We start from the raw sequence: 115,716 nt of genomic DNA, 5'->3' as shown, positions 1-115,716 counted from the left end.
TGCTGGTGGTGAGAAGGTAGATTCCCTGGGGAAGGTGGCCTATTGAAGGCGTCTTGTCCAAGGGCCCTCCAAAATCTAGAGCCAACACTGTGTAGCGCTACGCAGCACACAAGGCCAGGAGAGTAGACGCAGAGCAATGCCCTCAAAGCAAGGCTGCACTGTGCTAATTTTAGTGGATCTTTGGGTTCTAGGCCCCCCCTCAGCCATGGAAGCTCACTGGGTGACTTTGGGCCAGTCACGGACTCTCAGCCCAGCCTACCTCACAGGGTTGTTGTGAGGATGAAATGGAGAGGAGGAGGATTATGTATGCTGCCCAATGCAATAAATAAATAGAATCTCATTCTGTCAATTGTGGCACTGCCCCTTCCCTCCCCCCAAAAGGTAAAGCCCTGCTTTGGGCTGCCCCGCTCATTCCCTCTGCTGAGAGGGTACCTGGACCTCTGCCCCCAAGTCCCACCCTGACGGCACCCAAGACCGGGCCGAACCAATTTGCCTTCAGACAGAGGCCCCGTCTAACTGACGGCACCCCAGAGAAGCCGCCCTGAGCCCAGCAAAGCTTCACCCAGTCTTGCAAAACCACCGAGTCTCCCAAGGCCTCATGAGAATTGGCTGGGGAAGGACTATTACAAGGCATTTCCCCGCTGGGCCGGGCCTCGGAGTGTGGATGGCAGCTGCTTAGTTTGGAATTCCAGCTGCTGACAAATCTGGTCAGATGCCCGCGGCCTGCCAGCAAGGTGCCAGCCTGGCCGAGGAACGCCTGTTCATTTATGTTTACATTTAGATCCCACCTGCTCCTCCAAGGAGCCCAAGGCGGCGTACGTGCCCCCCCTCCTCTCCATTTGATCCTCACAACAGCCCTGTGAGGTAAGCGAGGCTGCCAAGCAGGGACTCGAACCTGGGTCTGCACGCTAACCACTGCACTGCACTGCACTTGGGTCAGCAACTGCAGATGGATGCAGCGCAGTGGCGGGGACTTGATCAGGCGGGAGGGGGCGGCATGTATTTTGCCGCCCCGCCCAATCTGCTGTCCGAGACAAGCGGTTCATCGTGACTCGTGGGAGGGCCGCTCCAAACACGGCTAATGGGAGATACGTGTGAGTGTGGAAAAGTGCTTTGTTGTGTCACCGGAAAAATGCATAGTTTCATGTTGACATCTCCAAGGGAATGCACTGATGTGTGGAAATATTTCCAAATCGAGACGGTGGGTTTAAAAAAAGAAAAACGTGCTTGACATCATGAAGCGCTCATGGGCCGGACGTAACACGAACCTTTCCCACCCACGAGTCCCCATTTGCTGAAAAGGCAGAGAGAACAGTAACCCCCGCCCCACCAGTGGGCTTTCCCAAATTTGAGCGTCTTTCGAAACAGCCCATCCAGGGTTAAAAGGGAGGTGATGACCCTGTATGGGGGTGGGGGGACTGAGCAGAGCTTCCTCTTTCCCCAAATTTGGCCTTTCTCTAGCAAGTCACATGGTCCCAAGGGGCTGAAGGCCGGAAAAGGCGCCTGCTGGATCAGTTCGAGGGAAGGGCAGGAACAATGCAAACAGGAAGGAACGGGGAGAAAATCTGCTTGTTGAAGGGGATAAATGGCTCTGGATAAATTGCCCCTTAACGCAACCTTAACCAAAGAATCCAGTGAGGTCTTCACTGATTACTCCAGCTCTCCGTAATCTAGTGCCCTCCAGATGTCTTGGACTACAACTCCCAGCATCCACAGCCAAGTAGTAGTTGTCCTAGATGTCTGGCAGGCACCAGGCTGGGAAAGGCTGGGTTAATTAGTTGATTAGATCTGCATTTGTTAGCATGTGAAGGAATCCAAGGATAATTCTGGGAGGTGGAAAGGGTCCTTTTCCAGCAGATCCACAGAGATGCAGCGGCAAGCACCGTCATAGGGCCAAACTGGATGGAGTTTGGGGCGGAGGGGAGTGTCTGAGTAGGATCTCTTGTGTGACTAGTGAACACAGGGGGGGCGATCGGGATCGGGACTGCAGCACCGCAGGAGAGGGGTTGATCTGCATGCACACACTGCACCAGATGGAATCACAACAGAAGAACCTTGCCGGTACAGGCCAAGGCCTATCAAATCTGTTCCCACAGTGGCCAACCAGATGCCCCAATGGGAAACCCCCAAGCAAGACACGAACACAAGAGCCCTTTTGTCTCCAGAAACTGCTATTTTGACATACATGTCCCCGTAGGACTACTAACAACTTTGGTCAGGGGAGACAGCTCCCGGATAGATTGCTGCAAATCTTTTCCCCGCCCTGGCTAGTCATGGATTATTAAAACCAGAGGAGGTTCTCTTCACAGATCACCCATGTTATGTCTACATTGGGTCTTACAAGAACTGTATTCCCCGCCACTCCAACCCCCATGTATGAGAGGAAGGGGGAGGCATGCCTTTTTTTAAAGGTGGTACTACAAAAGGGATTTCCTCCAGCGTGCAACAGAAGGAAAGGCACCTCTCAAAACGACGCCGTCTGCGTTGCACGCTTTGTTTTGCCAGTACTTGCGTTTCAAAAATAATTCCATTTTTGCCAATGAAACAAGAACTGGCCCAGTCCTCCAGAGGGGGGATATGATGCTCGAGGCAACTCAGGCCAGCTTTAGCCCTCCCAAACGGGTAGATGTTGATGTGCAGGTGCTCACTGTGACAGCCCCAAAGCCATGCCTCCAAGGAGAGTCCCAAAATGCAAGCAGCTATGTGGATCCATATTGACAACCCAGTTCTAATGTTTTACTCTCCACCAGGAGCAGGTCTTTGATAAAGCGAATGGGTCTTAATTGCCCATTCAAGACCAAGGCACTCCGAAATTCTTCACACTACAACAAGGGACAATAGATGGTGGCTCAGAAAATTCATTCCCCCCCACCCCAGCTACTTTGAGGATTGCAGCTAAGCTCAGAGGGAACAGGAAAGTCTGGGGGTGGCAGATGGCATCAGCGTCGATGATGATGATAAAAAGTCCAAGTGCAGCATCCCTGTGAGCCCTGCTTCCAGTACATCACTACTCCCGAATGATTTCAATCAAGGCACGGTCAAAACTTTGCTCATGCTGTCACTCATAAGACGGTGGGGGGTTCAGATTGCAAGGTAGGGGGCGGAAAGAGATTATCTCAACCCTTGGGATTTTGGACTTGGCCTGCCCGAGAGCTAGCAGACAAATCAGGGCGTCCTCAGTTCACATCTTCGCTCTGCCACAGACTCACTGGAAGGCCACGGGCAAGTCACTTTCTCCTCACGGTGCAGCTAGGCCCAGACCCCTGGGCAGAAGTCCAGCCCTAGCACAGGAGGGCCCCAAATGACCATCCAGAGTCCAGCAGAGTCCAGCAGGTGATGGGGCAGGGGGAAACAGTGTGTCAGCACTCGGACCACATGGGTACACCAGGGCTGATGTTGCTCAGTACAGCTTGCCTTTCTTATATTTAAACATGTTCGAGTTAGGGAGCAGCATGCATACATGGTTACAGATGCTCATTTTATTATCTTTACTTGAAATATATATATTTATATATATAAGTCCTACAAGTCGCAGCATTCCCCAGCCAGCTCGGAGTCATAGGACTTTTTTTCTGCCTACACATGCACAGGATTGCGCCATAAATGTACTTCGGTTCAGGGCAGCAGAAGCAACCCCCATTTTATTCCTGTAATCCTGATCGTGCGATGATTGAAGTGCATTTAAAATGCGCAACTGCACATGCTCAAGAGTATTTCTTCTTCTCCTTTCAAAATCAGGGTTGGCAAACAGGTTTTCATTTTGCTTTGCCCTAACTTATCAGGAATGCAGAACCAGTTGTGAAGCACAGAATGGCTGGGAGAGGAGAGAAATGTCAGCGGTGTGTTTCACAACTGAAAGACTGCACATGGCCAAAATTACCTTAGGAGAGCCTTGCTGGATCAGACCAAGTGTCCATCTAGTCCAGCATCCTGTTCACACAGTGGCCAGCCAGCTGCCCCAATGGGAAATCCACAAGCAGGACAGGAGAGCAACAGCACCCTCCCGCCCATGTTCCCCAGCAACTGGTTTACATAGGCAGACTGCTTCTGAAACTGGAGGTAGCATATAGCCATGAGGACTAGTAACCATCTAGTGGAGGGGGGGGGGATAAAAACATTTAGTCCAGGGTCTAAAATCGCCTAGCTGCACCACTGCTCTCAGCTTCTTATCTCCATCTGCAACCTGGGTAAGTGAGGATTGTGAATTTCATTAACAGCCTCCCTCTCCTCTCCTGGACACCACACTTTAAAGATCCATATACACTGACACAAGTTCAGAGAAGAGCAAGAAAGATGATCAGGGGACTAGAAACGAAGTCCTACGAGGAAATATTGAAGGAACTAGGTATGCGTAGCTTTGAGAAGGCCGAGGGAGATATGATAACACTTTTCAAGCCCCGAAAGGGTTGTTGTACAGAAGAGGGCCGCAACCTGTTCTCCATCCGTCAAGACTGTAGGATGTGAAATACTGGGCTAAAGTTTCAGAAAGGCAGATTTGGGTTGAACATCAGGGAAAACGTCCTAATGGACAGAGCAGTCAGACAAGGGAACCAACCTCCGCAGACAGTATCCAAATAGAGATTGGACTGCCAGGGATGCTTTAAAGTGGATTCCTGCACTGAGCAGGGGGTTGGATTTGATGGCCCTTCCAACTCTCCGTTTCTATGATCATTCAAGCACTGACTGCCATTAAAAAAAAAAAAAAAAGACTGCTGCAGAATTAACTGCTCCCCCATCTATAAAAATAAGGCCTTTAAAAAAGAAAGAGAAAGAACCCGTAATCCAGGATTTTAAAATTCTGGACCAAATAAAGCTGGACTCCTGTGCTTGCTGGGCACATATGGGTGTTATGCTGGAGTCAAAGTATTGGTCTTTTTAGCCCAGTAGATGGGCCAATTTAGACTGTGGGCCAGAGGCTCCACTCCCTGCCCCAGACCAGCAAGCCGGATACTTTAGATTGTACTCAGCCCCCAAGCCATCTTTTGAGCATTCATCAGGTGTCATATGCAACTGAGCCTCTCTGTGCTGTCTTATGGACTAGGAACTTGCTGTTTTGTTTAAGCCAGATTTTATTTTATTTTTTCAGGACGCCAAATTCCGCAAATGCAAGGAGGTGATGGGGGAATAGGCGAGGGCCCTTGCCCATAAAGGGAGCTGCTTTATACAGAGTTTGATCAACAGTCCATCTAGCCCAGTTACCAAGTTTGGGATCCCAGGCGCAATTACTCAGACGTAGAACCTGCTGAGTTCCAGGGGCCATGCAGCCCAATCCTGACCATATTAATTCAGAATAAAGAGCCTCATCTACCCACACTTGGGCTCAAGTGGGTATTACTCAAAAAATATTAAACATGCACAGGCTTGGTCTCCTTAGATGAAAGTAAGTGCCACTGAACTCGGAGTTACTTCTGACTAAACAAGTCTAGGATTGGGGCTAAAAGACTGCAAACCTCCCTCCATCTTTAGCCTTTAAGACTGTGATGCTATGCACACTATCTTTGGAGTAAGTCCCATAGAACTCAATAGGACTTAATTCTGAGTAGAGACATATGGGATTGCCTGTGAATTCCTCAGTGTGGCGCCCACCAGATGTTTTGAACTACAGCTCCCAGCATTCCTATTTGCCATGTTGGCAGGGGCTGATGAGAGTTGAAGTCCTAAACATCTGGAGGGCGCCAGGTTGGGGAAGGCTGTTTTAAAAATAGAATTAGAAAAAAATAAACGCAGGAGAAGTCCTCATTGATTGAACTAATTCTGTTAGTTCCAGCAGCATCCCCAACCTCTGCACATGGCCTGGAAAAGTCCTGTTTCATAGTGTTCACTCAGGAGTAAGTGTGCACGGGATCGCAGCCATACGTGGAAAAGGCCGGACGGCCCCTCGTGTCAGTTTACTCGTGAGTATGCTCCGCCGAAATCAGAGACGGGCCAGCTTTCGAGGCAGCCAGCCTGGGACGCGGGAGCTGCATGGCCACGATCCTGTGGAAACCTACTCTGGCTGAACTCCACGGAACCCACTTGCGAACCAACACGCGTTGGGATCGGCTCGCCCGGCGCTGCGGTCCCGTGGGCACGCTTACTCGCGAGTAAGCCTCGTTCGGACTCGACGCGTTGATGGTGGATTTTTTTTTTAGTTACTTCCGAGTAAACACGCCCAGGGCCGACTTGCGCGGGGGCTGCCGGGTGGAGTCCGCCGGGCTTACTCCCGAGTAGGACAGCGACTCGGGCTGCCGCTCCCGCCGTAGGACGGCCGCGTCTCTCCCGCCTCATCGGGCTTACTCAGAAGTAAGTCCCTCCTTCCTTCCCTGAGCTCCCCCCCAAGAGCCCCCCTCCCCAAAAGGACCCCCCCCCAGCAAGGCTGCGATCCTGGGCACCCTTCCTACTGGGTTGCCGGCACAGCCCTGCCCTGTTGAACCCACCGGGGCTGACTCGCGAGTAAAGCCACGCCGGGCTCCGAATTGGCACCCTGCGCCTTTAAGGCCTCTCCCCATTGCCCCCCCCCGTCTAGGGCTCCTTTCCCCCCCTCCCGGGGGTGGCGCCGCCTCCCCGCCCTTCATTACCGCTGACATCAGCCTTAAAAGTGCGAGCTTGGGCGTGGGAGGGCGACGCCAGGCGAAGCTTGATCCCTCCGGCGCCGCCAGCAGCCCCCGCGAGGTCCCGGTGGAGGTGAGCAGCTGGGCGCTGTCGCGGCTAGAGCAGCACGGAAAGGGTCCCGGGGCTCAGGCTTCGCCTGGAAGCCCCCGCTTTCCTCGCCCGCCCACCCAGCCGCGCTTTCTGGGCGTCTTCCCCGCGTGCCGCGGCTGGGGTTGGGGGAGAGACGGAAAGCTCTTTGCACATGGGCTGGGGAGCTCTCGGCCTCCGAGCGCGCGGAAGGGCGCTCCAGCGCGCCCGGTGGGTTCCGGGGCTGCGGGCGTCGTTTTGGCTTCGGGGGCGCGTGCCTGGAGGCGCAAGAGGCTGGAGCCGGAACGGCCGCATGGAAGAGGCGTTTGGTAGAAGGCAATGGACGGAGCGGGGGGGGGGCGGCTGCCGTGGAAGAACCCAAAAAGGGGCCTCAAAAGGCAAACGAGGCGTCCACATTTGGGGGCTGGGGGAGGACTTGCGTTGGGGTACGGTTCCTTCCTACTTGTGGGGCTCTTATTATTTAATTCTACTTCCTCCCTTCGTTTAAATCCCCCCCCCCCCCGATTTGCTTGCAGGCAAGTATTGGTACGTTTGGGGCAACTGGTTTTGGCATGTATGGGGCTGATGTGTGGGCCCCATTGGCCAGTTCTAACCCGCTTTCTCCACTCCCCCTGCCCCATCTCTTAATTTTGCTCTGCTGCCCCGTTTCTCAGTACCTACCTGTGCTAATGCTGTCGCTGTGGGTGGGTGGTGCCTTTCTCCTTTTAAAGAGACCGGCTGGATTCAACGTGTTCGGGGCGGCTCGGGGGACCTTTACCCTCCCCACACACACACACATCTTGGGCTCCCCCTTATCGCCGGACTTCCTGTCCTTTCTTGACGGAAAACAACTCCTTACCGTGTAACTGAATCCCAAGAGAAAACCCAGCCTGAGCCCTACCTCGAGTAGACCCACTGAAATAAATGGGGCTTGGGATGGCTTTCACCCCTAAAAGAGAAGTCTGAAAGGCAGCGTTGCTGCCCATGCATGCTTGAATGTTTAAATCTATTGGAAGGATTAGGACGTGCTCCGGGGAGAGAAACAAATATGTTTAGGATGAGAGCATTAATGGGTCTTTAATGCTATGACATGCGCTCCGTCACACTGAGCTATGGCCCGTTACTTCCTTTTTCAGAGATAGAACAATGAAAAATACTTCTCCCACACCTCAAATGCGCTTCATGCTTTCTTTGCCTTCACCCATATCTATTTCTGGGGCTGCTACTGTTTCCCCCCTCTCCCCCAAAAGGGGCTATAAGCTGGCGTTTGCCCTATCCTCTTTCGGTGGTGGCCTGTCTGCTCCATTGGTGCCTGTCTGTTCCATTGGTAATGGCTTGAGCGGAGGCAGGAGAGTGGGTATGTAGCTTAACTATGTGTAACTGCCTTTCAGTGATGCGGTCTGAATGAGTAATTGTCTCTGTTATTTATGGGGTGATGGGGGGGGGGTGAGTTGAATCACAGCGCCAAGCAGACCCTCTCTTGGAAACAAGACAGTTTGGGAAAGTTTCCTGCTGACTCCCCCCCCCCCCTTCCAACAGAGGCACGTCCTCGGCTGATCTCTGACAGGGTGGGAATGCAGGAATGACGAAACCGAGGGGATGGAAGGCTGTGCTTGCTCACCGCCAGGAGGAACTGTTTTGTCCTGCTGATCTGCTGGTGGATTTTGGCTGGCTGTGGTTGTGAGCGTGAGCGTATGAACTAAAGGCGACCCTGCGGCGGGCGGGTCGGTGGGCCGGTGGGTGGGCCGAACGCATGTGTGTTTCATCGGGGTGTCATGAACTTGTGGAACTCCCTGCTGCAAGAGGCAGGGTAACTGGGCAGGAGCATGGCTAAACAGTTGCAAGATTTAGGGCCCTGTCTTTATACTGGCACCCATGTCCAGTTTTTCCTAAGCCTTATTGCCATGTAGAGGGGAATTTGGAGGGGCACAACGTGCAGGGAAGGGAGGGTTAACCCATCCTTCTCCTGCATGGCAATTAAGGGCATAATATGCATGCTTGAATAGAAAAAAGTTCTACAACTCCCAGCATTCCCCAGCCAACAATGCTGGTTGGGGAATGCTGGGAGTTGTAGGACTTTTTTCTGTCTAGACATGCATAGGATTGCACTCTTTTAAGTGTAGAAAAAACCTCCTATTGGCACCAGTATTTATATGGTTTTCTTCCCTAAGTTTAATTGCCTGATTAAAGGCAGCCACCAGAGAGATCACATCACTCCAGTGCTGAAGGCGTTGCACTGGTTACCAGTTGTTTTCCGGGCCAAATTCAAGGTGTTGGTTTTGCCCTTTAAAACCCTATATGGTTCCGGCCCAGCCTATCTTAAGGAGCGCCTCCAGCAGCACCAGACAGGCCGCTTAACAACATCAGCCTCGGATGGCCTTCTCTCTGTCCCATCAGCCAGGACAACTGGGCCAGTGAGGACGAGGGAGGGGGCCTTCTCTGTGGTGGCCCCTACTCTGTGGAACTCCCTCCCTAGGGAACTCCACCATGCCCCCTCTTTAATGAGCTTCTGCCGTGCATTAAAAAACATGGTTGTTCAGGCAGGCATTTGGGGTGGGTTAGGCTAATTTTTTTTTTTTTAACGGGCCGTGGTGGCTTAGTGGTTAAGACGCTGAACCGCAGACCGGGAGGTCGGCAGGACAGCAGTTCGAGACCCGAGTGCTGCGTGACGGAGTGAGCTCCCGTCTTCAGTCCCAGCCCCTGCCAACCTAGCAGTTCGAAAGCAAGAAATTGCAAGTAGATAAATAGGTACCGCCTCAGCGGGAAAGGTGACAGCATTCCGTGCACCTCGGTGTTCAGTCATGTGGGCCACATGACCACGGAAGCGTCTTCGGACAGCGCTGGCTCTTCGACTTAGAAATGGAGATGAGCACCGCACCCTAAAGTCAGACACGACTGGTTGGGGACACTTTTACCTTTTAGGGTAATTTTAGAAATATGATTTTTTTAATGCAGAATTGTATAGTTTTAAACTGTTTTTATTGTTGTACATTGCCCAGAGTGGCTGGGTGACCAGCCAGATGGGCGATTAATAAAATAAATAAATAAATAGCCATGCAGGTGGGATTAGGGGGCAGGCATTGCTGCACGTGAGAAGGGTTTAACCCTTCTCTCCCTAGCTCCAATCACACCTGAATATTGCCTGCTGACTCACAAGTAAGTTGAGGGGGGGAAACCTTCCATTATTATTATTTTTTAATTATTAATTTCATTTCTACAGTACCCAATAGCTGAGGCTCTCTGGACGGTTCACAACAATTCGTAAAAATAAATACAAAAACTACAACATTATAAACATTATAATTCAACATTATAATGAAATGTGGACTTAAGAACTTTTAAGATACAATATTTAAAACTATTAAATAGCTAAAAACAATTTCAATTCACAATTTCAGTTGGCACCAATTGACTCTTTTGGGGGCCCAGTGGGGCGTAGATCTTTGGGGGGGCCCAGTGGGGCGTAGATCTTTGGGGGGGCCCAGTGGGACTCAAGCCCAGCAACAACAGTGTAGTGCACTGGCTGAGCATGAGCCATGATCCGGGAGAATGCCATCTCAAATTTGATCTCTGCCATTACCTTGTTTGGCGCCCTTAAGTCAAGCCTCTCTCCCTCGGCCTGGCCCCCTCTGAGAATTATGGGGATAAAATTGGCCTACACTACAGGACACTTGTCAGGGTGGTGCTTTAATCACTTGAATTAAACTCATCGTAAGATCACACCAAAGCCCTGCCTAGTCTGGCATTCTGCTCCCCCAGTGATCTGCCAGATGCCGTTGGACACCCCCTCAGCAGAACAGGGGCACAATCGCGCTCTCACATTTGTATCCCCCAGCCACTGGGATTCCAAGGCAAAGGTATGGTATAGCCATCTTGACTAGTAGCCATTGATAGCCTTATCCGCCATGAATTTATCTCCCTTTAGAACCATCTAAACTGTTGGCCGTCGCTACAATTTGCAGAAGCGAGTTCCGTAGGTTAACAATGTGCCGCGTAAAGAAGTCCTTCCTCTTTCTGAGCTCAGGGATGGGACACACGTCCGCTTACAGATATGGTTTGACTGCAGCTCCCAGCATTCCTCACCGTTGGCTACGCCGGTTAAGTCTGATGGGTGTTGTAGTCTGACAACATCTGCAAGGCGACATGTTTGCCGCCACTGGCCTGGCTTGAATCTCCCACCATTCAGTTTCACGGCATGACCCGGCGTGAGTATGAATAGAGGGAGGGAAAACTTCTTCCTGTCCACTTTCTCCACTGAGGCCTTGGGGCCTCGTTGCAGAGTGGAGGGTCCGGAACGAAATGGGTCAGCGGTCTGGTTCTGTAGAAGCTAACCTTTTTGTAAACCGCCCAGAGAGCTTCGGCTATTGGGCGGTATAGAAATGAAATAAATAAATAAATAAATAAATAAATCCACTGTTGGAAAGATGACTGAACTGGGCAGACCCTTTAATCAGCTAAACAGGGCCGTTTAGGTTCTTTAACATAAAAGAAAACACTTTAAATATTGTGGTTTAAAGCATTCAGCTCTTGCCTCAAGCGTTAAAATTGCTCACCGCTTCACATACATGCGCATACCCACACACACCAGTTTTCGGATGCTGAAACCCATTCGGCTGTGTGTGCGGGGGGGGGGGGCGAATGCCACAGGGCTGCCTTGCCACATTTTGAAGCAAGTGACGTAATAATATCTGTTGCTCTCTGAACAGCCATTTCCCATCATGATCACTTCTGATCATGAAGTTCAGAGACTAAAATTGCACAACTGGACATGTGGATCACACACAGTATCTGCCCGTATGGGCAGTACGGTTGGTGGGCGCCCCCGGCTTGTGTATTATGAGTCACAAACATGACTTTGTTTCTGTAATGCGTGCGTGCCGCTTCTAACCACCCTGTAAGGTAGGCCACAATTGCCCCGCGTGCTATAAAAAGAGCTATGCCTGATCTCGGCAGCTAAGCAGGGTCAGCCCTGGTCAGTACTTGGATAGGAGACTGCCTGGGAAGCAGGCTTCCTGCACTGAGCAGGGGGTTGGACTCGATGGTCTTGCGGGCCCCTTCCAGCCCTGTGATTCTATGTGAACCTTGGCGCTGCTAGAGAATCTTCCAGGCAAGAGGTGGGCAAGCTTCAAGCTTGTGCGATCTAGTTTAAAAAAAAATAAAAATTATTAGAGCCGCAAGATGCACCAACTGAAGCCAGGTGCGAAATGCTGGTGCTGGCAGGTAGATGCTACGAGTTCAGGAACAGGGTGCTTCTGAGCACATGCTCAGTCCAGGAATTTGTGATCTACATCAGCCCCACACTCACACGCCCTTTAATACAAAAATCCATTCCTGGTTTCCCCATAAATATTCTTTTTTTCAGCAACCTAATTTTGGGGGCTGGGGGAGAGGATTTTTAGTTGCCTCTTTAGTTTTTAGTTAGACAATTTGGGGGGGGGAGAAATCCCTGTCGATCTACTGCAAACCCCCCGGAGATCCACCAGTAGATCCAATCTGTCTTCTCCCACCCTCACCCTGTATATGGTCCTGAAATGCTGAAGTCGTTCCTAGTTCCTTGTATGACCCAGCTACGTGAGCAGCCTGAACAGAGAACTGATGTTTACATGCCCCTGCACCCCATAATGAGCTTCAGGCTGCCACATGTTTTACACCTCCGTGACCAGGAGACTGTTGCCTTTGAGATGCACCGGTGTTCTTGCTGGAAGATGATGCTGGTTTTGCACAGCACGCTTGGATGCGTGGTGCCCCCAGGCCACGCTGGAGCTGGTAAGGCGACCGCCCGTTAATAAGGTGCAGGCCCAGTTCATTCTAAGCAGAAGCAAAACAACCACTTTTATTTGTTATTAAATGCATTACACATCTCATAAAATAAACTTTCTCTAAGCAGTAATGCCAGTAAGATAGCAATAAAATCAACAGTATAAAATCCATAGATGTGCCAACGTTGCATACCTTAGAGTATCGCGTCGAAGGTGAAACCAGATTGCAGGGACGAAAATAAAAATATGAAAATGTTTTAAAAAGTAATTTAAAACTCTAATAGCCTGGGTGAACAGGAAAGTCTTAGCCTGGCCCCAAATATTTGGTAGTGTGGGCAGTAGGTGAGCTTTCCTTGGGAGAACATTCCAGAGTTGGTGAGCCACCACCAAAAAGGCCCCCTCCCTTGTGGCCACCCTCCAAGGGGGCACTTTTCCATCTTTTTTTTTTTTGCCTGCCTTCTCTCCCACTTTGCTTTGTGTTTGGCCCAGTAACTCCACCCCCCACCCCCATCAAAAGAACTTTCTTTATTAGACGTGGATCAGCTCTGCAATATCACCACCGGGCACAGGAAGCTATTAAAAGCACAGGCCATCCGGGTGAGAGATGCTCTGCTTACGCGCGGAGGCACCCTTGGCTGATTTGTGGCTGAATCCAAGTGTCGGGATAACAGGTTCCATAAATGGGGCCTCATCTAAAATTGCTTGTATGCAAAGCTTAGGCGGGCTTCCGGTTTGCCAAGGGCCTCTTCAGAGTCCCCTGTCAGAGGTGGACAGCAGCAGTGTTGAAGTGGCTGCTGGGTGGCTTGGATTCCCATGGTGCAATGCTAGGCCAGGAGCATTGTGGGAAGTTTAACTGAGACCCAAGGTGGCACAGTGCTTAGAGTGTTGGACTGGGAGTCGGGAGATCCGGGTTCTAGTCCCCACTCCGCCATGAAGCTCACTGGGTGATTTTTGCCAGTCACCGACCCTCAGCCTAACCTACCTCACAGGGTTGTTGGGAGGATAAAATGGAGAGGAGGACGACCATGGAAGCTGCCTTGGGTTCCTTGCAAGAAGAAACAAGGTGGAATAAATACATGAATACGGCAAGGCGCACCCAGGCGGCTGCCCTGTGTGGGGAAGGGACCCCTGGGCAGGAGTCAGTGCAGCTGGAGGGCGGGCAGGAACCAGAGCCCTGGCATCTGCCCAAGGTTGCTGTACGTTGGCACCAGGTCTGAGAGAGTGCTTAAATACTCTTTAATTCCCCCTGCTATATATGCAGTGGGGATGGTGTTTGAAAAGGGATGTGCATTGGGTGGGGGCTTTCTCCCCAAGCCTTCAGGGCACGCTCCACCCTGGCGATCATGAAGGTGAAGCTAGGTGACTAGACTGGATGGATGAATGCAGTGTGTGTGTCTGTTTCTTCCACCTTTTTGCATAGGGAGTATATGCAACAACCATTGTGGTTAGCAATTCCACAGAGGGCAGGGCTGAGAGACAAACGGTAAACATCCCAGCTTAAACAGGGGTACTTTCCTGGCTCCTGCAGTTACTGAATTACTTACAGAATTACTTACATTCTTCTTTTTGTTGCCTTTGTTTTATTAACTTTATTTTGAAATGAAATACGATTTCATGGTGGAAATCAAGTAGTACATCTCTTCCACTTCAAGCCACGGTTGGGAAGCATTCGAACATGCAGCCTCTGGAGGCGAAGTGTGTAGTGCCGGGTGGGATTTCCTCAGCAGTGGAGAGGAGGTGAGGCTGTGAGCCGTCTCCCTGGCATGCTTGATTTCTACATGCAGGGAATCCTTTCCCCCTGCCCCATGGTGCTTTCAAGCATGTCAGTGCTGCCATTCTGCCTACAACCTAAAGTGGTACGGTCCAGCCCCAGCGTTGCCTCTTGATGCTAGTGGAGAACGTCTCGGCTGAGCCTTTGTGCTGATTCGTTTGGGGAGTGTGAGTAAGCCCGCTCCCCTTCTCCCCTCTCTGCACGCTTGATTTCTACTTCCTGAAATCGAGTCCGCATCTGGAAATGGAGAAGGCGGTCATGACGGTGGGCGTTGTGCGTCGGTGTTGTGAAATAACCACGGCCTAAAAAACTTGGGATTCCATGTTTAACTGTTGATGCTTTATTAGTGTAAGGAAATGGATCCCCGCCCCCAAGAAGCTTACAGTCTAAATTCTAGTAAGTGTTAAAATAAGACAATTATCAGTCTTCCTGGTTGGCTAGAACACTGGAAGCTGGGAGTGCATGTTCTTACCGAGCATTTAGGTTCTATCTGCCTGCTTGCTTCTTTTTTTTTGGTCCTCTTGCCAGGATCCAAGTGGGTGGGGGGTTTCTCCCCAAAGGTGTGGCTTGTACACAGATCCTGATTTACCCCCCCCCCCATCCCTTTGCAACTTTAATCTGCTGCTTGGAGAGGTTGCATGTGCCTGCCCACATTTGAATCTTGAGGTTTGAGCCTTCCTGTTTTCATCAGCGTTTCCATATCGGCATCAAGGTGGGGTTTTCTGAACCTGACTCGAGTGTTTGCAAGCCAACAGCCTGGCCGCTTGAGATGGCAACTGCAGTGCTTTTACTGAAGTTGTTGGCTAGTGGAGCGAGGAAGTTTGCTCCACTTCCTCGCCCCCTGGCTTAAGTGCTCTGAGCGTGTGTAGAGTTACTTTCTCCCCAAGGACAAAATAATTAAAAAAAAACCACCCTAGGCAGTGCCCCTGAGCTTGCGTAGGAGTTCTTGCTAATGTGGAGGAGATGCTTCCACATCTGCGCAGCTCATGCTCTGGACAATTTTTGGTCCTGCATTTGCTCCGCCCGTCTTTCTGCCTTGAGTGGCTGGAACCCCAAAGATGGGCTCTGCTGCCCTAGAGAGGGGGCTGAGCTGAATTCATTGTGTGGCCCTGACCTGTCGTCCCATGTGTGTGCATGCGCACAGCGTGTGTGCAAGCGAACAAGAAGGGCTTCCCTGGGATCTCTTTGGGCATCTGCTCAAGAGGACGAAGTTCTGATTGGAGGATGATGAGCCTTCTTGTTTCAAACCAGGAATCTCATCTAGTGAGCCAGTCATAGCTGACTACCCACCCTAGTTAAGTGGAACCTCCAGCTTCAGAAGCAATCTACCTTGGAATACCAGATGCCAGTGACAAGTCTCTGGGAAAGGCCATTGTGCTCGTGTCCTGCTCAAGACCCTTCCAGAGGCACCTGGCCAGCTGCTTAGGGGGAAACAGGCCATTGGAATAAATGGAGCTTTGATCTGAACAAGGCAGACAAGTCCTTATGGCCCGACTGCAAAGAAGAGATTGTGTTGCTACAACAATGCACTGTGTTTTTTAAAAACCAGGAAGCTTCTCACCCTATGCTGCGGCTTCTGACTTTGGCAGCCTTCCACATCTCTTCCTCTACCGCCAGCCCGCCCCTTTTGCAAATAAGATGTGCCTCTCTCTTTTTTTTGGCAAGCTGGTGGCTACTGCGGTTACGAAGAGCTGTTCTGGAAGCGGGAGGTAGGGTGGAGTTGAGGGGGGCGGGGAGGAGGTTTCTGCTACTTCATGCTCTAAAAACTCTTGTTCTTTACCCTGTTGCACTTAAAAGGGAAAAAAATAGCCGTTCCTTGGAATGCCGGCCAAGAGATCCCGCTACCTCTCTGGTTGCTGGGACTTGCTGCTTGCGTCCCACTTCTTTGAGGTCTGCCAAGCCCATGAAAAAAGAATAAATCAAACGGGCATTCATGTATGTATGTATGTGCCAGATTCAAATAGCCCTCACCATGCCAGAGTGCTGGCCCCGTAACATGTCCTCTCTGGGGCATGTAGGTAGCTATAAGCAGCTGCAGATGGAATGAACATAATCACATGTCTTGTTTTCCTTCAAAGTTTCACTTCTCCACCGTAGTCCCTTAAGAGCATCAGAAGATCCCTGCCGGATCAGGCCCAGGGCCCATCCAGTCCAGCATTCCATTCACACAGCGGCCAACCAGCTGCCCACGGGAACCCACAAGCAGGACAGGAGTGCAACAGCACCCTCCCGCCCATCTTCCCCAGCAACTGGTGCACGCAGCCATCCTGCCTCTGGTACTGGAAGTAGGATAGAGCCATGAGGGCTAGGATCCGCTGATAGCCTTCTCCTCCAGGAATTTGTCCAACCCCCTGTTAAAGCCATCCCAATTGGTGGCCATCCCTACGTCTTGTGGAAGAGAATTCCACAGTTTATGCACCGTGTGAATAAGTCCTTCCTTTGATCTGTCCCACCATTCAGCTTCATGGGATGACCCTGCTGGGTTCTAGTATTACGAGAGAGTGAGAAAAACGTCTCCCGCTCCACTTTCTCCACACCAGGCATGATTTTGCGCACCTCTGTCACGACTCCCTTCTGACGGCTTACCATGGGTTGCAGTTAGGACTGTCGCTGCGGTAAAGAAACATTTCTTGATTGTTCCGGTTTCTTCGAGCGCTCTGGGGGAACGAAGCTGGTGGAGTGGCCAGTGGCGTCTGGGCCGTTGCAGCCTTCAGCAGGGTGGGGGGATTTAAAAAATATTTTTATTTTTAAAAGGAGGTGGAGGGTGCAGCAGCACAGAAGCTGTGGCCACCATGTTGGGGAAGTCCAGTGTAACGGAGCCAGGGCTCCCAGGAGCGTCTGTTTTTATTAGCAAGGATGCGGATATTATCTGCCACCCCCTCAGGCTCCCTGCCCCCTCTGCAGTCCTCACAGTAGCTGGTGGGGGAAACTGGTTTCCCCAGGGGTGATACATTGCGATATACCCCTGTCGTAATGCAAAGTCTTTGGGAATGGCTTAGTCCTGAATGGGCCATTGAGACCCATTCACTTGGCGAAAGACCATGGAGCTGAAAACGACAGAACTGGTTTGTTCCCGGCCTGCCTTTTTTTCCCTCACGGGTGTGGCTACGGCAACTGTCACGATGACCGCCCGTGCTTCCGAATTTCCCACTATGCCCCTGGGGGAGCCTGATGTGGAGAATGCAGGGATGTTAATTGGATCGTGTTTTGCTCCCAGAATGTGAAATTCTCCAGCGAAACTGACTAGCGGCAGATTCAGAGCAGGCAAACCTATTTCTTCACACAACGCATCCTTTGCTTGCAGAGTTTGCTGCGATGAGATGATGTGGTGATAGCCTTTAACTGAGATGTCTTTTTTTTTTTTTTTAAGGGAGGGAGAGGGAATTAGGCAGTTCTTGGAGGAGGTTTGGGCAGGGGGAAGAGAGGGCTAGCTAGCTATGGCGATTAGGAAAGATGGTTCAATGGAACCTCCATATTCAAGGGTTATCATACAGTCCTAGAATACTAAGGTTGGAAGGGGCCTACGAGACCATCAAGTCCAACCCCCTGCTCAATGCAGGAATCCAAGTCAAGGCATCACTGACAGATGGCTGTCCAAACCCATCTTGAATGCCTCCAGTGTGGGAGACCCACCACCTCCCTAGGTAAATGGTTCCATTGCCATATTGCTCTGACAGGAAGTTTTACAGGAAGCTGGACTCTGGCTTCCTGTAACTTGAGCCTATTATTCCGTGTCCTGCACTCGAGAAGAGATCCTGGCCTTCCTCTCTGTGACAACCTTTCAAGTCCTTGAAGAGCGCTATCATATCTCCCCTCAGTCTTCTCCTCTCAAGGCTAAACATGCCCAGTTCTTTCAGTCTCTCCTCACAGGGCTTTGTTTCCAGGCCCCTGATCATCTTCGTTGCCCTCCTCTGAACCTTTTCCAGTTTGTCTGCATCCGTCTTAAAGTGTGGTACCCGGAACTGGACACAGTACTCCAGATGAGGCCTAACCAGTGCTGAGTAGAGGGGAACTGGGACTTCACAGGATTTGGAAGCTGTACTTCTATTAATGCAGCCCCAAATAGCATTAGCCTTTTTTGCTGCCACATCACTTTGTTGGCTCATATTCAGCTTGTGCTCTACAACAATTCCAAGTTCCTTCTTGCTTGTAGTGTTGTTGAGTCACGTATCCCCCATCTTGTAACTCTGCATTATGTATCTTTTCCTAGGTGCAGAACTTGGCATTTATCCCTATTACATTTCATTCTGTTGTTTTCTGCCCAGCGCTCCAGTCTGTCTGAGCATTGAATCCTGGGCAGCTGAACTAGCATTTGGGGGCTTGGCAAGACATTCTTGGGGTGGGAGGCTCCCCTTGGAAGAGGCGGTGCATACAGAAGTCTGGGGAGGGGACTCAATGCACAAGCTAGAATTGCAATAATACATCAAGCCATGTGCCTTTTGCTGGCTGCCCCTTTTGAGGACAAGCCAGACCAGGGACAACCTCCCTCTCCCTGTGGCCTCCCTTGGTGCCAGTTTTGAAAACAGCTTCCAAACTCCTCTGGAGCCAGGCCTGAACCTGGCTCAGTTTTCCTGCTGAAACATCTTCTTTTTTTTAATAAAAGGTCCCACCACAGCCTATTAACAAGCGGTGCAGACAGGCCGAGATCAGAGGCCGAGCGGATTTTTACGGGCTGTTCCGATTGCAGCTGAATGGTGGGTCTCCATAAAAGCGTAACGGCCCAATAAAATTGCAGCAGCTGCAGTTTTTATGTTTAACCCAGATGCCTCAGAGGGTTTGGGAAGGAGGCTTCTTTCTTTCTTTCTTTCTTTCTTTCTTTCTTTCTTTCTTTCTTTCTTCATCCCCCCTCCTTTTCTTGGCTTGAAAGATAACTTCCAAATCCATGTATTTTGGAGGGGCAGAAGATGAAGAAGCTGGCAGCGGATCTAATGGCTCAATATAAAGTCTGTCTTGGCTTCATCTCGCCTGCGTGCTGTCATTTTCCCAACATGTTGTTCGACCCCCTGGGCTTCAGAGACCAGAGGCGAAGTTCCGCACGGTGGAGGAGATGACCTCTTATCCGTGATTTAGATCAGCCTTCCCTGATCTCGTGCCCTCCGTATGTGCTGGTCTACAGCTCCCTTCCCCCCCCCCGCAGCTCCTGACTGGGGATGATGGAAGGTATAGTCCATCGCATCTTGAGGGTGCAGGTTGGGAAAGGCTGATTAAGAGCCCAGCAGGATGCTGGGAGGGTCCGTTCCTGGTCTTGCTCAAAACACAACTGCCAGGCCCGCTCCGTGTTATAAAAATAAAGCGTTGATTCCCTGAGATGATGGGTATACTCCCTCGACAGAAGCTGCTTGCGATCTGTCTGAATCATGCAGAATTCATATCTGGCACGTGGATGTTCCTTTAGAACAGATGGGGGCAACCTGTGGCCTTCCAGATGTTTGGGCCTGCAACTCCCATCGGCCCTAGCCAATGGTAATAATGGCAGTGGTAGGCCAAAACATCTTGAGGGCCAACAGTTGGCCACTCCTGGTCTAGAGCCAATACAGGTCCCTCCTAAGATGCTACTCCTTCATCCCTAGCAGCCCGCTCTGGCTTTGGAAAATTGAGCAGGCATTGCCGATGTCCAACCTGATTTCTGAAACCTTGAGGTCTAGAAACATGACTCCTTTGGAATGTTGAGCTTCTGACCATGACTCATCCATGAAACGTTGCCACCCTTCCTCTTTTACTGTCCCTTATGCCTGAAACTGTTTTCCAGAATGCTTGTGATGTCCCATCCAACACATGTTGGACTACAGTGGCCACGCTGGCTAGGAATGATGGGCTGTGTAGTTCAGCGCATCCAGAGGGCACCAGGTAGGGGAAGCCTGGTTTTGAGCCATCTGAGTGGGCAGCAGTCCCTGTGGCTCTCTGGAGAGTGAGGGGAGACATGAGAGAGGCATACAAAAGTATGCCTGGTGTGGAGAATGTGGAGAGGAAGACATTTTTCTCCCTCTCTCAAAACACTAGAACCCAACAGCATCCTCCCATGAATCTGACTGGTGGGAGACTCGGGACAGAGAAAAGGAAGGACTTCACACAGCACAGAGTTAAACTATGGAACTCGCTTCCACAGGATGTAGTGACAGCCACCAATTTGGATGGCTTTAAAAGGGGGTTGGACAAATTCCTGGAGAAAAAGGCTATCGGTGGCTACTGGTCCTGATGGCCATATGCTTCCTCCAGTAGCAGAGGCAGCGTGCCTGTGTACACCAGCTGCTGGGGATCATGGGCAGGAGGGTGCTGTTGCACTCATGCCCTGCTTGTGGGTTCCCAGTTGACAGCTGGTTGGCACTGTGTGAATAGAATGCTGGACTAGATGGACCCTGGGTCTGATCCAGCAGGGCTCTTCTGATATTATGCTTGGCGCAGAGCAAACGCGCTTGCAGTCTCTCACCTCCCAGGCCTGCCTTGTACATGCATCCGGGTTGGAACCTGTCCCCAGGTGACCTCTCGCTTTCTCCACCAGTGGCAGGGGCTTTCCTGTTTCTGTCTTCAAACATTCTGCTTGCTGGCACACTTCCAGCAGCCTTGATCCAGAGCAATTTCTGCTCCAGGGCCACTTAAAAAGCTTCTAGCAAGAACTGGTGAGATGGGGCGGGTGGGCTGCAGTTAGCGCCTTCCAGCTTTGCAGAAAAGGACTTGAGTCATTCTGCTCTCTTCCTTCTGCCCGCAAAGCCGGTCTCTTGTAGGAATTGTCCCCATCATGAACCTCCCTAGCTTCCGGACTCTTGGCTTGGCCCTGTGCTTCTCTGCAACGGCAACTTCCGTTCCAGATCCGGAGGGGCCTCTCTGCTCATCAAGCCTGACTTTACTTTATTTTTGGCTTCCGCTGCTCTGTGCCTTCCGGAACTTCCCTTACCTCTCCCAAATTGGGCATCAAAACACTGTGGTACCAGAGGTGTCAGGCCTGCTTGCATTCATCTTGGTACAGCATGGAAACTGGCCGCTCTCTTGATCGCCTAAGGTGAGAGGAAATTTGCCTACAGGTGATCAGGCAAGGGGAGCTCCGGAAGGTTCTTTCCTTATCTTCTAGGCCCACTAAGTTCACCGGTGTAGGCTTAACTGAAACATATTTATTCAAGAGCGTTCTAAGCTACCTTCTAGGACAATGTCCTCTCAATATAATTTTGTGAACCGCCCAGAGAGCTTCGGCTATTGGGCGGTATAGAAATAAATAAATAAATAAAAATAAATAAATAATGCAATAAATTACAGAGCGCAACAAAATAATACAGTAAAAACCTACCGCATTATGCGAGAGGGAGAAAAATGTCTCGCTCTCCACTTTCTCCACACCATACATAATTTTATACGCCTCTGTCGTGTGTGTCCCCACCCCACCCCTGCCTTCCCTGCCTTTTTCTAAGCTAAAAAGACCAAATGTTGTAACTTTCCTCATAGGTTTGCTATGATTATTGGGCTTGCCCTTCTCTGCACCTTTGCCGGCAATGCAGTATCCTTTCTGAGGTGCGATAAGCAGAACAGTACATCGTACTCCAAGATAGGTCCCAGCAGAGATGTGTATAAAGGCATTATGGTCTTGGCAGTTTTATTTTCTATTCCATTTCCTAAGGACCCCCCAACATGACTTTTGCCTCTTTTCGCACTGGGCTGTCAGCCTAATGGCAGATTTTCCGATCTCCATTAGGGCGGCCTTGGCCTTTTTAGCAGTTCAGATGCGTCTGACTAAAACGCCCATCACCCTCAACCAACGTGCCCGTTAGTTGGGAATGATGGGAGTTGCAATTCAAAACCTCTGGAGGGAGCCTAGGCTGCAGAAGGCTGGCCTAGTAGTGGGGTAGGAAAAGGCATTCTGCACACGCTCAGGTGCTTTCCAGGCTGTTAAAAGTTGGCAGCACGAAACATGGGTCATGCTCTTGGCCCGGGCCGAGCTGTTCTGCATTGGTTCCTCGGCCAGCCGCTGCAACTTGGGCCTCCTGCAAAGGAACCGATGCGTTTCTCCTCCTCTCTCCGCCCTCACCCCCAATTTCCCAGACAGCGGCGGGGAGGCGGACAAAGCCTTCTAGTGTTGTCTGGAGAGCGGCGGACAATGGACTCCGGCGGGTGGTTCTGTCGCCCTTTTGAAAAGCATTGGGGGGGAGAGGCAGAGAGGGCTGTGAGAATTTGCCGGAGTGTAGCAAAAGACTTTCCCATTTGTGCAGGGCTGTGGCCGCTGCCTTCCCCTCCTCGGAATGCTTCGCTTTCCTTTCAAATGCAGTTTCAGCTCCGGGGTCTCTTGTGTGTGTCTTGTTGCCGTTTTAATTCAGGGAAAAGAGTGTTTTTTTTCTGAATTAAAACAGCAGGTTCGCTTTCTCTGTACCCTAAAACGGGAGTGGGCAACCCATGGCCTTCCAGATCTTGTTGTCTACAGCTCCCAGAACACCCAGTGATGAGGGATTATGGGAGTTGTAGGCCGAAACATCTGGAGGGCCACGAGTTGCCCACCCCTGCCGTTAAAAGCAATTTCCCCCTCCCCATTTTTACTGCAAGAATAACGCCTTGCGGAATTCACACACCTTTTGCGTTGAGTCTGTTCTAAGCGCGTCTTCTGGTTGTTCTAGGCACATCTCCGCCCAGGCACCCATGCTGAGATGCGGCGAGGCATACTCCTCCCTGCGCAACTGCTTTGGCCTCCCCCAGCCGTTTAAAATTCTCATGGCTCCAAATTTCCTGCCAAGGCACGCTGGTCAGACTGGACCGTAGCACGTCAGAAGGCAAGGCACGCCAGGCCTTCCTGTCCTGCACTCTCTCCCGGAGTGTGCTCAAGTTCATGTTCATTGCATCGGTGATGCTATCCAGCCATCTCATCCTCTGCCGTCTACTAAAATAATTAAGTGTTGGAACCCTCTTTAGAGCAAAGATTTAAAGAAGGCAGCTGTATCATTCCCTCTATTTCTGATGTTCAGGTGCTGAGTGCCGTTGCTTATGTAGTGCCACCCACACACAAGGTATTGGCCGGTTTGGGGGAACCCAATACAGACAAACAAATTTAGGGGGACAGTGCTAAGGACGGACCCCCGAAAACCACTCAGTGAGGACTGTGCATGCTCAGTAGCCCTTGTTTGGGGGTGGGGAATGGATGACCAAGTGGGGAAGGAGAATGGAATGGAGTATTGTGGAAGAGGACGTGGCTGGCTAGAATCGTGAACACGGATATTCTGTGCTGCAGTATTTTGTTGTGGGTCCCACCTGTCTCCTGCATGAGCCAATGAGAGGCAAACCCGTTCCCCGCCTTCCAGGGTTCCAGCCAATGGATGGCAAGGCGTGGCGACGAATCGCAGGTGGCCCAATCCTGAGGGCTGAGTTCCATTTTGGAGAACCGTCCCAGGGCTGCATTCTAGGGGTGGGTGGGGCTGGAGCAAGCAAGCTACAAGCAGCAGCAGCTTGTAGCTTAAACCGGGGGCCAGCTGGATTTGGCTCACGGGCTGGGTGTTCTGCACCCCTGCCCTTGTTGTTCAGTCATTCAGTCGTGCCCGACTCTTCGTGGCCCCATGGACCGTAGCACGCCAGGCCTTCCTGTCCTGCGCTCTCTCCCGGAGCGTGCTCAAGTCCATATTCATTGCATGGGTGATGCTATCCAGCCATCTCATCCTCTGCCGTCTACTAAAATAATTACGTGGGATTGGGCCTCTGCCATCCTGACCTTGGTCATGCAGCGCCCTGTGACCCTCCAGTGTTCCTCGGCATAGAGGTGGCTGGTGCTCTGTGGCAGTCAGACTCCGTGTGTATGCTCCACGGGTCTCCCAGTGAGCCAGCCCCCCCTTCTCCCCAAAAAGCGCCACCCCTGTTATCCCACCTCGCTCCCACGCTTAACTCTTAGGCAGTGGCTCTCCTGCGGGGCCAGCCCCTTGCGAGCTAGGCCAAGGCATCCAGCAGGTAAGACCATTCCAAGCGTAACTAATGGCCCTTGCCACACTTGGACCTCCCTGCAGTTGCTCGCAATTTGTAACCAGGAAAATAATAAGACTGGGCTCCCTGCCCTGAGGGCTTGCAACACGAGGAGCTGGACAGACCCCGGATGGGTGTGTGTGGTGAGGGAAGCGGCAGAGGGAGGGGAAGGTGGTTTAAGAGATTTCTATCTGGTCGCCTGCAGGCCAGCCTGAGGGCACCCCAGGCGAGCCCCTGTTTACGAGCCTGATGTAACCAATTAGACCTGCCCCTGCTTCACAGAAAATTCTGTCCTGCAGGCCAGGCACAGAGAACTGGGGTGCGCCAGGCCTCCGGGCAGCGGTTCCCCACCTGCTTGTAAACAGGGTCCTTTGAAAGGGAGCCCCAGGAAAAGAGATTTTAAGAGTCTCCGCCTTGATGCAACCCTTCCATTTTTCCCCCACCCCAGGGGCTCTTGGGCTGGGTGCTGCATTGGCTCATAAAGGTGTGCGAGAAGACGTTTTTTGAGACGTGGCTGGTTTTGCCGATCTGTCGTAATCGGCACGCCTAAAGAGGAGCAAGCCGCCCGTTCTGCCGCCGCTTCAGGGTATGCTTTGCCTCTCCCTGAAATGCACGCGGGGCCCTCTGCTTCTGGGGGTGTTGGCAGCCTGTGGCATTGGCCGACCTTCTTGAACTTCGGCTGGCTGTCCTGGCCATCGCAAAACAATTGCTAGGGCCCAGGCCCGATGCCGGCACTGTCCGGGCCCCGTGGGGGCTAGAGGAGAAGAAGAAGAAGAACCCTCCATTGGCGAGGGTCAGTTGCATGCTACAGATTTTTAACGTAGCATCTAGTTTAGTCCTCGGGTGTCCTTTATCCCTGCCCCAAAGTATGATCTCCTGCTCTCCGTCACCCCAATGCACGCGCTGTCCCAATTTTTGGAGGAAACCTTCAGCGCTGACTCCAGCTTTTTCGGAGCCCTTGGCCAAGATGCCCTCCGTGGCCCCCTCCCCAGTGAGTCCACCTTCTCCCCACCATTGCTGCCACCTGCTCCCCCTCCTCTTCCTCATCATGGCGCCGCTTGCTTGCTTGACTGGCGGAGAGCCAGGGAGCAAGTGGGCCGCGGCATCTCCTCCTCCTCCTCACCACCACTGTTGTCCGGGCCGGAGCGAGAGGCAGGAGAGCCAGGAGGTTGCAGTGGTGAAGAGGGGGAGCTCTTGTTAGTGGCCCCCTTGCTGGAGCGGGGGCTCTCGACAAGTGCTTGACCATGCCTCCCCTTGACGCTGGCCCTGGAAGCCGCCTTTCCAGTACTCACTGGGGCGAGTACGATTGTGTACTCCTTTTGGGGGCAGAGGGGAGCAGGAAGCTTCCGTGCTCCTCTCCTGGCTGGCATGCAGCCTGGCGCAGCTCGTGATAGGAAATGCCAGGGCGCTCGATAAGCGGCCTCCGCAGGAAGGGCTGGGCACAGCGTCGCCCGTTCTTTATCAGGGGCTGGGCTGTCCGAAGCAGTCTCCAATGAGCTGGCCTCTGTCCCACTAGGGCTACACCGCCCCGTTGCCAGTTCTTTGGCAAGGCGGGGATCCAAAGCGACGCCCTGCCGAGATACGGGCCGGAAGCCTGATCAGAGTGGCGCCCACTGGGGCCTTCTTCCAAGACCCTGGGGAATAAATATAGGACGCTGCTCTGAACCATGTGGAAAGAGTACACCTGGGCGTGTGCCGAGGGTTTTCCTCCTGCAGTAACTGCAGCTAGTTTCCCAGACATAGGGGCAGGGGGAAGGGCTTTAGGGTGAGACGATGAAACATTTGAAACTTGGAACAGCTTAAGCGCTAGATGCAAACTGCCTGGGTTTCAACAAGCTTCTTTGTACCGTGTCAGGCCGCTGTGCTCTCTAGCTTGTCTGTTCTGATGGTTGGCGTCTCTCCAGGACTGGGCAGTCCATCAAATAGAGGATTGTCCTCTGTAAAGTGGGCGACTTGGCCACCCTAGTCCTTGCCCGATAGGGGAAGGGTCCATCTGGTTTACCATCCCTGAGCCTTGGGCTGGAATAGCAGCTGCGCACGTGTGAAAATGCTCCCATGTGCTGCTGCCGTCACGCAATAGCATGTTCACGCGATAGCGCATCTGCTATTCCAGCCAGGGCTCAGGGCTGCAGAGTTAGATGGACCCTTTCCCCATCAGGACTAGGGTGGCCTGAGTCCTGAACGTGCCTGGTTCTTTCCAGACGGATCTCTCACTGTGCAGTGGCCCTGCCTGGAATTCGACGGGCTGCTTGGCTGAACAAAGCTACGCCAAGTTCTGGTTGTTGTTTATAAGCATGATTTTAATGGTAGTGTTTTAATCTTTTTGTTCTTTTACTGTTTTATCTTTTGTGTTCACCTCTCCGAAATCTGTTTTGGATAACGGAGCGGTACACAAATATGGTAAATAAAATGAATAAATAAAATTAGGTCATGCTGGAGGAGGGCATAAGTCTTGGGTACACCTGACAAAAACTTGCCTCGAGCCAGGGAGCACCCCCTGATCTCTTTCCCCACTCATGGACTGTCGAAGATTTGTTGCCTGCCGTATTTGCTGTGCTACAAGTACTTCTGAATTGGAGAGCAAGGTGTTTTTGACGGGTTGTTCTTAAAAACCCGCCTCTAATGGGCCGTAAGTCACAGGCTGTGCCCTGCATGGTGTCTCTACTGGTTCATATGCGTGCATTTACATGCACATGCACTCGAGGTCTATGGGAAAGGGCTGCAGTGGTGGTGGAGCGCATGCTTTCTATGCGTCAGGGCGGTCCCTGGTGTCTCCAGCATATCCTGGGGGGAAATCCTTTGTTTTGGGAACGTTTGCCAGTTAGAATATGATGGGGTCTGGATCTAGAAGGCAGATTTATATGCTCGGTGGAGAGAGTGGAGGTGGAAACTGGAGAAATGACAGCTCTAGCCACACTGGGAGCAACTCAACGGTAGAGCCCCTGCTTTGCCTGCAGAAGGTCCCAAGTTCGATCCCTGGCACCTCCAGGAAGGGCTGGAAAAATCCTGCCTGAAACCCCGGGGAGCTGCTGCTGCCAGTCAGTGTCGACAATACTGGGCTAGATGAACCAAGCGTCTGATTCAGTATAAGGGAACTTCCTATGTTCCTCACACGAGACGAGCCATGCTAGAGCAGACCTATGGCTTACGTCCGGCACGGTTTCCCACAGTGGCCAACCAGATGCCCCAATGGGAAGCCCATGAGCAGGACGTGAGTGCAATAGCACCTTCCTGCTCATGCTCCCTAGCAACTGGTACTGAGAAGCATAATGCCTCTGATACTGGAGCCAATATATAGCCATTATGACTAGTAGCCTTAAGAACGTCAGAAGAGCCCTGCTGGATCAGACCAAGGGTCCATCCAGTCCAGCATTCTGCTCAGACAGCGGCCAACCAGTTGCCCACGGGAAACCCACAGGCAGGACAGGAGTGCAACAGCCTTGACATCTTTATTCTCCTCCATGAATTTTCCTAGTCCCCTTTTAAAACTGTCCAAGTTGGCCGCCGTCGCTACTGTCCCTGGGGTCAGGATGGGCAGTTTTGCACCGGTTCCCATTTTTCCCCTGCCAAGTTCATCCCGTCCCATTTCCACTTTGGATTGTGCCTTTTTTTCAGTCTGCGTGAAAATTTGCACATCTTTTTGTGCGCACCTTTTCCGTCGGCTCGTGTGTTTTGTGCACACGGCTTCAAATCCGTGCGCGCTCTGTCAGTTCCGTGCGCCTGCTGCGTACATGTTCTCCCCCCCCCCCAATGTGATGCTTTGCCAACTTTGTGGCAAACTTCAGAAATATACAGGTTTGGGCAACAGTCTGCGCCCCGGTTTGGCAAGTGTAAGTTTGCACTTGAAATGCAATCTGATCAAATTTCTCCCCCGTGCCTAGCCTGGGGTGGTGTGGTGGCAAAGGTGGCACAGTAGCATTAGATTGGCACCAAAGCGAAGGGACGGTTCTCGTTCATGGATGGCATCTTCCAGACTTGACTTCATGGAGGAGAAGGCTATCAATAGCTACTAGTCCTGATGGCTCTACACTACCTCCTTTACCAGAGGCCATCTGCCTAGGTACACCAGTTGCTGGGGAACATGGGCAGGAGGGTGCTGTCACATTTCTATTCTACTTGTGGGTTTCCCACAGACAGCTGGTTGGCCACTGTGTGAACAGAATACTGGACTAGATGGACCTATGGAGTAAAATCCAACATAAGCCCTACTTAGAGTGGACCCATTGAAATGAATGAGATTTAAGTTAGGCATGACTAAAGTCCCATTTATTTCAGTGGGTCTACTCTAAGTAGGGCTTACATTGGATTTTACCCTTGGTGTGATCCAGCATAGCTCCTCTTACGTTTTTATGACTGCTGTCGGGTAAGCTCTCCTAAAGTTTTCTGGAGTGCCGGTTTGCTTAACGCTGTTCCCTTCCATCTCCCTTTGTCTATGTAGCCCAGTCTTAATGGCTGTTTCCTTCCATCTCTCTTTGTCTGTGCAGCCTAGTCTTAATGACTGTTCGATTTCTCTTTGTCTACGTAGCCCAGTTGTAATGCTGTTCTCTTCCATCTCTCTTTGTCTATGCAGCCCTGTCTTAATGACTGTTCCCTTCCATCTCTCTTTGTCTATGGAGCCCTGTCTTAATGACTGTTCCCTTCCATCTCTCTTTGTCTATGCAGCCCAGTCTTAATGACTGTTCCATTTCTCTTTGTCTACATAGCCCAGTTGTAATGCTGTTCCCTTCCATCTCTCTTTGTCTATGCAGCCCAGTTGTAATGCTGTTCCCTTCCATCTCTCTTTGTCTGTGCAGCCCAGTCTTAATGACTGTTCCCTTCCATCTCTCTTTGTCTGTGCAGCCCAGTTGTAATGCTGTTCCCTTCCATCTCTCTTTGTCTGTGCAGCCCAGTTGTAATGCTGTTCCCTTCCATCTCTCTTTGTCTGTGCAGCCCAGTTGTAATGCTGTTCCCTTCCATCTCTCTTTGTCTGTGCAGCCCAGTCTTAATGACTGTTCCCTTCCATCTCTCTTTGTCTGTGCAGCCCAGTCTTAATGACTGTTCCCTTCCATCTCTCTTTGTCTGTGCAGCCCAGTCTTAATGACTGTTCCCTTCCATCTCTTTGTCTATGCAGCCCAGTTGTAATGCTGTTCTCTTCCATCTCTCTTTGTCTGTGCAGCCCAGTCTTAATGCTGTTCCCTTCCATCTCTCTTTGTCTATGTAGCCCAGTCTTAATGACTGTTCCCTTCCATCTCTTTTTGTCTTCTTAGCTCAGTCTGTCCAGTCATCAAAGTTGCACAACCCACACACCATCACCATGGCAAACAGAGGGCCCGCTTACGGACTCAGCCGGGAGGTTCAGCAGAAGATCGACAAGCAGTATGACCCCGATCTGGAGCAGATTCTGATCCAGTGGATCGGGGCCCAGTGCGGCCCCGACGTTGGGCAGCCTCAGCCTGGCAAGGAGAACTTCCAGAAGTGGCTGAAGGACGGCACGGTAAGGGGCGCGGGCATGACATCGAAGTCCTTCCCCTCTGTCCAGATGCTTGCGAGCTGGTTGCCTGACCTTGAGGCCAGTTTGGAAATGCAGGGAAAGACCCCATTGCCACACCCCCCAGGAGAGTCCAAAAATAGAAGCAGCTGTGTTGATCCAGATCAACAAACCGGTTCTAGCAGTTTCCCTCTCCACCCACCCGGAGCTGGTCTTTTGTCAAGCCAATGGGTCTTAATTGCCCATTCAAGACTGCAAAATACCTTGCATGCCAACAGGGAACATTCTGTTGTTGTGGGGAAAATCCATTTTCCTTTGGCTAAGGTGAGGATTGAAGCTAAGCTCAGCTGGAAGCCCGAGGGGTGTGGCAGATGATACCATCATCCCTGCTAATTAAAAAAAAAAAAAGTCTGGGCACTTTGACCCTGGCGGGCCCAGCCTCCATTACACCACTGCCAATAAGGGATATATACTCCCTTCCAGAGAGGGTAGCTGTATTGGGCTTTGCAGCAAGAACAACCAACTCTTTTAAGCCTGAGCGGATTTATTGTGGTGCAAGCTTTTGTGCTTATGCTACATCTAAATCTGTGCATTTTGTTGGTGCCATAAAACGCCTTGTGTTACAGGACCTGGCATTCTTGAGAGTTGGAGGTGGTTTGGAGCAGGGTGAGAGATTGCTTGAGCTGCAATTCTATACCCCAGTTTGGGAATGGGTCCCATGCAAAGGATTGTGCTATTTTCCCATGGTGTGGCTGTAATTCACTTTTCCCGCTGCTGCCTCTCCTCCAACAGGGTTCTGGTAGCTTTTGAAACACAGGCTGCTGGTGGTATTATGAAGGTTGACGGTGGTTTTGAAAAGAGAGAGTACAATTTGAGATTCTTACACTCCTCTTTTTTTTCTCTTCTGGTTAAGCAGGCTTTGTTTTTTAGGAAAGTAAGGTTCCTCCTGTGCAAGCACTGGGTCATTACTGACCCCTAGAGGGATGCCGCTTGCGCTGGCGTTTTCATGGCAGACTATAGCATGGTGGTTTGCCATTGCCTTCCCCAGTCGTGGCTACCTTTCCCCCAGCAAGCTGGGCACTCATTTTACTAACCTCGGAAGGATGGAGGGCTGAGTTGACCTGAGCCGGCTACCTGGGACCCAGCTTCTGCTGGGATCGAACTCAGGTCATGGGGAGAGTTTCGGTTGCAATATTGCCGCCTACCACTCTGCGCCGTTTGTCCAAAAGGGACAATGGGATAGATGGTGCAATTATGGGAAGGTAATGGATATGCTAGTCAAGGGGAAAAGACCAAAGGTCAAAGGAATACTGTGGAACTGTTTCCTGAAAACCAGGGTGTGATGTCTGTAGCAGAGGGACGGATGGTGCACATCCTCATTCATTCATTTCTATACCACCCAACAGCCAAATGAAAACCTCAAATACAACATAATAAAAATATAATATGAAATTTTTAACATACATAATTTTAAAACATTTTTAAACTGCTAAAAACAATAAAATGCAAGGACCCAATTAAGCAACTGACATCAGAAGCTGCATCCTATGCCGTGAAATGCCTGGGAGTAGAGGTAAGTCTTAACTTGGCACTGAAAAGATGACACTGTTGGAACCAGGTGGACTTCCTATGACCTCATACATATGGGAAAGTAATGGGTGTTCTGGCCGAGGGGAAAATACCGAAGGTCAAAGGAATACTATGGTACTGTTTCCTGAAAGCTGGTGCGTGATTTCTGCAGCAGAGGACGCAATGCCCCTTGCTCTCAAACGGACTTCGGTCCTTCCCACGGAATGTTTTGTGATTGATTGGGCGGATTAAAAAACCAGTCCATCAATTTAAATTTTATTTGGCTTTCCTCAGATGGGGTCAGTCTTCAGCCAAATACACACACACACACACACACACACACACACACACAGTATACCTCCAGCAGCCAGCCTTCTTTTAAAACTGTGTTCAACTCTCGTCTTAAAATCGTAGAGTTGGAAAGGGACCATGGAAATCTTCTAGTCCAGCCTTTCATGACTGGATCCCGTCCAGACTTTGATTCCCATCAATGCCAGCCAGCCTAGCCATAGAATCATAGAACAGTAGGGCTGGAAGGGGCCTACAAGGCCACCAAGTCCAACCCCGTGCTCAATACAGGAATCCAGGTCAGAGCATCCCCAACAGATGGCTGTCCAGCCTCATCTTGAATGCCTCCAGTGTGGGAGAGCCCACCACCTCCCTAGGTCATTGGTTCCATTGTCGTGTTGCTCTAACAGTCAGGACGTTTTTCCTGATGTTCAGCCGGAATCTGGCTTCCTGTCACTTGAGCCCATTATTCCATGTCCTGCACTCTGGGATGATGGAGAAGAGATCCTGGCCTTCCTCTCTGTGACATCCTTTCAAGTACTTGAAGAGCCAATGGTCAGGGATGCTGGGGGTTGTAGTCCAAAACCTCTGAAAGTCACCAAGTTGGGGAAGGCTGATCAACCCAGTCCAAAAAAGGGGGGAAAAGTGGTTCTATGTAGGGATGTGCAAATTGGCAAGATTCTAGCTCACCGAAGGTCTCCAAATTACATCTTAAAACTCATTCCAACTCGAGTCCATATCAAACTGTGAGGGTTGGTTTTTTCTTTTCTGATGAAAATCTATGCGTATTTTCCCAAACGTGCATATCAGTTGTGCGCATCTTTGAAAAGCGCCCCTCCTTCTCCGGTGATGAAAGCACGTGTGTGTGCATTTTCCCCAAAGTATGCATTTTTTCACGTGCATTTTTCAAAAGCACGTGTGCTATTGAACGCTTTGGGTGGTGGGGAGGTCCACAAATCACATTGCAAGCTCAGAAGCGTACCGACTTCAACCACAGATCGCGGCCGAGTCCGTGTTTGATCTGGAAGGTGCGACCTGGGTAAATCCTGATTTTTTTAAAAAAGCCAAACAAACAGATTTCTCAAATGTCTCTAGTTCTGGGCCACTGGAGGCGGAAATGGGCTTTCTCCTTGCCAACTTAAGAATGCACTTGTGTGTTTTTTATTACTTAAAATGGAGGTTAAGGAGGCAATTTGTGCAAGGGGAAAATGCAGGAGAGGCGAGGCTTAACCAGGGGTGCAACGTGAGACCGCTGCAGTGAACAACCTCACTTCTCCTTCATCCTGCCTAGGTGCTGTGCAAGCTTATCAACAGCCTCTATCCCAAGGGAAAAGGGCCCGTGGCCAAGATCCAAGGCTCCACCATGGCCTTCAAGCAGATGGAGCAGATTTCTCAGTTCCTGCACGCAGCCGAAAGCTATGGCATACTTGCCACAGACATATTCCAGACGGTGGATCTCTGGGAAGGTACGGACTGTTTGTGTGTGTGTGGGGGGGGGAGCGGATGCAAGAGGAAAACGTCAGCAGTCTTAAGGCAGCCTTCCGGGTGTCTTCAACTGCAATGCCCAGCATCCCCAGCCAGCATGTCCACGGGATGATGGGAGTTGTAGTCCAACACATGTGGATGGTGCGGATCTAAGGAATACCACTGTGGGAGTCAGTCCGGATGTTTTGGACTCCAGCTTCCATCATCCCTTTTACTTTTTTTTCTGGTTGTATTGTTATATTGTGGTTTTAATGCTTTTATATTTGATATTGCTTTACCCTGCGCTTTTTGGTTTTAATTTTTGTGAACCGCCCAGAGATCTTCAGCTGTTGGGCGGTATAGAAATGAAATAAATAAATCCCTGGCCATTGTTCATGCTAGTTGGGGTTTTGGGGAGTTGTAGTCCAACCCCTCTGGAGGGCACCAGGTTGGGGAAGGATCTGGAGTTTACAGTGGAACTGACAAACCCTGAACAATGGGTGGATGTTTAAATAAAACGTGTTTGAAGTAAAACAGTGCAAAACATGTCCTTCTGAAAAGGGGGGGTGGGTGGGTGGGATGTGGAGTGCCTGTGAAACTGAACAGGGCTTTTCCCTGATCTTGTTTCACCAGAAGGTTGGAGGTTGGTGAAGGAAACAGTGGTATACCCAAGCAGGTTAGAGAGATCCAAAATGGGGGTCACACACTGACCCTGTTTGCACGATCACCGCAGCCTACCATGGGCTGCTTTGGGGTTGTGGGTGCTTCGTTAATCCCGCCAAGAGCCCACTCTGTGCTGGGCTTGGACGTCACGAGAAGCCACAGCAACCGCCTGCCACGGTTTGAATATTCACAAGTATTCACAGGCTGCAACCCGCCGTGGCTTAAATAAGCCATGGTGAGCTGTGGCGATGGTGCGAACCGGCCCACCGTCTAGTTGCACAGTGGAAGAGGTCAGCCTTCCCCAAGATACTGGCATTCCACTTGAGAAGAGCACTGCTTGTGAATGGCAGTAAGGTAAGTTAATGGAGGTGGGGGAGATTACTGGGTGCTCAAAAAGGCAGATGTGATTTGAGCCACAGTTGCTTGTGAGTCAGCTGCATTGCTCTCAAAGTGAGTGTTTCGAACGGGGCAGAGGACAGGAAATGAGTATGAGCAGCATAAGTATCTATTGGCACGAACTTAAAAAAGAAATTAACTCAGAAGTTTGGCATCCTGCACATCCCTGCATTATCTTCCTTATATCAAGTTTCTAGCCCTTATGGACACAAATATTGGTGCTGGCATTTTTTTTGCCTGCCCGCAGTGGGGGTGCTTGGGGTTTCCTGGGGCAGACTTGAGTAGCCAGCATAGTTCAGAGGAAGGGACCATTGCTTGGTGGTGTAACTCAGGTTTTGCAAGCACGCAATCCCAGGTTCATTCCTGCTGGTATCTGGCCTCCAAAGGATCATGGTAGCAGAGACTGGAAAGGATTTGCTCTGCCTGAGACCCACGAGAGCTGTTGTTGGTCTGTGTGAATTAGGCTTCCCAACCTCATGCGGTCCAAATGTGTTGGACTGCAATTCCCATCTCTGAGCATTGGCCATAGTGGCCGGGGCTGATGGGAGTTGCGTTCCAAGACATCTGGAGGGCGCCAGGTTTAGGTAGATTTGTCTACACAATACTGGGCTATAAATGGACCAATGGGACAGAATTCCGGGTCTCTGGCAGAATGAACAGCACACATCTCCAGCTTAATCGATACACGGCCGTTGTGCTACAGTACTGCATAGATGTGTTTGGCGATCCAGTTCCGAATGTTTTTTTTCTCCCCATAGGTAAAAACATGGCCTGCGTGCAGAGGACATTGATGAACCTGGGCGGCTTGGCGGTCTCTAAGGGGGACGGGTTCTTCGCTGGAGACCCCAACTGGTTCCCAAAGTAAGTCCGGGCTGTGTGCAGTCCTGCGCCAGGGTCGAAGCTCCGTGTTGGCTTCTGTGTTTGTGGAATTGTGGGCTTCCTCTTGCAGGACTAGCTGTGGAACAGTGGAAGAAAATCCCTTTTAACCCGTCGGGTTGCAGTGTACATGCTTGAACCCCACACGTGACAATTCAAAGTGCTTAATGTTTTTTGAGGCATGGGACAGCCCTGTGGGATATGCCTGTTTAATCTCATCATTATTAATATTAATAATGCTATTAACAACAACAACAACAATATACTAGAACCCAAGGCCATCCCAGGAAGCTGGCTGGTGGTTGATATTCAGGGCTGATAAAAGGAAGTTCTTCACGCAGTGCAGACTTAAAACTCTGGAATTCCACAAGATGTACTCATGGCCAACAATTTGGATGGCTTTAAAAGGGAATTGGACAAATTCCTGGAGAAGGCTGTTAACAGCTCCTGGCCCTGATGGCTCTATGCTGTCACCACTACCAGAGGCAGTCTGCCTGTGTACATCAGTTGCTGGGGAACATGGGCGGGAGGGTGCTGCTGCACTCCTGTCCTGCGTGTGGGTTTCCCATGCACAGCTGGTTGGCCAGTGTGGGAACAGAATGCCGGACTAGATAGACCCTTGGTGTGATCCAGCAAGGCTCTTCTGATGTTCTCTGCCTCTCCTCCAAGTAGCATATAGCAGCCTCCATGGTTATCTCCCATCTTATCCTCACAACAACCCATTAAGGTAGGTTAGGCTGAGAGAAAGAGCAGCTGAACCAAGGTGCCCCAGTGCAGTTGGCCCCCAGCAGCTGCCTCCGCTAGGCCTGGGCACCACTGTGGGAAAAGGATACTCTGCCAAGTTGGGACCAGCTGTGTCCTGCAGCTATCGATGTACAAACAGGCTCATGTGACCCGGAGGTCCTTTTAGATCTGGGCATAAAGGTAATGCAACGAGTGTTCAAAACTTGTGCATCCTTTAAAAAGAATCAACTCGCGTTGCCCGAGCAGGGCAGCAGAACTTGGCTTCCGCTCCGTCCGCTGGCACGGTGTTTCGAGCCGGCCTTTCCTCACGTCCTCTTTTTCTTTCCGCTTCCAGGAAATCCCAGGAGAACCGCAGGGCCTTCTCGGACGACAAGCTCAAGGAGGGGCAGAGCGTTATTGGGCTGCAGATGGGCACGAACCGGGGGGCATCTCAGGCGGGCATGACGGGTTACGGGATGCCGCGCCAGATCCTTTGAGCCCGGCCTGCCCCTCACTCCGTCCCTTGCCTCCAGCGCCTGATCTAAGAGAATCTCTCCAAATTGTGCTGCCGCCAGAAGCCTTAAAAGGGGAGGGGGTGTTGATAGGTTCCCTGTTTTTCCCACCCTCCTGTCCCCAATTACTGGGGTGTTCTCTCTTTTTTGGCTGCCCTTTTTTAATCCAGGTTTTTCTAGACCCAAATCCCCCCATTTTGGAATACACAACTGGAGTAAACACCCTCCCCCTCCCACCCTGCGCCCCCCCCCCCACACACACACACCTTGTCTCTCAAAATTATCTTAATGCTGTGGGTTTTTCTTCCACCCCCCACCCCCCCCCCAACCAAGCACATTTCACAATGCTGGGACCAAGAAAGAGGACGTGGGGGTGTCTCTCTCTCCGTTTTAATAACTTCTCCCCACCCGCCACAATCCCACAGGTTGTATGCCAAAACGGTTTTTCTAGTGGTCACATGCCTGTGGACCCCCCCGCCGGTCTCCCCACGCTTTTGAGGCCCAACTCTGGGGCATTTAAAAACCCGCTGTTCACATTCCAGCATCTGGCCTCCTAGAACGCTGATCCTATCTTTTAAATGGCAGCTTCTCCGGACCAAAAATCCCCGTTTGTCTATGGGACCCTGTCTTGACAGTCTTACAAAGCAGTCTGTCTACCAAGAAAACTGCACATGGCTATCTCTGAGATGTCAGCTCTCATGCTGTGTATCCTTTATTTTTTTAGTTAAGTTTTCCTGTGATGTCTAGCAGGCGCGCGTGCGCGCACACACACACACACACACACACACACACACACACACACACGTAAATCTCACCTGATCGGGGTAAACACCATTCCCCAACCTGGTGCCCTCCAAATGTTGTGGACTTCAACTCCCATCAGCCTCAGCCAGCATGGGCAATGATCTGGAATGCAGGGAGTTGTGGTCCCAAACATCTGGAGGGCGGCCAATGGGAGAAGGCTTAGGATAGCAGCATCTGGCAAGATCTCTCTGGAGAGCAAAAGGTGCCGTTCTTGGTGCTAGGTTCCAATTCTCCCCTACCACTTTCTTGGGTAGCTGCTTTTGCGGGGGGAGTGCTGTTAGTAAAAGGGGTGGGGGGTCTCTATAAGCTCCGGCGTTGCTTTCCCCATCTGCGCTTGGCTCCTTAGAATCAGCCACCAAGAGGAAACGCCCGAGTTCTCCGTCGCTGTTTTTCCTGCCCAGATGTGTTTTGCAGCCTGGCCTGTTCAGAGCCGTCTCCGCAGAAGACGCAGAGACGTTGCGTCCGTTGCGTCCTCTTCGGGGCGAAGGCACAGCTTGCCGAGCTGAACTCTTTTACACTATGTGGCGTTCTTACCTGTGGAATGTACTCTGCCCCAAGGTTAACTGATAAGCAATAAACATTACTCAATTCTTTGTTTATAATCCCCTGTACTCTCTGGGATTGGGCGGGGGGGAGAAGTCTTGGCTTTACAGACAAGGGGTGTCAGAAGCACTTTCACGAGTCTCCCGGCCGGGGCGGTGGGGAGCAGACGACCGATTAAAACTGGATCGGGAAGCCTAGCCATCAAAGTTTCACCTCGACCTGAGAGCTTACCCCAGACCCTCTTTCAGAGGGCCACATTCCATTTCCGAGAAGTTCTCGGGGGCCACTTTCCATTGGTGGGCGGGGCTGCAGGCAAAAAGGGGCGGGACCAAAACATCAGCCTATTCTAGCTTCAAGCCCTTACTGCCCATAGCTAAGCCTTAGGAGAGGCATTTCACCCTTGTAGAACCGGGCGGGAAAATAGCACAAAAACGAGGAAACCACCAAACGATTGGAGCCTGGGGGAAAGGGGGTGTGGCCTCCCCCCCCCCCCCGAGAGCTGGATTTGGACCCTGGGCCTGAGGCTTTGCACTCCCTGGCTTCGAGTGTCTTTGTTGCAGCCTTGCATCTTCACACACCCCGCCTCCCCCCAACCTGGCCCCCAGTTTATAAAATGGGAACCATGTGTGGGTTGATGTGAGCATAAGCCGCTTCTAAAATGAGACCCAAGGGCGATATCAACAGGTTTAGGGGCACAGTGTCTCTTTGAGGGGGTAGTCTCGGCTTGGGAAATGCCTCGTGCAAGTTCCCCTGTGGTGCGAATCACAGATGGGCAGAAGGTAGATAGAGATCAAGTGGCACATCTCCAGCTGATTTGCAGTCCACCGGCAAGGCTTTTCAGGCTCCCGGGTACTTAACCATGGTGGCAAAACAACCCCCGCCCCGAAATCAGACTGGAACTGAAGAAACCTCCAGGTAACCAGGAGTGGATTTTCTGTGTGGAAGGGCTGTGAACGCAGCTCCGTCTTGCTACTCCAAACCTTTTAATTCTAACTTGTACACTGAAAAACTGGACATCTGCACTCCTTTAATTCTCCGGATTCTTTTAATTCTAAGCGGATGTCTTTTGCATCCAGTTCCGGTTGGTGGAACTCAAAGGTTCTAGTAAAAAAATACAGCGGAGGTCCCGCAAGCCAAACGTCAGCCTACCCCTGGCATCAGTCAAACTTTGTCTAGGCCTTGTACGAAGCTGTGTGATGCCAAACTGGGCCCGGGGTTCTGTCCGGCATTTGCTTTCTTCTAGTGCTGTGCTGAAAATTTCTCCCATGTTTTTTTCCCGACCTTTCTCATTCAATTTGACAGAGGAGAAATTGCTTCTGAAAAGAAATTCAATGGTGAAGAAATTTTGGAGAATTCTCACGGGCTGGGTTTGGGTTTCTTGGGCTAATCTTACTGAGGAGATGGCCGAGGAGTGAGTGCAAATGTCCATTTTTTTTAGTGTACAATCATCTCTCTGGCTGCCTGTGGCCTCCTCAGCTTCCTACACTTCAGTATAAGCCCAGTTTAAGGCACCATGAGGTAATTCCTCCCATAGAGCTTTTTCAGGTCAGGATGTGCTGGCAGCCTATAAAACATCCTGAATGAGGCAGAACAATGGAAACCTCTTTCATGGGGGGAGAAAACTTTCAGGAAATTGGAGGACCGATTTTGGCAGAGCACGAACTCTGCCTCATCTGTGGAGCCGGACACAACACTGCCTCCACCTGCATTGTGGTGGATGCAAGTGGGGGGCCGACCTGCCAAGACAGTTGATGCTGTTGCAGCACGAAGACCCCCCAAAACCCTCGCCAAAAAAGCAAGAAGCTGTGCTACGAGCCCTGCCAATGGGGAGCCCTCCCTGGGAGAAACGAGAATTTCTCCTCCCCCTGGAGAAATTCGGTGAAATTGTCTCCCAAATGTCTCTGCCCATATGTAAGGTGGAGAATTTCAAGAGGCCGCATGCACACGGCTCTGCTTTCTACGATTATTCCCATTGCGTGATCCAGAAAGTCCAGGGAACCTTCATGTAACGCATATGCTCTACCACTGAGTTACGGCCCCTCTAACTACACCCATTATTTAAAATATTTCTGGACCGCCTTCCATCCTCAGATCGCAGAGCTGTGTACAAAATCTATTTAAAACTGTCAAGGCACAAAGATGGAAAGAGATAACATAGAAAACTCGAAACAATAGCAAACTAAATCTATCGAGCGAGGTATTAACACCGGTCAATGCCTGGGGATGAGTTTTCGATAGGCGCCTAAACTCCCTCAAGGATGGTGCTCATTGCATCGCAGGGAAAGAATTCCCAAGCAGGAGGCCACAACCAAAAAGGCCCTACCTATGTTTGCTGTCCTGTTACCTGCGTAGATACAGCTGACAACAGAGAGGCCCTAATCTGTGGATCTCAGCAAACTGGGCAGGGTGATACGAGAGAAGGCACTCCCTCAGGTAGCTTGATCCCAAGTTGTTCAGGGCCTTCCATGTCCTTGACAGCACCTTGAACCTGGTCCGGTAATCTATGGGCAGCCAGTGCAGTTCACTGAGCAAAGGTGTAACATGCCCCACTTGGCAACCTACCTGCCAAATTCACTAGCTGCAGTTTCTGGACCAGTCTCGGGGGAAGCCCCCACGTCGCTGGCATCATGGTAACCCACTCTTGAGGCGGCCAAGGCAGGGATTTCCCACCGCCTCTGCTCATCGGCCATTCCCCTAGTTCAAAGAACTGGAGATGAGGTTGGGAAAAGTCCTTCTAAGGGTGAACAACAGGGGTGGGGAACCACAACCCTTGAGGCCAAATCCAGCCCTCAGAGGGCCACAGCCCTTTCCCCTGGCTCATCATTTGGGCGGTTTTGTGGTTCTTCTGCAGTTCCTAAACCTCGGCTGCTGGCAGCAAGACCTTCAAGCAGAGCTGTGCGCATGCAGCCTCTTGGAATCCTCCACCTTACTCGCGAGCAGAGAAATTGGGGAGATAATTTCGCTGAAATCTCTCCAGGGGGAGGAGAAATCCTCCACCGTTTCTCCCAGGTAGGGCTCCCCATTGGCAGGGCTCGTAGCACAGCTTCTGTCTTTTTTGGCGAGGGTTTTGGGGGGTCTTCGTGCTGCAACCGCATCAACTGTCTTGGCAGGCCAGCCCCCCACTTGCATCCACCACAAGGCAGATGGGGGAAGCATGGGGTCCAGCTCCAGGGATGAGGCGGAGTTCGTGCTCTGCCAAAATCTGCCCTCCAATTTCCCGAAAGTTTTCTCTCTGCATGAAAGAGGCCTCCATTGTTCTGCCTCATTCTCTGGGTGTTTTATATTTTATTTTTGTGGTGTTTTGAAGCTTACCTGGTCACAGGTAGCCTCCCAGGCTGCCTGCATGTCCTAATCTGAAGAAGTCTTGTGGGAGGAATTACCTCATGGTGTCTTAACTGGGCTTTAAGCAGGGAAGCTGAGGAGGCTACCGGCGGCCAGCGGGATGATTGTGCAATGAAAAACAGGACACCTGTGCTCATTCCTCAGCCACCTCCTAAGTAAGGTCAGGCCAAGAAACCCACCCCATGAGAATTTCTTGGAAATTTATTCATTAATTTTCATAAGCAATTTCTATCGCATTGAATGAGAACGGCCGGAAAAAACGTGGGAGAAGTTTTCGGCACAGTGCAGCCTTCAAGCTACCGTATGCCAATATTTTTTGTACCTTGGCCCCGCCCACTTGGGCTTGGGCTCCACCCACCGCCAGAATGCGGCCCCCGAGAGCTGCTCCAAAATGGAATGCAGGCGGCCCTCAGGCTGGAAGACAGTTGCGCCCTTGCCATAAACCCTCCTGTCCAAGTAGGGCAATGCAATAGCTATAGGGCAAGCTTCCAGTTTCTCACTGCTCCAAGGTGCAATGTCCTGCTCCTCAGCCAGGAACTGGAGTTAATTGGTGTTAACTAACTCCAGCCCCTAGTTCCTTGGGAACAAGGCCTTTTGTTTTCGTCCAGGCTGGGCTCCCTGCCAAAGGCCTCTCCCAGCATTCAGTGAGCAATAGTAGCTTGTTCTGTTGGGGCGGGGAGGGGGGTCGTTCATACTTTCTGCCTGCAGGGAATCCTTTCCACCCAGAACATCAGTACCCTGCAAAGGAATCTGGGTAGCACTGGCTGGTTAAGTCCTACAAGTGTACTTGACGGGGTTCTTGGTTTGGTATTTGCTGGTATTTACAGCAAGGCACCCTCAAGTTAGGCTTGAATTGGGAATCAGTCCTGCCATGAAATGTTGCAGCGTCCCTGTTCGCCATCTAACCCACCCCTGCCTTCTGCTGTGATACCCTGGTCCCGTGCTTCCTCTCGTCCAATTTTCCCTTTCTCCCCCGCCAGAAGAGTTGGTCAGAGTGGATTTGGAGAACGAATTCTCTCGCTGCGGCTGCTTTCTCTCTTCTGCCTGCCCGCGTGATAACTTGATTTGCAAAACTTTTAAAAGAATTTCGGAGTGGGGGGAAGCAGTGGGAAATGTGTGGCGTGCATGTGTTCATCATGACTCCACAGCCACACTCACAAGGAGAGCCCCAAACTGCAAGTGGCTGGGTTGATCCATCCATCCATCCATCTCTCTCTCTGCCTCCCTCCCGCAAGTGGCTGGGTTGATCCATCCATCCATCCATCCATCTCTCTCTCTGCCTCCCTCCCTTCGTCTCTCTCTGTGCATATGGGTGCATGCATTATAGGCATCTTTTGTAAAGCAAATGGGTCTTAATTACCCATTCAAGTTCACGCCACCCCCAACTGCTTTGTGCCAGGGATAGCTCACAACATTATGTTCCTGGCAAAATCCATCCCGCAGTGGCTGTTCGCCTTGCTGCTAAGCTCAGAGGGAAACAGGAAGTCCGAGAGAGGCAGCGTGGTTCCTTGCTAGTCAAAAAGTCCCAGGGCTTCGACCCCGTGGGCCCTGCTTCTGCTACACCCCGGAGTGGGAGATTCACTGTGCTGTGAAACTGGGCAGGACAGAAAGTCGATCTCCAGATGTTTGGGACGTCAACTCCCAGCGTCCCTGAGCATTGGCCATGCTGGCAGGGGCTTCTGGGAGCAGAAATCCTGAACATCTGGAGCTCTCCCACCTGCCCACCCATGCTGCACAGGGTGTTGGCAGAAGTAACACTGAGCAAGCAACCCGGCATGTGAGGGTTTACGCTTGGCTTGTGGCAGCTTCCGCCTTTTGGGGGGGGGTGTCTGTGTCCCCAAGGGGTGTGTCTGTATTTGCTCTTCACAGGACAAGCGTGTCAGCTGAGCTGGATCAAGGCCTCCTCTGTTTAAATGTGGGGCGTACTCCCTCTGCTGCTGCAGTAGTCTTCCGTACGTTCCTAAGAGGCTCTGTATCTCAGTCAATTGAGGCTGGTGGCTGTGATGTCGGTGGAGCGGTAAATCCGCTCTGGGCTTAAGCCAGAACTCTTGAGGAGCGATCCGAGGTGCTGAACCCTGTCCCCCAAATGGGTTCAGCACCTTGGACAGCTCCATTAGAGTTCTGGCTGAGACCCAGAGCGGATTCCCAGCCCCACTGACATCACAGCCACCAGTCTCCACTGCTCCTAACCTAGTTCGGGACCTGACCCAGGGCTCTGCCCCAGGGCTCTGCCCCAGAAGCTGTTACATGTGAGATCTGGATGCGTTTCCAGGGCATCTGCTCCAGCCTCAAGCCCTGTGTTTCCTTTATTATGAAGATGTATTACATGTTTCAGGGGACTGGAAACAAAGCCATAGGAAGAGAGACTGAAAGAACTGGGCGTGATTAGCCTTGAGAAGAGAAGACTGAAGGGAGATAGGGTAGCACTCTTCAAAGGTTTGAAAGGTTGTCACAGAGAGGAAGGCCAGGATCTCTTCTCTATCATCCAAGAGTGCAGGACACGGAATAATGGGCTCACGTTACAGGAAGCCAGGTTCCAGCTGAACATCGGGAAAAACTTCCTGTCTGTCAGAGCAATACAACAATGGAACCAATTGCCTAGGGAGGTGGCGGGCTCTCCCACAGTGGAGGCATTCAAGACGAGGCTGGACAGCCATCTGTCAGGGATGCTCTGACTTGGATTCCTGCAGTGAGCAGGGGGTTGGACTCGATGGCCTTGTAGGCCCCTTCCAGCCCTACTCTTCTATGATTCTATGATTTCTATACTGCCCCATACCTAAAGCTCTCTGGACAGGTTTACAGAAGTTAAAGCATTAAATTACAGTATAAATGATACCATTTCGAGCAGCCTTTCCCTAACCGGGCGCCCTCCTGACTGGGGTGTGCTGGGCTCTGTAGTCCCACACATCTGGAGGGTGGGACTACAGGGATCATAGAATAGTCATACAATAGTAGGGTTGCAAGGGGGCCTATAAGACCAGAGTTGGATGCCAACTCTGGATTACAAAAATGCACCAGATGGTGGAGAGTGAAAGTAGAATGTCTTCAGGTGGAGCTAGGACATCGGAAGCTGCCTTGTATGGAGTCAAACCCGCAATCCATCTAGCCCAGTATTGTTGACATTGACTGGCAGCAGCGGCTTTCCAGGGTTTCAGGCTACAGCTCTTCCCGAAGTTTCTAGTCCTCATGGCTCTGGGAAAAATGCTAATTTAAGTAGGGGCATAGGAAGCTGACTTATATCGAGTCAGACCCTGGGTCCACCTAGCCCAGTACTGTCGACACTGACTGGCAGCAGCGGCTCTCCAGGGTTTCAGGCAGGATTCTTTCCTAGCCTTGCCTGGAGAAGCTGGGGATCGAACCCGGGACCTTCTGCATGCAAAGCAGATTCTCTCCTTCTGAGCTACAGCCCCTCTGCGTCAAGGAAGATAAAATGTTGCCTTCCAGCAGCTTAGATTATTTTTCCATCTAGTCCAGCATTTCGGCTGCCCTAATACGGAGTCCGATAACTGGTCTGTCTAGCTCAGGGGTGGGAAACCTGCAGGCTCTCCAGATAATCATCACAACTCCAACTCCCATCATCCCTGCCCATTGGCCATGCTGGCTGGGCTGATAGGAGTTGGGTTCCAACATCTGGAGCCTACTGGCAGCAGTCTTCCGGAGTTTTGGGTGTGGAGGTGGCGGTGTCTTTCCAAGTTCCTTCCAACTGGAGATGCCAGGGACTGGACCTGGGACATGCAAAGCAGGTGGTCCATCTCCAGTTCACAGTCCATCCCAGTGATAATTCAACAGGAGAAGCGGCCTCGCCATTCCTGGAGCCCGTGAAGCCAAGCAGTGCCTCTGAGCATGTGTGTGTCCGATGAGGTGCATTTCCTCGCCTCATCCCACCCCTGGCATTAACGGGACCAGGCCTCCCTGCGGGAAGACGGCGCTTCAGCTCTGGGGCTTGCAAATTACCTAACCACCAAAACGAAGCGCCGATTGAGCTGAGAGAGGATCCAGCCACAAGTCCCTGGCCTCCTGCCAAGGTGGCCGCAGCGCACCAAGGATTGGCAAGGAAGGCGGCGCAAACTCCCGAACGAATGAGTCACTTCCCGCCATTCAGATAGTGGAAAATCACAACGCGGGGCAGGGGGGGATGGCCTGAGGAGGGGTGGGCTGCTCTGATGAGGAAATGTCGCTGGAAAAGAGAGAGAGGAATCGGACACGCTGGCAAATGTTCACTTGCTGGGGACAACAACTCAAGACAGAGCGGGAGCCGGGGAAACATGTCGGTAAAAGCCCTTCGAAAAGCTCCGAGGAGGTGCTCGAATGTTCTGACCAATTTTTCCCTTCCATTTCTAACCAAAGTTGGGCTCAGTCTGGACTGGGTAGGAGAAACCTCAGAGCGGCAGGTGTCCTCTTTTACAGAAGGCAGGCCTCTATTTGAAGGGCTCCGGATGATCCTCTAATTCGAAGGCGTCGGGGTCGGCGTGTTTGGGCACTTGCTGAGGGCCCACCGCCCAGCAGGGGCCCACTGACAAAGGCTCCCAGGATTTGCACCTCCCCTTCGCCATTGCAACCTGCTTGTTCCCCTGCCTCTCGCTCCAGCCCAGACAACGGAGGTGGTGAGAAGGAGGAGAAGGGGGTGCCGCGGCCTGCTTGCTCCCTGGCTCTCTGCCTGTCAGGCAAGCAAGCGGCGGCCATGATGAGGAAGAGGAGAGGGAGCAAGAACACCCAGAGACCATGGCGGTGAGAAGGTGGACTAGCCGAGGGAGGGGGCATTGAGGTGTCTTGTCCAACGTCCTCCAAAACCTCTCTTTGAAGGGCTGTCCAGCCCAGTTCTGGTTTAAAAATAAAGAACCGTAAGAATTGTTGCCCATCCAAAATTAGCCCTTGAACAACAGACTGAACAGGCGGACACACCGTTCGCCTAGTCTCAGGCTTTCCCCAGTACAGCAAGACGGACTACATTGAATTTGCGGTCGTCATTTCCAAATTCGCAGCTCTACGTATAAATCAGCACATGCAAATTGTGTGCAAGTGCGCGTCCTCTTTTGTCCGTCCTTTTGAGGACGCATTTCCTCTGTTTTGAGCGATTCAGAAGCGGGCACCCGTACCGGTAGCCCAAACCTTTTCACGGGCTTCTCCGCCCCTTGCGGCGATGCAGTTTCACATTTGCCACTTCCTCAAGAGGCAGGGAGTTCCCAGGGGCAGGGTGGGCCCGATTTCCTTCGAAAAGACAGAGGGCCCCCGCGTCTGCTGGAGTCCCTCCTGAGATCCCTCTGCAAAAATCCACCTTGCTCAAGTCCCTCTCGAGCAAGGAAAGGCTGTTTGGGTTTGCAGCCGATCACCTGGCCTTTAAGCGGCCGATCGGCCGCCTGGGCTCACGGCCTGTTTACTTGGTAACGTTTGTGCCAAATACGCGCCCCTCAGCCCAGGAAGCAGCGACAAGGCCTGGCTTCCAACCGCCCGAGCAGGTTATGAGCTGCGCTTGGCTTGTCATCCCAGCAGCTGCAAAACCTCTCTGGCAAACGGCGATGAGATTAGCTGAAATCTGTTGCTGAGCGAAGCCGCCTTTTCCCTTCTTGTTTGTGGCTTCCATTGTGCATGGGTGTGAGCGTGTGCGCGAGACAGAAAATAAATGAAGCCATCCTCTTTCGTTCAGTTACTACAGAGAACATTTAAGCTTGCTTAATAGTTAACCCTCTCCGACGCAGGAGCCTGCCCCTTAATGCCAGCGGTGTAGGAGACGGCTGAGATGATTTAGTAGTGAAAGGCACTCTGCACGTGATCTATGGTGCTCTTGTGTCTCGCTAACACACATATTCCCAAACTTATCCTTGGCACTGGAAACCCTTCTCCCCCCCACCCCAAAAAAGCCCTGCATGCCTTTTGTTTTGTTTTCTAATTTTTCCTGAGGGTGAAGAGGCATCGGGGGGGGGGGGCTGGGATCTGCCACGGATGCCTCCTTCGGCTCCTGGGAAACGGCGGCTGTGACGGAGCACTGTGGGAACCCGCTAGGAATGCGGCAGACAGCTGTCCCAGTCTGGGCTGCTATGGTTTCATAATCCCTCGGCCCCGTTTCGTGCCGGACGCGGACTGTGCCTTTGCAAGAGTTTCTTGCCGCTCCGTGGCTTCACAATGGAAAGGCCTGACCTCGGGGGAGGTGGTGGTAGTGGTGTAACTGAACTCCCGAAAGCAGTGCTAGGAGCGGGATGTGTGTGTGTGAGCGTGTCTACCCCTGTCTGGGTTTTGTGGCAGATTAGGCCTTACCCTCTCTCCCAGCTCGCTGGGACTTGTGCCATGTGCATAGCAACGGTCAAGAATGAGCCAAGGTGTACATACTTCAAAAAAACACAACAGTGTATTTTTGGATGTTTGAACGACCCCATCGAACTCTCGGTCCAGGTGGTAAGAGAGTGCTTGAAGAAACAAGCAAACCCCGGATCCTTTTAAGCTTTCTGAGCCTTCTTCCAGCTGGCCCGTGGTTTCTCATCGAGAAATCCAAGCTGTACGTTTTTCCTGGTTCGGAGGTGGCTGCTGTTCCAAAAACGTTCTGAATTTCAGACGCGGGCCACTCCCAACCTGTAGCTCTTGGCCTTGTTTGGTCCTCAACAGAAACCTAAGCCCTGCTTTTAAAGGTTTTATTGAGTATTTCACACTCTCTCTTTTATTCAGCCTCTCTTCTTCTCACCCCGGGGGGGAAAAAAAACCCTAAAGGGAAAAGAAGAAAATGGTAGATCCAAGTGTTGCGCAGATAACACTCTACTAGATTATTCTTCTGATGTAGGAAGATAATCACACATTCCCAAGGCTTGCAAGGTCTGATATTTTCTGAGTGCTCAAGATCAGTGGCGCAGTGGACCCAGGGTTTGCAGGGACGCAACGCCAGGACTTTTTTATTAGCAGGGACGCTGATGTCATCTGTCACCTGCCTAGACTTCCCTGTTCCCTCCCAGTTTAGCAGCAATCCTCAGGGTTGCTGGGGCAGAAATGGATTTTCCCATTCGCTTGACAGAAGGCCTGCTCCTCGTGGGGAGGAGAACTTCTAGATCTGGTTTGGCTGGCTGGCTGGCTGGCTGGGGCATGCTGGGAGTTGTAGGCCTTTTTTCTGTCTGAACATACATAGGATTGTGCTTAGGATTGCGCTCTGGCCCTTTAGGCAGAGTCAGCGGCAGGAACAGCCGTTGTAGACGGAGTTAGTCCATGCATAGATGGAGTTAGCCAGGCCAGGTAGAAACAGCTAGGTAGAGGAACAAGGACCAGGTCTTGCAGGACTCAGAGCACAGTATGTCTAGATCGGGGGTGCATAACCTCCTGCTCGGGGGGCTCCCCAGAAAGCCCCGCCCCCTTTCCCCCAACAACCGATCATTTGATGGTTCCCTAACTGTTCTGCAGTAACTGTTCTACTGGTTTTCCCAGTAGTAATGTATGGCTGTGAGAGCTGGACTATAAGGAAGGCTGAGCGCCGAAGAATCGATGCTTTCGAACTGTGGTGCTGGAGAAGACTCTTACGAGTCCCCTGGACTGCAAGGAGGTCAAATCAGTCCATCCTAAAGGAAATCAACCCTGAGTGCTCATTGGAAGGACAGATAATGAAGCTGAAGCTCCAGTATTTTGGCCACCTAATGCGAAGAGAAAACTCCCTGGAAAAGACCCTGATGCTGGGAAAGACGGAAGGCAAAAGGAGAAGGGGACGGCAGAGGATGAGATGGCTAGATAGCATCACGGATGCAATGAATATGAACTTGAGCACGCTCCGGGAGAGAGCGCAGGACAGGAAGGCCTGGCGTGCTATGGTCCATGGGGTCACGAAGAGTCGGACACGACTGAACGACTGAACAACAACAACAAATAACTGTTCTGCAGCTTTTTAACCATTCTAAAAGGTTGAAATGCTTTTCCTAAGGCAGACTTTTTGGCAGTCAGAGCACTAAGTTCCAATATGCTGGAATGTTTTGTATTTTTGGCCCTGCCCCTTCTGCCTTCTGCCCCGCCCATCCCTGGCACGCGGCCCCCGAGAACGTTTCCGAAACGGAATTCAGCCCTTGGGTCGAAAAAGGTTCGACATTTCTGAACTACCCTGTTGCCCTCAGATGGGCTGTGCGCGGGACGATGTCATTCCTTTGGCCCCGCCCCTTTTGCCTTGGCCACACCCACCACAGGCTGCAGCCCCCGAGAGCCCTGTTGCCTGCCACCAGTTCGCACCTGAACAGCAGACCAAGCATGCAAGTGCACAGGCTGCCTGGGCGACAGTCTTCCCCACTGAGGGGGAACGTCCCGTATTTTTATTTAAGTTGCAATCATCTCTAAATCTGCGTCTATCCATACAAATTAGCATACGCGACTGTGATGAGAACCAGGCTCCTATTTCGTCCTCTTGATGGTGGGAGGGGCGATTTCGGTGATGCACACCGCGTTGTGCGTTCCCTGGCCGTTTCCCAAAGCGGAAGTGCGTCTCCACAAACCTGAATACACCCACACGTGCGCAAAGAGCACTCCGGAAAACACGAGTGCCGCTTTGGTGTCCCCCCGCCCCCCGGCACACGCACAAGCACACAATGCCTTCAGAAACATCCGTCAGCTGTGGTCCTCGAACTCGACGCTACTCCAGCAAAGGGCCTGGGCTGTTTCAGTTGGGGACGGATGTTACTAGCGCCCCCAGCAGCAGCTACCCAGTTGGACCCTGGCCAGCTTTGTCACGCATTCCAGTTTCCCTGGCATTGGACATGCGGAGGAAAACATTAGCAGGGCCTTCTCCATGGCTCAGCAGTCCTGGTGTACATTAGTGGGGGAAGTGGATGGGGTGGGTGAGGAGGAGGAATACCCTTCAATTAAAAGCAGCAACACTTGAGAAAGCTGCCTTATGCTGACTCAATCCCTTGGTCCACCTGGCCCAGTACTGTTGACACTGACTGGCAGCAGCAGCTCTTTCAGGCAAGGTTTTTTCCAGCCGTGCCTGGAGATGTCGGGGATCGAACCTGCGCCCTTCTGCATGCAAAGCAGGGGCTTTACCACTGAGTTACGGCCCCTACGTGGTCTAAGGCATCTGGAAGGCCCCAGGTTGGCAGAAGTCTATCTTAGCTGTTCCATCACATAAAGAAAGAAGCAGCAGCAGCTCTGGTCTGCTTTCTGCGAAGAGAGCCTTGTGGGGAGATGGTTCGCGTGCCCCCTCGTGGCCACACATGCAAAATGGATGTCTCCGGCATGTAATAAGAACAGAACAATAACAGTACTTAACAGAGAGTACTTCCAAGTGTTCTTCGGATGCATTGTAGCAGCAACCCCATCAGGCAGCCTTCCCCAACCTGGCCCCCTCCAGATGTTTCGGACTTCCCCATCAGCTCCTGCAAACATGGCCAACAGCTGGGAATCCTGCAAGTCATAGTCCAAAATATCTGGAGGGAACCAGGTTGGGGAAGTCTGCTGTGAAGTACGTGGGTGTTGTTATCCCCCCAACCACATCCACATATCGTGGATGTGGGGGAACTGACATAGGGTGGCCGTGTGTCCTCTTTCACAGAGTCCTCTATTTGAAGGGCAGCCCAGCCCAAGTCCGGTTTAAAGAGAACGAACCTCAGAAGGAAGAGCAAAAGGGCCTTGAAATTGCCCATCAAAAACACCCGGACAGCAGATTGAGCCAGGCACACAGACCACAGTCTTCCACACTATGGTGAGATGTCCTCCATGTCTACTTAAAAATTATAATTATTATTTCTGAATGTGCATCTATACATATAAATTAGCACATGCAAAGTTTATGCACGGCTGCTCTCTTTTGGGGGGGATTCACAAGCGGCCACCCTGAGTGGCTTGGATAAGGCCACGTAGTGAATTCACAGCAGAGGTGAGAGTCAAACCGAGGACTTCCAGATTTGTTGCTCAGTCTCTTAAGGTGAAATCCTTTGCATGTTTAGACAGAAAAAAGTCCTACAAGTCCCAGCATCTCCCAGCCAGCCATGTCACTCACTTTCATTCTCCTGAACCAGGCAATTTGCAAGGCAATTTGCAGGGCAATTGACAAAATCACCAAAAATAGAATCAAAACAGATTGCATTATTATTATTAATAAGAATAAACAACACAGTAGAGAATGTAACATTGAAGCTAGTCTTGAAGCAACAGTTGGGCAAGGCATTGTGAAAAGCCCTTGGAGAAGTAGAAATTATGGATGTTTAAACAAAAAGTTTAAAAATAAACAGGATTTTAAATTGCATATTTTAATTTTTTTTAGCTTCATTTTTATCTCTTCCTTTTGTAGCTGGGGTGGTGGCAAGTGATGCTGCCAATGAGAAGGAGCCCCTCACCCTGTCTGCATTTGTTTGCTTTTACATATTGCCTCTTGTGTATTTGGTGGATTGGTGTATTATAATTTTAATATTTTATTAGCATAATTATTCATCATTATTACCATAATCATTCATCACTATTAGCGTTATTATTCATTAGCACACTTATTAATCACTATTAGCGCTATTACTCATTAGCATAATTATTAATGATTATTAGCATGATTATTAGTAGTGTACATTTATTATTTAATAAAGCTCCTAAAGACACCGTGCAATAAGCATTGAAGAAGTTAGAGTAACATACACACACGAACAGTCTTAACTTCCGGGGGAAAATATGAAAGCTGCCATTGCGACGACGATTCATAGAATCTGTGTGGACTCGCAGTCTCGTCACTCTACCCTTTAGTACCTCTGTGAGGAGAACACCCTCTATCGACATTGAAAGCCGGTGAAGAGCAATAAAGATAGAAAAAAAAAGAGTGACACGCTGTCTAAACTTCCGGTTTTAATAGCGCATTTTTCTTTTTTTCCTGGGTGGGGGGAATAATAGCTGCTCATAAATAGCAGTGCAGAAACCCAAAATTATAATCCAGGTCTTATTTTGTGTAGGAAAAAAAAAATACTTCGGGTCAAGGGCGTTGCTAGGGCCTTAAAAGATCTGGGGCACAGGCCTGTAACACAAATTTGCACATACAAACACACACACACACACACGTCTAAGCACACGTCTAATGTGTGTGTGTGTGGTACGTGCATGCAGCGTGCTTGCATATATGGATTACATACATACATAAGAAGTGTGCACCCCATTTCAACTCAGACCCCAATTCAGCATTTTGGAAAACATCCCACTTCTGCTCCGGCCAATTTGCAGTCGGACCACTTCAGCTCAGCACCAAACCTGAGTCAAAGTTTGGAAAAAAGAATCTTTATGCTTCCTGTTGACTACCATGGGAAATTAGGAAATAACCTGTAACTTTTTTCTCTTGGTCAGAACTGGATAATTTCAGGCATAGTAGCCCCCTAGAAAGGGGATTACACCTGCCCAATGTCAGAAAAATAGGTGCAGGGTTTATATTTTGATTTTCTTTTAAAGGGAACGGCCAATCACATCTTAATTCCGTGGAAGAAATGGATAAAAATTTCAGGATTCATTGCCCCATCAGAGGAGATCATGTCTGCCAAATTTCAGAATGCTAGCCACAAGGGTTTTTGTGCAAGGGTGGCCTTGACATGTTGAGGTCTCCAAAAGAGGACATACTTATCTCCCTATGTTCCTTGTGGACCATTGTTCTGAAAGTTACAGACAGCCTAGAGGTGTCCCTAAGTAAGAAGCCAGTAAAGTTTCAGAAGGATAGGTGCAGCAGTTCATGTGGAAGGGGAATTCTCCAGTTTGGGGGAGGGAATGATTTGCTTTCCCTTCCATTCACCCCTTCTCCAATAGTGTTTGGGTAAATTTGTATGAAAATGCACAGGTCATTAGAGGTGTCCCCCAGGCAAGAAACCTGCAAAGTTTCTGAAGGGTGTTGTTGTTGTTCAGTCCTTCAGTTGTGTCCGACTCTCCATGACCCCATGGACCATAGCATGCCAGGCCTTCCTGTCCTGCGCTCTCTCCCGGAGCGTGCTCAAGTTCTGAAGGATATACATGCATTCTAATTTAGAATGACTAGAATTGATTTACATTTCACCCATGTTAGCAGCAGGGGAACATGGGTTGTTGTTGTTTATTCGGTCAGTCGCTTCCGACCCTTCGTGACTTCATGGACCAGCCCATGCCAGAGCTTCCTGTTGGCTGTCGCCACCCCCAGCTCCCCCAAGATCGAGTCCGTCAACTCCAGAATATGGGAACATGGGTGGGAAGGTGCTATTGCGCTCATGTCCTGCTTGTGGGTTTCCCAGGGGCATCTGGTTGGCCACTGTGTGAACAGAATGCTGGACTAGATGGACCTTGGTCTGATGCAGCACGGCTCTCTTATGTTCTTAAATAGGGAGTGCCTCTGATCATGTGCAGAATGGTCTTCTTTCACCACTGAGCACTTACATTCTCCCCCTACCAATCCTATTCCCTTCCATACAACCATCGCTCCTCACCCTGCCATCCTGCAGCAACTCTTCATAAAGACAGATATCTTGTTTTGCGCAACTCCTATGCACACGCTCTCGTCGTATCTTCCTCTCCATAACTTCCTTTGCGCCAAGACTTCACCAGGATTCAGCCAGTGACTGTTTTCAAAACTAGGGCTATGTCATGGAGAAACTCTGAGCATGTACGAAGTGCCTTTCCCTCACCACTGAAGACAGAGTTCATGCAAAATGACAAAAACACAAACGACAAAACATGCGTAGGGCTGTGCTGAAGGGGGAGTCCATTCATAAGACTGGAATTGGGTAGGCGCTGTATTAAGCCCGCAGTACCTTCTTATTACTTTGTTGTTGTTCAGTCGTTCAGTCGTGTCCGACTCTTCGTGACCCCATGGACCATAGCACGCCAGGCCTTCCTGTCCTGCGCTGTCTCCCAGAGCGTGCTCAAGTCCATGTCCATTGCATCGGTGATGCTATCTAGCCATCTCATCCTCTGCCGTCCCCTTCTCCTTTTGCCTTCCGTCTTTCCCAGCATCAGGGTCTTTTCCAGGGAGTTTTCTCTTTCCATTAGTGGCCAAAATATTGGAGCTTCAGCTTCATTATCTGTCCTTCCAATGAGCACTCAGGGCTGATTTCCTTTAGGATGGACTGATTGGACCTCCTTGCAGTCCAGGGGACTCGTAAGAGTCTTTTCCAGCACCACAGTTCGAAGGCATCAATTCTTCGGCGCTCAGCCTTCCTTATAGTCCAGCTCTCACAGCCATACGTTGCTACTGGGAAAACCATGGCTTTGATTAGACGGACCTTTGTCGGCAAGGTGATGTCTCTGCTTCTTGCTATGCCGTCTAGGTTGGCCATAGCTTTCCTCCCAGGGAGCGAGCGTCCTTTAATTCCATGGCTGCAGTCGCCGTCCGCGGTGATCTTGGAGCCCAAGAAAGTAAAATCTTTTCATTGCTTATTGCTTACTCGGGCCTGATTGCTGAGCAAACACGCGGGACATCAGGGCGCGACCCTCCCTGCAAGAGCAACCTGCGCTGGAGCCCCACGCGCACTTTCCCGGGGGTGAGCCTCATTGCGCATAGTGGGGCCTCTGAGCAGGGGTACAGAGGCTCGCATAAATGAGCAGCACTTATCTCCCCTCCGCTTAAACACCAAACGCATATTTTTTATTATTATTATTATTGTTGTTGTTGTTATTATTATTATTACAGCTTTCTGTTGCTAGGATCGTCGGAAGCCGCCTCGCGCTGAGCCAGAGCCCGGGTCCATCTAGCCCAGCACTGTCGACGCTGACCGGCGGCAGCAGCGGCTCCCCGGGGTGTTCGGGCGGGACTCTCCCCGAGCCCCGCTGGAGACGCCGGGGCTCGAACCCGCGACCTTGCGCGCGCCGGGCGGGGGCTCTGCCGCCGAGCCGCAGCCCGCCCTGTCGCCGGGCGACGGCGGCCGACGGGCAGAACAGCGCCCCGCCGCCACGTGCGCCCGCTTCCCTCCGGGAGCGAGAGGGTTAAGGCTTTGGTCCCGCCCTTTCACGGCGGCCGCCCTGGGAAACCTGGAAGTTGCCCGTCCCACGCACGGCGTGCGCGTCTCTAGTGACTTATCTCTGCCGGAACGCAGAGTCGGTCCGTCGGAGACCGGAAGTGCCGCGCAGCGAGGCGTGTCGAAAACACGCGAGGAAATGGGGATGCGGGTAGACGAGGCGACGCGTTTCCTTGCCTGTGAGCGGCCGGAGGCCTCAAAAGCTAAAAAAAAAAAAAAAAAGGGGGGGGGGGAGGGGATGAAAGCGGGCGCGCGTGACGTCACTTCCGGCCTCCCGGGGAGGGGCGGCTTCCTTCTCCCCTTCCGCCCCTTGACGCTCCCGTTGCCTAGGTGAGACGCCACGGAGGGCGGTTCGGGTGTCGCCATGGCGACGAGTAAACAAGAGGAGGCGGGGCTGCTCGCAGCCGGCGGCGGAGATGGTGAGAGCGGCGGGGGCTGATTCCTCCCCCATACACAGATAGGTCCTGGGGCTCAAGCTGGGAAGCCCTTAAGCCCCCAGCCCTCTCTGTAGCGTGGCCACTCTACAGGAAGGGAAGGGAAGGGAAGGGAAGGGAAGGGAAGGAGGGGGGCTGACTGGTGCTCTGCCCATGGGCACTCTGCCCATGCTCAGAGGCACTGTTGTTTGCAGCAGCAAAGGGCTGGATGCCCACCAACTTGCTAAATGGACGAAGTGGCGCAGCAGCCGCGAAACCCTCCTTGCCCTCAACGGGCGAGAGCTGCGCTTTAAAGCGCTTATTCTTGCTGCCGTCAGCCGCCGGCTGGCGTATAAATACAGGTTATTATAACAACACATTTTTGATTTTGCTATTACTCATTGCACCGCTGCGCCGCCCCTCAGCCGAAGCTCTCCGGGCGGCTTACATTTTTATTCCATCCAAATGTTGTTAATAAATGGACAACTAAATAAGGAGAGCTAAATAATAATTCATAGCTAAACGCTAGTTAAGGCATAGATAAAAATCGAATGATAAATAATGATAGCTGTTTTTAGATATGTAAGGACACGCGCGCTCCTATGCGTGTTGAGACGGGGGGGGGGGAAAAGTCCTGCAATTCCCGGCATTCCCCAGCCAGCCATATTGACTAGAGAGTGCTGGGAGTTGTAGGCCTTTTTTTTTTCCCCGTCTCAACATGCATAGGATTGTGCCCTGAATTGTTTTAATTTTTGTACCTTAAATTTTGATGTATTACGATGCGTTGTAGTCTTTTGTGTATGGACTTGAGCACGCTCCGGGAGAGAGCGCAGGACAGGAAGGCCGGGCGTGCTATGGTCCAGGGGGTCACGAAGAGTCAGACGCGACTGAACGACTGAACAAAATACAAGTCTTGTGTGTGTGTGTGTGTGTGTGTGTGTGTGAATTGTGATGTTTTTTGTGAATTGTTGTGAACCGCCCATTTGTTGTGAGCAATGCAACTATATTGCTGTTGCTCTTTCTTGCCGCTGGTTTTATTGCCGGCTTTTATTGTTGCTTTTATTGCGATTTTATTGTGTTTATGTTTTTTTTATCATTTTTTATATTTTAACTGTTTTTACGTATTTTATTGCTGTGAGCCGCCTTGGGAGGGCTTCTGCCCTGAAAGGCGGCCAAGAAAATCTTTAAATAAATAAATATATACCCAGAGGTATTAGTTACCTTAAACAAACCATTTGAAGCAACTGATATGAAAACATATTTTAATGTGTTTATTACCCACCCTGAGTTTCCTGGCTGGGCTGGGCTTATGAGCCTTCCGGGCACCAAACATTTGTTGCTTTTCTAAGTCAGAATTCTCTCTTTCTCCCCTGCAGCCGGGCAGCGTGTGCTCCCTGGGCGCTTCCTCACACACATCCTCTGCACGCTCCCGCTCTCATTCTCATGCCCGCTACAGAACCAGGGCCGCCAACTCAGAAGTGGACGAGAGCCTCTTTGGAATTGCCAAGGTGAGGTCAAGAAGAGCGGTGGCTGCTTTTCCTTTCCATAAGACCTGTTTTCAGATGCTAAAGGGTGCTCATCTCTCTTAAATACCCCCCACCCATTTCTTCTGCATCTCATCTTCCTGTGAGCCCCCTCCCCACAGCCAGCCAGAGTGGGGAAGACTTGGAGCAGGTATGTGCCTGCCTGCGCATTCTGCTGTCTAGGTGTTGCTAACTGTGGTTGGGCAACTCCAAGGCCCTTGCTGCTCCCTGTCCTTCGGGCTCTTGCCCTTCAAGTCAAAAAAGAAACCACTGCACCACTCGAATTCGCAGTGCGTTTCAACGATTGGTCTTTATCAAGGGAAAAACTCTTGGAGATTCTTTTGGAAGATTCCCTCTCCCCTGCCGCTTCGGGAGGCGGATTCCCTCTCCCCTGCCGCTTCGGGAGGCGGATTCCCTCTCCCCTGCCGCTTCGGGAGGCGGATTCCCTCTCCCCTGCCGCTTCGGGAGGCGGATTCCCTCTCCCCTGCCGCTTCGGGAGGCGGATTCCCTCTCCCCTGCCGCTTCGGGAGGCGGATTCCCTCTCCCCTGCCGCTTCGGGAGGCGGATTCCCTCTCCCCTGCCGCTTCGGGAGGCGGATTCCCTCTCCCTTGCTGCTGCATCTTCAGAAGCAAGGGAGAGGGAATCTTCCAAAAGAATCTCCAAGAGTTTTTCCCTTGATAAAGACCAAGTGTCAAAATGCATTGGGAATTCATTTGGTGCAGCTGTTTCCTTTTTGACTTTGGTTTCCAGCCTTACAGCTGTTTTTTCTGGTCCCTATTGGCACGGTCGCTCTTATCCTTAAACCGTACTTGTTTCAGACAGCCCATCAAACCAAGGGCTGTCCTCTATAAAGTAGACCACACGGCCACCTTAAACTGAAACCATCCCAAAACAACACTATTCAATATAAACTGCTCCTGTTCTTGGCTCCCTGATGCCCGTGCGAACAAGTAGATTGCTCAGCCCCTTGGAAAAGGACACCAGGCAGGCAGGGGCATTCATGAACCTCCTGTGTTGGAGGGCCATTGCAGCGCCCTGGGGTTACCACCAGCAAAGCCGTCCTCCTCGACCAAGTCAGCATCTCAACCTGCCACAGCGACAGCATTTGGAACCTGGCACCTGATGCAGATCTTAGTTAGTCCAGCCAGGGATGGGGTGGATGCACCCAGCGGAAGAACCCCAGTGGGAGAGGCAGGCTATTAGTAGCCATAGCGGTGATCCTTGCAGCCGTTCGGAGTGTGTCTGACTCAGGCCCTTTCTTGCAGAACGTACACCTGTCCCGCTCCGGCAGCCCCATTGTGGTCCTCCGAGATGTCACGACGGCAGCTGGGAAGCCCCTCGGCTGGGGCCACAAACCCGAGACAATCCGCCTCATCACCAGGGACCTCATCCGGGACCTCGTGTAAGCTCTTAGTCTTTCTGCTATCCCTGACTTCCTCCTTCGGGCCCCTCTGTGGGTCCCTCGTACCCCCCATATCGCTACATCTCCCTCCAGGAGACGCCCAGGCAGGCTTAAAGACCAAAGATTGCTTGGGGTGGGGCTGGGAATTATCTTTTAATTGTTGAAATACGGCTGAGAGGTCACCTAGTACTATGATGCTGTGTCGTTTATTCTTGTTTAACCGGTAGCTGGGGTGGGTACCTCAGTTTGGATTGGGGGGGGGGGGCAATTTAAAAATGACTCTGTGACTGCAGGTTGCACATATTAATGTCGTTAAAGAGTTCCTTTAGCAAGGTGCCATCTTGGTCCCGTCCCCCCACACCTCTTGACTAGCCAAGCCCCCACGGCAGCCATTATGTGACTCGCCACATCCTCTGTGGGAGCCTTTTTGTGGTGGTGCCTACAGGAGCTTCTCAAACTCCCAAACATGCCTACGGGTCCAAAAAGGTTGGGGACCTCTGGTCTATGAGATTCCAAAGATGAGCCAGCTAATAAATATTGAGATTTTGGCATCTCTTATCTGCAATACACGAGAAGCTCTCCTTCACCTGCCCTGGTCGCCCCCTCTCCCCGCAAACTCACCACCCCTTCCCAGCTCGGCTGCTAAACAAAAATCAACCTCATAGTGTCAAATGACATGACAAACATCACATCTAGTTTGGCCCTAAGTTTCTTCACTCAATACCCCATCCTGCACTTCTGTGCGGTCCCAGCCTGGTCCTGCCCTCGTCCATCAGCAACCACAGGAATGCTGCCCCCTCTGCCACCTAGGAACGAGGAGACCTACCTGGCCCCACACATCAGCCAGGAAAGCTGCAGGGAGCTTGTTTCAGCTTTCCTTGCCAGAAACAACACCTGTACGAACTTTGAAACTCACAATTGGTGCCTGCGTTTTTGCTTTTCCCCCCACTCCTCAATCCCTTTTCCTTTTGTGTCATGCCTTTTAGGTTGTAAGCCTGGAGGGCAGGGACTGTTTTAATTATTACATTATTAATTATGTAAGCCACTTTGGGAAGCCTTTTTTGGTTGAAGAGTGGGGTGAAAATACTGTAAATAAATAATCTTTTTAAGTTGGGAGACATGAGATCTTGCTTATTTCTCTCTCTCTCTCTTTCTCTTATCCAGCGTGCCCACGGTAGACCCCTCAGGAGAGTCTCTGATCATAAGCCCCCAGGATTTTGCACGTATCAAGGAAGCATCCCGGGTCCTGACCAAGGAGGAGCGTGAAGCTCAGCAAACAGCCCTCAAGGTGGAGCGAGAAGCCATCATAGTACGTGCTATCTCTCTTGGTCCATCACAGGGATTCCTATTTATTTACTACATTTATTTCTCACTGGTCTTCCAAGGAGCTCCAGACAGTGTCCGTGGTCCTATTTATGATCCACCCTTCATCCACAAGGGATCCCAGGGTGGTGTATACATAACATGATAAAAGAAACAAATACAGTATTATAATGAAATTACAAAATAACAGACATAAAAGCTATTCAACCAGCAAACCAACCAACCAGTTAAAAGAAAGTTTTGGCATTCACTTACAGCCTACAAAATGCAAACACATCTGCCCTAGTAATGCATTCGTGCCAATCCTGGCCTGAGGCTGTCAATTGACAGGTGCTTTTAACAGATGAGCAGGAGAATTCTGTACTAGTTTCCAAACAGCCTTCAGGGACAGCTCTACATAATGCATTAGTCTGATCTGGAAGCTATGATACATGGATGTCAGTGGCCAAAGCTCTACCTCTCAGTAGCTGGCATATCAGCCAAAGCAGATTTGTAGCATAAAGGAAAGAACCGCCAGCTTCTTTAAAGGTCTTCTGCCTGTTCGCCTGGGAGAAGCCCTTAACTCACCAGAGGTGACTAGGTAAGTGACTGTTTCTAAGCCTATACATCCTAACCCAATGAAACTCCCCAATTCTGGTGCTTGGATTGCCTTCAGCAACACAGTCCCTTTGTGATAATGTTTTGTGCTGTTCCTCTGGGTACTCCTGCCATTTGGGATGAGGTGGGTGGCCATACGAAAGACAGCCTCCTTGGTGAGGGTATCCTGTTTCTAGAATACTCTCCCCAGGGATGCTTGCCTGGCACTTGCTCTGATATTTTTAGCTGCCAGGCAAAGATAGTTTTTTTATGCTCCCCGGGACTCTTAAAGCTCTCAATTTCACTGTGTTGTTTTGTGCTGTTTCTGCTGTCTTTGTGTGTGTGCGAGTGTGTTGTTGTATTCATTGAATATACTCTTTTTTTTAATGATCCATTTGTCAGCCACCCTGGAAACATTGCATCAAAGGGGCAGCATATAAATCTTTAAAATCAAATGATTTTTGTTCCTTGAGAGTTGGAATGAGGGAATGCTCCTGACTGGCTTGCCTTCCCACCCCAGGTCGCAGTGAATGAGCGAAAGAAATCCATGAAGCTGAAGGAGATCTTGCGGAAGAAGAATGAAAAGCTGAATGACCTGGAACAGGAAGCCAAGGAACGGGCACAGTACCTGCTGGAGCGGGCTGCCAACCTACGTATAGAACAGGAAGACGAGATCAAATCACTCGGCGAGGTGGGGCAGAGGCAGCAAGTAATGGGAGCTCTTCTGGCAGCCTTGTATTTAACAAACCACCTGGTCAACATAGGTGACTGGGAATTCCATGCAGGCGAGTGAGCAGGCTGGTGAAGGAAGGGTGGATCTCTCCATCCCTTCTCCACCAGTCTGCTTGGTGTCTGTGCTAGCTAGAGGGGAAAGATTATGCTTGATAGAAGGCCATTCATTTTTAGTCATGACCAACTTAAATGCTATTGATTTCAATGGATCTCCACCTCTGGGTTGGATCCAGATTTAAAGTTCTTGCTTCTGAATTAATATATAAATCAATAAGAGTTCCAGAACCCATCTTTTCTGGGAGTGGGTTTAACTACCTCCTTTTCACATGCTGGAGCAGAACCATTATGCTTTGAGAACAGATGGTGGGACCAAACCCTGGCTCCAGATGAGGCCCCACTTGCATTTTAGCCAACGGCAGAGCTCCCCTTGTCACATTCTGTGGTTATCTGAGACTCTCAGGGGACGCCAATGGCATCCCGTGAGCAAGGAAGATCCGGTCTGGGCAGAACAGTCAGGTCTAGGCAGATGACATGTAAGGCAAGCAGAATTGGGTTACAGTAAGTACAGCAAGCTACGTAAAGGCAGAAGACCTCGTGTGTAAAGGACAGCTGAAACAGGACCATGGATAGCTCAGAGACAGCATTGCTGGATGGAGTTCTCCCCTAGTAGAACCCTAGGAGGATGTTGTCTCAGCAGCAAGCAGAAGCCAATGGAAGCCTTACACAAGCAGCCATGATCAGTATCATGATTAGCTTCACCCCCTCTGGAGGAGTTGGCCAGACTCTTAAATGTCCTCCACCTGATTTTGTAGTCTGAGACTTCTACGAGGCTGGGAAGATGGAGGTTCTGCCAGGGGTTCATCCTCTGACTCGGAGGATGATAGCAAAGACAGGTGTTCTGGACGGAGTGTTGGGCCGAATATGGGACCGACTGTCCTTCCCTTAGAGGAGTAGTCTGATTCTCACATCAGAGCCTTCTCCTGGACCCCGAAAAGTCCGAGGGCCTGGGGCTCATGGCACCCCTCCGCTCTCCGCAGATCATGCTGGAAGCCAAATGCCACGCGATCCGTGATGCACAGATCCTGGAGAAGAAGCAGATCGAGAAGGAGCTGAACGAGGAGGAGATGCGGCTGGCCCGGATGATGGAAGTAGAGAGGCAAAAAGCCAACCAGATGCAAGATGAACTGGAACAGAAGAGGAAAGAGGAGCTGTTCCGGTGAGGCCACACCTCGGTCTTCTGCAGGGCTTTGTGCTGCCATTCCACTGAGGCTAAAGCCACAGATAGGTGATCGTTTTCTCCAGCCCACTCCCCTGAGCATTGACAACAGTTCAAAAGAGGGATTATTGTTGCTTGTAGTGTGCATGCGTATCCTATTTTTTAGGGCTGTGCAGGGACCTCCCTACCCACTTCGGAGGCTGATTCAGAGCTTCCAAATTGGCCCTGACCTGCCTCAGCCTGATCCGAAGCTGGGCCGACCTGCTTCGGCCTCTGGATCAGAAACGAGATCCAGACAGCTGAAGTGGACCCCCACCGCCCAGCTGCACGAGCCCCCTGACCACCCCCTGCCCAGCCGTTTACACCTCTAATTTTGCGTAGATGGCCCCTTTACAGCCGCAACCCACATGACATTTAATTACCAGAAGAGGAGGAGTCACCATTTTAAAAGAAAATACTTGTAGGATTTTTTTTTCTGTCTAACCATGCATAGGATTGTGCCCTTAAAGACTTAGACACAATCCATAGAGAAGCATGTCTGCAAACCTCTGTTACCCTTGATCACTAAATGGATCCTCCAAGTTCAGAGGTAGCCTATCTCCAAACATCAGCTGCTGGAGGCAGACAACAGGGGGAGGGCCATTATCCTCCTGGCCTGCTTTTGAGCTTCTGATGGAGACAGAATGCTGGACTAGAAGGACCCTTGAAGTTCATCATTCCTTTGGCAAAGCAATTCCTCTGATTATTCATCATTTATTTATTTGAAGGTGCTGTTTTATCCTATTTTGCCAAAAAGACTCCTAGAGTGTCTTAACAACAATCTTTTCAACAAGATGGTCCTTGCGCCACAGGCTTACAGTCTTAAAAGGCACGAGACACAAGGAAAAAGGGATGGGGAGGGCAGAGGAAAATATGAAATGGCCTTTCAGCAAGGCTGGTGGAATTGCCCATCTTCCCTTCTCAACTCCCTGAGTACAACCTGTTGGAATGGCTGCTGGGGTATCCTTATCCCATCCCAAGGGCAGGGTGGAAACCAGCAGATTGATTCCTCAGATTTTCTGCACAACCATGAGGACTACAAACCTGATTTCTATAAATAAAAAAGTGCCCTTCCTCAAACCCTCTGAATTCTTATAGCTCGGCAACTCAAGGGTTCCACATTCTTGGAATTCCCTCTGATTATTTGTTCGTGGGATTCTCTTTCTGGGGAGGCTGGTGGATCCGAGGTTGGTGGGGCAGAGATTCCATCCTGGGTTTTAGTCACAACCAGCCAGCAGTCTAAAGGAGCTATCCAAGATGCTGGACCCATTTGGGGGATAAGGGCTGGCACCTTGGACAGCTCCTTTAGACTTCTGACTGGTTGTGACTAAAACCCAGGATGGAAGCTCCGCCCCACCAACATTGGATCCACCAGCCTGCCCCAGAGCGGCTCATCCATCATCGGAGTGACCTGCCTGTTCCTAAGAAGAGCTGTGCAATCGGGGCTTCAGTTGGTTAGGCCAGCCGGTACAGGCAGGGCCTGGTTACTCCAAAGAGATGCTTTCCGCCCCCTGATTCCCAGGGGGAGGCGCCACATCATCGAGCAAATGGAGAAGAACGAGGAGCTGCGGGCCATGAAAGCCGAGCAGCGGGACCAAGAAGCCCAGGAGATGCTGGAGTACTTGGAGCGGCTGCAGTTTGAAGATGAGAGGGTAAGGAGGAGCAGAGGGGAGGGAGTGGACCGCAGCACCTGGGTTGCCCCCGGTTCAATCCCCGGTTCAATCCCCGGTTCAATCCCCGGTTCAATCCCCGGTTCAATCCCCAGTTATCTCCTGCTGACACGCCTCCTGGGTGGGGATGATGGAATCTGCAGTCCTGGGGAAGGCTGGTCTGGGCAATCCTGGATGACATGGGCAAATAGTCTCTCCTGGCCTAAGGCAGGCAGCTTCCTAAGTCCCAGGGGAGGGGCCGTAGCTTAGTGGGAGAGCATCTGCTTGGCATGCACAAGGTCCCAGGTTCGATCCTTGGCACCTCCAGCTGAAAGGATGAGGTGTCAGGTGGTAGGAATGGTTTTTCGGTGCCAGAGACCCTGGAGAGCTATGCTCAGCCAGAGCTGACCATCCTAGGACAGAGGGACCAATTGTCCAACCTGGTGAAAAGCAGTATGTTCTGCCGATGTTGGGTGTGAAGGCCTCTGGGCCCTGTCGGCAAAGCACTGAAGCCGGAGGACTTGAATGTAAGCCAGGCCTGCATAACAGAATCTATGAGCCTGAATGCAGGCCACCGACCGTGCAAAGCAGGGGTGGGGAACCACTTTCAGCCCAGGGGCTGAATTCAGTTTTAGATAAATGCTTGGGGGCTGCATTCCAGTTGTGGGTGGAGGTCAAAATACCAAATACACCAGTGTTTCCTAGCTTAAAGCTCTTACTAAGGTACTTGCTAAGTAACTAGGCTTTAGGAGACACATTTAAACCTTTTAGAATGGGGGGAAAATCACAGAAAACTCAAGAAAGCACCAAATGATGATCATTTGGTGCTTTCCTGACTTTTCTGTGTTTTTCCCCCCATTCTAAAAGGTTTAACTGAGTCTCCTAAAGCCTAGTAACTTAGCAGGTACCTTAGTGGTTGGGGGGGGGGGCAAGGGAAAGGGGTGGGGCCTTCTGGGGAACCCTAGTTGCCTGGATTTGGCCCCTGGTTGCCTGGATTTGGCCCCTGGTTGCCTGGATTTGGCCCCTGGTTGCCTGGATTTGGCCCCAGGGCCTGAGGTTCCCACCTGTAAAGGTCTTTCAGGTGCTTGATATCCCACTCCACCCCCATTTTTACAGTTGCAGGCAGGGCAGCCAAAATGACATAAAGTGGGGTTGGGATAGAATTTCAACTCTTAAAGCCAAAATAAAAGAAAAAAAGAGATGGAAGCCCAGCCCCTCTTGACACAGTCAGCCTAACTTCAGGCATAAGGAAAGCGGCCACTTTGTGCACGCGGAAGGATTGCAAGCACAGTTCATGATGACGCTTTGCTCTCTCCCCTTGGCCACAACTCCAGGAAATGGAACGCCGGAGGCTGGAGCGGTTAAGGATCCAGGCCGAGATCAAGTACATCAACGACGAGAACCAGAAGCGTAAAGAGGAGACGCTGGAGCAGGAGAAGATGGCCGACAGGCGGGTGCTGGACTACCAGCAGAAGAAGATGGTACGTGGCCGGGTCATTTGGGTAAATGTGAGGGTGCTGCTCGGGAAGGAATCAACCTCCCATATGAACCTGCCTCTAGGTTGAGATCACCTCCGGAGGCCCTGCTGTGTACATCCTGCCACCAAAAGTAGTCCAATTGGTGGGAACGTGAGGCAGGGCCTTTTCGGGGTCAGCCCCCCAGTTCTGGAATTCCCTCCCAAAGGTTTTAACTCTGCTTCTTCTGATTTTCAAGGCTTTGGTATTAATTTTTCTTTGATGACGTTTGGTTTCATTTTGTTCTTTTATGGAAACTGCTTTGGGGGGGGGGACTTGTTGGGGCCAAAGAGTGGAATAAAAATCTTTTTTTTAATACAGTAAGTAAATAGAACAGAAGGGGGTTGCAGTCGCAACAGAAAATCTTTCCAGAAGAAAATTATTGGCTGTCTGAGCCCCCACCCTGGGCGTGACTGCAAGGCCACCTGGGATACTCCCTAACACCTGCCTAGCAGACATGGGGAAGATTGGCTGCTGGAGACAGGGCATCTGACTTCAGCAAAAATGGAACTTGGGAAGCACTCTTGATCCTCCACTAAATGCCTGATGGCAGCAAAGGATCAAGGCATGGGGAGTGAGTACCTCTTGTGCCTTACCACAGACCTCCCCCTCTCCTTGACTCTTTGTTTAAAAGTATTTTTATCCCGCTCCCTGGAGCAATTTACATGGAATCAGTAAAACAAGACCGTCTGTGCCTGCAGTCTTACAATCTAAAAGGACACGACACGGGAGGAGAAAGGGATAGAGAGGGAAGAGGGAGGGACATAAGCCTCTCAGCAGGGCTGGTGCAATGGCCTTGCTTTCTCTCTTGTCTCCCTCCGTGTAGGGTGCTGGTGGTGACTGTTGAGAGACGAGGAGCTTTCATGGGGGAGGTTTTCAGCAGGGCTGGTGGAATGTCTCCCCTTCCCCTCTCATCTCCCCCTATATTCATACCCAGAGTCGTGAGTTCAGATCCTGTTGCTGTGCATCCCCGGCAGTGGAGGTCCACAGAGTCCTCCTGTCTCCAGGACTGGCTTGTTTTTGACCGGCCAGCTCATTGTCTTTGGTCCGGCACAGGCGCGGGAGGCTGAGTTTGAGGCCGAGCAACAGAAGATCCACCGAGAGAAGGAGATGGAGACAGCTCGCCTGCGGGCCTTACAGGAGAAAGCCCAAGATCACCAAGCAGAACAGGTAACACTCGGCAACATGTTCATAAAGTGTGGCAGCCCCACCACACACACACACACACCTATCCTTCCCCCAAGCCTGGCTCAGCTTTCCTATGTGTCTAGATTATTTATTTAGTTATTTATGTAGTTATTTATTTAGTTACTTCACTTAGTTATTTTATTTATTTCATTTCTATACAGCCCAATAGCTGAAGCTCTCTGGGCGGTTCACAAAAACTAAACCCTCAAGGTACAGCATGAAGTAATGTAAAATAGGAAAGCTTAAAACATCAGTGTACTAGTACAACCAGAATAAAGCCTGTTTGTTTATCTAGACCAGCCCCATCCCTGACAGCAATTTCAGCAGGCAGCAAAAACATTCTTATGTCTACTTATGAAAGTAGGTATAAAGCAACTTTATCCCAGTTGTCGACTGCAGTCCCCTAAACTCAGGGATGGGCGGAAGGTAGATCTCCAGATGTTTTGGACTTCAACTCCCAGGAGGCCCTGCCAGTATGGCCAGTGGTCAGGAATGCTGGGGGTCGAAGTCCAAAATATCTGATGACCTACTTTCTGACGCACCTCCCTGCTCTAACTACGTGCTCAAGAAAACAATGCAACTACATAACCGGTTCAACTTGAGCAGTCCCAAAAGGTGTTCCATTCCGCAGCATCAGTTGATGTCAGTCTATTTTACTATGTATTCATTTGTTTCCATCATTTTTTTACCCCACTCTTCAGCCAAAAAAGGCTCCCCGGAGCAGGGTGTAATCTAAAAGACACGACACAAAAGGAAAAGGGATTGGGAGGGAGGAGGAAAAAATTGAAGAGGAGTTGATGTCAGTTGGCCCTGTGTTGGTTTGGTGCAGTCCAGTTTTGCCTACACCTGTATCCCTCACTCTCCTTCCCACGGGAGAGCCAATGTCAGTTAGAGCCTGTTTGGGATAAAATCCTGGTTCAGAAGAAGAAACCCTGCTAGAGCCAGGCCTGTTTTAGGAGCCCGGCCAGGGAGCTGTATTTACTTTGTAGTAAATACAATAAGTTAAATGTTCCCTACAGCTGCATGGAGCCTGAATGAAGGTTAAGAGGTGGCACAAAGAGGCAGAATGCCCCAGCATGTTCTTGAAGCACAGTCGGTCTTCTATTATCAATCAATCAATTAATTAATTAATTACATTTCTTAATCGCCCATCTGGCCAGTCACCCAGCCACTCTGGGCAATGTACAGCAATGCAAACAGTTTTAAAACAATAACATTCTACATTAAAACATCATATTTCTGAAGATACCCTAACCCACCCCAAATGCCATCCTGAACAACCATGTTTTTAATGCGTGGCGGAAGCTCATTAAAGCCCTTCTATAATATTAGTGAACGGATGCCAGTTTCACACAGGTGGGAACAGCCCTTCGTTTGATAGAGCAAAGTGTTTAAGCAAAATCATACCGCTAATGGAGTTGGACACATTGTTCCTGCCTTCCTGCACCCCTAAAGCCCCCTGGAAGAGGGGTCAGTCCACTCTGTTTCCCTGAGGGGGCGGGCTGCCCCACAGCAGGGGTGAGGGAGAAGCCATATAATTCTGACTGTTGGCCTGTGAATCTCCCCTGGTTTCAAACTGTATGGACTGCAGGGTTATGCACTGGTTAGGGAAGTCTCCACACATTTAAATGAGTGAAAATTAATTAATGCATTTTAAACATGAAATAATCCTGTGGCGTGCCCCCCTAGGATCTCCCTAGTATGCATGCTATGTTTCAGGTGTCTAGGTTTCACGGTCTTGGTGCAATGGTGCTGACAAATGGATGGACAGACAGACGCAATCCTCTTTTATTATTATAGATAATGACATTTCCCCCACCCCATACACACACACGCACACACACACACACAATCCTACAATCCAGCCAGCGCATTCCCTTTCCTTCCCACCCCTCCAGGACGCGCTGAGGGCCAAGCGCAACCAGGAGGCAACCGAGCGGGAGTGGCGCCGGAAGGAGAAGGATGCCGCACAGAAGAAGGCCCAGACGGAAGCCATGCTGAAGCAGAGCCGCCTGGAGCAGGTGGCCCAGAAGGAGCACAGCTTGGCCGTCCAGGTGCAGCGGGAGCGGGCCGAGTTTGAGAGGATCGTCAGGTAAGGCAGCCGCCGGCCGCTTCCTTTTGGGGGTGCTTGAAGCTCCGGAATGCTTTCACGGGGACGCACTGAAGCTGGAATAAAGCCTGCAGATGTCGCTCTTTAATTTGCACATTTTATTTAAGTTTGGGTTGCGGTTTTTTGCATTTGACGGGAGGGGAGGGGTCATGAGGGCCTGGAAGCAGAAGCACAGTTTCGCAGGCCACGGTGCAGAGATCGGCAACCTTTTGAGCAAGCCGAGCGAAGGCTGGCTTCGACTACGGAGCCCCGCCGGAGTTAGTGACTCGAGAGGAGGGAGAGCGAACGTTTATGTCGCTTGGTCCTTGTTGGTTTGGCAAGCTGCAGTACCACCACCTGCAGTTGGTGGCGCTGCAGCGCAGCCGAGACCAGGCCAGCCGCGTGGGACTTGACTGGCTCCCTGTGTCACCTGGTCCCCACTGGGCTGGCCAACTGCAGTACCGCCCTCTGGCCAGCTGCAGTAGGTGGCGCTGCAGCACAGCCGAGATCAGGCCAACCAGGTGAGAAGTGATTGGCTCCCTGTGTCACCTGGTCGCTGCTGGGCTGGCCAACTACAGTACTGCCCTCTGGCCAGCTGCCGGCGCTGCTTTGCAGTCAAGTCCAGGATAGCCTTTCACTCTTCCTGCAAGCTGCAAAGTATAAGTGGCCTGGATCCTGCGGCCAAAATCCCCATTTAAGACCCTGCAAGAGCTGTGGGTTGTAGGGTTAGGTTGGCAGCTGTGCCGAATCCCAGCTGTGCTGAGTCCAGCCTCTGCTTGGAGGCCTCTTAGGAAGGCGAGTCTGCCACCTCCCAGGATGTCCAATACCTACTGTAAGACTCACCAATGCCTCTGCCAATTAAGCCAATTGACACCCGTAGTGTGGTGGTGTCCTAGTGCCAGGGCAATCGTGTTATTGGCAACAATTACCTTGTTTACTGACCACGGATAATAATGTGGTTGCCGTGTTTTGCGTTTAATTTTCTTCTGACCTCCCTGTTACAAATCTCCCACCTCATGTATTGAATATAGCCTGAAACTGTCCATAAGGCTCCGTGGAGGAGAGTCCACAGAAGCTTGTGCCAGAATACATGTGTTAGCTTTCAAGGTGCCCCAAGACGCCCTGTTGGCTTTGCTGCAGTAGGCACGGCTTCCCCCCCGGGAGTGACACCCACAGCAAGCAGCTTGCTTCGCGGTTCATACTGAGCGAGCGACCAGTAAGATTCCTTGCCCACGTTATAAGTAGGAGCAAGAGCGGAAAAGATAAAATGAAATGCTGTCACTTGGACGAGACGATATTGGGCCAGCCGAGATGGAGAACCCAGGTCCGGGGTCCCAGTCCAGCCCTCCGGGGTTCCCCAGGTAGCTCCACCCCCTTCTCCCGGCTCCACCCCTTTCCCCCAGGGACCTATGGTCTGCCTTAGTAGAAAACACTCTTCCTCAAACTGGTGCCCTTCAGATGTTTTGGACTGCAACGCCCACAATCCCTGACCATGCTGATGGGAGTTGTAGTCCAAAGCATCTGGAGGGGACCAGGTTTCCTACCCTGGCATAAAGCATCTTCATATTTTCGTCTGTGAGTGCCTGGCTGCCGCCCTTCCTTCCCTCCCAACCACGGCAGATGAGAACTGGGAGAAGGGGAGGCTTTCGGTCGGAGACAGATCTGTGCACTGTGATGGGGCGCCTGGCTATGGCTCACCCTCAGTCTAACAGCCTCGGCAGTTATAGTCTAAGGGAAGAGTTCACGAACTTCTCTGCCCCAGTGTGATGCCTGGTCGGGGGCTGTACATACCCACATGCGCACGCACACCCATAAAAATACGCATGCGCCTGCCAGCGATCCTGATACAGATTGCCCTGTAAGAGGGTTTATACAAAGGATTAAAAATGTATTTTTATTTTTAGCCCACTCTTCAGCTAAAAAGCCTCTCAGAGTGGCTTACAAAGATAGGAAGCACAACAGTCCCTGCCGGCAGGTGTACAATCTAAAAGACATGACACAAAAGGAAAGAGGATTGGGAAGGAAGAGGAAGAGGAAGAAAAGCAAACTCAGGCATTAGATTCTTCAGGCATTTCTACATGAAGCTTTTATTGTGCGCTTGTGAATGGTCACTCACGGTTTCGTGCGGGTCTTTTACATGACGTCATCAACCTCCGGGGCTTTCTGGCCATTATAGCAGCGTTATTCCCAAAAAGGAAAGTGTGATAAATTTCTGGTGAATATCCAGAACGCTGCTATATTACAGCTCTACCACAGCACCATCTAGTGGCTGTATAATAAAACATATAGAACTTGCCCAGAAAGAAACCCTCCTGGAAAAAAAACACATGTAAAGGAGGCGATCTTAATCCCGCCAGGAATCCAGAAGCAGAAGCCCCAGTAAGGGCGCGAGTTTTTAGCCTCGTGTGGAGGATCCCTTAGTTCAGCAGTTCATGAAGTTAAGCGTAACACAGTGAAAGGACTGCTTTTCTTCTCTTTCTCTGATGGCCTCAGCAGGCACTACTTCCCCACTGCCCCCACCCCAGCCTTCGCTCCCCCGCAATCCTGATACAGCCCTGTCTTTCCTCACTGCTGCTGTCAAAACAAACCGACCCGTATCAAGATCTCTGGGAGACAGAATTGCAGCGTCCTTGGGGGCCGCAATTGAGGTCTTGTTGGGAGCACAGGTTGTGCACCCCTGGGTTAAGGGCTCCATCCATCTGGAAGTTCTCTCGTGCTCCTTTCGTAGCATCATAACAGTTGGAGGGGGCTTGCTGACACACTCATCCCCAAAACCTGTGATTTCCCAGTTGATCAGACTGTGACACCACAGGAGCTTATAGAGGCAGAGTTAAGATGCGCACCACACTTAAAAGGAAAGTTAAGGACTGATTGAAAGACCCAGTGTTTCCCAAAAGTTCACAGTAGACATTCCCAAGATGCGAGTATGCTGCTGGTGGTCCCACGTGGACCTATGACCCGATAGCAGGAGAAGAGCCTTCAGTGTGGTGGCCCCCTTCCTCTGGAACTCCCTGCCTCTGGAGGTCAGGGAGGCACCAACATTGTGCTGCTTCCAGCCCCTCCTGGAAGCATTGTCATTTCAGGAAGCCTTCCTTGAGTGACCGGCCGCGGTTTGATCAGAACTCAGTCTCTTTTTAAAAACAGTCATTCTTTTAACATGGTGTTTTTATTCTTTTATCCTGTCTGCTGTTCACTGCTCCGAAGTCTTTTGGATGTGGAGCAGTATACAAATCTTGTTAATAGATAAAATGACATAAAAGTGAACAGATAAGTATGACGACGAAATAGATGTTGTTCCCTGTTAGGGCCCCGTTGCTGCACTGTCTCACTGGTGCTTGATGCATTTCAAACGAATGCCTTGGTAAAGCGCCCATCCACACACAGCCCTAGCTCCTTGCGGCGTCTCCCCCCACTCCAGGATCCAAAGGGAGCAGATCGAGAAGGAGCGGAAGGAGCACGAGCGGCGTGTGGCTCTTCAGCAGACCCACGCCGACGAGATCCGACGCCAGGTGCGCGAGCACCAGCAGAAGCAGGTCCAGGAGCGCATCGCCATCTTCGAGGAGGGCAAGCGGCTCAAGGAGGAGGCCCGCCGGCGCAGCGAGCGCATCAACGAGATCAAGCGGAAGAAGCTGGACGAGCTCCGGTGAGCTGCCCGTTGTGACGTGCCGGGTGCTTGACGCCTGCCCCCAGCCTTGCTGTCCTGGGCAGGCAACAAAAGCAGGGGGGTAATCCTCTCCTGGAGGCTACAGGGTTGTTGGTAGTATTGGGGCTCTTCATGCAACACAGGGTGGTGATTGCTTGACAGGACAGTGTGTTAAAATTCGTCTGTTCACGCAACGCTAACCAACACTTAACGGTTGCATGTGGGTTGTTTGGAACCGTGGGTTGTTTGTTGAAGCGTGGGTTAGGGTGTTGTCTGAATGCAGCACGTTTTCCACAGGGTGGATTAACGTGTTGTCTGAACGCAGTCGGGGTGGCTTGTTACCCATGCCACGTGGCTTGTTAACCATCCTGAACAAGCTAATGACAAACCGTGGGTTCTCCTGGTGGCTTGTTCGAGAAAAATAAGATTCACTGCATGCCACCCTGGCTGTGTTTGGACAACACACTAACCCACAGTTTGACAAATACGGTTCAAAACAACCCATGCTCAGCTGCTGAGTGTCAGTTAGCATGTTGTATGAACAGACGCATTTAACACACTGTCCTGTCAAGGAATCAGGGCTCTGGTTTCACAGTTTTCTGGGTCTGAGGGTAGGGAGTGAGTCTGGTAAGCTCTCACAAACCATATGCTTGGACCTCAGAGCCCTTTTCAGAAACAGAAAGTGAGTAGAACAAGTGGGCTCCTGCAACAAAATGTTGCAGTGTGGAGCACTTCTGTTCATTCCCTCTCCCCACGCTCCCAGTTTTCCTTTCCCCCACCCCACAGCGGTTAGTATTATATGCCCGCTGAACATGCTCAGTCCTCATTCGATTATTTTTGGCTTCCCCCTGCATTTTGGTGTGCGGGAGGGGGGGAGGGGGGATGGAATGGATACACTGGTACCCAGTCTGAGCTATGTTAAGATCTTGGATTTCTCCATTTATTTCTGTGGGCAGCTTTTATGTCTGTCCTTGGGGACACTTAAAAATAGCTTCTCAGTATGGATGAGGAAATAACTTATCGCGACAATGAACCCATCCAGAAAATGAGACAGTTCTGTCTTCCCTTTTTATATCTCTGCATCTCCCCCTCCATCCTCCTGTCCCAGCCGCTCCCTTCCATTCCCCCTCCCACCTGGTTTTTAGGACTTTTTCCTGTCATCATTCAATGATCATTTGGGAAGAGGCCATAGCTCAGTGGCAGAGCCCCTGCTTTGCATGCAGGAGGTCCCTGGTTCGATCCCTGGCAGCTCCAGGTAGGGCTGGAAAAACTGCCTGAAACCCTGGAGAGCTGCTGCTGCCAGTCAGTTTCGACAACACTGGGCTAGATGGACCAAGGCTCTGACTCAGTATAAGGCAGCTTCCTGTGTTCCTATGGTTGTTTTAGGGGGTTCCCCCTTCCATGTTCCACCCCCCTAAAATTTGTTTGTACTTCTGCAAACCTCGAGGATTCGCTGAGCCTGATGATACTTCCCTCTTGGGTGTGGGTGCTGCTATTCTGGCTACAGCAGTGCAAGCACTCGGAGAATTGAATCAGAAATACCGGAAATGATTGGGCAACAGCGAGTCCTGCGATCAGTCAGGCCTGATATAAAGGCTATATGCAGGGGGTTTTTTGTTTTAAATGGTATGGAGAAGCATCCAGTCATGTAATCCGCCCTACCCTTGTCTAAAGTCGTACAACCCAGAGTCGGGTTTAGCATCTACATGAGAAGGAGGCCTGTGCTTCCGGGTCTGGGATGCAACAACAGATCACAGGCCCTCCGGTGACCAGCTTCTCCTTGTTCTCCCCTTGTCTGCAGGGCCGCCGGTCTCCCCGAGAAATACTGTGCCCAAGTGGAGCGCAAAGCGTTCATCCAGTCGGCCCCAGTGCACTGAACAGAAAAGATGCTTCTGCACCCACACGCCCTGCAGACTCTCAATGCGTAGCCTAGATTTTTCTATTTTCTTACTTTCCAAGAGTGTTTATGAATAGAGCTATTTCTGGATGTATCTGTGGATTTTTCTTTCTTTCGAGTCATGGCCCGGATGTTCAGGGAACCGTTAACTCCCTGCTACCCAGAGCCTTGCTGGAGTAAGCCAGCCTTGTAAATAAGCCTACAAAAGTTACTAGCCTGCTTTTTTTTTTTTTTAACGAGCCTGCTAAGTTGCTAATAGTTGCGTTTCCATGCTGGCTGTGAAAGAGGAGAACCCCACTCCTCCACAGCTACCATGGAAACGCAGGCTCCTAACGTCTTATCAGGCTAGAAAAAATGTGTTCTACCATGCAAGCTGGTGGGGGGGGGGGGAATCTATCCTTTGCCAGTCTGCTTGTTCGCCTGCATGGAATTTCTAGTCGCCTGTGGCTACCAAGCGAGTTCTTAAATACAAAGCCGGATTCTTCCGCATCGTGATCAGGGTTGGGAGTGTTCTGCCATTTTGTTCAAGCCAGTGTTTTGGCAGTTGCAGAGTTCTGCCTCTCAAGAAAATGGGCTTTTGGCTTAATTAAGACCGGGGGGCGGGGGGGGGGAGAAAGAAAGAGAGCCATTTTGCGGGTTGCAGCGATAGTCTTGCAAAACTCACGGGCAGCGTGTGGTGGTAAGCTGACGCATCGGGTACAGACGACGTCCACTGGTCAAGAGTCGAGTTTGACTGCTCTGGCCTTCTTGTGATGGTCAGAAACAAAATACATGAGGCAAATATATGCGAATTCGCTCAGCTTGCATAGTTCGTGTCTGGTTTATGCACCCTTGAGTGGGCTGATCTAATCACCCAACGGTGTTCTCAGGGCTCGGAGTGTATTTTGAGCTATAACACTAACAGTGTAAGAGGCAGGTGTGTCATCCCAAACAGGCAGGGGGCTGAACTTCCAGAGGTCCGGAAGGGTCAGAAACAAGGACATAATCAAAATCAGCAGGGGTCAAATTCGAAGGTAACAATCAGTGAAAGGCATCAGAAGCTTAGGCCGTGTCCTTACTCCGGAGGTAAGTTGCTCGGACTGAGGAGGAACGGACACGGAGGCCGGGGCTTTATAAGGCATGGTGGACAGGGATTGGCCCTTGCGGGTCAGCTGACAGAATTCTCAGGCAGACTGGTACTGCAGCCTAGGTTGAGCCCTCAAAGCACAGACCTCAGTTTGCCGGGCTCCGCTGAAAAAAACGGGTATAGCAAAGCCCCTACACTCCCATGTTATCCCAGGGCCCAGTCCTTTTTCCAGGGAAAGTGAAGGGCTGCCGTTCACTCATATGGGAACATGCTGCATTTGGGGACGCTGTTATGCTTGGAGGCCAATCCTGCCCCCGATACTGTGACCCGACATTGGGTGGCGGAGGAGGGTGTCCAGTGCGTGACCAGTGCCCAGAGCAGAGACGCACGGCACGTTTCTGACATAGGCCATCTCTTCTCCTGCCACTGTAATGATAGCCATTTTGCAAGCTCAGAATAAATGCCAGGCGAAACTACAAAGTCCTGCAAAATAGGTGAATTAAAGGCTGGGGTTGTGTGTGTGTGTGTGTGTGTGTGTGTGTCTCCGCCCCCTCCTGGGGGCAGGGCAGTGTATTTCATGAGCCACAATGCATGCACATTTTGGGTGAAATCTAACACAACTCCTACTTAGAGTAGGCCCATTGAAATGAATGGAACTGAAGTTAGTTGTGATTAACTTAGGCCCCATTCATTTCAATGGGTAGGACTTATGTCGGATCCTACCCTTTGCTCCAAAGTATGCCCTGCACCTTGGAGATTGTTTGACTTCACATTAGCTTGAGAAAGGGCAGTTTTTGATAGGAAAAACAGGAGAATTAGTTAAGCTGTCTTTTCCTTCTCCCTACAGTTCCGTCGGGCCAATTTGCAGCCTCCCACAGGTTTTCTTTCTTTCTTTCTTTCTTTCTTTCTTTCTTTCTCTCTCTCTCTCTCTCTCTCTCTCTCTCTCTCTCTCTCTTTCTTTTAAAAAACGAGAATACCAGGAGACTGTTGCACATATCCTGTGCCCTTCTTACACCACTGTCTCTTTGCCTCGTCTTTCCATTTGCCATATCAGGATAACGCTGCCACAAATCATGACAGTAATACCATGACCAAGTTGTCAAAAAGATTAGCTGACATTAGTTGGGATTATGAGTGAAAGGCTTTCTGCGCTTGAAGGGAGCACGCTTCAGACGCCCAAAATGTCAACATTGGGAAGTCTTCATTGCTCAAGTGATGAAGAAAAGGGGAGAAGCCCGGATGACCAAAGGAGTGGAAAAGCAGGAAAGGAAGGAAACGGTCGTCTTGGGAGAGATTAGAAGAGCAGTCACCAGTATGAAAGGGACGCGCCTTCTGTGTGAGGCACGGACTGAAAATGACTGAGCAGAAGGGTGTGAGAGATGGAGTGTGTGTGCGCACACATGCAAAAGGAAGTTTATTGGAAGTGTTTTGATGAGGCACGATTGGTAGGTAAAATCGCATAACTTGACAAATCGGTTTAATGCCAGACGCTGAGTCAGGCCCTATCTCTGCTTTTAGAAGGCATCTAATGAACCAAGGGGCTGTTGCAGCACATAATTCTAGAACCTGGGGCCACCCCATGAAGCTGAGCAGTGGGAGATTCAGGAGAGACAAAAAGGAAGGACTTTTTCACATGGCACATTGTCAACCCATGGCATTTGCGACTGCAGTATATGACAGTCCCTCCCCAACTTAGATGGCTTTAAAACGAGATTGGACAAAGCTCATGGAGGATATCAATGGCTATCAGTTATAAATGGCTACTAGTCAGGATGGCTGCATATTACCTCCAGTACCAAAGGCAACGTGCCTCTATATAGCAGTTGTTGGGGGACACAAGCAGGAAGGTGCTATTGCCTTCTTGTCCTGCTTGTGGACTTCCCATTGGGCATCTAGATGGGCCTTTGTTCTGATCCAGCATGGCTCTTTTTATATTCTTAGTGGTGCTGTTCGATCATTTTGGACTCTGGACTGAACGGCCTTACGGCGTGGAGCATGCTCTTTAGATGACGAGTATTACTTTGCTTACTTCAAATGGCCTCCGCCCCATTTTAGATGGTAATCTGGTATTATTTCACTTCCTTCAGGATGTGGTAAGCCAGCCCAGCTGCTGTGTTTGGCCCCCCCCCCCCCAATCCTGCCTTGAGAGCTCCATGGGCTTTCCTATGCGGACAGGCTAAAGCGTTTGGGGATTTTCTCTGCGGGGTGGTGGCTTGGGCAGGGGGAAAGAAACTATTATGGCAGAGAGGTGCTATAAAGGTTTATGACATGGTGCATGGTGTGTGGATGCAAAACACACTGCTTTCCCATTGTCCCGCTGTGAGATTGTTTGGGCAAGAGTAATTTAATGTAGGGAATTATTCTCTACTCATGAACGCCAATTTGCTTCTTTTCTTAAAGGATTAGGCAAATTGATGGATGAGGATATCTTCATGATTGTTGACTGCAGTACCAGCTCCGTGTTTTGGTGGGCCCCTGGGCAAGACACCCCCAATGGGCCCCTCCCTCAGTGAGTCCACCTTCCCACCGCCATCATCACCCACTGCTCTTCTTCTTCCCCTTCTTTCTCATCACTGCTACCTAGGGATTTATGGATTGTGTTTCCCCCTCTGTGTTTTGCGGATTGTCAGGCGCCTTTTGTTCCGTCGTCCGCCCATCGACGGAATCAGGTTTTTCATTTCCCAGTTTGCGCAAATCTGCACATACGACGATGCACAAATCCCCCCCAAATGCACTTTAGCCTATGGGGGAGATGCACATTTTGGGGCGCTTTTTAAAAATTTTGCGTATTTTCCTATGATGAAATTTGTGCCGAATTCAGGAAAGTTAGAAAACCGGTGTGCAAGTCCATGGAATCTGCCCGACGGGTGGGGAAAAGTTGGTTGGACGAAATGCATCGCCAGGATCTGCGGGTCGGATTCTTGAAAATCCGAACTCATTTGGTTCCGTTACAGATTCCTCTAGCATCCCTATTGCTACTACTTGCTTGGCAGGCAGAAAGCCAGGGAGCAAGGAGGCCGCGGCATCTCCTGCTCCTCCTCCCCCCCACCACCGTTGCCTGGGCCGGAGCGAGAGGCAGGCAGACAAGCAGGTTGCAATAGTGAGAAGGAGGAGCAACTCCAAGCGCTCTTGTCCATGGGGCCCTGCTCAGCTGCAGGCCCTTGGCAGTTGCCCAACCATGCCTACCCTTGGCGCCAGCCCCGGTGGACTGCTGTTTCCCTTGAGGCTAAATGGAACCTTCACATCCAGTGGCAGGCTATCTATGAATACCAGTGGCTTGGGAGCATATGAAGGAAAGGCTTGTTGCCTTCAGGCTTTGCTTGTCAGCTTCTAGGAGGAATGTGGCTGGCTGTAGCTGGCCGGGTGGCCACTTTGTTGTTGTTGTTGTTCAGTCATTCAGTCGTGCCCGACTCTTCGTGACCCCATGGACCATAGCACGCCAGGCCTTCCTGTCCTGCGCTCTCTCCCGGAGCGTGCTCAAGTTCATGTTCATTGCATCCGTGATGTTATCCAGCCATCTCGTCCTCTGCCGTCCCCTTCTCCTTTTGCCTTCAATCTTTCCCAGCATCAGGGTCTTTTCCAGGGAGTTTTCTCTTCACATTAGGTGGCCAAAATATTTGAGCTTCAGCTTCAGTATCTGTCCTTCCAATGAGCAGTCAGGGTTGATTTCCTTTTGGATGGACTGATTGGACCTCCTTGCAGTCCAGGGGACTCGTAAGAGTCTTCTCCAGCACCACAGTTCGAAAGCATCGATTCTTCGGCACTCAGCCTTCCGTATAGTCCAACTCTCACAGCCTGACATTGCTACTGGGAAAACCATAGCTTTGATTATACAGACCTTTGTCAAAAAGGAGGAAACGTATCACCCCAAACAAGGCCGCTGATGGGCATGAAATATACACTGTATGTACTGATGCAAATTTAGAGATAACTGTTACGCTTTAAATAGAAATCCAGTGCCTCTCACCACAGTGGGGGAGACTGTGACCAGGCAACCTGTGTGCCTTGCTCAGTCCTCTCCCCATGGGCTGCAGATAGGCATCTTCAAGGATCAGCTCTTCCTTCTGATGGTTCTTTCTCTTTAAACAGAGTTTGGCCAGGCAGCCCTTCCAGTACACAACACCTTCCAATAGAGGACTGTCCTCTCTCAAGTAGGACACATGGCCCTCCCAGAAGCTGAAACCTGAAAGCTGGAGAGGACTGACAACTCAACTGATCCTGCAAGGCCCTTCCAATAGTTCTTAGGACAGCCAAGAGCCAGGGTGCCCACATTCAATCCACAGCAATCAGCAAACTATTAGCCTTAATTGCTAGATCAAGCCTCCATCTCCAGCGGCAGCGTACCGCCAGATCTACTGAGGGCAAACAACAGCGGAAGTCCATCGCCGTCCTTCCCTACTTTTGAAGCTTTTGGGGAGGCAGGCGCTGGCCCAGCCACCGTTTGAAACAGGCCGGCCAGGTAAATGAAACTCGGTCTGCTCTATCAAGGCCATAATTAAGGGCTTAAGACTTCAATCTGCCAAACGGCGTTACCAATTTCTGCCACACCCAGAAAATGCAAAAGCCACAAGGCGAAGCGTGTTGACTGTTGATTTCATTCAATGCGTGTCTGTGTTTTCCCTAGTTGGGCCATTTTGACTCATGATTGGTGTACTCTTACACGCCTGTGCTAATTTTAAACGTCTTTCTTTTTTCCTTTCCCAAACTGGTGATGCTGGAGAAAGGGGCTGGGACTGGGAGATTTAGGAAGTTTAGGACTGGCTTTGCAGAACTGTCTTTGCAGGAGGAGTGTCTCCTGGTTGCTTCACCACCAAAACGCTGGCTTCTTCTGGGACGCGAGAGCAGTTAAGCGCTCACCCAAACGTGGAGCTATCTGACCAGCTTAGCTCCAAGTTTTAATTAGAGGTGGGGTTAATTAAAGCTAACCAAATTAGGTTGTGGTTGGCTTCATGATAGGTCCGTGTCGGCCCCTCCTAGAGCTGCTTAAAACACTGGAATGTCGTCTTCCTGGAAAGCCGAGGGCAAGGCGGAGCAGCAGTCGTGCGCCTGATTGTAGCATATTATCTGTGCAACTATACTGCCTTGTACTCAACAACCCCGGAATTGGGCAATTGTTAAAAGAATCCCTTCATCCCAAATTGCACAGGTGGTTGCCAGAGGGTCAGGGGAAGTTCTTAGAAGGAAATGTGTTGATGCCACCAGCGGTTCAAACAGGAGAAGAACCTCAGCGTTTCCTGTTCAGATCCTTCACCTAGGGATGGGAGAGGATTTTTCTTCAGTTCTATTTTTCATTGGGATTCACCGAAATTCGCAGCGTTCTCCATATTCGGGACAAAAAGCACTTGAGAGTTTAACCAAATCAAATGTAGGAGAAACCAGAATGGACAGATTCGTACATGCAGGCCCAGGCTGCTGGGTGTTTAGTTCTTCCAAGTCTGGGTTTGAAACCCTGTGGATTCAACCATGCTAGTGCTGAATTAGGACTGGCACCTCTTTTTTTCTGACAGGCTCCTCATCTTTTAACAATCGTACGGCAGGAAGGCACAACATAGTCCTCTCCAGGCTGGGAATAGCTGTACCTGTTGATGTGTGCAGACGGAGAAGAGTTTCGTTTCTGTTTGGTTTTGATCAGAATTTACCAAACTTCAGAAAGCTTGGGACCGAAAGCACCTGAGATTTTAAAAATTCGAATGCGGGAGAAAGTGAAACTGGCAAATTTGTCCATCCCTAAGTCTTACATGGCTCAGTGCAGACATGACACTCCTGATCTCCTGACCATGGTTAATAGGAGATTAGGCTCCAGCCGTGTTCCCTCCTCCCCTCTCTGTAAATTCTCCCAACCCTTTTTTGGAGCTAACTGTGGTTTGCAACCTCAGTTCTAACTATCATTTGCATACTCCAGATTTCAGCTAGCCATAGTTAGCATTAAGATCAGCCTGTGTGCAACATTCACCATGATTAGTTTCAAAAAGGGGAGGGAGGCATTCATGCAAGGCAAAAGGATCAGAGAAGAGAGCATGCAAGCACATTTCTCCAATCTTCTAACCATGGTTAAGAAAAATTAGGCTCCTGCCGTGGGATCACGTGATCCTTCCTTCTCACCCTGCAAATTCTCCCTCCACATTTTGATGTCATCTGGGGTTAACATTCCATGGGTCAACCAGTTCTAACCCTGGTTTACAGCTAAGCACGGTGAGCTTCAGGATTGGCACATCCACACTACTAACCATGGTCAGCACCAACAGGGACTCCATGCCTGCTCTGATGCTGTTAAATAACAGTCTCCCCATTGGATGCAATTTCTGTATTATTATTTTTAAACCTGCACATTGAGTGCAAATGTGCATTAACAAGCATGTCTTGTTTGGCCCTCACTTGCATGATTAAAGGGGGATTAAACACATTGTCACCAGCTATTAGCCATGGTAGTTAAATGGAGATTCCATGGATTGAGGCAGTATACCCTTGCATATTGCCTTCCAGCTGTGCTTCTGGGCTTCCTGAAGGCATCTTGTTGGCCACTGTGGACTACATACACTTTAAGTTCGATCCTGCAGGGCTTAGAGGCTCCCATGTTTTCACCCACATTCCAGATCCTTTACCATAAGTTTTGAGAAGCATTGCCATGACTGTGTGCATTCCTCCCCGCAGCTGCACCATCCAATGATGAGCCACAAAATTTGGCATGCTGAGACACTTAGCATGTTTCTAGTCCTCAAGACAGAGATAGGTTTGACCGCATCAGATTCCAGAGGGGAAGCTGTATTATTTCATTGCGGGAGGAATAATTTTGCAGCACCTTAAAGATTTATTCTGGCATAGCTTTCATGGCCGAAGTCCCTCCGATGAAGCGGACTGTAGTTCACGAAAGCGTGTGCCACCATAAATTGATGCCTAGTGAAATTTCGGAAGTCCAGGGCTGGGCAGACTTTCCAGTGATTTCTCCTGGCCTACCTTTCAGGGCTGTTGTAAGGAGTGCTCCAATAATGCTTTACCAAGCACGCTGGGCCCTCTAATGCTCAGCATGGATGCCCATAATATTTATCGCAAGCCTTTTTATTTCCTAGAAATAAATAAAAATAAAATGGCAAGCCTTTTTCCAAGAAGCCTTTTGAAACAAGGGCGGTGCCTGAGCCACATCGACTTCATAAAGACATTCATGGCGTGTTCACTAGGTTTGATCTACTGTTTTGTGAAGTGATGGATGTCTTGTAAAAATGCCAAACGCCTTACCCATTCACCCTGCCCTATGCTGGATCCAAACACTGGTTTCCTTTTGCTCCATAAATCATATCATGGCTTAGTCTGCAGAAAGAGTCACCACCAATTACCTCCAGGCTGTCGAGCTAATTGCAGGGTACTAGGTGTATTCCCCTTCCGTCCTGATGCGGAATGATAGAAGGGTAGGTTGCTCCATCCCAAGGAGACACGCCAAGCAAGAACGCGCTTCCTCCCGTAGAGAACGGAGTGCCCGTACCACATCTCTAGTGAGGTGTAGAACAAGGTATCATTTGGGAGGGCGGCTGGGCGGGTGTGTAAATAATCCCCTGCGCATAGAAATCTACCCTGTCGAGAAGCGTTCTTTCTAGATTTCTATGAGCAGGGATGCATGTGTTCGTTTGCTTTGCTTGGAGGAACTTTTAATAATCCAAACATTAAGTCCCATCCAATCGATCCAGTCAAATTTTATTGCTTTTGGCCAATGACCTCTGCATAAAATACATACACGCACCGAGAAAAAAGCAAAAAACAGCAAGGTTAAATATAATATAACACATAACGTACAAAATTTAAAAATATGAAAACAATCTGTCATTGGTCCATAAGTAATATGGTATCAAAATTTATTTATTTATTTATTCATTCATTCATTCATTTCATTTCTATACTGCCCAATAGCCGAAGCTCTCTGGGCGGTTCACAAAAAAACACACCCCAAGAGAAAGAAGAAGAAAAAAGAGCCAAGGTGACACATAATACATATAACACATGATATACAAAATTTGAAAATATAAAAAGAATCTGTCATTGATCTATAAGTGATATGGTGTAAATCAATCTTTGCTATCATATTTCTTTCTGATCTTTTTGGCAGCAATGGCAAAGAGAGCTGCATGCCAGGTCACATCTTTATCCATATCTACTAGGAGATAGAAAATCATATCCAAAGGACTCTGGTAAGAGAATTTTTCAGTTAAGTGTACTACAAACCGTTCCCTTGTGTCGTTGTATAGAGGTCAGCGCAACGTTATGTCATATATGGGTTGGAGCCAGCGTAGATCCATTGAAATCAATGCCAAGTGTAAGTCCCATAGATTTCAATGGGTCTGCTGTAAATCTGGATTCAAACCAATGTGCCACCAGGGTGAGGTGATATAATTCAGGCACAAATTGACCACTTCCGTGAGAACAAAACCTGGCTCTCTAACCAGACTTCCAAATACTAAATAAAATGGCTTTTCTTACAGCGGGGGCAATTTGGTTTCATTAGTAATTTATGGCACACACTGTCCGATCCTATCTATGTGCGTTCACAGAAGGAAGTCTGAGTTTGGGGATTTGCTGTCAAGTAAGCATGTGTAGGATTGCAGCTTCATTGCAGCTAAAGGATTGTGCTGATTGGTTTTAATGAAGCAAGCTCATATTTTAAGGGTATGCTTGTTTTCTTATTGTGGCTACATTGGTTCTGGTGTGTTACTGTAATAAGGAACAAAGATGTAAATATTCAAGATGGCCTCTCTTCCTTACTGTTTGGTCTTGCGTTAACTCCTGTTTCCTCCAGTACTGAGGTTTTGGTGATATGATGATTAATTTAATTGAAAGCTGCCAAGTTTTATTGCTTGATCACTTAAGATAAACATATTCAAATTATATATCGTTGTCCGTCACATCATCGGTGGCATTAGTGATGGAGCTCCTTTCATGCACACCTTCCCCTGAAGGCTGTGGACATCATATCATTCCAGGGCATGGGTGGGGGGCAGCTGGCACCCCCCCCTCCAAGCTTAAGGTGACCGGATGTAAGTTCACCCCCCAAAAAAAATCCCACGTGAAGAATTCCTAAAATTTCCCTCATTTCTCCATCTGCAAACGGGGCAGTGAAATATGTCGGGGCGGGGGATAATTTGGCATGACCCCTCCAGATATTGTTGGACTACAACTCCTATCATCCCTCACCATTGCCGATGTTAGCTCAGGTTGATGGGAGTCCCAACAGCATCTGGAGAGCTACACATTCCTCATCCCTGATCTAAACCAACCTTTCCCCCCCGCCCCCACCACCAAAAAAAGAGAAAAGTATCAGTCTATTTTTGCTTTAGGATTATTGCCTTACGCATATGCATGTTTATGCAGATTTGATAAACAGATGGATGGGCTAAAACTGATAGCAATTAATTTACTAAGTTTTCTTTCGTGAGGTGACAGGCCTGGTCTCAATTTTATGGGCGGTTGATCAACAGAAACGTCTTTAACCCCGCCATGCAAATAAGTGCACCAAAGTTGCTAGTCCATAGTAATTTTTTTAAAAAGAACATAAGAAGAGTCCTGCTGGAACAGCCCCAAGTCCAGCATCCTGCTTTTCCACATTGACCTGGATTGGACCTAGCCCGAAAGTATGCACCTGTACTTCCCCCTCTTCCAGCACAGCAATGAGGAGGAGATCCACCATTTTATGAGTGGGCAAGCCCCGAACCCCAGGGCTGACCAAGCTTATGGCAACCAGCTTGATTGATAACTGGCAAATAGAGGGAGAAAACGTGGAGGCAGTGACAGACTTTGTCTTCCTAGGCGCAAAGATCACTGCAGACGCTGACTGCAGCCAGGAAATCAGAAGACGTTTACTTCTTGGGAGGAGAGCAATGACAAATCTTGACAAAATAATGAAGAGCAGAGACATCACACTGACAACAAAAACCCGCATAGTTAAAGCAATGGTATTCCCCGTAGTAACCTATGGCTGCGAGAGCTGGACCATAAGGAAGGCTGAGCAAAGGTAGATACTTTTGAACTGTGGTGCTGGAGGAAAATTCTGAGAGTGCCTTGGACTGCAAGAAGATCAAACCAGTCCATCCTCCAGGAAATAAAGCCAGACTGCTCGCTTGAGGGAATGATATGAAAGGCAAAACTGAAGTACTTTGGCCACATACTGAGAAGACAGGACACCCTGGAGAAGATGCTGATGCTAGGGACAGCGGAAGGCCAAAGGAAGAGGGGCCGACCAAGGGCAAGGTGGAGGGATGACATTCTAGAGGTGACGGACTCGACCTTGGGGGAGCTGGGGGTGGCGACGGCCGACAGGAAGCTCTGGCGTGGGCTGGTCCATGAGGTCACGAAGAGTCGGAAGCGACTGACCGAATAAACAACAAAACCCACGACACTCTCAAAATTCCAAATGTGCCCACCGGCCCCAAAAGGCTGGGGACCCATGGCTTAGGGTGTATATGGACAACCCATAATCTGCAGGCCATCTGGGGCCCATGGAAGCCATCTATACCACCCCCTCTAAGAACCCTTCCAGACATTCCCTACCACATAGGAAGCTGCCTTATACTGAGTGGTACCCTTTGTCCATCTAGCCAGTACTGTAGACTCTGATGGGTAGCAGTGCCTCCACAGGCTTTCAGGCAGGAATTCTTCCTTGCCCTACCAGGAGATGCCGGGAATTAAACCTGGGACCTTCTCCATGCAAAGCAGGGCTCTTCCACTGAGCCACCACCTCCAGTTTACATTATTTGGCTTTCAGCCACCCACCCACGATTGTTATTTTCTAAGAATGAATGCTTCTGGGGCCCACGTGAGGTTCAGCGGCATCCTTGGCAATAAAGATCGTGTTGGAGGCTGGCACTTTGCTTTGCAGCTTGTCAGCCTCCCAGTTAAAAATAAAATAAATCTAGTAAAAATGAAAATAAACATCAGGAGGAGCAGGGAGGCCTGTTGGAGTCCCCAGCGTAAAACATAGCTTAGTATTACATGTAGGGATGTCCGAATTTTGTGAAATCTGTTCTATCTGTGTTTCGCGGATTATCAGGTGCCTTTCATTCCATCGTCCGCTCATTGACAGAATGGGGATTTTTTAGGGATGTACAAGAATTTCACTCCCCTTGTGCTAATGCGCATTAGCGCTAATACACCCGTGCGCTAATGCGCATTAGCACATGTGCGCATTCACGTGAATGTGTATTAGCGCAAATGCGAATTTGCGCAAAATCCAGACGGTTTTTAAAAAACGGTTCGCAAGTCTGTGCGACTCGGAAAAAAGTGGTCTGTTGCAGAATCCACAGTTTGGATACATAGAAATCTGAACTCATTTGAACTCATTGCAGATTTCATCCTAGTTACATGCCACTGAGGCCATTGCTTCCAAGAGCCAGAGGCCTCCAAGAAGCCCACTCATAACTAGGACAGTAATTTGTGGCACATTCGCAGCCTAAAACTGGGACGCACAAGGGGAGAGCCCAAATTCTTTCCTGGCTTGTGAAAGCTTTACTGTCTGCTTACTTGTGCTTCCCCCTCATTATAAGCCTTTATGGCTCTCCTGGTTTGCTCTACTGCTCGTCCGGAATTCAGCATAAGTTGTAATAATTTGGGTGTGCACAATTTGCCACAGCTTTTCAGTTCATCTGCATTGCTGCTGCTGCTGCTTTTTCTTCTTCACCTAGATTTCACTGATGCACCATATGCACATCGATGCAAACACTGCGCACACAAAGAAGAAGAAAAAGGGCAATCCTGCGGGACAGTCTCATCAATGTTCTTTTTTAGGCAGTGTTTTAGGGCTAAACAAGATGTGACTCTTTTCATGGAATTAGACATATCATGCATAGGGATGTTAGAGAATTCCGCCACAGACTCCAATGAGTCCCTCCGAGTCCCTCGGAGTCCGTGGCGGAACGGACCACCTACCTCCGCCATCCCATGAAGTTGCCCCAGAACGGATCCTACCTGCCACCAGCCGGTCCGGTCTGGCCGCTGCCGTCCTGTGGAAGAAAATGGCATCTGGCATAGCGAACGCCATTTACGTCCCTTCTCTTTGCCGAGATAGGCTACGTAAAGATTTACGTAGCCTATCACAGCAAACAGCAGGGACGCAAATGGCGTAGTGGACACCATTTGCGCCCCTGTTCTTTGCAGTAATAGGCTACGTAAATCCTTACGTAGCCTATCACGGCAAACAGCAGAGACGCAAATGGCGTCCGCTATGCCGGACGCCATTTGCGTTCCAACAGCTGGAAGTCCACCAGCGGCCGGAAGCAGCTGACAGCTCCACAGACTTGCTGCGGAGCAGAGCCGGCCAGCAAGGATTCTGGGGAGGAGTGACGGATCGCCACCCCCCCGACCCTCCATGGACTCCAGATAAGAGGGTTTTGCACATCCCTAATCATGCATTCCTTTAAAAAAATGCGTAAATAAATGGGGGTGAGGACTGCAGAGACGGCAAAATTGTTGTTGTTGTTGTTGTTGTTTCTATACCGCCCAATAGCCGGAGCTCTCTGGGTGGTTTACAAAAGGGTTAAAGGACCCCTCACCCTGCACTCCAGTGTTCTGATCTGACTCAGGGGCCCCGCCCTGGCTATTCGCTTTAAAAAGAAACTGAAACTGCACACAGAGGCTAACTAGATGACAAAAGCCTACTTTGAACCTAGTGATGTGCATCTGTGGACCTGTATGCACTGGGAAAACTCTGCGCAAAAGAGAACTTTGATGTATGGTTCTCCCCCACTCACCCCCAGCCCCATAATATATGTATTTTATCTGTGTTGTTTTTAGCTTCTTTTTTAGTGGTTACATTTTTTTTCCTTTTTATGGTTTTATTGCAAATCGCCTCGAGCATTCAGTGAGTGGAGGGGGCGATACCAAAATAGATTGATATTTTGATCTATCGATATTTTGATCTATCAAGATTGATAACATAATGCCAAAAATAATGCAGCCTTGGTAAGGTCATAGACTTCAGCGCCATTTTGGGGTAGAAAGGCAGGGTAGAAATAATTAAATAGACGTAACTGCATTGAGAGGGCCGCGGTGGCTTAGTGGTTAAGACGCTGAACTGCAGACCGGAAGGTCGGCAGGACAGCAGTTCGCGACCCGAGTGCCGTGTGACGGAGTGAGCTCCCTTCTTCAGTCCTAGCTCCTGTCAACCTAGCAGTTTGGAAGCAAGAAATTGCAAGTAGATAAATAGGTACCGCCTCGTCGGGAAAGATAACAGCGTTCCGTGCACCTCGGTGTTTAGTCATGCCGGCCACATGACCATGGAAGCGTCTTCGGACAGCGCTGGCTCTCCGGCTTAGAAACGGGGATGAGCACCACACCCTAGAGTCGGACACGACTGGTTGGGGACACCTTTACCTTTTACCTTTTTGATTGCATTGAGAGTCTTTTTTGGGTAGGGGCATGGCTTTTACCTGAGGTGCATATGCACTCCTTCGCATTGGTAAAACACAACACGAAAAGGATCCTGATATAACTGTATATATTGTAAGAATCTCGTTGTCAGTGTCAACATTGTCAAACAATAGCTTTGCCTATTGGGTGGTATAGAAATGTAATTAATAATAGTAATAGCAATAATAATAATAATGGTGATGTTTTGAAATGTGCATGCTTTACCAATGCACACGTGAGCATTGATAATATCAAGAAGGGGAAAGGAGAGAAAGAAACAGGAGGTTGCATGTATAATATTCAGTATAACATCCCAAATTTGAAAAATTGAACCATAAGGGGCTCATCTGTTTCACTTCATAAATGAGACCAGGCAATTTGGAACTTGAAAATCCAGCAAGGAATTCAGATGCTGAGAATTTAGGAAGCGTTGTTACTGGTGCACCAGCTTTCCCCAACAGGGCACCCTCCAAACATGTGGAGTACAACTTCCATCATCCTCGACGGTCGGTCATGCTGGGTGGGGCTGATGGGAGTTGTAGTCCAAAACATCTGGAGGGCACCCGGTTGGGGAAAGCTGGCATAGATTATGCTTCCTTGCCATTGGCAGCAGGTCAGCCAGGATGGACAGAAGAGTCTGTTCCTGGTCCAAGTCAGTTTCAAGTGTGCCTGTTTTTTTGTCTATGTCAGTTTCACATGTGATCATTTATAAGTCTGTTCTACCTGTTTCCCTTCTGATCCGCCTTTTCTTTTAAAAAAATCCATATGAAAATTCACGTTAAATGGTATTTTTGAACATGCTTTCTCACAAAACATACCTTTCTAAATTAATTTCTCTCAAAGAATACATTTCAAAATGTATTTTATCCTAAAATATGTGTTTTTATATGCATTTTGATACTTTTTTTGAGCCGAGCTCTCCATTACAAAATTTGGAGATGCGCAAAATAACTGCATTCTGAATCACATGGTAGTCCAAGAAGTGTGGATCAAGTTGGTTTGCTTTGAAATCCGGACTGAACAAAATCTTTAAGCATCCCTACCGGCCCAGTGACTATTTACAAGCCTACTTGCATCACTGGGCTGCAACCTTCTTGTAAATTAATTACAAAAATAAAGCTGTAGTCCGATACCCACTTACCTGCAAATAAGCCTCATGTAACTCAACAGGGCTTACTTCTGAATAAAATGGGAGAGTCTGTCAAGTTTGCTTTCACTCCGCTCATCAGATTTCCACAGTTACATTTGTTCCGCCCCGTTTCTCTTGCAGTCCGTGCATTTTGCCTTTAAAAGCCTCGACGAAAATGAGCACATCTTTTCATGCATGGTTCTCCTAATGTTTTTGTGTGTGCTTCTTCAAATGTTCACATTTCCCTCCATGGTATGTAGTGGTTTTGTGCACATCCCTCCCCCCCCCCAATATGCCCACTTTGTGCACACTTTTTCCTAAAACATGCACGTTTTCTGCTAATTCTTCGATCAACAGACTTGCTTGCATGAAGGATGGTCTGGGTCCCTTTCTCCATGCCTGGTGGAGACACAGTTCCATGCCTCCTTCCGGCATGAAGAAAAAAAAGCAGGTGACATTAAGTGGCGCAACCCTGGCGTGATGTCAGGGTTGAGCCCACACCCCCTGATATCATCCAGCCCACGTTGGATCTGATGGAGAGCAATGTGTCCCCCCACCCTGAAACAGTTCTACACTCCTCGTATAGAAGTTCGGGGGGTGGGAATTATTCCCAGCCATCTCTTCTTCTGAGCAGACCTGCACAGGATTGCACTGAAATAAATCAAAATGAACCAAAAGATTCCTCCCTCACAGGCTTCCCACAGGATCCAAAGGATCACAGCGAACAGCTCAGTGCTTTTTCTTGCGACAAGGGCGGTTGTTTTATTTAAATAAAAAAATAAACAGTTTGGAAATCCTAGAGGGATCCAACCAAGTTTGCACGAAAGGAGGTCTGTTCATCCGGCATGGGGCTCGACTCTCATGCATCCCCAGTGCTGTATGTGTGGAAATCGCCCAGATGAAAGTGTTGCCTAATTGTTCAGTGTGCAACGACTTCAAAGGAAACTGGGATGGGTCTCTCTGGCTCAGTCTGGCAGTTTGGAGGCGCTCAGTCACCTGCTCTAACTCAGCCCAAAGGAATCTTGACCTCACATGCCAAGCGAGCCCAGGAGGGTAAAAACATCGCAACACTCCAGAACATCTGCAAACACTCCACCTCCTTGCAGCTGCCTTGGATTCTGCTCCAGTCTCTTCACCATCAGTATACAGAAATCCACCTTTTTCACGATGGCAGGGAACCAGGGTTTTCGACTCCTACTCACCTGCATGATGCTAGGTAAGGCCTTTAACCCGGGCTTGGATTTATTTATGCGCTTTATCTATTTCATTTCTGACTTGCAAAAGAGAGCCAGTTTCAAACAAGAACTGGTTATGAACAAAAGGTTGAAGAAATAGGATGCAAAATCCTGGAGAGTCTCAAGATTATGTTCCTTTGCAGTCAAGGAAAAGGGACTACCTTTTCCCAGAAAGAAAGGGTAGAGAAAGCAGATAAAATTAGGTAGAGAAAAGGGTAGAAAAAAGGTAGAGAAAATTCCTGGAGAGTCTCAAGATTATGTTCCTTTGTGGACAAGAAAAAGGGGCTACCTTTGATGAGAGGTAATGTGATGTAGTGGTTAAGAGTGTTGAACTAGGACCCAAGTTCAAATCCCCGTCAGCCCACTGGGTGAAAATAGTCCAGCCTAGCTTACCTTACAGGATTGTTGTGAAAAGAATTTGTATGCCCTTTTGAGAACCATGGGGGAATGAGTTATATTTAGTATTTCACATTTCGGGAGGACAGTTTCCATCTTTACCGGGATGTATTTATTAGCTTCATGCCACCTGTTCTTGAATGTGTGTATGTATGTAGTTATTATTTATACAGCTCCATCATTTTTTAAAAAAAAACAAAACAAGGATTGCATTCTGCTTTTTTCTATTTCATAAAAAAATATCCAGAGAAGATAGCAACAGGCAATGATCCAATTGAAGTAGTATTTTTTTAAACCCAATAAGATTAAAGGATGCTCCAGGGAAAAGCATCAAGGATACAAATCGCTCCATCCAAAGTCTTGGTGAATTTACCTGTGTATCTATCTGACATATTTAGACATCACTCCCACACTCAAGGTGTTATACAAGATCCAGATTAAAAACAGCAATAAATATTGCTGGAATAAAACTTAATGCATCGTAAAAAATAAAATAAAAACAGGACATAGAACATGAATCACAATAAAAGCAGAAAGCGAAATTAGAAACCATTGAAAGGCTGATGGAGCAATATGTAGTCTTCACGGCTTCTCTTAAGCATAATCAAGAAGGGGGCTAGTCTGATCTTTCTGGGGAAGGAATTTCATAATCAGGAGCTGCTACCAAAAAGGCCCTACCGTGAGTGCCCACCAACCTAACCTCTCATGGTGATGGAACATATACCAGGCCTCCAATGATGATCACAATTTACAGGCAGGTTCTGATAAGCAAGGAAGTAGTTTTTTGGATATCTTGGTCAGTGGTGCGGTTAGGATGGGAAGTAATAAAAATAGAAAATGCAGTTTTTGTCCAGGGCCCCAAATGACCAACCAGAGAGCAGCAGCAAACAGGACCAGCATGCGTTTGGGGGGGGGGGGGACGGGACACACCATTACATAGCTTGGGCATGCACATGATTACAGATGTTCAGGTTATTATTTTTACTTTAAAATATATATTATCCATTTCAACAACAAAGTTGGGGTTTTTCCCAAGTCAATGGGTAAACTCCACCTACTTAGAGTAGACCCATTGAAATGAATGGGACTTCAGGTAGTCACCACTAACTTAAGCCCCATTCATTTCAATGGGTCTACTCTAAGTAGGACTTACACTGGATTTTGCTCCATGGGTTTTGCATCAGGGCCATAGACGCAAACCCCATTTTATTCCTGAGGTCATGATGGGGCTTGGATTGAAGTGAGTTCAAAATGCGAAACTGCGCAGGCTCCAAGTATTATTATTATTTTTTTCATTATCAGGGTTGACAAACAAGGTGTCTTCCACCCCATAACGTATCAGGGATGTAGAAGCAGTTGTAGAGCATGGAATGGCGGTGGCGTGTGTGTAGCTTTAAGAAATGTGAGTTGCGTGCTTCTCAGCTGGAGTAATACATGCAGCCATCGAAAGCACCCCCCAGAAGACCATTAAATCCAGGGTCTAGCCACACGACTGATCCTGACCCCAAACCATGCAGGGATTTATAGGTAAAGAACCAGCATGTTGGTTTGTACCCGGAAGCAAACTGGAAGCCAGTGAAATTAATCCAACACCAGTGTTACATGGTCTGCGAAACGCACGCCACACAGGAGCCTGTCTGCTGTGGTTTGCGCTCGCTGCATTTTCCAAACGCTTTTAAAGGGCAGAGAGGTGATTCAAGCATGGATCATTGTGGCCAGAGCCTCCTTCGCTAGAAAAGGCCACAGCTCTCATGGGGGACAGCCAAATCTCCAGTGGAAGAGAGTTCCACAGCTGGGGTGCTGCCACCGAAAGAGCCCTGCCATGTGTGGTAGTCCCACAGGCCACATTCTTCAAAGGCCAGCAAAGTCAACCAGCAAAGATCTTAAATCCCGGAATGGTTGATACTGGGGAAGATGGTCCTGCCCAGACCATGAGGTCCTCTGTGGGGGCCTCCTCCAAGTACCCCCACTGAACAAAGTTAAGAGGGTTGCTACAAGAGACAGGGCCTTCTCAGTTGTGGCACCCTGCTTATTTATTTGTTACATTATTGTTACATTTCTATCCTGCCTTTTCTTCATTGAGCCCAGTGACTGTCCTCCTCTCCATTTTATCCTCACAACAACCCTGTGAGGTAAGCTAGGCTGAGAGTCAGTGACTGGCCCAAAGTCCCCCAGTGAGCTTCATGGCTGTGTGGGGATTAGAACCCAGGTCTCCCGAGTCCTGGTCCAGCCCTCTGACCACTACGCCGCACTGGAATGTGCTCTCTAAGCAGGCTTGGCTGGCATCCACACTGTTACATTTTCAATGTCAGAGAAAGACATTTTACATTTTACATTTTACATTTCTATTATTGTGATTTTCCCACCCCCTCCCCGTGACCCATTTAATTAATTAATTGATTTGATTGCATGATTGATTGAGTGATTGATTGGCTATCTTGCCCTTCCTCATGAAGGGCCCAGGGCACCTAACAACCCATATAAAACACAGCACAACACGCAAACAACATTAAAATCATGACTTTAAAATCACAAATATATACTAGAATACAAGAAAACCACCAACGCAATCCATCAAAAAACAAAGAGAGCACTATTGTTTTATTGTGTGATAAAACCAGTTTTATCGTGTGAGCTGCCCCCAGAACATTTTGTTATATATTTTGGCCACCTAATGCGAAGAGAAAACTCCCTGGAAAAGACCCTGATGCTGGGAAAGACTGAAGGCAAAAGGAGAAGGGGACGGCAGAGGATGAGATGGCTAGATAGCATCACGGATGCAATGAATATGAACTTGAGCACGCTCCGGGAGAGAGCGCAGGACAGGAAGGCCTGGCGTGCTATGGTCCATGGGGTCACGAAGAGTCGGACACGACTGAACGACTGAACAACAACAAAAAATACAATTCATTAAGGGCACAACCCTATGCATGTTTAGACCAGTGGATGCTGGTGTCGGAGAGGCAGATTCCATTCTGGGTTGTAGTTACAACCAGCCAGCCCTCTAAAGGTGCTATGCAAGGTGCTGAACCCATTTTGGGGAGAGGGTGCAGCACTTGAACGGCACCTTTAGAGCGCTGGCTGGTTCTAACTAAAACTCAGAATGGAATCATTGCCCATCCGAAACCGGAGCCACGAGCCTCCACTGGTTTAGACAGAAAAAAAAGTCCTACCTCTCCCAGCATGCCCCAGTAAAATAAATAAGACCCTTTCCCAAGTCGCCACTACCCTAAGCTATGGCGGGAACACCAGGAGAAGGGCTTCCAATGGAGATCATAAAGTTTGGGGTTGTTCATATGAGAAAAGGTGGTCCTTCAAAGGAGGTGGTGCTTTGCAGAGCTTCTCAAGCGAAACCATAGTCCCCTGCCCACAGGGAGCATCCAATCAGCATTTTAATAATTCCAGTCTTTAGGAGAAAGTGTGGGCCGTTGGTTATAGCCAAAGCAGCCCCATTCACACACAAGAGGGAGACTTGCGGGAACCCCAAGATATGCAGAAATAGAATCTTTGCAGGAGGGCAACCAAAAGCCCCCCTCCCCCCAAAAAAAACAGCCCAGCGAAGACTGTGCATTTTATTTATTTTTTGTTACATTTTTATGCCACCCAATAGCTGCAGTTCTCTGGGCGGTTCAGAACAATTAAAACCATAAAATACAAGACAATAAAATACAGGGAATAAAATACAAATTAAAAGTTTAAAACTACAACTTAAAAATAAAACAATAATAACCAGACAGAAGCTAGCTGCAGTGCAAAAATTTAAAATATAATACCAGCTAGAAAACAAACTGGAAAACTAAAAGGCCTGGGAGAATAAGAAGGTCTTCCCTTGGCACCGAAAGGAGCACAGTGTGGGCGCCAGGCAAGACTCTCTGGGAAGCTCATTCCACAGCCGGGGTGCCACAGCAGAAAAGGCCCTCTTCTTAGTAGCATGCTCAGTGGTCAGAGAATGCTAACTGTTGAAAGGGGGAAAGCCAGGGGAACTGGGTGGGAAAGCACGAGGGGATATGGAATGGCGTGATCTGGAAGGGGACCTGGGTGGCTGGCCGGCTGAAACAGCTATCAGGAGCAGGCCCTGTTGTAACATTTTGTAGTCTGACTTTTCGTATCAATTAAGGTCGTCTCAAGGGTGCTACCTGAGCTCCGTTGTTTTAAAATAAATAATTAGAATTTTGGAGCCGGGGGAAGTAAAAGAGGGAGGGAAGGAAGAGATGAGATGAGATCAGTGGAGTTGCATGTACTTAGGTTTGGTTGCAGGTTGGGGTTAAGCCAAGTGTGTGATGAAAAAGATGAGTTTTGAACAGATAAGAGACAGCATCACATCTGTGTTCAGGGAGAGAGTTAGGGCAGTCTGCCTAGTGAGACTGACCTACTTTCAAGCCTCGCTTTGTTTACTCTTCTGGTAACAACCCTGTGAGGTAGGCCTCTGTTTTACAGGTGGATAACTGAGGCTGAGTGACACTGAACTAAAGTTGTTGTGAGGGTGTAACAGTTGCTTGCTTAAAGAAAAAAAATTAGACAAATAAAAAGAGGATGTCTACCAGAGGCTAATTATCATACTTAAGAATGAAGCCTTCCTGTGCAGAGGAAATAGACCTCTGATCAGACACTGGGGGGGAAATTTATTTATTCATTCATTCATTAGACTTATGTACCACTGAACATATTTAAAAATGAGTGGTTCACAAAATGTATTATAATACACATTAAAATAAAATTAAAATACATTAAAACAACAGGTTGTCGTCGTCACGCCTGGTTTGCAAATTCCCCCAGGTGCCGCAGGTCAGGCAGTGCCAGAGAAAGAGAGCTGCACTTGATGGACCTCGGATCTGATCCAATAAGCAGATGTTGCAGTCCAACTCCCATCATCCCTGGGCACTGGGCATGCGTGCTGGGGTTGGTGGGAGTTGGAGTCAACACGGAGGGCCAGATGTTAGACTACAGCCCCCATCAACCCTGGGCATTGGTCATGCATGCTGGGGTTGGTGGGAGGTGGAGTCAACACGGAGGGCCAGAAGTTGGACTACAGCTCCCATCATCCTTGACCCTTGGGCACACATGCTGGGGCAGGTGGGAGTTGGAGTCAACAGCTAGAGGGCTAGATGCAGCTCCCATCATCCCTGGCCAGTGGCTGGCGGCTGGTGGAATCAACATCTGGAGGGCCAGATGCTGCACTACAACACCCATCATCCCTGGTCCCCTAGTATGGGCACGTCCTCTTGCCTGTTGTTCTGCCTCCTTAGCCATTGTTTTTAGAAGGGGAGGGGGCCATGATTTGTCTCAGACTGGTCACAAGCGTGGCTGGAGGGTTTTATTGTTCTATGGAGACCGTAGCTCAGTGGCACAGCAGATGCTGCGTCGCCCGCAGAACATCCCGGGTTCAATGCCTGGCACACCCAGTTAGGGCTGGGGGACAGGGCCCTGTCTGAACCCCTAGAGAGCTGCTGCCAATCTCAGTGGACCATCCTGAGCCAATGAACCCACAGCCTGTCCGCTTCCCATGTTCTTACATTAATCAAGCTGTTACTTAGAATGAGGAGGACTGGCACCTTGATTCCATTTTAAGGGAAGGCCCACAGGTCGGTGGCAGAGCAAGTGTTTTCTGTGCAAAAGGTCCCAACCCATCCTCAGCAAGATTCTCCAGGTCAGGTTTGGGGAAAGTCCTCCATCTGAAACACCTGGGCAGCCATTGCCAATCAGTGGGGACAACACTGAGCTACATCCACCAATGGTCTGACTCTGTATAAGGCAGCTCCCTAGGCTCCTAGACCTTGATATTTAAGGGAGCACCTCCCCCTATATATGCCTGCCCGAGGGCTGAGATCTGGGGGGGGGGCCCTCCTTTGCGTCCCACCAGTGCGAGACATACACCATGGTGGGACGCGGGAGAGGGCCTTCTCTGCTGTGGCACCCCGGTTGTGGAATGCCCTCCCCTCGGAGGCCTGATTGGCGCGGACATTGGTCTCATTTTGGCAGCAGGTAAAAACATGGCTTTTTACCAAAGCCTTTGAGGGCCAAATGCATTCCCTAAAGTAGTGCACTGTTTTAACTGTTCTATCGGTTTCGATTTTAATTGGTACTAGCGTGTTTAATGGTTTAATATGTTTTTAGCTGTTTAAATTCTTTATTGTTTTATACTGTTTGAATTGATTTTATCTGAATGCCACCTGGAGATCTTAATGATATAGGGCGGGATATAAATGTTTTAAATAAATAATATATAAATAAATAGGGATTGGAATTTTAGCTGTGGGGCGACTCCTCAGCTCTTCCCTCCTGCCCCCAAACAGACTGTTCTGCGCTGTTGCGGGGGCTCCTCGCACGTAGCCCCAGCTTTCCCAGGTTGCACGCTCTCTATCTGGAGTAATACTCAAGCCCCACCCTTTTGTGGGCAAAGTTTCTCTCTCCGGATCCAGCCATCGATAGGAAGAGTGATTTCCCAGGAATGAGGACCAGAAAATCTGGATTACTCCTTGTAAACAGTTCCTGTTGGAGGGATGCTGTGCCGTCATTTTAATTGTTAGACTGAGTTGGGAAACAGGTTTACAGAGTGATTTCTAATGATTATCATACCCTTTTATTATCCTATGTGACCCAGCAGTCTCAGGTTTTGGAGCAGGCGTGACTAAGCACAGCAAATGTGACAGAGAGAGAGAGAGAAAGAGAGAGAGAGAGAGAATTCCAGCTTTCCCCATACTAGTTGTCCATCCACAGTTAGTAACACCTGCATAGGAGCCTGAGTATACAGGACACCTGGTTGTCGGGGATGTTGGAGAAAATCTGCAACAGATTCAAATGAGTTCTGGTTTCTATGAATCCCGCTTGCAGATTCCTCAGCTGACCGGGTTTTCCCGAGCTGTGTAGACTTACAGAACAGGTTTTTTTACTTTGGGGGGAGATTTCTGCAAATGCACACTTGTGCGGATGTGCATTAGCGCAGATGCACACTTCCATTGATGCACATTTGCACAAGTGCACACATGAGCAAGTGGCACGAAATTCTCATACATCTCTTAAAAACAACCCGATTTTGTCAATGGGCAGACGTCGGAACGAAAGACGCCTGACAATCCACAAACGCAGATGGGATGGATTAAAAAAAAACACCATACATTCCTTCCGGACACAGTCTTCCCCACCATGGAGAGAAATAATGTATTTCTATTTAAATTATAGCCAGTATGTCCAAATTTGCATATAAATTATGCTGTGCCAGTTTTATGCAAATCTGTGTCCTCTGTTTGGGCGATGGGTTAAGTGCTCACTCTGTTTTAATCATTTGGGGTTTTAGCAGTCAAAAGAGCCAGCACATTAGATCAGGCCCAGAAACAGAATGGGCAGGAGCCAGTGCAGATTATAATGAACTGGCATAATAGGATCACACCCACTTATCTGGGAGTAAGCCCCACTGGAACTCAATGGGATTACTTTTGAGTAGACATGTATAGGGCTGCGCTGTCACAAACAAAGTCATCTGGGCATTTGTAGCTCATGAAAAGGAAAGTTCCTGCAATCCAATTCTAGGTGGCCAGGTGGCCTACTTTACAGAGATCAGTCCTCCATTTTGGAGAGCTGTCAGAGAACAGTTCTCTATCTGAAGGTGTCCGATCTGAGTCCAGTTTAAAGTCAAAGGACCATAAGGAGGGAGAGCAGAGCAGCGTCTCTGACGTTTCCCATCCACAGCTACCAGCATCTGAACAGCAAACTGAACAGCTTGCACACAGGTCACCTGGTCAGTCCTCTCCCCACTATAGCAAAATGTATTGTATTTCTATTTAAATTAGAGCTGGTATTCCTAAACTTGCACCTATGCCTATAGATGTGCCTATGGAAACGTTGGGCAAATTGGTGTCCTCTGTTTTGGTGATGCGATTCCTCTTTTTGGGAGGCCACCCCCATCTGTTCTTCAAGTTCATAACTTTCTAGGAATCAACCGGTTTCCTGGACCCCTGTTTTTGCAGGTGGGCAACCTGTGGCCCGCAGCCCTGTGTGGCCCGCCAGAGCTCCAGGTTGCCCCACCTACTTCACCCCGCCACCCAGCTGATCAGCCATCAGCTGTGGGGTGGGGAACAGATCACTGTTTCCTCTCTGCTAATAGGGATCACTGGGAGAGGGGAGCAGATTTCATCTTGCCCCCAGCAATTCCCATCATATATATGTGTGTGCATGCACATATGCACACTTCTGTGTGCACATCGGTGCTTGGTCCCTGACCCACCACCCGGTACTGCATGCAGTTCTCAGGGTCTAAAAGACTGCCCATCTCTGCTGTTATTGCAGTTTTCCTCCACTCTGCCTTCCACTCCTCCCAAATTCCACTGGAATTGGGTGAATGTCTAAAATTAGAATCAGCGTATGTGCAGTTTGCCACAGTTTTCAGTTCCTTGGGTTCATCTACATCTCTCCCTGGTTCTCCGTCCTCCATGTTACCCATGCGCGCTGTCACAGAGATACAACTTAACAATGCAGAAAGTAAATAAATAGCAATCTTGATGGGACTGTACATAATATTGCATCAAGATTCTTTTTGCACAGTGTTTTTTATGATACTTTTTGTGCAGTGTTTTTTACAATTATTTTCGTGCAGTGTTTTTTTTACAGAAGCACACATTGGTGAAACACCACACAGAAAGAACCTTGATACAACTGTGCATACGATCACATTGTGATTGTTTTATCACAGTGCTTGTATCTATGTGCACACAGGTGCATCAGCACCATACAACAAGGGGTGGTCAAGGTAGACTGGATCTACTGGTAGATCACTGGGTAATTTTTAGGAGATTGGCAAGGTTTTCCGACTCCCAATAGTCTAATAATTGCAGCACCTAAAAAGCTTTCCCCACCCTAAATTGGGCTGCAGAAAAAGCATCCTCAGGGGCAAACCAGGAGTGGATTCCCTGTTCCTTAATTCTTAGCAATATGCCCACCCACCACAGCACCTATTTTGCACCTGGCTCCGGTTGGTGGAACCTCGCAGATTCCGGAAAAAACAAAGTAGATCCTGCAAGCCTGAAGTCTGCCCACCCCTGACACAGAAGAGGGGACAAAGGCATGGAGGAACCGCAGGCTGAGCACACTGCACATATACCATGCTCCAGTGAGAAATTTGGAGGAACAGGATGTCAGAAGTCTTCAAATTCAGGACTTCGAACCAATGATCAAGTGCTTGAGCACTGTGATTATAATCAGTGGTGTAGTGGTACATTTTGAAGTGCAGACACTCATCATGACAGCGCCCATGCCCACACCCCAAAGGAGAGTCCAAAAATGCGGGCAGCTGCGTCAATCCATATCAACAAATCAGTTCTAGCAGTTTTATCTCCACCAGGAGCAGGTCTTTTGTCGACCCAATGGGTCTTAATTGCCCATTCAAGTCCAGGCCACCCCAAAAGACTTTGCATAACAAAAGGGAGTAGTATATTGTTGATGGCGGGGGGGGGGGATAATTTGAGCATCACAGCTAAACTCAGAGGGAGCAGGGGAGTTTGAAAGGGGTGGCAGGTGAGTGTCCCTGCTAAATGCCAGAGCTGTGACCCTGTGAGCTTCCATTACACCACTGACTATAATGCAAGCAGAAAGACCATTGTGGAATGAATGCTGCTGCATTTTGGAAAGCCTTTCTCTTAGGAGAAAAAGAAAAAGATTCACGGTGCTGTGTGGGTCTTCCTTTCTTTTAGCTGCAAGCGCTGCTGTGAGGATCAATGAAGATGGGCAGAAGATCATCTACCTGCCCAAAGGGGAGTCAGTCAAGTTGGGATGCCCCTTTGCTACGGACCCGGAAGACAACACTCCCGACAGCGACTGGGACATTGAATGGAAGCAAGTGAAGCCTGGCCCATATCCCCAGGACAACCCGGTGAGTTGGTGATGATTTCCGCCCTGGTGATGCGGTGGTGACCACTAGGACCCCTGGATTCCTGTCTTCTCAGTTTAGAAAACAGAGGGACACCTTGGAGTTATGATCCCTGCCTCGCCAGAAGGGAGGACTGCAGCCTGACCCAACAGGTTTACTCAGAAGTAGGGATGTCGGAGAAATCCTCAGTGGAATCAGATGAGTGGATTTCTTTGAATCCATCCTCCAGATTCCAGAGCAGACCGGTTTTTCCCAAGTTGCACAGATACTTAAAAAAAAAAAAAACTTTCAGGAATTTTACACAAATTCAGTCATGGAAAAATATGTAAACTATAAAAATACCATTGTAGAAAAATATGTAAACTATACAAATAAAGTATAAAACTACCAGCTGAAAACGTGCACTTTCCCTGGAGGCTGAAGAATGAAAGTTGATTGATTGATTGATTGATTGTACTTTTATCCCGCTCCTCAGCCAAAAAAAGGCTCCCAGAGCGGCTTACAATCAATGAACAAATGCACATTTGGGGGACATTTGTGCAAATTCGGGAAATGGGAAAAAATCCAGTTCTGACCATGAGCGCCTGATGATCGGTGAAGCGCAGACCGAACAAGTTTTACAAAACCCATACATCCCAAGTAAACGTGTATAGCAGTGCAGTTGGAGTCTAATTTGGTGATCCCCCAGGGTAGTGTGTCTTCCAGGGTTGGCCCAAGGCATTTTGCTGCCTGAGGCAAAAAGACGAGATGGCGCTCCCTTCACGTGCAACATACAGACACCAACTGGAATGGCAGCTGAATCTCACTTCGACGCTGCCAGGGAATCACATCCCTCAACGCGCATTCCATCTGAGGGCAATAGGCTAGTTTGGGGCTGGAATGTTGAACCTCGTTTAGCCCCAGGGCCAAATCCCATTTCAGAGAAGCTCTCAGGGGCCGCATTCCAGTGTGAGGGGCCAAAGACAAAAGGGGCGGAGCCTAAAATACAAAACATGCCAGCCTATTTTAGCTTCAAGCTCTTCCTGCCAGGCACTAAGCCTGGCAGGAAGAGGCATCTCGGCCTGTTAGAATAGGGAAAACACTGCACAAGGGTCAAGAAACCGACCAGTGATCGGTGCTTGGGGGAAAGGGGGTGGAGCCAGGGGGAGGGGCTATCTTGGAACCCCAGAGGACCAGACTGAGACCCCAGGAAGGACCCCCAGGCCTGAGGGGGTGCAGGACAGGCTGTGTGACACACACCGCTCTGTTCTCCAACCTTGGAAATGGCTGAAGGGCTCAGGAGGAACAGCCAGGGGGTCGCTGCCACCATCCCCCCAAATCTGCCACCTGAGGCAATTGCCTCACCCTTCCTAATGGCAGGGCCGGCCCTGGTGTCTTCTATGACCCTCGTAGCACTGAAATTAGCATTGGGATTGGGATTCCGCATCACACACATCTCTGATCCCAACTCATTTTTTTCCATCAATCAAGCAACATTCCGTGGCCCCCAAAAGCTGAGCTCTGCCACAGAATGGCCCAATTTAGTCTGCAGTTTTTGTTAGTTGGCACCATTGGTTCCGGTTTTGCTAAACTTGGGAGGGTGAAGCAGCCGCATCATCCGCTGGAAATTGTCAGACGTTCAGATTCCAGCAAGCGCACACGGTCAAGAATATCTTTTCAACCATGAGGAGCTGGGGTCTGTGGCCAATTCCCCATCCTGCCCCTTTGCTGCGCAGCTCTGGTCTCTTCTCCGGTCAGTATGTTGTCCTTCATCCTCTCCTTCTCGTCTGCTTCCTCACAAGCTCCTGGGTTACCACGATCACCAAGTCATTTATCCTGGACCTCCTGATTACCAGCAGCGGGTGGGGTTCACATCGGCCAACCCCAGCCTGTACGACGCTTCCATGCAGCTGCGCGACGTGCAGATCACAGACTCGGCCACGTATGAATGCAAGGTGAAGAAAACCACCGAGGCCAGCCACAAAGTGACCATCACCGTCCAAGGTAGGCAGCGTCTATTCTTTTTGCGGGGAGGTGGGGGGAGGTTGAGATTTATTCCCTTAAGCAGCCTTCTGCAACCTGCAGCGTTCCAGATTTTTGGGAGTAGTATCCCAAAACATCTGAAGGCAACATCTCTCACCCCAGGGAGAGTCCAAAAATCCAGGTTCCTGTGTTGACCCGTATCAGCAAACCAGTTCTAGCAGTTTTCATCTCCTCCAGGAGCAGGTCTTGGGTAACACAAAAGGGTCTTAATTGCCCATTCAAGCCCACACAGCAAAATACGTTGCATTACAACCAGCAACGATATATAGTTGCTGGGGAAATCCATCCCCCACCCTCACCCCCAGCTATGGTGAGATTTGCAGCTAAGCTCAAAGGGAGCAGGGAAGTCTGAGAGGGTGGCAGATGACATCAGCGTCCCTGCCAATGGAAAAGTGTCAGCGCTGCGTGCGTCCCTGTGAACGCTGCCTCCACGACACCACTATCTGGAGGGCACCATGTTGGGGAAGGCTGCCATTAATGCATCCTTACAATTTAGCGTTATTTCTGAATGCTCCTAAAATATGCTAGGTGCTGCACAGAAATAGAGAACAGATCAGAAGTCTTTTAAATTATCATCGTCATAATAAATAAGAACCATTGTGAACTGCAACAAAATGTTGCAGCGAGAATTGTTCCTGTTCAGTGGCTTCCTCAGGGAGACTGCATTCCATTCCCCCCTCCTAACAGCCAGCATTCCATGGCCATGGAGCATGCTCAGTCCTTGTTTGGCCATTTGGGAGAGTCCTCTCCCCTGCCCCCTGTAGATTTTTCCTCCTGGTTCTGATGTGGACGTCTCCTCTCTGTTCCCCCTGCCAGAAAGGCCAGTGGTGCCGCAGTGCTTGATCATCGGCGACATCACCTACGGGTCGGACATCACGCTGCGCTGTGTGGCTTCTGGGGGCTCTCCGCCCCTCACCTACCGTTGGTCCATGACGCACGGGGAGCACTTCAGGGATTGGCTGCCCCCAGTAGGATCGATTGGTGAGTGGCAGCTTCAGCAGGGCAGGAGGATGCTTCTTTGATGTCTGGGGTGGGCGGGGAAGCTGGGTGGGGCCATCTCTGACCTGGCTGATGGGATTATTTGGCAGTGATGCCTCCTGTCAGAGAGGCAATTAGTGGAGAAAACCAAAAAGGAAAAACAGAATGAGCATTTACTAGTCTAGTGCCACATGCACACAAGGCTATTTTATAACAATAAAAGGAGACCACACTCTTCCTCCACGAAAGAAAGAGAACAGTTTACTCACAAGTATTCTTGCATACACAATGCAGGCACAGTGTAGAGTTTCAGAAGAGTCTGTTCAGTTCATTTTTACACAGGCAGGAGCGAGAGAGCAAAACACATGTGCTCCCGGCCATGGTGGAAGTCAGAGAGATGGGGGAGGGGGAGGAGAAGGAAGGGGAGGAGCAAAAGGAAGAAAGGGCAGGAAACCACACTGTGGGCTATAGAGATGCTGAGGCTCGCTGTAGTCAAAATCCCCATGAACTACCTAACTGCAACACTGCCCCCTTTTGGTAACTTGCAGACGGGGTGCAGTTTTCCCAACACTGGCTGGGGAAAGAATCATGACTGTCTGAGGCAACGTGTCGAACTCACTCCCACAAGATTTTGGCGATCGCTGCCAGCTCAGATGGCTGTAGCAAAGGGAGGGGACAAAATAAGAAGATTGAGAATAGGTCTTCCGACACCTGTTCGCCACCTATTAGCAGTATATCGCATAGTACCCCATTTATTTGGGTCAGCGTGACTGCAATCCTGTGCCTATGTACCTGGGGGTCTGCTCCGTTGAACTCAGCGGTGTTCACCTCTGACTGCACCGGGTTCAACCTGTGGAACACACAGAGCCCATGGCGGCTGTGACCTCAGTGGGGCTGTAGATCCATTCTGGGTTTTAGTCAGAACCAGCCAGAACTCTAAAGGAACTATCCATTTTGCGGACGGGGTTCAGCAATTTGGGTAGCTCCTTTAGAGCCCTGGCTGGTTCCGACTAAAACCCAGAATGGATTTACGTTACAGCCCCACTGAGATCAGGGCCACCAGTGTCCAGCATGGATCTTTAACAAAGCCTCGTCAGCAGGCCAAGATGCAGCCTTTGGCTTTTGAGTAGAAATGCAAACCGTCGTGCTACCCAGGTCCCCATTTAAACTGGTGGCATGGAGGAGGAATCCAAGACCGGCGTCAAGGGTAGGCATGGCTGGGCACACGTCGAGGGCCCATGCCCCGCTGACAAGAGTCCCCTGGAGTTGCTGCCCCTCCTCTTCCTCGTTGCAACCTGCTTGTTCCCCCGCCTCTCGCTCTGGCCCAGACAATGGTGGTGGTGAGAAGGCGGAGCAGGAGATGCTGCGGCCTGCTTGCTCCCTGGCTCTCTGCCTGTCCAGCAAGCGAGTGGTGGCCATGATGAGGAAGAGGAGGAGGAGCTGGGGACCATGGCGGTGAGAAGGTGGACTCACTGAGGGAGGGGGCCCATGGAGGGTGTCTTGCCCAAGGGCCCTCCAAAACTTGGATTCTGCTGGAAACAAGGCACAGCTGTTTGGCAGGCTGTCGGGGGCCCAAGCCTGCAGAGAAACGGGATGTGCAATTCCACTCGGAAGCGGAGCACGCGGGGACCCGCCATCTTTGAAACTATCGCAATCCGGCCCCTTGGCTCCGTCGGCCCTCGACGCTTTTGTTTCTGCCAAGCAGGCTCCGTCCCGGGCGACCTTCACATCTACGACTTGTGCGAAGACCACGTGGGAACCTACCAGTGTGCTGTGGGCAATAACGTGGGTGTGGCCTATTGCAGTGTGGACATCTACTTTGGCGGAGGTAAGATGCTGGCGGAGCACGTCGCGAAAATGGCAAGCGATGTAAGCCAGACAACACTGGCAGAGGTGCAGGAAGAGTGAATGAAGCCCTGGCGTTTTAATTCAGCGTTTTTATTTTTTGGCTTTTGGGGGGAGGTGCCCAGTTAAAAATAGGCCTATTTATTCATTCATTCATTTACAGCATTTTTACCCCACTCTTCAGCCAAAAAAGCCTCCCCGAGCTGCTGGATAGAGATTAATAATAAGACTTCGGGGCACAATTTAATTTTTACCCATTTGTTTTTCAACCAGAAGAACAAATACAGTCTTCATGGTGGAAGAGAGGCTCTTACAGAGTCAGTGAATACGTCATTTGCAGCAGGCAGGACAGAACCCCCAGCAACGTGTGATAGCGGGCTGGGCGGTGATCTTTGGGTGGTAGAAGAATTGGGGCGCTAAAAACACGGGCCCTATTTTTCCATCTATGAATTGCTGGAGGCTGTGTGAGAGAGAGACAATGTAATGTAGTGACTAGAGCCACCTTCCCCCATGCTGGTGCCGTCCAGGTGTCTTGGACTACAACTCCAATCATCCCCCAACCATTGGCCTTGCTGTATGGGGCTGATGGGAATTGCAGTCCAAGAAGGCCCCAGGCTGAGAAATGATAGCTTAGAGCAGGGATGGACAGAACATAGATCTCCAGATGTTTTACACTCCAATTCCCAATATTCCTGACTATTGGCCATGCTGGTGGGGCCTTCTGGGAGCTGAAGTTCAAAGCATCTGGAGATCTACTTTCAGCCTATGTTGTACAGTAATCCTATGCATGTTTACTCAGAAGTAAGTTATACTGTATCCTCCAGGGGTGGGCAAAAAGTAGATCTGCAGATGTTTTGGACTCCAACTCACAGCATTCCTGACTGCTGGACATGCTGGTGGGGCCTTCTGGGAGCTGAAGTTCAAAGCATCTGGAGATCTACTTTCAGCCTATGTTGTACAGTAATCCTATGCACGTTTACTCAGAAGTAAGTTATACTGTATCCTCCAGGGGTGGGCAAAAAGTAGATCTGCAGATGTTTTGGACTCCAACTCACAGCATTCCTGACTACTGGACATGCTGGTGGGGCCTTCTGGGAGCTGAAGTTCAAAGCATCTGGAGATCTGCCATCTGCCCACCCCAGGTGTTGGAGTAGGACCAGAGAGACCCAGGTTCAAATCCCCACACAGCCAAGAACTTCACTGGCCAGTTACACTCTCTCTGTCTCTCTCTCTCCCCCTCTTAGCCTAGCCTACTTCACAGGGTCGTTGTGAGGAGAAAAGGGCAGGGAGAACTGCCGTGAGCTCCTAGGAAGAAAGGGGAGGTATAAACGTAATACTGGTAATATAGAGAGAAAGGGATGGCTTCTTAAAATTCCTTTCCGCACCCCGCCCATTTTGCAGGGATCAGCTACGGCTGGGTGATTGCCGGATCCATTATCATCGCCCTCCTCGCCCTGGCGCTGATCATCGGGGGCGTGATCTGGTGCTGCTGCTGCTGCTGTGGGAAAGGTGGCGGGGGCTGGTGTTGCAGCGCAGGGTCGTGCCCGAGCTGCTACTGCGGAAAGGAGTATTGCTGGGATTGCTGCTGTTCCTGCTGCAGCTACAACGAGAAGCAGCAGTGCGAGGAGACCAAGGCCAGCGAGATCTGGTGAGCGGTTTGGCCCAAGGGGGGCGCGTGGGGCCAAGGGTGCAAATATGTTTTAAAAACCCAAGGGCCTGGCTGCCCCTGGAGCTGCAGCACAGTATGGCCAGGGCTCGCAGTGCCAGGACTTTTTAAATCACAGGCACGATGACGTCACCTGCCTCCCCCTCCAGAATTCCCCATTTCCTCCGAGATTCGCCACAATCCGTACTGTAGCTGGAGGGGGGATGAATTTTCCCAGCAAGGATGCAAAATGCAAAATAGTTTGGGGTGGCTTGGCCTGGAATGTGCAATTCAGCTTCACAGAGGGCCTGCTCCGGTGGAGATGAAAATGGCTGGAATTGGTTTGTTGACACGGATCAATGCAGCTGCCTGCAATTTTGGACTCCCCTTGGGGGCGTGGCTCTGGGGACTGTTGTGACGAGCGCCTCACCTTCCAGATTTATCACTTCGCCACTCTTCTGGGGGCAAAAAATATGTCCCCTGAACTCAGTAGACGGGCCGATCCTGATGACGATGGGTGTGTCAGAGAAAGGCAAAACATAGCTTGCAGTCTACAGCCTTGCTTCCAAAGCTGTAGAAACCACAAAGCACATGGTACACGGCAAAGAATACTCCACTAGGTAAACCAGACTTCCCCAACCTGGTGCCCTCCAGCCATGATGATGGGAGTTGTAGTCCAAAACCTCTGGAGGTCACCAGGTTGGGGATTATAAGAATATTTATTATGCATTAAGCACTTGCAACCTGCTTCATGGTCCATGTGGAACAACAAACTGGTGGTTCTGCTTAGTCCCACATAGATAAAACAATAGGGATCCACCACAAAATGTTGCAGTATTTCTTCCCCCGCTCCCTTCCACTCCTTTTCCTGCTCCCCCACCCCATGTTCTGTTTTTGGTCTCTCTAGATTCCCTGGCTACTGAAGCACGCTCAGTCCACCATTGGGCTCTTTCTGGGAGGGAGAGTTGTCCCTTTAGTTGAGTGTTTTTTCAAAGGTTATTTTGTATGTCTGAAAATCTTGGGTTTCCCCTGAGTATGCGGATCCCTTCTCTTGTTTCTCGGTGGCCCCGTTTAGGCTACGATCCTGTTGGCACTCACCAGCTGAGTTTGATATTAAAAGGAAGGATTAAGAAGGAAGGAAGGAAGGAAGGAAGGAAGGAAGGAAGGAAAAACGTGACTATGCTGGAGAAAAATTAAAACATTCACTGCTGCTAATAAGCCAGAGGGGAATAGAAAAAGAAGAAAACATTCAGAGTTGATCAGCACAAAGGAACGAATAGGAAACACAACAACATTCAACCTGAAAATGCAAGAATAAATAAATGAGTTCTCTTTATGATGAATGATCATTGGCCGCCCTGAGCATAGGAAGAATTGGCAATTAATTCCTGAATCAGCAGTAATGTTTCAGTCTCCTCCCTTGCCCAGGCAGCTGCAGGTTCTAAAGAGGAAACCATTAGGAGCTTTAATTTCCTTGTGTGGAGAGAGTAATGGGCACTTAGGATGTTTTTGTAACCTATGATACCGATATTATGTTTATTCACAAATATACAGGGTGAGTCAGCATGCAGTCTCCCAAGACAGGCAGCGCTACTTTTTAAGGCCACCTTACTTCCTCCTTCAAACAGCAGTGGCACATCCAGGGCAGGATTTCATCACACAAGGCATAGTTAATCTATGGAACTCACTGCCTCCAGGTGCACTAGCTGCCAGTTTGGATGACAAACAGAGAGGCTTCGATCAACGGTTATTAGTCATGATAGCTAAGTAGAGCCTCCATGTTTGGGCGCAGTGTATCTTGGAATACTAGTTGGACTTCCTGGGTATATCCGGCTAGCTAGGCTCACTGTGGGGGGAAAAGGATACCAGACAATATGGAATTTTGGTATGATCTACCAGAGTTCCCCTTATGTTCTTATGACTACCTCTTACCAGTAGGGCTGGCGGGGGTGGGGGGATTTGTTCAGCTCACATTCTAATGTGAATTTTCCTAATTTTGCACTTTCAAACTGCTGTGCGAATCAGAACTCTTCAAAATCCTCCCTTTGAATGTTGTGATAGGAGTTCTCCAATCAAAGACATGCATGTACAAAAATGCCCATATCAGAGAAAAGTAATGTTTGAGTGGGCATTATATCAGGAAAACGGCTTTCCCCAAAATGCATCTCTTAGAATTCTCAACATTCAGGACAAACTGAATAGAAGACTGGAGAAACTCTTAATGTTTGAGATGAACCGCATTTCAGATTGGAAAAATGAGAAATGGAGTGAAACCGAAATGGACCAATTTGTCCATCCTTGATTATCAGCCAGTTGCAAGGAAGAGAGAGATTGAGATTGAGAGATTGAGAGTTTCAGATTTAATTCTCTGGCTGAATACAAACTGCAAAACCATTTCACTAAGACTCCACCCACACAGATTGGGTGTGATGCAAATTCCAGTAACTCCCCGCCACCAGCCAAGGCTATTGAGCAAGTTACCTTCAGCTGTCAACTGTGCAAAAGGCCTAGAGAGAATTCATGCTGCATCTCCAAAGAGCAGGCTTGCAAGGGACAATCACATAGACCAGGAGTCAGCAACTTGCAGCCCTCCAGATGCTTTGCCCTACAACTCCCATCATCCCTAGCCAGTGGTTAAGGATGATGGGAGTTGTAGACCAAAAGAGCTGGAGGGCCACAAGTTGCCCACCTCATTCTAGACTAACAGCAAACTCAGGGGCTAAGTTATAATGGCTAGGTGGCTAAAAGAGGGCTACTGAGAAACAAAGGGGGCACATACTCGAGGGAGCCCCAAGGCTTGCAGGAGTAGGGGAAAATTTTTTTAGGGAAAATATCCTGAAGGGGCCAAAAAAAACCCCAAATAGCCAAATGGGGATGGAGTGTGCTCGCTATCTACAGAATGGGGCAGAATGGAATATTTGGAAAGTGGGCACAGCTGACTGGCTGGAGTGCTGGACAGGATACCTCTCCACGCTGCAACACCTTGTTGCAGGTTCAGCTTGTTTCCTCTTCCCTTGAGCTGATTATAGTGTTTTTCTGCCCCCCCCCCAGCGTGGATGCCGTGGCGCCCCCGAGCCGGCCATGCAGCCAGGCCTTCAGTCGGGCAAGCAGCCTCCATTCCTTGCTCGGCTACAAGACAGGCAATGTCCAGTACACGCAAGGCCGCAAGTTCACTTCCCCCATCGTCCCGGTCAAGACGGTGCCTCCTGTCGAGAGCAACGTGGGTGTCGTCATGGCTGCCGAGCTCCCATCGCCCCCCTGTTCGGAGAATGGCGACATGGTCGACCGCTACTACCCCACGAAGGTGAAGGAGACCTATTCTCCCGCAAGCTCCGAGGCCAGGTACATCAAGGGCGACGACCAGGAAGGCTCATCTTCCCCGCCTCACATCTTCTCCAACTCACCCACCTTCGTCACCACAGACACCACCGCCCTCCACTGGAAGGATGACAACAACAGACATTACAAGGGCGCGGTCGTTATGATGCGGTCGTCCAGCAAGGAAGGGCTCTTAATATGAGTTTGGGGTGGGGCGTGGGGGCAGGGTGGGGCACGGGGGTGGGGCAATGATATGGCACTGATGTTTGGGATAAATGTGGCCAAGCAGAGATCTCCATCACCGGCCAGCATGGGACAGAGCAAACTTCCCCAGCCTGGTCCCTCTGGATGTGTCGGACAACAACTCCCAGCCTCCCCTCAGCCGGCCATGCTGGCTGAGGGAATGCTGGGAGTTGTAGCTCAACACATCTGGAAGGCACCAGGTTGGGCAATACTGCAATAGGGTTAGCCTTCCTATGTGTAGATACATCCACAAGTGAACATCCACTGTGTCTAAACAGAAGGGCAGGGCAGAATTGGATCTCTCCCACCATCGGAAGCCAAGAGAGACATTTTCTCTTGCTCGTAGAGCGAGGGGCCCTGTCACTGTCAAGGGGGATGAATGGGGATTTTGTTGGCGCTCACAAAACTGTCAAGCATGTCCCGTTCGCTACCCCAAGCACGAGCCGGAGAATGTGTTTAGCCAGTTCTCGAACGTGCACTCGTGTTGAAAACTGAGCAAATTTCAGTTCAAAAATTGTGCTTTTTTTAAAAAAAATGTGCAATTTTATGGTTTATTCTATGGGACAAAGTCATGTAGCTTTGAAAAATGCTCATACTGTTGCGCAATTTCCCCATTCGGTCGCGTTCAATTTGTGCCATTTTCCCGTTCGCGCAAATCGGACGACGATCGCAAGCACGAGCAGAAAGCAAAGAAGAGATGAGCACCGAGCTGGTGCTCTGAGAATCTGAGGGACTGTGAACACTGTTTGTTCACCCATCCCTAATTGTCACCCTAGCCTGGCCCAATTCGTTTTCCCGTGAACAGCCCAGCCCCTCTTGCGTGTGGGATTAACGTGTGAAAGACCAAATCAGGCCAAGTCATGAGGGCTTTTTGCACAAATTTGGTATCCTCCTTCTGGTAGAATCCAGGCTGCATGATCCATCCAGACCTGCGGGGTGGGTGGAGACCGATAAGCTTACCGCAGCCCTGATAGGCTCTCCCATGAGTACTTAATGGAATCCCATGTCTGTTTACTCAGAAGTAAGCCCCACTGAGTTCAATGGCACTTACTCCCTGGTAAGTGGGCATAGGATTGGCGCCTGAGGCAAATGAGAGGGGGGTCTTCCTTGGGGTTAGCAGCTTTAAATATCATCTGCCACCAGTGGAGGCCAGTGGCTCCAATGTCAGTGGGGCGGCAAATCCGCTCCGGGTTTCAGTCAGAACTCTAAAGGAGCTCTCCAAGGTGCTTCACACCTTGGGTAGCTCCTTTAGAATCCTGTCTGGTTCTGACTGAAATCCAGAGTGGATGCACCGCCCCGCTGACTTCAGAACCACCATCTTCCACTGTCCGCCACACTCCGCTGACTTCCCTGTTCCCTCTGAGCTTTGCTGCAGCCCTCCCAGCAGCTAGACGGAAACCAGTTTTCCCAGCAACAATATTTTGTTCCCCATTGTAGTGCGAAGTATTTTGGGGTCACTTGGTCTTGAATGGCCAATAAAGACGCATTTGCTTTACGAAAGACAGAGAAAACTGCTAGAGCTGGTTTGTTGGTAAGGATCAACCCCGCTGCCTGCATCTTCGGACTCTCCTTGGGGCGTGGCTATGGGGAGTGTCACGCTGAGCGTCCATACTTCCGAATTCACTACTGCACCACTGACGAAGGGGCTCACTTTCTGAGCGCCTCTGGTTCAAACGCTTGCTCCACATCCTTAGCTTTAAGTAGGACAAGGTAATGTATGTGAAACGCTTTGATTCCTCCAAGGCAGTGGAAGCTGGTGACTCTGATGTCATTGGGGCAGTGAATCACTCCGGATTCCGACTGAAACCCCGAGTGGATTCACTGCCCCACCGCCATCAAAACCACCAGCCTCCACTACTCAAAGGTGCGTTACACATGCGAAGTATTATTAGGGTTAGACTGGATATTTTAGCCGCTTTTTTCCTTTCCTTTCCTTTCCTTTTTTTTGGAATGCGTGATTCTCAGCAAGCAACCGCACGTCTGAAAAATAACAGTATTAGTTAAACTACAGAGAATAGCAATTTGTAATGTGTGAAATGGTATGATCTTGTCCTACACAGATGTTTATATGGAAATGGGATGGAAACTCCGCAAAAAGCCTTGATCCTTTGCATATGTTACTCAAAAATACATCTCACGAAATGCTGTAGAGCTTTCAAGTTAAGGTCCATAAAATTGTATCCGCCAGCATGTATGTCCTTCTAAACTTTAGACACACACACACACACGGGATGGAGAGAAAACCTGGCAGCCCCTCCGTCCCCCAACCGCCCCCAGAAGAGTTTTTGGGGAAATATCTCATCCTGAGGGGTTGCGAGAAGAGTCAGATGAAGCTTGAACCCAAAAGAAGATGAGGCCTGGACCCAAAAGAAGAGAAGAAAGAAAAGAGGAACATGTCAGTGCAAAGAACAGCCCAGCCTGGAAGCACAAGAGAGGCAGAGTTCAGTTGGTATATTCACATCCATCTGGAAAACTGAAGCATCACCGTCATGGCTTTTGTTTTCCTCCTCCCTCCCAATCCCTTTCCTCGTGTTGCTTGTCCTTTTAGATTGTAAGCCTGCGAGCAGGGACTGTGATGGCTGATTCTTGTAATCCAACCTGGGAGGCTTTTGACTGAATAAAAGTTTAAACTTTCCCCCAGGGATCGCTGTTTCTCCACCGCTATTAACTATCTCAGAAGCCAGATCTCCTGGGGTTGACAAAGGCTTTTGCCTCTCCCAGCCCCCAACGACCCCTAGCTCTCAGGAGACGGTGGGCTAGTTGCAGCGGGAAAATGCCCATCTCAAGCAGGGGTCGCTGGGGTCTGGGAAAGGCCTTCACTTCTGCCATCCCCTGTTAAGTCCCTAGCAAGATCACTGTCCTAGTGCTGTTAGGATCAGTTCATTCATTCATTTCATCATTCATTTATTATATTTCTATACTGCCGAAGCTCTCTGGGTGGTTCACAAAAATTTAAGCCATAGAAGAAAAAAGGACAATATTTTTTTTTTTAAGACAACGCTACAGGGCAATAGTTTCCAATGTAGAACTGTATTTACACAAGCACCCATTCTAGAGAGATTTAAGGCGCAATCCTATGCATGTTTCAAAAGAAAATAAGTCCTACAACTCCCAGCATTCCCCAGCCAGCCGTGCTGGCTGGGGAATGCTGGGAGTTGTAGGACTTATTTTCCTGGCTCTTACATTTGTAGGATTTCTTTCCTGTCTAAACGTGAACAGGATTGCACCCTTACAAACACTGTCAAGCACACCAGAGCACACAAGCAGCCATTTCTCTTTGTAAATTATTAGATTTGTTAACCATTATGCCATTTTTAAATCCTTTTGTGAATGTTCTTTTTTTTTTTAGACGTCCTTGTCAACTGAAGGAATAAGATTTTTATAAATGTAAATTTCAGTATTATCACCATCCTTGTATTGTTTTTAAACGTTGTTCGTGGTTAGTTCCCTGCAATAGTTTTAATAAAGATTTTTATTTGCTTCTGAGAGATTCCCCCTGAAGGAGACCGCTGTAGCCAAAACTGCATTGGGCTCTTGAATATTTTTGGGCTTTGGTAACCATCTCAATTTAATCACCAATAAATCATCTCATTGAATAGCAGCCGTGTGATTCTGTTGCAACGAAAACAAACAAGAACCTTGTATCCAGTCTAAGACATTTTCTAGCCTAAGGTGGATCAGTAAATTGCAGCTCCCAAGCCCAAATCAGGGTATATCCAAGATATTTGGGCACTCGGGGAAGAGAATCCCACGAGCATCTCTCCCTGGGAGTAAAACTAAATGACATAAATTTATTATTTGTTAAATAGAAATAAATTTAATTAATCTCCTGCCCTTTCGTGCTACCCAAAAGCCTCAGTTGTGAGGCCACTGCCTCATTCAGCCTAAAGGTAGGGCCGGTCCTGTTTGTAGCACAGCCTTTGGGTGCAACTGCAATCCTTGCAGGAACTGCAATTCCTGGCTGGGGAATGCTGGGAGTTGTATGACTTTTTTCTGTTTGAACATGCCTAGGACTGTGCCCTTCCTTGGGAATAAGAACCATTTGGTGGAGAAAAGGAATATATATATATATATATATATATATATATATATATATATATATATTTATACACACACACACACACACACACACACATACATACATACATAAGCTGCACTAAGCAGCATCAGCCCTGGTGTGCCCACGGTGGTCCGAGTGCTGACGCAGGATCTGTTTACTCTTGCCCCATCACCTACTGGATTCTGGGCAGTCATTTCCACCAGCCCCATGCTATGGGGGCCTTGGACTTTTGCCCAGGGGTCTGAGCCTATCTGCACTACTAAGTGAAAGTGACTTGCCTGTGGCCTTCCAGTGAGTCTGTGGCAGAGCAAAGGTGTGAAGTGAGGATGTCCTGATTTGTCTGTCACACCTGTACATCTCAGGTAGGCCCTGTCCAAACTCCCAAAGACTGCGATATCTCTTCCCGCCCCTTACCTTGCAATCTGAATCCCCCCACCCTCCAGCGTCTTATGAGTCACAGTGTGAGAAAAGTTGAGCATGGCTGGCTGGCGAATGCTGGGTGTTGTAGGACTTTTTTCTGTCCAAACATGCATAGGATTGTGCCCTTCTCCAACTTGTTGCTGGCTGGGGCATGCTGGGAATTGTAGTCCAAGACAGCTGGAGGATACCAGGTTGGCTAAGGTTGTTGCAGCATCTTAAAGACCAAGGAAATGATGCTCCTACCACTAAGATTACTTGCGGCATAT

At 49.8% G+C, this 115,716-nt stretch overlaps 3 protein-coding genes across 4 annotated transcripts; all 3 read left to right on the top strand.

The window, feature by feature from the left end:
• Positions 1–6,601: 6,601 nt before the first annotated feature.
• On the top strand, positions 6,602–37,472 carry TAGLN2 (transgelin 2). 2 transcript variants are annotated; one of them, XR_014786289.1, is made up of 6 exons: positions 6,602–6,663; positions 29,355–29,581; positions 32,724–32,898; positions 34,714–34,816; positions 35,910–36,359; positions 37,158–37,472. XR_014786289.1 is itself a non-coding variant. In XM_084824037.1 (5 exons), the coding sequence occupies exons 2-5, from the start codon at positions 29,402–29,404 to the stop codon at positions 36,049–36,051; spliced, it is 600 nt and encodes a 199-aa protein (XP_084680163.1). In that variant the 5' UTR covers positions 6,602–6,663; positions 29,355–29,401; the 3' UTR covers positions 36,052–37,471. The 2 variants fall into 2 exon arrangements, 1 of the variants encoding a protein (XP_084680163.1); XM_084824037.1 differs by having other exon boundaries at positions 35,910–37,471.
• Positions 37,473–54,743: 17,271 nt separating this feature from the next.
• On the top strand, positions 54,744–73,941 carry CFAP45 (cilia and flagella associated protein 45). The gene is made up of 13 exons (XM_084824812.1): positions 54,744–54,826; positions 54,978–55,066; positions 56,437–56,568; positions 57,849–57,985; positions 59,150–59,294; positions 60,405–60,575; positions 61,654–61,832; positions 63,394–63,523; positions 64,855–65,001; positions 66,091–66,204; positions 68,121–68,314; positions 71,730–71,954; positions 73,756–73,941. The coding sequence occupies exons 1-13, from the start codon at positions 54,787–54,789 to the stop codon at positions 73,829–73,831; spliced, it is 1,779 nt and encodes a 592-aa protein (XP_084680938.1). The 5' UTR covers positions 54,744–54,786; the 3' UTR covers positions 73,832–73,941.
• Positions 73,942–73,972: 31 nt separating this feature from the next.
• On the top strand, positions 73,973–113,152 carry LOC146334350 (V-set and immunoglobulin domain-containing protein 8-like). Its single transcript, XM_084823608.1, has 11 exons — positions 73,973–74,027; positions 74,554–74,606; positions 74,721–74,916; positions 77,318–77,384; positions 99,025–99,125; positions 100,744–100,922; positions 102,701–102,902; positions 103,758–103,922; positions 105,625–105,747; positions 107,166–107,412; positions 110,461–113,152. Exons 1-11 carry the CDS (start codon positions 73,973–73,975, stop codon positions 110,927–110,929), a joined length of 1,857 nt encoding a protein of 618 aa, XP_084679734.1. The 3' UTR covers positions 110,930–113,152.
• Positions 113,153–115,716: the final 2,564 nt, after the last annotated feature.

This window comes from Heloderma suspectum, chromosome 17, assembly GCF_057233095.1.
Source record: "Heloderma suspectum isolate Gila_16-S chromosome 17, 16-S_ref, whole genome shotgun sequence".
In the NCBI taxonomy this organism is placed as follows: domain Eukaryota; kingdom Metazoa; phylum Chordata; class Lepidosauria; order Squamata; family Helodermatidae; genus Heloderma; species Heloderma suspectum.
Note: the sequence above shows the minus strand (reverse complement) of the source record. Positions and strands in the feature narration are given on the sequence as shown.

Coding starts and splice junctions, on each gene's coding strand:
- TAGLN2 (XM_084824037.1), top strand. CDS start 29,402: ATGGCAAACAGAGGGCCCGCTTACGGACTCAGCCGGGAGGTTCAGCAG. Junction 29,582..32,723: donor AGTGGCTGAAGGACGGCACG/GTAAGGGGCGCG, acceptor CATCCTGCCTAG/GTGCTGTGCAAGCTTATCAA. Junction 32,899..34,713: donor GACGGTGGATCTCTGGGAAG/GTACGGACTGTT, acceptor TTCTCCCCATAG/GTAAAAACATGGCCTGCGTG.
- CFAP45 (XM_084824812.1), top strand. CDS start 54,787: ATGGGGATGCGGGTAGACGAGGCGACGCGTTTCCTTGCCT. Junction 61,833..63,393: donor AGGAAAGAGGAGCTGTTCCG/GTGAGGCCACAC, acceptor CCTGATTCCCAG/GGGGAGGCGCCACATCATCG. Junction 66,205..68,120: donor AAGATCACCAAGCAGAACAG/GTAACACTCGGC, acceptor CCACCCCTCCAG/GACGCGCTGAGGGCCAAGCG.
- LOC146334350 (XM_084823608.1), top strand. CDS start 73,973: ATGGCCCGGATGTTCAGGGAACCGTTAACTCCCTGCTACCCAGAGCCT. Junction 74,607..74,720: donor GCTCTGGCCTTCTTGTGATG/GTCAGAAACAAA, acceptor CGGTGTTCTCAG/GGCTCGGAGTGTATTTTGAG. Junction 99,126..100,743: donor GATCAGCCATCAGCTGTGGG/GTGGGGAACAGA, acceptor CCTTTCTTTTAG/CTGCAAGCGCTGCTGTGAGG.